This window comes from Xiphophorus hellerii, chromosome 6, assembly GCF_003331165.1.
Source record: "Xiphophorus hellerii strain 12219 chromosome 6, Xiphophorus_hellerii-4.1, whole genome shotgun sequence".
NCBI lineage: Eukaryota > Metazoa > Chordata > Actinopteri > Cyprinodontiformes > Poeciliidae > Xiphophorus > Xiphophorus hellerii.
Window position 1 is genome coordinate 9,385,286 of NC_045677.1, and position 123,147 is coordinate 9,508,432.

Here is a 123,147-nt window from a genome sequence, read left to right on the forward strand (position 1 = left end):
CTCTACCTGGAACAATGAATATGATATTTAGCTAGTGACAATAAAGGATTTATGAGAAACTCAGAATTGTTAAGCTTGTTTTTAGTGAGGCCAAGTAAGAAATCTTCCCATAACAGAATAAATTGTGCTTCTATGTTGTTGTGGATAAAGTCACACAGATTTTGCCAAAAAGCATCAACAAAGTTACAGCGCCAAAACAAGTGGACAACAGTTTAAGGATATGAATCACAAAACGTACAATTTACATCAAATTCTTTCTTGAATATAGAGTTCTCATAAAAGATTAGTGCAAACATCTGCGATAGCTTTTCATTTTAAACGGGTAGGATATTCTGATGAAGTGATATTTTTGTGGTTTTGTCCTGTAAATTGTTCCAATGCTATGCTAAGCATAACTTCTAAGCTTCCACTTCAGTCTCGTCACATAAAAAAGTGAGTGATAAGAAATGATAATATTTAACAATAACACAGCCTGCTATAGTTTTCGGGTTGTAAACATCACGGTAAAAGTTTTAGACACGTAGCACCGACAGATACCGACTTAGCTATTTATCCGCGCTACGGTAGGAAAATCTGACTTGGTAGCACAGATGGTCAGAACAACGGCTCGTGTTAGACTAACACTTTCCGTTAAAGAAGAATTAAATTTGTCATTGAAATTCACACGCTACAAAATGACAAAAGTGCCCACTGGGGGGCCGAAATTGAAGCATTATCGAACTGAATTTAGGGCCCCACATAAAACTGTTCCAAGGGCCACATTCCACAAAACGTGTTCCGGTTTAATGGCATACGTACGCATGCGCAGTGTAGGTCAGTTTTGGCACTCGATAGCAGCGACGCTCGATTGTTTTGGGCTGCTAAAAAAAATGGTTGCCAAGTGTCAACCTTAGCAATTCTCTGTCTTTTTTTTTTAAAATAACACTAATAAAAGTAATAATTCCTTTCTGCAATGGGATTATCGCAGAGCTCAGAGGCCCCCGAGGGAGGGACGTACGGATACCATGTCCACGGCGTAAGGCTGGCTGAGTCTCCCTGTTTGTAAAGCGCAGCAGCTTAGCTGGTGTATGCTAACAGTTAGCTAGCCGAGGAGCTGCGGCTCAAGAGCCTCTAAAACACGAACAATGATGTGGCATTGTTCGCCCGTGGTCCCGCGGGCAGAAAATGACAGGATAGAAACATTACTAAGAACAGTCATTTTGTGACGAAGAGGTTGCAATTACCGCGTTTGTGTCGTTTTGCAACCGGTGCGTCGAGCTAAATAACTAGCTGAACGACAAACCAAGAGGATAAATTGATTTAGTTCATTCAGCTGGCCATGAAGCAGCGACACAGAATAAATAGCGTTTAATTAATTGTGTTTCTGAAATTATTTAGCAGAAAATGAACGAATATAGCGAGGTGGGTCTTTTTAAACTGACATAAACAAACAAAAGCTTTAATACAGGTTATTCAATTAGCAAATTAATAACTATAAATATAACCTATTCTGCCAATATACATAAACAACTAAGTATAAGTCCATACAGTTGCTATTGCATAGATATTTTTGAATAGTTTCTGCTTGGCAACAGTTTTGTTCCTTACATTAAACAGACCCAATGCTACAAAAAACTAATGTAGTCGTAAAATTTGACATTATTTATCATCCATATGTAACTCTGGTGACTGTTTTGCAACAAATAAAAGTGGTTGTAATAAAAAGTGTTTTCCCAGAGCTCCACTCAGTAACTCAATCATAGTAACCCCAAAAGAGAGTTTTGATTTAGTAGATGCTAAGCTTTGGACAATCCTGAGGCCGTTTCTTTTCAATCTGTGCTGTAACACAGTCGCAGATTACATTGATTCACTTTACTGTTGGTTGCTTATGACATTTGAAATGCACAAACTTGCTCATGCTTTGCCCAGGAACACAGCAGCAGCATTAACGTGAGTTTCTGTTATCTTTGCTGTGACAGATTCAGCCTAATTCTCCTGCAGAAAGGGCCGGACTGCAGCCCTTCTTTGACTTCATTCTGTCTCTGGACAACAAAAGACTCGTAAGTTTTACGCAGTAATGTCAACTTTATATACTCTACAGCTGCATAATGCTTTCAATCACAGTCGCCATAGCATATCATATATGTGTGCAAAATCTCTAATTTAGTATTATTATTTAGTAGCTGTAGCCATAATTTTTATTTTTATAGAATAATAGGCTATTATCAATCAATCAAATTTTATTTGTATAGCACATTTCAGCAGCAAGACATTTCAAGGTGCTTTACATCATTACAAACACAGAAACACAATGCAACATAGAATCAATAATCAAAACAAAGCATTAAGTCAAGTTCCATCAATAAATTTGTAATATATTAGATCATGCTGTGTAGTGTTTTTTTTTTAAATCACTCACTGTGTAAATAACATGAAACCATGGTATTCTTTCTTAGGTTGATCACGCCATAAAAAATCTCATACCACCATTCGCTCAATACATAACAATAGAAGAACAGATAAAGTGAGAATGCTGTTTAAAAATCTCTGCTTTGATTCCTGTTCACTTGTCTGTGGGCCAGAGTGAGGAAAACGAGCAGCTGAAGGAGCTCCTGAAAGCCAACATGGAGAGAGCTGTGAGGATGGAGGTGTACAGCACCAAAACCGCCGGGGTGCGAGAGCTGGAGGTGGTGCCCAGTAACATGTGGGGGGGACAGGGCCTGCTGGGCGCCAGCGTTCGCTTCTGCAGCTACCAAGGAGCCAGTGAGAACGTCTGGCACGTACTGGTGAGCCACTTCCTCGCTCTGAAAACTCATTTCGCGACTGTTGTTTCAATCTTGATGGACTTAAAATAAATGTTTTTTATTTTTGAGTTCCGTTTTGTGCTTCAAGTCCAACCCCGTTTCTCCTAGGACGTAGAAGCCGGTTCACCAGCGGCACTGGCAGGTCTTCAGTCGTACAGTGACTACATTGTCGGGGCAGATCAGGTGTTGCAAGACGTAAGGCTCCTTTAATAGTCCCTCTTTATCGCCATGTGTCACTGTACCTTTTAATTTACATGTGGTGTGTTATTGGGCAAATTGGATAATAAAGCTAGGTCAATCTGATCTTATGATTATCAGTCGGAGGATTTCTTCTCGCTGATTGAAGCCCATGAAGGGAAACCCTTGAAGCTGCTGGTGTACAACACACGAACAGACAACTGCAGAGACGTGATGGTCACACCCAGTGGAGCGTGGGGAGGAGAGGGCAGGTAAGAGGCAGCAACATTTCTTGACTGTCACTGCTTTATTACACAAATAACAGGGTATCCGCGCATCCTTTAAAAGTCTTAAATTTATGTCTCTACAATTAAAGCCTTAAAATGTCTGAAATTCATCAAATCTAAGTTGGTCTCAAATATATTAATCGCATGTCTTAAATGTTGTGGCATATGTAGTTTTCTGTCAGACAAAAGTCTGAGTCACTCGCAGACATTTAAAATTCCTTCTGCGATTCGAGGCGGTTGAGGCTACCGCTAACTAGCTGCTAATATGCTCTTGATAGCTAGCTAGCTCTTTGGCGTCCATCATTCGTAAGTGCAAATTTCTTAACACTTGGCTGGACGACGTTAGTTTTTTTACCACTGGCTCACCTCTGTTACCAACCCATGCTGGCCCGTGCGTTCTGCACAAAACAAACTTTTAAGCTAGGCGTCACCGGGGCTAAAGCTGTAGAGAGCCATACGCAGTCACACAAAACCACTGCTAGGAGCCACAAACAAACCTCAGAAATGTCACAATTTATGCTGTCCTTCATTATAATACAACCATTCACTATGTTTAGATATTTTTTTGGTCTTATATTTAACTCAAGGAGGCATTATCGAGTTCTTAAAAAGTCTTTAATATCATTTGCTGAAACTTATAGATACACTGATTAATGCTTGTGTTTAAAGTGACAAAGGTTCATAATTACATGGATATACTTGTGTTTTTTTTTTCCTTTCTCCTGCCTTAGTGGTTGAGTTTTTTCTTCTTTTTTTCAAATAATTCAGTGACTTGTCCCCAAGATTACACTAAATAACTTATGAGATATGCATTCCTTCGCTGTTGATGAGGGCAGAAAATCAGGACACTCTTAAATATGTTTGTCTTTAGCTTGGGTTGTGGCATCGGTTATGGCTACCTGCACCGCATTCCTGCAACTCCAGGAATGTCGACAGAGAAGCCCCCCATCCCAGTTGCAGAAGAGAAATCCTCTCCACAGGAGCCAACACATGGGTACACAGAGGTAAATGTGAATATATACATATATGATAATAGTTATCACTTCTTCTTTTGTGTTTGGGGTAATATCTTACAATAGTTTTGTTCATGTAATGCAACCTGTAGTTAAGCCTGCTACAGTAAGCCGGCATTTTGAGAAACGCTGCCAACATTTGACACCCAGTACAAAGTAGTTAGTTTGCACTACCTTCCACTTTTACTTGTTTTCCATGTATAAGCTTATTATTATTATGTTTTGAAATGCAATTGTGGTTACAGAGACTTCATAGCCCATTTTAATTATTGTTGTTTCAGTTGTTTTGTTTGCTTATTTAGGATATTAAAAGTGTTAAATGTTCTTTAGAAATAAAAGGGTGTTTTATCTATTACTGGGTACACTTGCATAAATAATCCATTATTATTATTATTATTATTATTATTATTATTATGAGTTGGAAATGGTCTCAAAATGACAATATTATTGTTCATTACAACAATTTACACAAAGTACACTTAAAAAGTCAACCACAGTAAAACTGCAAGTTTTCTTGCCGGAGAAACTTTATGCTCACAAACAACACCCACCGTTGAGATAATATCAGCAAAGCAAAGCACAGCTGCATTATTTCCCTTCCACGTAATGAATTTTTTGTTTTCCAGGCGCCTCTTATGGCCCCTTCAGCCCCCAGTGAAGATTTGTTAGACGTGGAGCAGATCACCCTCCTAGACTCTGTCGTACCTCCACCAGATCAGACAGTGATGGACTCTGGTCGGTTCAGATTCCTGTTTTACTCATTTATGAACATAAAGAGGCTCCGTATGATCTCTGAAGATGGCTGAAAATCTTCACCCTGCATGATTGGCGATCTTTTTCTCCAGGTTTATCCGATTCCGATGTGGCAGTGATGAGCCCTGACCCTGCAGATCTTTTGGACAGGCTGGACGTGTCCACGTCTTCCATCGACATGACCAACACTGCCCTGGCGATGCACGAGGAAAAGGAGGGTGACATATCTGGTGTTGGTAAGTGAACAGATGAATCGAGTGTTTTCAGCGATGGAAATAAACTACAATTGATTTTTTTTTTGCCGTGCAGAGGAGCTGGAGGACAGTGCTCTGCCCTCATCATCTGCAGAGAACCAGAGTGAACTACAAGAGCATGTCTCCCATGCAGCTGTGGAGCTCACCGCTTCCCTCGCCGCTCCTGACACTTGGTCTGACTCCGGAGTAGCTCCAGCTGAAACTTCTCCTCCGCGCACCGAGTCTGCAGACCTTCAGAGCTTCGTCGTGGAATCCAGCGGCACCCCGAGTCCGCCTCTGGGCGTGCTGTCCCTTCCCGAGGAGACGTTTCAGCCTTTCACTGAAGAGCCTCCGTGCCCATCTCCAGTAGACCTGATCGCGACCGCGGCTGCTAATGAGGCGGACTTTCAAGTCTTAGGCGATGCGCAAGCGTCGGCGTGCGAGTCAGCAAAGCCTGTAGATTATCAGGACGGTGGGGAAGAACCAGAAAAAACACATTTTGATTAAGTTTTCCTTCGGTCATATAGAGGCAACGCTAATGCATTGTGGCGTAGACAATCAATATTTACCTTTCTTTTATCCATTTCTATAAAGGAAGCCCTACATTGCTGTGGAAAAGCATTTCAACTAGGGCTGGGCATTAAATCAGTTTTTTTGATTAATCTTTTTTTATTTATTTATTTTTTAGAAAATTTGGATTTTAAGTTGGGCCACAAGATGGTGGCCAAGTTAGCTCCTACTTATTTGGACTTTGATTTCAAGGCAACTCTTTGACGGAATATAAGCGCCAGGCTAAGATTTTTTTTTAAGCTACAAAAATATGGTCATAAAATTACAAGAATTTAGTCGTGCGATGATAAATTTTTAATAAACAAGTCATCGTTTTAATAGTTTTACAATGTTTTTTTTCTGGAAATATTATGACTATGATGCTGTAGCCTGGCCCTAATAAAAATCGTAGAAGCCCCTTTTTAAAGATGTTTTTTTTATCATTTGTAATTCCTTTTTTAGAAAAGAAAATGAGGAAAAAATAGATTAAAATCAGATTCCATATGAAAAACTGATTTTGTTATCAAGCTAAATTGCCCAGCCCTACTTTTTGTATTTCATCAGCTTATCTGGAAAACAGAAAAATACTTTTCCAACAATGCCTGTAGGAAGTAAGACTGACAAAGTTATTCCAAATTGTTGCACTACAGGAACAAGCTGAGACTTTAACATGAGAGAGGGGCGATATCTACAGCTACAAGTACAAAATGAAGTTACTGATTTTTTTTTTTAGCATAAAGTTTATTTACTTGTTTGGTGGAAAATTAGTGGACACGGGTTTTTGAAACGTTGCTTGCAGCGCACTAAAGAGGAGAGTACTTGAATAGTTCCAAAGACAAATGAATCGACTACTGCAAAGCACAGCTGCACCTTCACGTCTCCAACACTACGAACTTCTCTGACGCTACTAGACTGCTGGCTGGTAAAATAGGTCCTACTGGCCCACTGTTCCATCTCTGCTAATGTTTTTGAACTAGTGTCGTTTACAGAGTGATTACTCAGCTTTAAACATTGGACGTGGGACACTTTTAGTCGTGGTCGTTGATTGGAACTTAAAGGGCTTTTATTATAGCAATGTTTGAGATGTGATTTTTTTTTTTTTTTGTTGTAATATTTAGAAAATGTTTCACACCAGCTCTGATAAGGTTGGTGTGTTTTTAACAAAGTCTTTAATTTCAGTTATTGTAATTGCTGTTTTTCAGCTGCATAGCTTTTGCAGAGTTTCATTCATGTATAGCTAGCTGTCTGCCCATGTTTCTATTGAAAAGAGATGCACTGACAAATTAGTTGGTAACCTATTAACTCAAAAATTTGATATTTTTTGGATGAACACGCCATACTACATCACTTGCAGATTGCATAAACAACACTCTGAAGTGTGGATGTCGTTACAGAGCGAGGAAGACTTGAGATTTGGCCTTTTCAGGGTCAGTGGATTAAATCAATGATTTTGTCTTTATTTTAAATTTGAAGCATGTCATTTGACAGCATTGTGTGACTTCACCCTGCTACTCATACCATAATTGACCAATCAAAACAAGGATGTATTGAAGCCTGTTGATTATGCCTATTGAAGCCTGTTGAGTCTGTACTGTCAGGTCAACGCTTTACAAAACGATATGAAATCAGACCAAAAAAATATCTCTGATCTGTGCATCTCTAATACTGGGCATCATTGACACCTGTTACTTATGTAGTCTATGCAAAAAAATTCAATTTCTAATGTATTTTTGATGAGAAAAGCTTTTGTAAGTAGAAGTCTGAGATTATTGAAGTACTCTTCTATTTTTTCCTGTTCTCTTTATGGGGCTGAATATTTTTCGTTAAAGTAGGTGCCATCATGTAATGGTTGATGTTTTTAGGTACGTTAGTCAGGAATGAATGCATGATGAATGTGAAATGGGTGAGCTGATTGTTAAACAATCGATTTAAAAGAAAGTGTCCCTTGTTTTTATTCCACACTCATCAGCTGATCACATTACAGCCCAACAAACATCCACTTGTCATCCCTATAGATCTGTCATTCCAATTTATTTCTTCGAATGCCTAAAATATACATATTTCACAAATTACAAGGAATATTGCAGTAGTATGGCCTAATTGAGGTACATTTCCTATCTTTTTTTTTTCTCTCTCTCCAGGTTTTCTTGTTTTGGCCAATCAGAGCTTGCTCCATGTGTTTTTCCTTTATGGCGTTACAAACACACGCACGCACACACACACACACACACGTGTCATGGCAAAATTAACTCCAGAAGATTTACAGTGAAAAGATCTCTGCTCCGAGACCTCCAAGAGAGACGTAGCCGTTAGCGTTTATTTCACTTTGGTGAGTTTCCCACAGTGGTTGGATGCTCCTAATGCTCTTCTATTGAGATCCCCCTTCAAGTTATAGTTACTCTTAGTAAATCTAAATGACATGTACACAAAGAACAGTCCTCACTGCCATCAAAATCACTGCTCGAGTTATTAAGATATATACCTTATACTTGTTTCCAATTCCTAAAGTGACTTGGAAAACAAACTAACATTTGTCAGGGTAAACTGCGTTGCTGTGAATGCAACTCTTAAAAATCAAGTTAAGTTACTTTCATGATGACCAATCTGCTCTGGCAATTTGAGAAAAAAAAAAAAAGTAGTTTTTTTTTTTACAGAAACTGTACAAAAAAAAAAACAAACCTGTTGCTAAACCCAAAACCCATTTAACCCCCCCCCCCCCCAAGAAATTGCAAATATATTTACAGAAAAAAAAAGAACAAAACATTCATTCGTGGAGAACAGCACAGCTAAAAACAAAAGACGAAGACAAAGAGTGAGGTTCTGCAACGATTAGGCGTCTGAGTCGGTGGGTGAGTTCAAAGTGAAGGTAGCGGATGAGGATTTGTTTCGAGTCAGAAACCAAGCGTAGTCCTGACGGCGGAGGACAGGTGCAGAGTGTGTCAAACGGGGAAGAGTTTCTGGAATGTACTAGAGCCAACAGTCTACTACATCCATACACACTCAAACACGGACTAACGTCAGTCGCTTCAGGATGCCCGACAGGCAAAGATCCGAGGAACAGAAAAACAGGTAGCTGAAATTGAGGGGCGAAAAAACCCGGTCATTCCTTGAAGTGTGAAACAACCAGTACTGTTTCCTCAGGAGTGTGTTGGCTGTGGTGGAGTGTTCTGGTCACTTCCCCTATGATAGATACACCATGGATTATGTCCTCAGACGTTTACTGGTTTCTCACTGCCACGGCGACTCTGGAGCACGTGATGGGGTCGAGTGGGGACTACATGGTGGAGGTGGGTGGTGATTGGCAAATGACAAGTGTTTTGCTTGTAAAAATGACAAATTTCATGTCGACTTCTGCCTATAGTGAAGTGTCAAGTCCCCTCCACTCTTCCAGATAAAATGTTTAACTGTCCGCAGGTCCATGTTGGGGTCTAGAACCTATTTAAAGAAAAAAATATTACTGAGATGAAACATTTCTTTCGAAAGTGCATTTTAAGAAAAGAAGTTATTTTGAAGAGGAAACTTTTGCGTACCTGGTCTTGACACATAAGCTCAATCTTCTCCTCGGCGAGCATCGCCATGTCTTCTTCCTTCTCCTGCTCTCCGGGTTTATCGTTGGCCGAGGAGCTGGTGGTCTGCGACTCGTTGTCCAGGTTTATGATCTTCTCGTAAACGTGCTCCATCACCTTCCTCACCTGGAGCATATCGCTGGCCGAGAGACGATCCCTGCAACGCAAACGGCAGGTACGTAACGGAGCAAAGGCTTAAATGCTACTCAGACGGATAGAATCCACCGGAGGCTTACTTTTTTAGAGTTTTTGCACCAGAAGAAGAATGGGGCTGGAGGTAGAATGGGATTTTGTTGAATTTAGGCATATTTTTCTGAAACAGAACAGGAAGAACATGTTAGAGCACAACGTCCCTGCGGATAATTAGCATCAGCGAATGTGATAAGAACATCAAAATTCTGACGTTAAATGTGCAGCTGTTTCAAATCTTGTTTGTAGAATGCAGGGAATGTTTCCTCGGATATTATGATTATGTTTTTGGATTAACAGATTCATAATTGGACAGCAAAGGTAGGATTTGAACCAGATGAAGCTGCAGCTAGAACATTTGAGAAGTTCTGGGCAGAATATATTTACAAAATTATTATTATTATTATCTTGAATGCAATGTATTTTTTGTCCAGCTTTGGCTTAATTACTGCTCTGAATATAAAGTTTAAGTAACTTTACATTCTCTGTTTAATGACTGATTACTAAGTTAGTTGACGATTATTTCAATAATCGATTCATCGCGATTAATCTGATTAATCATTTCAACCCTAGAGTCTACTTGTATTTTAGTTCTTAAAGGGAAACGAGAAGTGGCCAAAGTTGAAAACAAAAGGAAAGTATCTACAATGTTCTGATTGGTGCATGTTAAAAAGGGGCTCCAATTAAAGTTATTGCACTATAAACTTAAGAAACTCCAGGTTTTCACGATAATACTCACATCTACTGTTATATCAATGACCCACTGTGGGACTGTCTCATTCAGCAGCATGGATTCAGTCTCGCCGCCTGAATCCCTACATAGCAGCCTGCAGCAGAAACACAGAGCAGTTAGAGAACCATCACTTCAACAACACAGAGGATTCTGAATGCAACGTTTACTCGCGCGTTGCTAAGTTTGTTCGAACCTAAATAGAGTTCTTCCTCCTGCTTCTCCGAAGATGACGGGCGTGTGAGGCGGGACCTGAAAATATCCGTTTCCTTTCTGCACCCTGTTCTCCTGCTCGCCGTTCACTGTGAACACGCACACACACACGCCAGCGATGAGACGGGCTGACCGCCGCAAACACACAGAGAGTCCTCAGACTGTTGGATATAACAGAAAACTATCCTCTCACCGTGGTTCACCTCGTTTTCTTCCTCGTCCATGGGGTTGATGCGCGTTCTGGGCCAGAACTCCAGCAGAGCTTGGAGCAACAAGCCGCCCAAGTTCACTGCAAACAAGGATTAACAGGATTAAGGTTCAGATCAGTCGTAAATGTTATGACCTCCGCTGAATAAAATGACAATCATTCATCTTCTTACAAATCGATGGTAGTTTATCACACTACGATACTTAACCCTTTAGATGGGGCACTAGAACCCCACAAGCTGTTACATTTTACAAGGCTACAGTTAAAACTACACATGTTGAGATGAATTAAACTGATGAAAAAAAAAACTATGAAAAGGAAACCAACAATCAATACATCAATAAAAGAAAAGACAGATTTTTTATTGTTTATAAAAACACCATGCTAGAATCTGAAGAAACAGGTCTAATCAGTTGTTCCCGTGGCAACAAGACTATTCATTCATGTGACATACTCATGAAGCAAACACTAAACATATTCTGTCTGAACAGATTCCAGCCAGCTACATAGCAATTATCCAGAGCTTCCTAACAAAATTAAAAAGATGCCGCAACTCCATTTATCCCGCCCACAACGGCAACAAATGCATAAACTTTAACGTTTTGTTGTTTTTTTCCCCTCCGGTTTCTTTTTCTGGACCACTGAACTTCTTTTGTCAGGTTTACTTTTCTCGCTAACAGGAATGATCGCTAGCTATCGATCATTCCTGTCATACCTGTTGATGGCCGCTACACCACTATGTATGATGGTTTGGTCCAATACATATGTCAATCCAATAATGAAAAAAAAAAACTGAGCTAAAGTTAATTATCACAAAGAGTCCTGCATTTCACTAATCATTCTGAAGCATGAAGGCAGAACCATACACACAGTAGTTGCAATTTTACGGCTGATTGGTGTATATTTTAATATAAAGAAAGATTTCTTACACTTCGGATCAGATCCATCAGAACTTGAAAACCCAGCGTCCTTTGCAGACACCCAAGCAGCAAAGCAATCGCTCTCATCCAGAGTAATTGTGAGCATCTAATGGAAATAAACAAAAAATAATAACAAAAAGAGTGACAAATCATATTGTTATTGTTATCAGAAGCATTAACGAGCTGTGTGAGTTGGGAAAGGGAATACAAGTCAAAGCTAATAAAAGAAAGAAAAAAAAAAACAACTCACTCCGGTTTTCAGATCGACAGAGAACCAGTTTGGCACGTACACCATCTTGAACCGCTTTTTAATCTCCTCATCAAATTCCACTTTGCCCAAGTCTTCTCCTTTGCAAGCCTTGGAAAAAAACAACAAACAAAAGGATAAACATGACAGTACATAGAAATCATGTTTTTGGTCTGTAGTTTGATTTTAAAGTCAGAGTTCATTATGTGTTTTTTTTTTTTGGTTCACTTTAAATCAAAAAATGAATAAAAAGTAGCCTCTATAGAAGTAGGTTTGGTTAGCTAGCTAACTTTTTAGCATCTATCACGGATATAATGACACACTTTTTGAATGTCAATTTTGCTTAGAAGCTAAATAACTTTACTTGTTTTTGAACGGGGAAACTTGCATTATTATGCCATTATCAACATATTACTTGAAAGTATTCTCAAAACAACGATATTATCGTTTATCATAATTTGTGCGACAATTTATCATCCAGCAAAACTTGTAATCGTGACAGGCCTATTCTCTATTCTCTTCTCTTTTTCAGGCAGCATGGAAACCCTGGAAGTTTTCCAGGAAAGCCAACAGATATCTGGGTGAACAACAGGAGTTGGTCGATTACCTTGAGCACATCCCAGTACGCCACATTGTTGTTGGTGTCTTTGGTGAGTATGTGTCTCTTGTCGTTCAAAATGTGGCACTGTATAATACTGGCACCTCCTGGAAAACAGGAGTTATTTACACTTTATGTAAATGTGTGAAAATGAGTTCTGGGGAGCTTTCCCTGATCCAATCAGTCATACTTTACCCTTAATAACTTGTTCTGGCTGAGTACACAGTGGAGTCAGAGGGGTGGTGCAGTCATTATCGTACTCCCCTGATGATCTGAAGTTGTGCATTCCCTTTAGAGACTGCACAAACAAATGCAAACAAAATAACTGCAAAGTCTCATAAAGGAAAAGAAAAAGCATTGAAATTCTTCCTGACTTCGTTGCAGCTCCAGCTCTGGTTAACATGTAGCCGGGCAGCCGGTTATCGTCACGCATGCTTACCCATTTATTCACAGATGACTTGGTGGTGGAAACCCAGATCGCTGGAGGTGGGTCAGCAGATCTGTCCAGCTCCATCTGAACAAAGGGGAAAAACATCAAGGTTGACTGGCTTAGATGTTGATTTAGGATCACGAAGGGGAGAAAATGTGGGAATAATTTCAAATGATGCAAACAGTGAGAAGAAAACAAAGCATTTATGAACACTAGGGCTGCACATTTTCGTAATTGATTATTCTATCGACAATTAATTAACAATATGCTAACGATTTTTCATTTAACCAGTGCAGCCTTTTTTTATATACATAAAATAGCACAATAAGATATGGAAATAAATAATTCAGTTATTGCCTAAAATCAAGCAAATATGCTGGAGGTTTTTCAGCAAAATTTGGGTTTTGAGTCTGTATACTCCCATTAAGATTAATAGATTAATAAATAAGTTGACGATTATTTCAATAGTCCATTAATAGGCCTGTCGCGATAAACGATAAATCAATTAATCGTACGATAAATTAAAACCATTTCAATTATCGGCATTATCGTCTCTTCCGGCCTTTTTCTCTTTCTGTTAATGACACTGAATGAAAAAAGGCTCAACTCCGGTGCTCTCCACTGACTCCTCCCTTCCTCATTTCCTTAGTGTAAAGCCCAGCGCACACTGCACGATCTTAGAGCTGTCAGCCGATTGTCGGTCCATTTTCAAAACCTGACAGACCCACACATTAGCCCACAGAAATCCTAGGTATAACGGTTCGATCGGGTTCGTTCCTGCCGTGTGGTGTCCAACAATGGGCACAAAATAATGGCTACAAGTCCAGTGAACTAATTTTAAAACCAGGCATTAATCCATGCTTTACTACAATCTACCTGCAATGCATGTGGCTAGTGTCAGCGTAAAGTCCTGACTGAATGAAAATCATTATAAACTATTTACGTCACGTTAACGAAGAACAGCTGAAAAGTTTCTGGGTTTATCAACTGCAGTAGCAATTTCGCTCCAACTCCTCCTCTTGTCATTTCTATATTCTTTGCATGTTGAATAAACATTAATGTTGTTTCCACATATCATCTCCAATGTCCGCTGGACTTCGGGTTGCACCGTGTCAGCTGTTTGGGATTCCCCGACGTAATTTCCCCTCAGAAAGCACGAGGAGAATCCGCGCTTTCTGATTGGCTGCCTGTCACATTCAACAGGCTGCGTTAAGCTCCCAGTCGGGAAAAAAAACCTGATTTAGATCGGAGCGGCAACGACGATCTACCGTAACACACCACACAATGTTAGAAAGACCAACGTTTTAAGATTGTTGTAAGGGGAAAAATAGAAGCAAAAAATCATGTAGTGTGAATTATTGCATCAGGTAGTCGATGTGCCCATCTTCTCTATTTAAATGTAATTATTACTGAAGGGCAACATAGTATACAGACTTCATAATCTGCACTCTTTTGGTTGAATGCAGTATTTATTTCCACTTTGGCTTTATGTTGTTTAGTTTTTTTTTCAAGTGCATTTTTTGTTAATGGAGACTGAGAATCCATTTTGTTTTTGGTTGTTTTGTTTATTTTGTTTATCAGCTCCAGTGTTAAATATTCTTTTGAAAATAAAGTGTATCTATCTTTGGCAGGAAATCACATGCATTATTACGTCATTTCCATTAAATCAGTGTAAAAAGGTCTTCAAACAATATTATCGTTTATCGCATTAATTTTTTGAGACAATTAATCGCTCAGCAAAATTTGCTATTGTGACAGGCCTATCCATTAATGGTTTCAGCCATGATAAATACATGAACATTAACACCTAAACTTAAAAAAAGACTACAAAATAAACATTTTTGTTTCACTTTTTCAGTGTACACCGTGTTCTACATTATTATGGAAGTGATATTTTCTCAGATTTTCTTAAATGGTCAATGCAAATGATGGTCAGTATGATTTTCAAGTCATGAACTATTACAGAATAAATCAAATTTTACTGAACAAAGCTCCCCATGAAAACAGTATTTTTTTCAAAAATAAAAAACTCAAAATGCACTGTTCCAAATTATTATGCACAGCAGATTTTCTAAACATTTTATGGATTATAAAGAACTGCAAATGGTCATTCTTTGAATGTGCAGCATTAAATGGTCACATGAAGTTATTATTTTTGGACGTAAAGAGGAACGATCTAGAGTCAATGCACAGCTTCAGTTATTACAACTGAAAACCAGCGATCAGCCCGAAACCTGGGAATAGTGATGGACTCTGACCTGAACCTCCAGAGCCACATAAAGACGGTTACAAAGTCGGCCTTCTATCACCTGAAGAACATTTCCAGGATTAAAGGACTAATGTCTCAGTCAGATCCAGAGAAACTCATCCATGCGTTCATCTTCAGTCGTATTGATTATTGCAACAGCGTCTTCACAGGTCTGTCCAACAAATCAATCAAACAGCTGCAGCTGATCCAGAACGCTGCTGCTCGCGTTCTCACTAAAACCAGGAAGATAGAGCACATAACACCAGTTTTAAAGTCCCTCCACTGGCTCCCTGTAGCTCAAAGAATAGACTTTAAAATACTGTTGTTAGTTTATAAATCACTGAACGGCTTAGCACCACAATACATTAAAGATCTGCTGTTGTTGTATCAACCTTCCAGACCTCTCAGGTCTTCCGGTTCTGGTTCTGCTCTGCATCCCCAGAACCAGAACCAAACGAGGAGAAGCAGCTTTCAGCTTCTATGCACCACAAATTTGGAACAAACTTCCAGAAAACTGTAAAACAGCTGAAACACTGACTTCTTTTAAATCTCAACTAAAAACCCACCTGTTTAGAATTGTATTTGAAATGTAATCAATTACAAATTTATTGATGTAACTTGACTTAATGATTGATTCTATGTTGCATTGTGTTTCTGTTTTTGTAATGATGTAAAGCACTTTGAAATGCCTTGCTGCTGAAATGTGCTATACAAATAAAATTTGATTGATTGATTGATGTACTAAAATCAAAAACTATTTCAATCAAAAACATCTTAACAGACCGAGTTACTGTACATGTTAACATAGGATCCCTTCTTTGATATCACCTGCACAATTCTTGCATCCACTGAACTTGTGAGTTTCTGGAAAGTTTCTGCTTGAATTTCTTAGCAGGATGTCAGAAAACCTTCCCAGAGCTGCTGTTTGGATATGAACAGCATTCAGATCTTCTGCTTGAGGAAACTCCAAAGGTTCTCAATAGGGTTGAGGTCAGAGGTCAGAGGAGGATGGTGACCACACCATTAGTTTCTCCCCTTTTATGCCCATAGCAGCCAATTACACAGTGGTATTCCTTGCAGCATTCATTGTCATGCATGAAGATGATTTTGCTACTGAAGGTACGGCTCTTCTTTTTGAACCATGAAAGAAAGTGATCAGTCAGAAAGTCCATCTACTTTGCTGAGGTCATTTTCACACCTTCAAGGACTCTGAGGGGTCGACCAATGATTCTCTCCCCATGATTTAGGCCCAAAGCATGACTCCACCACCTCCTTGCTGACGTCACAGCCGTGTTGGGACGTGGTGGCCATCCACCACCAATCCACTACTGCGTCCATCTGGACCATTCAGGGTTGCACAGCAGTCATCAGTGAACAAGTCTGTTTGAAAGTTAATCTTCATGTACGGCTGGGCCCACTGAGACCGTTTCTGCTTGTGAGCTCTGGTTAGGGGGCCCAATAGTAGGTTTTCATACCTTGTCATACGGCACTACACTATCTGATGATTTTCGTCAGCAGAGAGATCCTTTCTCTTTCCCATATTGCTTGAAACCTGCGGCCTGCTTAATAATGTGGAACATCCTTCTTAAGTAGATTTCCTTTAATTAAGCTCACCAGACAAACTAATCAACTCAGCTCTCTGAAATTAATTACAGTGATTCAAAGAGCCCTGACACACAATACCATCTATAAATTTAATAGCACAACAAAAAATGTAATCTTTATCACACTTTAATACAATTTGCATAATAATTTGGAACACGGTGTATTCTGTATGAGATGATCTGATGCATCAACTTTCCATCAGATCAAAATTCTGACTTCTTACTTTGAGCACCGGGGCCTTTTCCTCGCAGATGAGCACACGGATGTCCGGGTTTCTCAGGTCCGTGCAGTAAATCTTCTTGTCCCTGCCTCCAGAGTATACGTGTGTGAAGGCCTCGTTGACCTGCAGGGCCCAGACGCCTTCGTCGTGTACCCTGTACGTGGCGATGCACCTCTGCTGGCCGAGCGACCACAAGCGGATGGTCCCGTCCGAGCTCCCCGACAGGCACTGCGTCGATCCGAAAAACACAACCGGGGATTAGATATCGGCGTCTGCTAGCGACTGACATCTCGGTCGTTTTCAGGAGGTCACCTGAGTGCCATCGCGATTCAGGAGCAACGACTTGACGTTGTCTGTGTGACCTTTTAGCTTCATAAGCTTTGCACACGTTCGAGGGTCCCACACTCTCAAAACCTGAGGCAAAAAAATTAAACAAAAAATTTATTCTGACATTATTTTCAAAGGCATTCACTTTGGAGACATGAAAGATGGAATACAACAGGAAATGACAAACGCTTTATTTGATTCCTAAACTCTTATTTTTCAATTGAGTGCGCAGACCTTTTCAGTGGAGCCGGAGACTATAACTGTTCCCATCTGGTTCATAGCCAGACTATAGATGGAGTCCTTGTTCCCACTCAGCGACGAAGCTGTTGAGAGAGAAACTGCAGTGAGCCTCCGGGGGAATCTCAGCCAGAGTCGGTAGAAACGACACAACATCAGAAATGAACGAGGAAATCAACCGCTGACTGGCACCTTAAACCTATGGCATCTTTTTCCAGCTGGTGAGTGAATCACAGTAAAAACTGCCAGGTCACATAGACAACAATTCTCTTCAGAGTGGATGCTGTAACTGAGCGAACTAAACTCAAAGTTAGATATTTTTTGTATGTGATGTGTTTGGGGAAGCCAGATATGAAGGAGGACATGACATATTGTATGACACGTCGCGTCTGAAATCATTCAAACTGCAAGACAGCGAGAGAGAGCAAGGCTTTGAGAGGTAACAGGAAGGCTGAACCGAGTGCGGTCAGGTTGCCTTGCTTTGTTTTTAAATGTTTGTAGCCATTTGAAAATATTAAAGTTAACAAGAGGGTTTATATTTTCTATCTCAACTAAAAAAATATCTGAATATCAGTTCAGATATTGTATAGATTCATTTCGCATAAAGTGAAACATTTAAAGCTTTTTCTTCCGTAATGGTGATGATTATTTATTATAGTTCATGAAAACCCAAAATTACGTGTCTCGGAAAGTGAGAAAATTGCATAAGATCAATTTTAAAAAAAAAGAGAATATTTAAAAATTTTGAAAACTATGCACTTGGTCGGGGCTCCTTTTGCATGAATTTCTGAATACGGCGCGGCATGGAAGCGCTCAGTCAGTGGTTGTGCTGAGGTGTGACGGAAGAATGCTTTACTATCGGTCTTTAAGTCATCAGGAATTGTCTCATGTTCTTTTTGACTCCATCGATTCTCTGTGGGGTTCAGTCCAGGAGAGTTTGCTGGCTGACCCAGCCCAGGAACACCACGGTCCCTGAAGCAGCTTTTGCTTCCTTCGAAGTGTGGGCAGGTGCCAAGTCCTGCTGGAAAATAAAAATCAACATCTCTATATAGCTTGGCAGCAGAAGGAAGCATAAAGTGCTCTAATGTTTCCCAGTAGATGGCTGCATCCGCTGTAGACTTGACAGAACCCAGTGGACCAGAACCAGCAGATGATATGACAAACCACCAGACTGGAAACGTCACAATGGACTAAAGCAACATGGATTTTGTGTCTCTCCTCTCTTCCTCCAGACTTGTTGATGTGCAAATAAAGTGCTAGACTTTACTTTCATTTGAAAACAAGAGGACCTTGGATCATTTCACAACAGTCCAGTTCTTTTGCTCCCGAGCAAAGATGATTCTGGCGTCGTCTCTGCTTCAGGAGAGGCTTCCTAGGGGGAATGCAACATTTGTATCCCATGTGTGGGATTTGTCTATGCATAGTGGCTCTTGACGAGGTGACTCCTGAGAGACCCTTTAGAGACTCAGGAAACCTGTGCAGGTGTTTTGAGTTAATTAGCTGATGAAGGTGTGACACCACAAATTTCTAATATACAACTTTTCCACAATATTCAAGGACATTTGAGACACTGAAATTCTGGTTTTTGTTACCTGCAAGTCACCAGAATTAGAAGAAATGATTGACATATGTCACTGCGAAATAAATATATTTAATATTCAAGTTTCACCTTCAGTCATGACTGACAAATTTTTTTTTTACTTTTTCAAGATGTTCTAATCTTTGTCAAATCCAAACTTTTGTTTTATCTTTTCAAGGGCACATTTGCTAATCATTAATATAAAATATTGACGAGTTTATTTTTATGCTATAGTTCCTGAAGAGAAATCAATATTGGCAGGTCGACGTTGCGGAAAACACCGATGTTATTACACTACAAAGTTCCAATCGACATACTCGTGATTATTCACAGTCAAAACGACATCAGAACTCACTGGTGACCGTGTTGTTGGAGGCTGTGAGCGCCGTCAGTGTGTTCACATCCCACAGGAAGATCTGCCGGTCCAGACCGGCCGACGCCACAAGCTCCTTGTCCTTAGCGTACGCTAAAGCTTTTACGTAGTCCTTGTGCGTCCGTAACGTCGACATGCAAAATCCTTTATGAGCATTCCACACTTTCACCGTAGTATCTGATGAAGCTGATATCACTAAAAGGAGGAAAAAGTGCGTCAGAATGAAGAAATTAAGCACTGAAAGCTATAGACAGCACAGCTGGTTGGATACTGGGTGAAAACTCACATGTTTTTCCATTGCAGCAAAGAACTATATCATTAACCCAGTCAGTGTGGTGCTCCATAGATGCAATATATGGGTCCTGCTACAATGACAAAGAGCAGAAATTAGGACAGCTCCACGACTAACAACAAAACAGTGATTTTATGCTCCGACAGGACTCGTATGTGATCTGAAACTCTACTTTTTGTTGGTAGACGCTCCATATTCGGATGATCGAGTCTCTCCCCGCGGTGAAGAGCCGGTTCAGAGCAGGGTCTAACTGGAGTGCATTCACTCCATTGCGATTGTACTTCTCCACCTCGTCTCTAATCACATAGGAAACCTGTGACACAAACAAGACAGAGTGCTCTTTTCTCCTGCCCGGGAAACTTTCTGGTTCAGTCCACACACATCACACCCATTTCAAAGCTGCAGCTCAATGTGTGCGCTGATTTTGTTTTTCTTTGTAACATGGCAGGTTGGTTGAAGCAAGAGCTCAATATTTTGCACTTTGCAACACGCTGTCGTTGAAACCTAACATGCGTTCACGTTGTTGCACGCAAAGTACACAACATCACCACCGAGCTAAGTTCCAGCAATTAGACGGAGCCGGAGCACCTTAGCTACTGTCAGAAATAATGCAAGCATCAAAAATGGTGTTTAGACAATGCGTCCAGCGTTTGTGCTGGTTTGCAAATATTTATGTCGTGATTCGCACTTTTCCTCCTAAGCATATATTTGGTGAAGTCTTTCAGCAAAAAGAGCTAAGCTTTCAGACGTACTGGTTAGCAGCTGGCGCTAACCGCTCACGCAAGCTAAGCTAGCTCTGTTAGCCGGCTTGAGCCATGACTCACAGCCGCAGCGCTGTTCTTGGGAGTCGCTTTTTACCGACACTCGGACGTTTCTAAAACACCTCCTTAAGACAAGAACCCCAACGCTGTCACTGCCGCGCAATCTCCAGACATGCACTTCGCAAAACGTACCTGTACTTTCCTCCGCCCAGCAGCATTTTGCCTGTGATGCGTGGCCATCTTGCATGTTGACAGTCAGTTCATGTGATGCTACATCCGGGAAAAGAAAGAAAACACACACACACACACGCCTGAGCTTTCTGGGTAATGTGGTTTAACTTTTTATTTCTTATGAGTAGTTCACCTACCAATGTGTTCGGTAAGGAAGTGGAAACTAATTTAGAGCTTAAATAAAAAATAATTGACTCTGGAGTCACAACACGGATGCTGTTTATAGAAAGGGTCAGATTAGAGCAGGGGCGGATCTACAAGGGGGGCGAAGGAGGGAAGAGAAGAAGAAGAAGAAAAGTTTTTTGTTTTTTTTTTGTCCAGAAGCCTATTGTAGCCTTTAAATTAAATATTAATTCACAAAAAATGTAATTATAAGATTGATCTTATAGGTCCCTGAAAAACGTAGTTATGACGATGCATCAAATAATGTCCCACTGAAGAGATGTAAAATATATATATACCTTGACAGCATAAAGTGAGTGCAGAAATATGGCCATAAAATATTTTTTAAAGACAAATTCTTGAAAAGTAGAATGACATTAAATCTCTGGCTGAAGTTTTGCTTTTGACAGCCACTCAAAACATTTCTCAATTTTGGTGAATCAGAAACCTCACAAAATAAGTTACATTTCATAAAATGTTAGCTTTTATAAGCAAACCTGATTCTTGAAGTCCTGGGATTGCAAAATATACCAGCAAAAGCTCTCAGAATGAAGTTCTGGGATGCTTAAGTACAGAGGACATTTTAAAGAAGGTTAAATATCATTATTATTATTATTATTATTATTATTATTATTATTATTATTATTATTATTATTATTATTATTATTATTGGCAGATGAGACAAAAGACACGGTCAGTTTTAGTCCAGATTTGTGAATCCAGTGGATAAAAAACATTTAAAAATTGAAAACTTTTACAAATAGTGTTGTAGATGAGGGGGCTGAACAAAAATGCACACAGCAGTTTTCAGAATTATTTATTTAGACAATAAGAATCAAAATCCAAATAAAATTCAAGCTAAACAGCTTGAGGTTTGTGGTTGTATAATGTGTAAAAGCTCAATGGTGCTTTTACAACACTCAACATCTGCCAGATCTTATCCAGGAGTGCGCCATGTCTGTTATCGGCCACTAGGGGGAGTCCTACATCCTTACAGCTTCACATGGACCGAAGTGCGTAAAACAGGATAATCCAAAGCTTGAACACTTCCCATCCTTTGAAACACACACACACAACCCCCCCCCCCCCCCCCCCCCCCCACACACACACACACACGCCAACACACATCCACACACACACACACACACATACACCCCTGCTCTCCCCCAACGAAACTCAGTGTAAAATTCAGAGTGAGGGAATCTAACTCCCAATTAGGTTTTGAGAGGGCGGTCAAAATTATGTGTGCGCCCCAATATGTTGTTTCCATGTTAAATCAGAGCTTTATGGAGCATTAAGTAGGTCATAATAAACAGTTTCAATCAAAACACAAGTGTAATGCACAGGCTCGGGGAAAAAAAAACAAGAACATATTACGCATATTTTGTGAAATGAGCCCACTGGTTTATATGAAAAGCATCATACAATGATTGGATTGGATTAGATGAGATTACATGAAAGCGGCCTATTGTGGTTGTAGTAGGCTGATATGCAACAATAACACCAACTCTTCAGCTCTGCCTGGTAAACTTTTGAGCATCCCGGCGATTCAACTTTCCCCCCTCCCTAACTTGTTGATGGGCTAATAAATACTGCCGGCTCTCTTAGCCTACATCCCCGTTCCGTGTTTTAGTGCGGCATGATGCGCCCACAGGAGCAGTAATCCTCTTCTGTGCAGCTGCTTCCTCCCTCATGTTCTCTCTTCTGCTCAAGGGCAAATCGAGGTGCGCCTCTGGCTGCCGCCACCGCGCACTGCTGCCGAAGACAGCGCAGCGTCCCCTGCGCTCTCCGCGGGCTCCCGGGACCTTTTGTTGTTTGGGATGAACGCAGAAGACGCGCCGCGTGAAAGGGGCCAGAGCCGGCCCAGCTGTTTATCGCACCTCTGGCAGCAAAACGACATGTCGGCGTTTGCTTGGACAAGTGTCTTTTGAGCGCGAAACTTTTGGATTCTGGGGGTCAGCCGTCTCCGCTCGGGTGATTGGGAGTTTTGGGTTCGAGAGGAGATGCGAGCGTCGACGTGAAGACATGGATTTTACGCGGAGGGCTTGGTCCTTCTTCCTGCTGAAACCCGAAGAATTTCACTCTGAAAACGATGCTTTAAATCTTGGAGTTTCGTATGTAAGTATTAGTCCACGTCAAGATTAATGTTTGCCGTGTAGACCAGGGAAAACGTCCTCTTAATGCCTAACACCTTTTTTGTTGTTGTTGCTTTGCTTTATTCTTATTTACATTCATTTTCACATATATTGAATCAGAAAAACAGCAAGTTGAAGCTAAATGCACCAAGTCTGGTAATGCTCTAGGAATATTTAGTTAGTATTTTAAAGTTGCTCTATGATGAGTGACCCGGTAGTTTAGCCTGCATACCGTCTCAAACTAAAGCTCCTTGCATCCATCTTGTTTACTCTTTGAGTGTCAGGAAAAATGTTGGGGGGTTTTTCTTGACTAAAACAACTGCTTCTTTATTATTTTTTAAAATTTAACAAGCGTCTCGTTTCGTCAGCTCATTCCTTCTGAGACTTGTGTACTTAAGCTGTCTGCAATTACATTAAAAGGTTTCTGCCAGAGAAGTAGGTCATCAGTCCAGGGCAGCCCGGCTGAAAGTGTGAGGTCGAATCACTCCTAACATGCCCAAGTGAAAACTCTCTGTAGGCTTACTTTGACATTTTCTGAATTCACGAATGAGGCTTCTGGATCGAGGCTTCTGGATCAGCACGAAATGCCTCTGATCTTTGATATCAATAATGATAAACATTTACCAGACCTGAGACATGCTCCCAGAAGCAACTTTTATTGTCATTTTTTCAGTTGTGTCACTGCAGTCCTTTGCTAAAGAACATTTCATGTTTTGTCATTGTTCAACCATTGTCTCGTGATACCATCACAAAGCGTCGCGTAATTGGGAAGTAGACAGAATAATGACGCAGGGCTATCAAAGATTTTGTCATAAAAATCTGGAAAGTGCCACTAATTGAGACCCCTAAATGAAGTCTGGAGCAATTACAACCTTCTGAAGTTGAAAGAATCTGCATCAAAGAGATCAAGGAACACTGTAGAGAGGTCAAAGGTAAAGTTATGGAAAAGAATTTAAAGGGACAGTATTATGTTAAATCAACTTTATGAGCTTTACATCATGTTATAATGTTATTCCCTCATCAAAAACGTACCTGGAGTGTTACTTTAATTATTCCATGCCTGTTTGAGAACTCCTTTAATCTCCCCCCACCCCTGGCAAACATTCAGCTTTGCAGAACGCTTGGGTGGACTTAGCACCGCCTTCGAGGATGAAGCTCCTCCTCGGAGCCACAGTTTCCAAGCTTCCGCCTCACAGATGAGCCCTCGTCCACTCAGCTCCTTCAGACTAGCCAGCAGCAATTAGCAAACACATGGTGGAACTGTGCATCTGCTGAGCTCATTATATCAGCTACTTCTCAGTGCAACGCTGGTAAAAAAAAAAAAAGTTGTTAAAGTATTAAAAGAGGAATGATATTGTGATGACTTCCTGAAGGTGGAGTTTCAGCAGGAGTTTCTTAAGTTGACAGAGGCCCAATTGCAAGGCGTTAAATTACGAAGCCAAATGTCTTTTAAGTCATATTCAAGAGATTCAGCATTTTGTATAACAACTGAAAGTAACATAGTCACTACAAAATAGCACAATGTGGCTAGAAAACACACAATACAACTCCTTTAAAGCAGGGTTTTATTCTGAAACAGTACTTCAAAGTTTGAACAACTTACTGAGCACATAATAGCAGACCTAGAAAAAGCAGTAAAAGGCAGATGTGCAGACCTAATAAGACATGGCTGACACACTGGGCAAAGGAGCGCATTAATCAGAGAAGCAGGGGTAAATCTGCTGCAGAGATTTATCCATACCAGGGAGAAACTGTTGACATGACAACTAGGAGTCCTGGATTTACAAACTGAAAGAGCGACAAAAAGAAAGTCATTGTTGAAAGAGAGCTGCCAGATAAAGTTCAAACTGGAGGTCGTCAGTTACGTGGTACAAAGCAAAGACGAGATCAAAACTAAAATGTAAACTCATCAAATTTGACCAACCCTGCTCATCACCCTGAACAAACTATCCCTTCCTCAGTAGGGATAGAAACGCTTTTCAAAGGTAAAAACAGGAGAACCCTGGAAGAAAACATGTTACAGGTGACAGAAGTCTCCATACTGGAGCGAAACGCCACACTCAAGCACAACAACATCCAGCCAGAGCTACAACAGAGTGGTTTACATCAGTGCATATGCATATGTTGGAATGGCCCAGTCAAAGGCCAGACCTAAATGTGATAGAGAATCTGGGGTGAAACTTTAAAATTGATTGCTTACAGACAGGCTTCTGAAAATAGTGGTTTCAGTTTCAATGTGGTAAATTGAAAAAGTTCACAGGGTAAAAATCTCTTCCACTGCTAAAAATAATGATTTCTTATTGGTGATGAGTAATTGAAGCACTTTCATATGAAGTGTGTGCCAAGGACAAAACACCAGTTTTTCCGTATAAAACATATCAGAAGTTAGGATTTGTTTTTTTAAACAAACCTCCTGGTGCATTCCTTCACTCTGATCTAGCATCATTGTTGTCCTTTAATGCAAGCTCTTGTAGAGCAAGTTCAAATGTTTGTGTTGCACAGTAGATCATGGAGGGTTTTACTGATCTAGGTAAGCACGAGGTCCTGGAGGGTGCATGGGAGTTCGCCCAACCAGTCTACATGTGTTTTGTGGACCTGGAGAAGGCGTTCGACCGTGTCCCTCGGGGAGCCCTGTGGGGGGTTCTCCGGGAGTATGGGGTACCGGGCCCTTTGATACGGGCTGTCAGGTCCCTGTATGACCGGTGTCAGAGTCTGGTCCGCATTGCCGGCAGTAAGTCGGGCTCGTTTCCGGTGAGAGTTGGACTCCGCCAGGGCTGCCCTTTGTCACCGATTCTGTTCATCACTTTCATGGACAGAATTTCTAGGCGCAGCCAAGGTGTTGAGGGGATCCGATTTGGTGGCCTTAGGATCTCATCTCTGCTTTTTGCAGACGATGTGGTCCTTTTGGCTTCATCAGATCGTGATCTGCAGCTCTCGCTGGAGCGGTTCGCAGCCGAGTGTGACGCGGCCGGGATGAGGATCAGTGCCTCCAAATCCGAGGCCATGGTCTTGAGCCGGAAAAGGGTAGAGTGCCTTCTCCGGGTCAGGGGGGGTGTCCTGCCCCAAGTGGAGGAGTTTAAGTATCTCGGGATCTTGTTCACGAATGGGGGAAGAAGGGAGCGGGAGATCGACAGGCGGATTGGCGCAGCGTCTGCTGTCAAGCGGGCGCTGTACCGGTCCGTCGTGGTGAAGAGAGAGCTGAGCCAAAAAGCGAAGCTCTCGATTTACCGGTCGATCTACGTTCCCACCCTCATCTATGGTCATGAGCTTTGGGTCATGACCGAAAGAACGAGATCGCGGATACAAGCGGCCGAAATGGGTTTTCTCCGTAGGGTGGCTGGGCTCTCCCTTAGAGATAGGGTGAGAAGCTCAGTCATCCGGGAGGGACTCAGAGTAGAGCCGCTGCTCCTTCACATCGAGAGGAGCCAGTTGAGGTGGCTCGGGCATCTGGTCAGGATGCCTCCTAGACGCCTCCCTGGTGAGGTGTTCCGGGCACGTCCCACCGGGAGGAGGCCCCGGGGAAGACCCAGGACACGCTGGAGGGACTATTTCTCTCGGCTGGCCTGGGAACGCCTCGGGATTCCCCCGGAGGAGCTAGAAGAAGTGGCTGGGGAGAGGGAAGTCTGGGCCTCCCTTCTGAAGCTGCTACCCCCGCGACCCGACCTCGGATAAGCGGAAGAAGATGGATGGATGGATGGATGGATGGATGGTAAGCACGATTTTTCAAACTGTGGACCCGCAACCTGAAATAACCTGCAGGGAACCTGACGTGTTCCACGTTTTTAACCACTGGTGTTTGATCTGGCGAAGTCTCGTCAGCGCTGAAGGATTTCTTCAGGCGTTTTTCAGTCTTTGTGGCTCTAAAACAGATGTTTGGCGTCTGATTCTGCAAATGTCAAGTCACTTGATACATGAAGTGGCTAAACAAATCCATGACATGAAAAACCCGAGGTATGAAGGTCAAAGGAACTTTTTTTTTCAGGTGTCTGTGATCCGCTCATTCTCTCTGATGGCTATTTAGCTTTTCAAAATGGCGTTTATTCCCATCTGCCTTGAAAGTCTGAATTTTAAACTAAGTTGCCAAAGTTGACTTGAGACCAGTACAGAGTTTATATTTTTGCTTTTTTTTCCTGTCATGTTTAAATGTTTTAGATCAGATTATTATGTCTGAAAAAGAAAACCACGAGTAAAATACAATGAGCAGTTAAATATTGATGTTATTCAATTGAGGGAAATTTCTGCCACCAAGTGCGAGGGCATGATGTGTGTTTTTCTTCATTTATTTATTTTTTGAGATCTGGAGGCCTACTTCATTCTTGACTCTCCAGGCCAGGCAATAAATCAGGTTTGAGTTCGGTGAGCGAAACTGAAGGAAGAAGTTTGGTTAATTAAAATTATAGTACTGAAAAAATAGAACAGAGCGCCAACTTAACAAAAAAAAAAAAATTTGAGTTAATTTGCTCCATGTAATCAAATTAAGTTTGTCAAACATACTACATTTACGTTTGCTTAACATGATAAACTGAATATATTTACTTGGATAAACTTAGTTTGATTAAAAGTTGGATAACTTGGTTTATATTTTCAGTGTGCGTGATTTAAAAAGGAGGAGGATTATGTTTTCACATAAAGGCGAGGTTGGTTTTGATGGCTTTTCCCCCCTCATCCTTTGTATTTACTCGGGTCTTCTTTATCTTAAGATAAATCGGATCATCTCGAACATTTGTTAGTTTAATAATCCAAACCTATTTTTAGTCTCTCAATACTTAATAAATAATAATATTTCCCTTCGGTCCAAGTAGCATTATTACAGATGTAGCTACATAAATTGCACTTGTTTGTGCCATCCACAAACAAGTGTTTATTTTTATTAGGACAGACCAACACAAAGTTACACATTGTTGTGAAGTTAAATAAAAATAATAATTTTTGTTTGTACAGATTTAAACCAGATAAATTAGGTGTGTGTTTGTAGTCACACCCCATTTATTCTAACACCTGTAAATAAAAGACATTTCATTAGCATGAAGGGTGAGGGTACAAAGTGTTGTTTGAGCTTTGAACCTTTCACAGATTTCACTTTTATTTCAAAAAAGTAAAACAAGTCTAGCCTATACATGAAACCAGAGCCACAATGGAATAGTCAAAGTCTGCAACTGAATCCGTTTAGGAATCTTTCGCCTGTTTTGCCAAGATAAACAGGCTAACATTTTTGTCTCTATATGTACATGCAAAGCTATCAGACTTTTATCTTAAAAGATATGCAGCGGTTTCATATAAAATCTCCCCCAAAAAACACCTTGAAATGTGACTCTAAGATGCAAAAAAATCTAATTAAAATCCACATTTCTTCTCACAAATGCCGTTTGGATTTTGATAATTACACAGTGGTTACATAAGGAAATAGTAAGTTTTAGATTGTCCAGAAGGTCTTTGTTTCCATATTCAGAAAATATTTCTGAAAACTGAAACATACTTTTCTCAAAATACAAAAACAACAAAAATAAACGTGTGTCAGGACTCTGGCTCCACATATCCAAATACATTCTCTTTTATCTTGTGTATCTCTGAGAATCTCATACCTCAAATAGCCGTAATCGGATTGATAATGCAGTAAAATAAACATTTGCTACTTGACTGAATGAAGCCAAGAAAGAACAAACTAGATAAAAGTGAAAAGAGAAATGTTTATCTGAAGGAAGGACTGATGATGCAACATCAGGAATGTGGGTTTGGAAAAAGAGAAGCAGCGTTCTGGGTTTCTGAAAGTTAATTTTATTAAGACAAGGAATAGCAAATATGACTTTTTGAGTATTCTGACTAAGTACGTAATGATATATTAGCATGAACATTTTTCTGACTATCTAGTGCAAGCTAGTCAAATTTTACTATCTTGAAAAGGTTCAATATTTTATATAGATTAATCACACACAGAAATATTATAAGCCTGGTTTTTTTCTTCACATTTTGATGATTGTGGCTTACAAATAATAATAATCATAAAAAAAAAAATTCAGCATCTCAGAACATCAGGGTGTCAAAATAAGTTAAATATACAGAAAGCTGAGTGAAAGGAAAAAGTGGGGCATGAAAAGGTGCAACAGGGAGAGGAATTACAGCAGAAATTATTTATGAAAAAATGATCTGAGGGGGCCTTGGTTCCCCCTCAGCCTCCTTTGGGGACGCCACTGCACAACGATGCCCTGATATCAATTTAGAAATGTCGATTCTCAGCTTTAACAGTCAGATATTCGGCCCTGTTGTTAAATTCCCGCCAGCCAATGAAGAGAAAGTTATGGAGTTGGGAAAAAAGCAATCTGGTGTAGATGTAAACACCTCCAGACATTTACGAAGGTAACCGTTTACACTGGAGACTGGAGGAAAATAAAAATATCCAGTTCTTTATATAGCCACAAAATAATAATATTAATGTTAACAGCAGCAGCAGAGATCGTGTTTGTTTATGGAAGTACCTGAGCGGTGCTGCGCCGCACAGCTGCGCATCCGACCTGCCCCGCGTGAGGGCAGCTCTGCGATTGGCCCAGCCGGCTGGAGGCAGAGGAAGGGGGCAGATGTACTCTGCCAAAGACAGAAGACATCAACTCTCAGAGGGATTTCTAGCAGAAGAGTTCTTCTGCCTTTCAACAAAATGGCTCTCCTCTCATCTTTAGACTGCGCGAGGCACAGGACTGTGATTTTATCGGATGTAAGAAAAATAAATAAATCAAACAACAGCAACAAATAAAAAAAACCCCATTAGACATGCAAACAGGTCAAGTTAAGTCCAATATTACACAAGAAATGGGGTGAGATGAACTTGAAGCTGACAGATTCGTCTTCTACTTTTTGAGCTCACAGTTTTCATTTGTGGGAAAGAACTTTGGCTTTAAACACCAAAAATTAGCAGCTGATCTTACTAAGACCAATCAAACAGCCCTATAGTCTTTAAAGTTTAAAACTTTAAAATCTTTAAAACTGTTGGTAGTATGTTATATTTGAAACTTTTGCACAGATTAAGATAAAATGAAACTAGAAAATAAATACCACTGTAGCAGTAGTTTTTAAAACGACCTGTCATTTATTTTATTTTGCTGCCTCAGGTAAACTTGTTGCAGTAATGGAATTACATAAATAAATAAAAATGAGCTTGATAATTTATATTATTTTTTATTATTTTATATTTACTCATTTCCAAGTAAGTAAATTGTGCAAAAATTATAGTCGCGATATCATGATGTTAATTTCAATACTTGAGAAGAAAAGATAAGCAGACTTGTGCGTTATGATAAATGAAACAATCGTTACAACTCCTGATTTCCCAGAAAAAGATTTCAAAGATTGTAATGAAAAATAGAATAATGCAAAAGGTAAAAAAAAAAAATGAAATAATGATAAATTACAAACTTAAAGTTTATTTATCTTTGAGAGGGCAACTTTGCATTATTCCTATCCCATTATCAATATATTACTCGAAAGCGACGATATCATCGTTTGCAAGAATCGCTGGGACAATTTAAAATTTGTTGTCGTGGCCGGCCCAGCCTGAGTAAAATGAAACGATTAAGTTGCATTCACAACTTCCTCAAGCAGTTGCTCTTGTCGTGTGCTCTGCTCCAATTTGAAACTAATTCTATTAATTATTCGAAGCGATGATGACCATATCACATCTGGCTGTTACGGGAATTAAATTTCATTCAACTAAAACACTCTCCTCCTTCTCCTCCTCCCCACCCTGCTGAGTTTAATACTGTACACGTCCTCCTGCAAGTAAGCTGCGCACTCTGGCAGGCCTGCTCTCTGTGCATTTCAAAGTAGATTAATTATACACTTTAACTGTATGTTGCACAGATTGGATTATCATCACCGGTTGGTTGCTGCGTCGCTTTGCTTTTACGAAGCAAAAAAACAAAACACACAAAAAAGCCGCATATGTGTTTCTCTGAATCGGTTGTTACATGACGCCGTACCACCAGGACAGAGAAGACATTAGGTCGAGCGTGTTTTTTATCGACTTAGTGACATTGAGGATGCGCGTCGCGACGGCAAGCGAGACGACAATGTCACCGCATGAGATGAGACGATCTGGTGTCAACCTGGGCCAACTAAGCAGATCAGCAGGGAGCAGATAGCTGGCTTCTGGCTGAACGTGTGAAGGGATCCATGCATTTCAGGAGAGCAGGAGATGGAAGACCTGGAGCTTAGGCCACATGAAAAGGATACAATGGGTTTTTCTGTGCCAAACGGGGGAACGCGGAAATGTAATCCTCTCTTTGGAAAGCTTTCCCAGTTATTGAAATATCACACTGTCCGTGACTCAGATTCTGGAGCAAATTTGTAGTAGTGGAAAGCACTTTCATATTGTTTTTTTTTGTTGATTTTTTTTTTAGATTACATTGTGGCTTTTCCTCATAACCGTAAAACATCAAAGCTGTCTTAAAGCCAGAAACCTGGTTTCAACTAAACACATGTTCCGCTTTCAGGAACAAGACGTGTGGATTTTAAGCTGTTGGGGCTGCACCAGTACCATCTTTTCTGGACTATAAGTAGCTCCGTAGTATAAGTCGCATCACTCAAAAAATATGTCATTTATAAGTGGAAGTGGAGAATAAGTCACATTTATTTAGAAACTGTCAAACATGAGAGAGACTTTAGTCCGTGTTGGTGATATGTTCCGGTTGCAGGTTGACCTGCTCTTTCAACTTTCAAATTTTCCGCGGAGTATTTCGCCGGCAGAGAGAAGCGGAGACGCATGCGGTTTAAATCCCGGGTGATAGAGAGGCAGTTGTGTTGCATGAAGAGGTAACATGAAGACGGCAAACACATAAGGACATTTTTATTAATGTTTTTTTTTAGCAACTATAGCGTGGAGACGCAACTCCTGCCTCTCCCAGCAGCACGTCCTTTAAAGGGGTATTATGTGTTTCTCGGGTAGTTAATGCTACAATCAAATAATGTTAACTTCAGTTAGAAAAATACTGTGTTCCTCTATTAGCCCTCTAACAATGTTTGTACCAGCGTTGCACTGAGTAGTAGCTCATATAATGAGCTCAGCAGATGCGCAATTCCACCGGGTGTTTGCTAATTGCTGCTGGCTAGTCTGAAGGAGCAGAGTAGAGGAGGAAGGACTGTTCTGTGAGGCGGAAGCTTGGAAACTGCATCTCCTAGGACGAGCTGCACCTCGAAGGCGGCTCTCGGTCTACCCAGACGTTTTCCACAGCTGAATGGTTGCCATGGGAGATTCAAGGATGCATGAAAGAATCAAGGCAACACTCCAGGTATGTTTTTGATGAGGGAATAACATTTTGACATGATGTAAAGCTGAGAAACAGTTGATTTAGAACCCAACATTGGAGTCGTCTCTCCATGTCTGGTCATTACCATCTCCCTCATAGCGCACCATGAGGGAGATGGTAATGCTTAATCCTTGGTTCATATCTGTCAGTATGAGTTAATATTTAACACAACTGTCAAAAAATGTGTTATGAAGAGGAAAAACAAACATATGTAAGTTGCACCCGACTATAAGTGACAGGACCGGCAAAATTATAAAAACCTGTGTGACCTACAGCTGGGAAAATACAATACTCACCATGTCAGTTCTGTTGACCTGTAAGCCGTCTTACAGCTCTACCCTTAGTGTAGCAAAGGGAACAAAGCATGTTGACATCTTCTAATTTATCCATCTACTGAACCTTCCATTGTCTACAACCACTGATCTGTGCTAAGTTGCAGAGATCATTATGCGAGTGGTGGGGTACACCCTGGGCAGGTGTTACAACCATGCACACACACAATTCAGAGAGAAAATTTAACCTAGCAATCATGTTTTTGGACTGTGGGAGGAAACCAGAAAGAACCGATATATGGACTTGGAGAACAATGCGAAACCATGCAGAGAGACTCAAATGGGATTCAAACCCATGACCTTCTGCTGCAAATGGTGCTACCAACTGGGCCACCGCACAACCCACATCCTCTACCTGCAAAGCATATCTTGGAAAATCTCTCTTCGCTATTTCTGACCTTTGCTCTGTCTCCCTCAGAAGAAGTAAATTCTAGTACAGGACGATCAGGATGAAAAGATGGCAGCCACGCTGTTACCAACGGGTCCTGACGGCTTGCGGCGGTTCACTCGCGAATCCCTGGCTGCCCTGGAGCGGCGGGTGGCGGAGGAGCAGGCCAAGAGCTCCAAGGATTGCACCGAGGCTCAGAAGAACGCCGAGGCGGCCAAACCCCGCGCCGACCTGGAGGCGGGCAAGCAGCTGCCGCGCATCTTCGGCGACGTCCCTCCAGAGCTCGTCGGGGTTCCACTGGAGGACATCGATCCCTTCTACTACAAGAACCAGAAGGTGAAAACTTTTCGATTTTATTTTTCTCAAAGTGAAGGCGACAGCGCTTATCTTTCTTTCTGAGAACATTTTCCCTGTCAGCGAAACAACTTCTTCAGTTCTGATGATGGGCTGGAAGCATCGGGTTATAGTCGGATAGCAATTAAGTCAGTATATATTTATTTATTTGGCAATTTTTTATATTTCCATACACAAGTCGAAAAAGAAAAAAAACACAAAATGCTGAAAAAACCCCCAACACAACACCAAACTAGAACAAAAATAGATCAGCAATATTGAAATTCTTGTCAATGCCATGAACAAAAGGTGTAGACCAAAAAAAGTGAGTGTAAAAGCATAAGCTTATTATACTTTCACTTTCTAATAAATATAAAACTTAAATGACAAGTCAAAGCAGCAGAATCTTTACTGCATATTTTTCTAAAATCTCCAAGGAATTCCAGCTGCTTGTAGACAAACTCATAAAAGACAGCATTGTCAAACTTATTGTATTTGTTTAGCAAATTATTTTTATAATTCTTTTTTAAGATTGAAGAACAGTTTTCACTTCTCACAATTATTCCACTCTAACTGAAGGACAATTGTTTTAAAAGTTAGCCTTGACCTTTAGTAATTTTTTAAAAACAAATTCATAGTTCTTTAATTTCGAGCTACTTTTGTGTACACCTAGGAATTACACTAAACACATCACATGAATGAACGAATCACTTTCAGATTTTTTAGATGTTTTGCTTTTTAACTTCTTCCCAGAGCTAAATAGAAGAGTTTATTGGCTTAGCCCAGTGATGCTGTGCTGCCCATAGATATGCCTGTTTAAAAACTGTTGAACAGCGGTATATCAGCGCATATTGCTAATAATAACCAACCAACAATCAACATTTCCGGCAGGTTTATAAAGTCAGTTGACCTCCAGTGTTAAGCGCTAATTACTATCTTGGGATTCTAAAAAGATGGAAAAAGAAAATGGAGAAAGAAGCACTTCAGACGTCAGTCTCTGTTTCCCCAGGAAAATCACTGCTGCTTGAAATTTGTCATAGGCCATGTTTGGTCTGACGACCGTCACACTGACCAATCACAGGTCACCAAACAGAGATTTCTTTATTTTTTGTTGTTTTTATTTATTTACTTTACTTTTTTTCAAACAATGAAACTCTTTGGCTACAGCAGCATAAAAGAATTTAGGATTTTCTTATTTATTTTACCGTTTTGCTCTCAGTGCCTGATTTGTCGCAATTCCAGTCGTTTCAATGGTTTCAGAACTGCTTCAGATACGGTGAGGCACTTCTTTACGAGTGAAAACCCACACCCAAACGTGACTGTTCTTCCATCTTTCCGATCATGAGGACCGATTGGGAAAATGTGCCTCTGTGTCTCCTCAAATGTATTCTCTGAGTTAAACAGGGATATCTTTAGTTGTTTTTTAAAAAATATATATTTTATTGCATGTAGTTGTTTCTAAATTCAGAGCAAAATGCACATTTTGCTATAAAATATGAATTTATTGTATGATTTTTCACACATCTCAAACCAAGAGAAAACAAACAAAATAAAAATAGGAAATGATGCACATTAACAATCCAACAACACAAAAAAACAATATAATCAACATGAATTTGTTAATATAACCCAGACATAATTTCCCCCTTTTTGAATATTCCACATTAGTTGATAAATAATAATTCATTAAAGAAAGGGTTTCATTTTGAAACGCATTTGGAGTTACTGTCTTAGTGTCTAATGCATAATAAGTTTCCACTAATGGCAGAATCAATAGAAACCTCCCTTTTGGGAGGAAATGTTAGCGATCCTTCAAATAATTTCTTCGTTGCGGCTCGCCGTGACTAACACGGCCTGTCTGCGTCTCTTTAGATCTCTGGTGGATTCTGAAATAGGATTAGCAAGTTTTGATTTGCTGAGCTGGTGGATCAGGCTGCCGCCCATTAATGGAGAGATGAAAACAGGACATGGCAGCCATTCTCAGGGTCTCTTTGTTTTGGCATGTGATGCGCTGCTGGATGGGAGGATTATCCAAAGACCAGGAAATATTTAAATAAATGCCACATCTGTTGGGGAAACATGCCGTCCTGCATGCTTTGGAGTTGCCTCCATTATCTCAACTTGCCCCGATGACTGCCTGTGGTGGAAGTTAGCACAGATGGCAGACAGAGAGATTGAGTCAACACGGTGCTGCTGCTCCCTCTCGGTAAAAGGAAACAGCTGAACAGCTGCTGCCGGCTGATGCGTAGCCTCTCTCCACGACATAGCACGAGAGATTCACTATGTTACAATGTTTGAAAATGGGATTTTTCCCCCCCCCCTCGCCTTAACACTGGTGTTTGTCTTTTGCTTCTCTTTGCAGACTTTTATAGTACTTAACAAGGGGAAAGCCATCTTCAGATTCAGCGCCACGTCTGCACTTTACATATTAAGTCCATTTCACTTCATCAGATCGATTGCCATAAAAATCTTAGTCCATGCATATCCTTTTTGAATGACTTGTTGGTGTCTGTGTTTGTTAACTTTGCCATTTTAGGTTAGGTTTGGAAGATGTTAGGACATTATTGAATAAGGTGTCATCTTAAGATTGAGGGTGAAAATAGTGACAATCAAGGTAATAGTCACTGTAATTTGACGTCTCACCTTAGTTAAAGTTAATATGTCCCTTTATCTGCCAGATAAGCCAGTTTCTAATATTCAACAAATTCAAACTCACTGGTTTGTATTTCGGTACTAAGTGTGAAATGGACACGTTTCTGACAAGTATAAGACGAGAGGAATTGTCCAGCTGTGGAAGAAAAAAAGCTAAGAACTCATGGAAAACTAAAATAAGGAAGTATCAGACAGCATTTATGCTAATATAATGGAGTAATTATTGAATAGTGAGTAAAAGTAAGTAAAAAAATCTAAACGTTCATCTGTTTGATCATGTTTTGTAGCATTGTCTGTGGGTTTTTGCAAAGGGCGTCCTCGGCCAGATGGCTTAATGTTGTTTGGGAGGCCAAGCCACAGAAACGTTTGGGAGCCTCTGATCTATATAACAAATAGTTTCTTTCCCTTTAAAATGTATTGTAGACCACAGATATTCCTATGACTTCAGTCATAAGGACAGTGGTACAGTACCTCCGGGTATTTACATCTCTGGAAAACTTTCCTATGTTATGTTGTCAACCTCAAATTTCACCGGTTGAATTTTAATTGACTTCCATCTGAAAAACGAATGGGACAATCAGAAAACTGTTCAATGCATTTGTATTCAGAAACCTAAACCTTGGTCCCGTTTATCAAATTCAGTGCAACTATAGAACAAAACACTGTAAAAACACAGGAATCTTAACAAGTGGTGTATTACTGCTCTAGCTTATTGTGCAAGTACATTAATGCACTTTGAATAATACAAAACCAACTCACAGGTAGCTTTTCAGCAAGATATAGGAGAGCTTGTTTTAAGTCAATAAGTCATTGATGAAAAAGTACAAGTTCCGGTCAAAGCTGATGGGAAGATGGATGGAGATAAACACAGGTCAATCTCTGAATAAAAATAAACAGTTTGAGTTTGCAAAAGTCTGGTTGGAGGTTCACTTAAAGCCGATTGAGGATTTGTGGCGAGATTAGAAAGTGAGATTGTTCTACAAAAAATAAAAATAAAATACCGAAGGAAGTTGAATGCATATGCGTGCTCCACTTTCCACATTTTCATTTGTAGAAACAAGGATGTGTCTTTTTCCTTCTGCTGTGCAATTATGTGGTGTTTATTTATCAAATAACTATGCTAATGAGTTTAGCCTGTAAAGTGACAAAGTGGGAAAAAAAAGTCCCACAGGCATGAATACTTGTGCAAGACACGCTACAGTATATCTGGCAAAAAAACCCCCAAACAAACGAAAACGTTGCCTCATAGTTTCAATGTTAATTTATAACTCTACAGTGACTGTATTATTCTATGTTCTGGTTCACTACCAGCTTATTTTAGAAAAACAAATGCTTCGTTATGTATTTCTCTGCCACTCCACATTTTCCTGAACCATTCCCACGTTGTTTAGCTATTTCATAATGTTCACCATCCTGACCAACTGTTTCTTCATGGCCATGTCCGATCCGCCAACATGGACCAAATACCTGGAGTAAGTAAAGCTTTATCTCTCCCCGCTTAACGTGTTTTTGTTTCGTTTGTTCATCCCAAACGTTGCTAATGCAGAGTTGCCGGGGTCTGTTGCTTTGTCAGAGACTTCTGCAGAATTACTGGAAATGTGAGTATATGTAGATGTGGTGCATGTCGTGTTCCTTGTACTCTGAACACAACGTCGGCATGCCGTGGAATGAGAAGAGCCTTGAACGTGTTTCAAGGACGTTCTTGCTGTGCATGACGCGAAAGATTCAGTGGAAACGTTCATCGTCGGAGGATTTTTTACGTTTTTGTTGCAGCTTCAACAATTATACGAAACTTATTTTGAGAGAAAATGTTTGATTTCTTCCCAAGGAATTGGATAAAAATAGATCATTTGCAAATATTATAAAATGCATACAAAAAACAAGAGATGCTAGAAATGTCCTTATACCCACATCTTTGGCAAAACCTAAGGCTAAAGGTTTCAACGTCTTATTGATTCATCTTCTTTCAGCAACAATCCCAGTGTTTGGGAACAGAGAAAACTAGTGGATTTGAAAGTGAAACGTGCAAAGGGTTTTTTGTAACTGAATGATCATCTATCACTTCTTGAAAAAAGTGAACTTTGTACTTTTTGGTCATTGCCAATATTGAAAGTTTTTTTTTATCAAACTTCCCTGCCAGACCAGAGGATGATGGCAAAATCACAGGTAACAACTATTGGTGACCACAAAACCCTCATTAAAAACACGAAACTCTTGCATTTATTCATTTAAACTTTTTTTTTATTATTTTTTTTAAGTTGAACAAAGCTACTAAGAATTTTTATTGATTGATTTTCTGTTTTTCCCAGGGGTTAAACATTGTGTCTTAGCTAGGTCTTATTTTCCCATCACTCACAGGCACTTTGTTGAGATTAAACATTTTCAGATTGAGCTTTTTGGTTTGGTCTGGTGTAAAACAATAGCCTGAATATGTGTACATATGTCCGCTGTTGAAGGGGCAGAATCATGAGTTTTCTAGGTAACTTTGTGCCATTTTATTGCACAATCCAGTAGTTGACCCCCCATCTCTTTCACTGAAAGACGAATGCATCCTCCATCTTTACTGCTTGACGTCTCAGATTTGTAGATCCTTTTCCAGAAGGTTGTTGCTAATATCCTATCCGTATAAAAACAAATGCTGTGGATATCAGATGTAGAGTGAAAATTAAATCTTTAACAGGCAACACAAAAATGTATATCTTGTGCGGATTTAAATGAGCATTCTTTAAGTCATTAAACTTTACCTAGCTTAAAGTAAATTTACAACTAAATGCTCAGCTGCTGGAAGAGGCTTCATGCTTTCGCTGTATTAATACACTGCTGCTGCTCCTTGTTGCTGAATTCATATTTATGCCGATGACAATGTCCCATGCTGTCACTTTTTTTTGGTTTCAAATTCTTTCAGCATGTTATTCTTATCTTGCTCTCAGTTTGCCTGCTAAATCATTTCGTCATTGTTATATTTCCACAGAAAACGTGTCAGTCCGCACCGCAGCTATTGTACTTCATTTTAAAGCAGGGGTTAATGTGCGTCTAGTGCCCATAAATGTGTGTGTTCATCGTCCTGTTTCTAACGATTCCCAGGTACACCTTCACTGGCATCTACACTTTCGAGTCGGCAATAAAGATTTTCGCGAGAGGGTTCTGTTTAGTGCCGTTCACCTTCCTGAGAGACCCGTGGAACTGGCTCGACTTCATCGTCATCATCATGGCGTGAGTAGCCTGTTTCAAAGCAATCTATTTGATTTAGCTAAACTCCCTGAGACCAGTCAACTGTTTTGTCTGTTTTGTCTGAAAACAGCAACACAAAATCCCTCTTAATTCACTTAGCTGCATTTCCATTACTAATCTGATGATATTCCGCCAATATCGAAAAAGCACAATTTGCAATAGCGGTGTTTCAAACACGACACAAACATGACAAGTTTGTTCACGTGATAAATCTTTAAAACCATGTCGCACCATCATGCTCCAACTACTTCTTGTCCTATTCCTCGTCTTTTCTATTGTTTCCAAAAGTTTGAAAAGTTACCTTGAAGATGCTTGGAAAGTGCTTGAATTTTACTGTGGTAAAAGTGGACGAACCCTTACTTTACATCACGGCTGTCGTAACTGGTAACGATTCATTTTAATAATTTTGAGCCACACTTTGACAAACTGAGGCAACCAGAGAAATAATAAACTCTTAATGCGCTCCATCCTAAAGCTGTACCCGTCTGTTTGTGTTGTGATTATAAACTTTTATGATCTAAACTCTGCCTTCTCTCCTCTCTTTTTGCACCAAATTCCAGATACGTCACTGAATTTGTCGACCTCGGGAATGTCTCTGCGTTAAGAACCTTCAGAGTACTGAGAGCTCTGAAAACCATCTCGGTCATTCCAGGTGAGGCAGCCGTCACCGTCCGGCTTCTTCGTTTGTAAAGTTACACAGTAAAAAACGAGCAGCAAAATGTTGGTTTATTTAACAAATTATAGAGAAGTAAATGACAGTGTTCATTTAATAAAGTCATATTCTTATCATTTTAGTCATACATTCATTAACGTCAGAGTTCCAAACTAAATGTTTTATTTGAAAGCTAAGTGTTTAGATTTCAAACTAACATTTTAGTTTGAAAACTAAATATTTACCTCAGTCTTAAATGTTTAATACAGAGCTAAATATTTAGCTTGTGAATTATATATTTAGTTGGGAGCTAAATATTTAGTTTAAATTTAAGACTGCACTAAATATTTATTTCAAAAGTTAATATATCTAACAATATCTAGTATGAAAACTAAATATTTAGTTCCAAACTAAATATTTAATTTAAAATAACTAAACACTAAATATTTAGCTTTTAAATGAGTAGATGTCAAAGCTTAGTTTGGATCTCTGACATATACAAATGTATGAATAACATGAAAATATGACTGAACAAAGAACCCGTCTATTTCACTACGACAGGCTAAATAAACTATAAAAATTTTGCTGTTAATTTTTTAGCGTGTAAATTTACAAACGCCACCCCATCTCTTCTCAGCCCTACTTTTAAAACTTTCCACACTGCATAAAAATCAGCACCGGCCGTCTCTTTTTTTTCTGTGTTTCCGGCTCCATCCAGGTCTGAAGACCATTGTGGGCGCTCTGATCCAGTCTGTGAGGAAGCTGGCCGACGTGATGATCCTGACCGTCTTCTGCCTCAGCGTGTTCGCCCTCATCGGCCTGCAGCTCTTCATGGGTCTCCTGCGACAAAAGTGCGTCCGGAACCTCGATCACTGCATCAACTCCTCGTACACCCCCAACACCACCTTCATCTGCAACAACCGGACCTGGAGTTCGCCGGACGACTTTCTCACCAACGAGGGTCAGCCTTAAAGGACTGTAGCTGCGTTTCCATTACAAATGTGCGCAAATCTTGCTGATAATCTGCTAATGTCAAGAAGCACAATTTCACAAATGTTTTTATTAAATAAGAGCTGAGATTAAAATACAGGCGAATAAGCTTGTTCACGGGATAAGTTGTTAAAAATCATGGCAACGATGGATGTAAACAGTTACCAGAGATGTAGTCATACGGAACACCACTGAGGTCGTAAATGTATGAACATTTCGCTTTACTTTGACGCGTGTTCAACAGGCAAACAACGTGTAAAGCACGTGATGTTTACGCGTTAAAATGTCACGCGTAATTAGTGCATAAACAACGTTGACATCACATCAAAAACGTGTAAATTAAGCGTTGATTGCGCTTTTCATTAAGGTGCAAAAAGAGCCTGTTTATGTCTCTTCTGGACAACGTCGCATCCTGGCAGTCTGAGTCACGTCTCTTCTCATTGGCTGTTTCAGATCCTCGGCCAAACCACCAACATGCACTGTAGACATTGTCTACACGTTAACTATGTGTGACATGTTGACGTGTGTTCGACGCGTCAACATCATATACTGTAGACGGTATTTGCGCGTTGTGTATGTGTCAAAGTAACACAAAATGTACACACGTTTATGACCGCAGTGGCGTTCCATAGAAAACTATCGGACATCAGAGGGAGACATTGGCGTCTCCTTGGAAGCGGCCACGCATGCGGTGTTTTGGGGAAATGCAGTCTTTTTATGAACTGTGCGATGCTGTGTGAGTTCTGGTGGCTCAAGCAGCACATTGTCTGAAAAACAAAGCAAAAACAAACCATCATCTTCCAACTACTCCCTACTACTTCGTCTTCTTTGTGGTTTTTGCCAGTAGCAACAAAAGACTGTTGATAATCCAGCTATTTTCGCGTCACATTAGTGACACTAAAAAGTGTTTTCATTGCAGTTTTGTGAAATACACCTGTTTCGATATGGCCGAAAAACCACCTCATTCTAACGCAAGAAAACTTTTTGGCGAAACTTGACTTTTTTTCAAAATTGACATGTTTCCGCTAAACAAATACATTTTTTGTAATTTCAATTTGTGCAATTCTATGGTTAATGGAAATGCAGCTATTGCCTGCTGTCTACAAGCACATCACACATGTCCACTGCTCTGCTTTCCCTGAACTGTCACTCCTCCTCCCTTAGATAATTTCTACAAAGTTGAAGGGCAGAAGGATGCTTTAATATGTGGATATGGAAGCGATGCAGGGTAAGTGAATCTGCGCTTATTAATAATCTGCGGGCTGTTACGTAATGTTGAAATGTTGACCGCCGTAATGGCTTCTGATCCCCTACATGCTGCTCTGTACAATAGGACACGGAAGCTCGGAGGCACTTTTCACATTGGCAGGAAAACACAGCAGTGGTTGATTTTCTGTTGGCTTTAACATTGCAGTCACTGTGGGGCTTAATGCACAGGGCTGTGATCTCATCAGAGGGACTGGCGTACCATGAGAGAAGCTCCATGTGGTGCGGATAATCACGTCACGTCTGCCTTTACAAAGACACTCTGAGTTGGCAGCTGAAGAAGAGCTGTCATTACAGATTTTATCCCCCAGAAAGCCAAATACATATAATTAGGTTAACTGGAATTGATCAGAGCACTTTAAAATTATGTTTTCTTAATGTTTAGAGAAGCTCCTGTACTCAATACTGCTACTGATTAAAATCTAAAAGCAACATTTTACGTTACATATTGGATCTCAGTTATTTCTTACCCTGTAGTTCAAGTTAATTTAATTAATCTAAATCAAATGTAGAATTTAGTTTTCCTTTTGAACGGATGACTGTTCCCAATCGAAGGGCAAATTTCATTTCGGCTGAAGTGAACTCTGGCGCAGTTCGAATTCATATGTGAAGGCCAAGCGGACTGCTCCAAAAGCAGGAAGCGACTTATAATGCAGAGTATTCTGGGTAAATACAACCAAAACAAATCCGCCAGAGGAGAAATGGCTCATGCTCTTTTTCCAAAGACAAAAGAGAAATCCTGCAATCACTCAAATCTGACGTCACTCCATTTTGTTTACATTTCTTGAAGAAGGAAGTTGCGCTCATGTCTTCTTCTGAGGTTTTCACTTTGTCTCCTTTAGCAGTTCTTTGGTGCAGCGCCACCACAGGCGAACAGGTTTTTCAATAGTTTGGTTCGTTTGACACAATGCAGTGTCAATCGAACATTTGACGCCGCAAACGAACATTTGCTACATGTAACAAATGTTGTAAACTTTGGTCCTCAATCGTATTGAGTCCACCAGATTATCATGTGTGAAAACAGCCTAAATAATCTTGTAAATCCAAATGCTTTGAAACAAGAACAAGGCAGCAAATCTCCCCCCTGATCCCGGTTTGAAGCATTATTGAGCTAAACATTTGTTGGATTGTGGAAACCTCTGACCACAACAGTCGCCCTTCACTAGGTGTTCAGATGAAAACCAGGATGATAGTGCTTTGGAAAATTTAGTGAGGATGTTTCTTTCAGGCAGGTTGGTCTCTTTTGAACTTTTAGGATGGGTTTTGTTTGTGCAGAAAATGTACGCAGGCAGCTACTGTGTTTTTCTTGAAAGCAGTAAAAGTTGTTGAGTTTTTGTAGTGTCATGTTGTTGCAAAGATACATTTTAGTTTTTTTTAGTGAAAATTATTGAATGTCTCTGGATGTTTGGGGTTTGGGTCTCCTTCATGCCTGCCTCAAAAAGCACTATTGAACACATGCGGTGATATTTTTATATGTGGATAAGTTACATGTTATGTCTTTCTGTGAGTGTACACTGCAAAAACACAAAATTATACCAAGTATTTTTGTCTAGTTTCTACTGCAAATACGTTAGTAAACTTGAAATAAGACCAAATTTACTTACAAGATAGAGGAGTTGGTTTTAAATGAATGATAAAAAAAAAAAGATTTCCACTGGCAGATTATTTCACTTATGGGAAAAATGTTTTGTTATAAGTAAAATAATCTCCCAGTGGAACTAATCTGCTTTCAAATGTTATTGACTGAAAACATTCTCCTATATCTTGCTGAAAAGTTACTTCTAAGTTAGTTTTGTCTTATGTCAAGTGTGCAAATATGTTTGCACTAAAAACTGGTCAAAAAATTACTTGGTGAGGTTTGGTGTTTTTGCAGATTCCTAGATTTCTTTGTCTTTCTCTTCATCCATTTCCCTTTCTTCTATTCTTCTCCTTTCCTCCCTTTGTTTTTCGTCCCTCTGTCCGTTGTACACTAATAAAGCTAAATCTGATTTGAATAAAGTTTTATTAAAACAATGCGGTCAAGTTTAGCGTCACAGCGAGAGCTGTGTTGCCACGGACACGGTGGAGGTAGTTAGTCGCATAATTATCCTGCATCAGAGAGCAGCCACCCTGCCGTTTTTAATCCCACTTGGACGGCAGCCTTCCAAAAAACACAGGAACTTAATCTCCTCGAGGAGGAAAATCTGATCCTGTAATTTCTGTTGAAGTCAGAGTGAAAAGAGAGGAGGGAACTTTGGGTGGAAGTGATGTCATTAAGCCTTTTAAATAGTAGGCTAGTGAGCTCAAACTAGACATTAAAGCTAAATAGCTGAAGGTTTTTTTTTTTTTTTTACCAGTCATGGTGATTGTATATCTTCTTGTCAACTAGTCTTGTTATCTCACTTTGATTTTACTGTTGCCTTGTCATCAAACGTGATGTTGCATTTTTTTCTTGTATGCCCTTGCCATTACAAGGCTTCCAAATGAGATGACACAGAATCACAACATGGATGACAGATTATAGGTCAAAAGGGCTACAAGGTAGCTTATGTGTTTGTTTGCAAATTATGCGGCAGGCTTTTAACTTATGCGCCGTTTCTGCTGGAACGTTATGCGGCGGACTGTGGAGACAGGCAAGATACTAAGCAGGTCAGGACGGAGGACGTAAAACACAGAGGATGCTTAATCTTTTGAGTGTATTCCAACAAGTAATCCCTGAGTAGATTTCCAAATTAAAGCTCTGGATACGTTATGATGACACACACTGTCACACACATGCGCAGAAGCAGGCACCGCTGAGCGGTCAGACACACAGGACTTGTTAAAATTCAAATTCTACTTTCAGCCTGGTCACTAGGTTTGTTGTATATTGTTTGCCTTTAGAGTTGAGGACGTTTTTCATCAGTCCTGCTATTGTGGTTAGGCCTGTTCTTAACCTCTTGCATCTCAATGCCCACTGGGCAGTCAGGATTATTACTGATTGAACTCACATTTTGAACTTTTGCCCTTTTGCCTAGCGTAGAAACCCAGCACTTAAGCTGTCCTCAGGAGAAACAGCAATTTTTCTTCTGCTACTCCTTAAATTATATGAACTGTAAGATTCTGAGTTGATCTCCTGGAATAAAAAATGAAAAGCATGTATAGCAGCCACACCAAAGATTATCAGAGTTTATTTAGTTGTTTTGAAATGCAAACTGAAAAAAATATGACCCATCCATTCATGCACAAGTCATCTTCTTGGGCATGAGTGGACGTTTAACCTAACATGAGCATTACAAATGTGCGGACACAAAAACACAATTTCACAACTGCTGTGTTTCTATTAAAATCGCACGATCATGGGATACGTCATTAAAAAAACCACCGCCGCTCCATCATCCACCCACTTCTTCATGGCGTCTTTGTCATTTCCACCAGTAGTAATATCCGGTTGTTTATGACACGACTCGTGTGATTTGAAAAAAAGTGTTTCCATGGCGGTGTTGCGAAATTCACTCATTTGACACAGCCAAAATATATTCATCGAATATTGGAATATTGGAATAAACAGGAGACTCGGTTGAACAAGGCGTCTGGTACAGTAAGACGTTTCCAGCCTCACACAGACATCGCCGCCCTTGACGTTAGTCAGAATTCCCGCTTAGCAGCCTGGTGAGACCTGCAGCTGTTCTCACAGCCGTGCTGTGCCGCCCAGATGTTGGGCAGCCATTATGAAATTATTCCCCTCTCACATTGACATGGAAGTGCAGCTTGTTCTCTGCTGCAGGACTTAAATATCTGCTGTAACGCCACTGCGCTAACAATGAAGATCAGGGATGGAGGCACGGAGCCAAACATTTTTTGAGGCTGTTATTTGATATCCATCTGGCTGAGTGTAATCTCTTTAACTCGGGTTTATTTTAGAGCTTCTGTCTGAAACAGGTTTCAAGTGCCGTATTCAGTTGGGAGGGGGAAATGGTGCTAATGGAGCTGCATCCACTTACTGTACCAAAGATGAATAACAACATGTAGATATGGGAGGTGTTTTTAACCTGAGTGACAACAGAGCTGTATTTATCCTGCCTGCTTCTAATGTTTCAATCCTGTCATTTAATAATCTGTCTTCTTCTTCTTCTTGATTTTATGTCTGTCACAGGAAGTGCCCGGATGGATTTGATTGCCTCAAAGTGGGAAAAAATCCAAACTACGACTACACCAGTTTTGATACCTTCGGTTGGGCTTTTCTGGCACTTTTCCGACTCATGACCCAAGACTATTGGGAGGAGCTCTTTCACCAGGTACAGTGGGTTTTAATTCATACATAAATCATGTCGAAAGTTTCCTGGTCATTTTCGGGAATGGATTCGATCATAGGATATTGGTGCTTTAGAACAACAGGGGGTAAATCAAATTGAGAATCTGAAAGTACTCGACAATATGTTGTCCAGTTTCACTGAGCTTGAATGTATTGTCAAGAAGACCGAACAAAAACTATTCTTGCAAAACTGGTAGAGACATATCCTAAAAGATTTGCGATTATAATTGCGGCACAAGATGATTCCCCAACATATTGACTCGTAGGGTCCAAACGATACAATCTTTATTTGAAATAAATAAATAAATAAATAAAATTGGGCAGCATTTATTGTCGGTAAAAGTAGGGATTATCTCTTATCCTATGTGCATAACCATGTAACTTTACTGTGTGAATTTTCCTCAGACTCTGCGCTCAGCAGGAAAAACCTACATGGTTTTCTTTGTGCTGGTGATCTTCCTTGGCTCCTTCTATCTGGTGAACCTGATCCTGGCCGTGGTGGCCATGGCCTACGAGGAGCAGAACCAGGCGACCATTGCTGAGGCCTGGCAGAAAGAGAGGGAGTTCCAGCTGGCCATGGAGCATCTCAGACGAGAGCAAAGAGTAGGTGCAAGATTCTCCTTGTGTGTGTGTGTCCTTGTTTGTGATGTGATGTAAGGACCACTTTTCCAAGAAATACTGTACTGTGAGGACTGTCTGACCCATAAGAAGAGGTGCTGTACTTGGCTTAAGGGTAAAGTTTGGAAGGTGTGAGTAAGATTTGGTTAAGGTTAGGAATTAGGAATAGACTAGTAATGAGTAGGCATAAATGCAGCTACTGAAAGGAGTAGAAGTCAATACAAAGCCTTCAGTTTGCATAGAAGTACAAGGATGTAGGCTTGTGTTGGCGTGTTGGGGTGTGTGTGTGTGTGGGGGTGGGTGTGTGTGTGTGTGTGTGCTTTTCAGCTTTAGATTATAAATTACTCTGTCGCATAATTTCTGTCTGTTTGAAGTTGGCAGCCAAAAGACAAGCACAGGAGACCGACTCCGTTGTGTCGCCGGAGTTATCGCCATTCTGTCTGAAAGCAGGAAGTATACGCCGCAGCAGCAGTAGAAGAAGAAGATCTCACAGGACTCTTTCAGAGGAGACAGCAGCTGAAGCTGCTGAGGAGAGGCTGGAGCCAGTGGATGAAATTGTGGTACAACAAACAAGTTTCACCCAGTTGTTGAGGTTGTGCCCTACATTAGCCAATGACTTCCTCCTGTTTGTCTCTCTCTGCAGCCTCCTCTGTCCCCTCTGCCAGTCCACCCTCTGCTGGCCACGCTCTCCTCTCACCCCCTCAGCACCAGGAGAGCCAGCCAGAACAGCATCTTCAGCTCCTTCCGCCCTCGCAACAACTCGGAGGCTGACTTCGCAGACGACGAGTACAGCGTCCACGGGGACGTCTTCAGGAGTCGCGCCAGTTCGACCGCAACGCCCTGGAAGAAGAGGACAGGCAGCGTTAGAAGCCACTGCTCCCAGGTGTTGACCCCCAGCCTCAACATCAACGGACGACTCAACGTCTTGCTGGACAAGAACGGCATCGCCACCATGGGTCTGCTCACCCCGACGTGCATGCCGGCTCACAGCATGGAGAAGTTCAAGGAAGAAACAGTAAGTGTAGAACAGGCAAAATATCCAGGCGTTTCGCAATAAATGGGAGAAAATAAGGCTGAAACGATTAATTGTCTTAATCACGATGAATGAAGATCAATTGATTGTTGGAATAACCATCAACTTGACTGATTAGAAATTGATTAATTGCAAGGTTTCCCCCAGAAAACTTGCTAAGCCCGGTGGTTGGGTGCTATGGCAGTCATTCATTCAGCAGCCCGTCAAATTTTTGAGTTAAAAAATGTTTAAAGTTGACAAAAAATTTGAAAATATCACTTTATAGTTATGTATTATTGAAAGATTGGAAGATTAATACCTGAACACCAACTATAAAGTCTTTAAAAAATGCAAACAGACTTAAATAAATAAGCAATGTTTAGCCTGGTGGCCCGCCAGGCTTAAAATACACTGGGGAAAACCCTGAAGTGTTAACTGGAGTATTCACACGCCACAAAAGGTAATCTTCTGAATAAACAACATATTTGGAGGAGTAACTCTACAAAATAAATATACATTTTACAATTAAGATAAAAACACCTTAGTCTGTAAATGTATTTTACCCAAAACTCCTCAAGTGGCATAGTTTTATCTTCACCTGGTTCAAGTTCACCAAATGAATCCTATCATATTGCATTTTGAGCAAAAAAAAATATTTTCTTATTTAAAAAGAAATGTAATTATTTATTTGCATATTTTAATTTTAACATCACATAAAAAAGGACATAAGTGCTTAAATAACAAATCTGTAGAATGTGCCAGTTTTCTATCCGATTAATCAATTGAATAATTAGGAGAACAATCAATTACGAAATTGTCAGCTAGAGCCCCAAAAGAAAACAAGCTTAAGTATCGACCTAAACAATATATCAGACGACATTTATTTATTTCTTGTCTGCCAGAAGCCATGCAGTGGAGCGGACCCAGCTCCCAGACCTCTGCTGCAGCCTTCGCCCAGCGTCACGGAGCGGTGCTCTGTGCGCAGGAAACGAGCTCACAGCTCCTTCAGCTTCTTCAGCGACGCCATGGAGGGTGGGTCCATTTCATCCCTCGAATAATATCCAGGAAATTAGTGGAAAAAATTACTTCATTTTAAAAATTTTTTCACCTGATTCGGGTTTCTCCTTGCAGAGCTGGAGGAATCGAGGCAGAAGTGCCCCCCTTGCTGGTACGCCTTCGCCAAGAAGTATTTAATATGGGACTGCTGCCCCTGGTGGCTGAAGTTAAAGGAGTGTGTGAAGTTCATGGTGATGGATCCCTTCCTGGATCTGGGGATCACCATATGTATTGTGCTGAACACTCTGTTCATGGCTCTGGAGCATTACCCCATGACTGATGAGTTCAACACCATGCTGTCAGTGGGCAACCTGGTAAGAGACTCTTCAATGATAGGAACAGGAGCATTTAGCCCGCTTTCCCTCAAGTGCTGTCAGGTGGTACGTTAGCAGAGATGAGCTGGCTGAGGAGGAAAATGCCTTTTAAACTGTTATTGTATTTCAACAATCGACGAGAAGGACGGGTTTTTTTTTAGCTTCTAGACTGATGCTTTGTCAAAGGTTCTGTTGTTGAGACATTTGCCTGGTGAGAAGCAATGTTTTATCAGGAAATGGTGGGCAGATTTTGTGTATTTGTGTTCTGAGTTTGTATAGTAAAAGTTAATAATACTATTATTATCCACTCAAGTAGGGGTGGGTGATGTCCAGTGTAAAAAAAAAAAGACTCTACGGCAATATACAGGCAGCTGTGGTTGCCAGAATTTTACAGTTTGTTTTTTTTAACTGTAAAATTTGAGTTTTAACAAGATATTTTGTGGCAATATTGTGATAACGATAAAAGTGGCCTTGAGAACCAATTTATTACTTAAATGACACAACCCCACAAACACAAGCTAATGGATAATCAACGAGGGACTAAAAGCCATCATTTGTTAAAACGACTTAAGCATTGTAAACATCCCAGTTGGCTATTTGATGAACTTTAAAACGTCCTTATTTTTGAATGGAGCACACAGAAGCCAATGTTTATTTACACAGGAAATGGCGGTCTGGATTGTTGATCCTCATAACTTTAGAAATTTTGAATTGTTCCTTTTCTGTTTATTTTGTTCAGGGCAGTAACTTAATCCATTTTTATTCACTGTATGAAATTCTTGGGTCGCAACGTTTTAAAATTGCACAATTGATTGGGCCTTAAAACCTAAAAAGTAAATATTTTGTAGTAATTGATGAGGAAATAGTTGTATTTTTAGAGGTAGATGAGAATGAAAGGATTTCTAATCCAACATCACTCCTCTGTGTATTTTAAAGAACTATTATGCTGATATGATATAGAACAAATTCTTTCCAGGTTTTCACAGGGATCTTTACAGCTGAGATGGTGTTGAAGCTCGTTGCCCTGGACCCCTATTACTACTTCCAGCAGGGCTGGAACATCTTCGACGGCGTCATCGTCTGCCTCAGTCTGATGGAGCTGGGCCTTTCCACCGTAGAGGGACTGTCTGTCCTGCGCTCTTTCAGACTGGTACAGGAAACCTTCAGCTCTCAGATTGTGTTGCTTTGTTTCGCTTTGCATTGTTAGGATTGAAAACACAAGCATATATCTATTTGTTCTTTATTCATCAGCTAAGAGTGTTTAAGCTGGCAAAGTCCTGGCCTACTCTCAACACTCTCATCAAGATCATTGGGAACTCTGTGGGCGCCCTGGGGAACCTGACGCTGGTGCTGGCCATCATTGTTTTCATCTTCGCCGTGGTGGGCATGCAGTTGTTTGGCAAGAACTACCAAGACTGTGTGTGTAAGATCGCCTTTGACTGCCAGCTGCCCCGCTGGCACATGAAGGACTTCTTCCACTCCTTCCTGATCGTGTTCCGGGTGTTGTGCGGCGAGTGGATCGAGACCATGTGGGACTGCATGGAAGTGGCTGGGCAGCCTCTCTGCATCCTGGTGTTCATGTTGGTCATGGTCATAGGGAACCTGGTGGTAAGTCACGAACAATTACTTTGTTCACCCAGTCTCGCACCTATTGAGAATAAACAATTCTGTTTTTGCTAGTTGCAAAGCTAAAGGAAATGACATGTTAGGAAACGCCTAGTGTGTTAGCCTCTTAGATAGAGGCTAACAAAGAGAATGACAAACTTTTGCTTGATGCCATTTTATCCTGCTAGCTCCTAAAGGTAGCATGAGAAAGGGACCAACTGCAGGGGCGCTTCCAGGAATCTTGGGCCCCATGACAAAAAATTTAATTGGGCCCCCCACGCAGCTGCTGTTACAATTTTTTGAATCTATCTGACCCATCAAAAGCGTCACAATTTTAAAGGCTTGCAACTGCCTTGCTTCCTTTGGTCCAATACTGATAACTATCACAATATTTACTGCTCATGAATTTTACATGCAGCAGTAAATCCACATACAGTGTGCAAGTAGGTTGCTTAACAGTCAAAAGCAACGTGCAAAATATACATGAAGCAATCCAGACTTATCAAAAAATACTATGTAGTTGCATTTTATTCAAGATGCAGTATATATCTTTAATACAAAATATGTTTTCTCCATATTTGTTAAAGCTGTCACCATGTCAGATAATATGTGAAAACAATCAATCTTCTCCCTGAGCTACTATTACTGGCTAAAGTAATGCAACGTTCTGACCAAAACAACCAATCAGAACCAGTAGGAGGGTCTTAGCGCTGTCAATCAACCTCATTCACTCACTGCTAAATGTGCTAATGGTGGAAAAACAACTTATCATTACAGAAAATTTTTTTATCTGCCGTCACTGGTAGCTATGCTAACTAAACTAAGCATTTACAACAGGCTATGCTAGCTGCAGCATAGCACAGAGCGAGGGGGAGGAAGGATGAGCAGCCATATGAGATTGTGATTGACAGCACTAAAACTCTCCTGCTAAGAAAAACAACTAACTGTAAAAAATTGATCTTTATTTATTCTCAACACACCACTTCTTTGCTTCAATCCTGACGTCTCAGACATGTCAGTAATAATCCATGGGAGACGTTTTTAGAGTTTTGTTCTCAAGCGAAAGATGACTTTCATCCATAGGTTACGAATTTCAGGCCATACTTGAGCGCTTTGATGGAAGCATGGTACTTTCATGTACAGTGGACCTGGGCGGTTTAGGAGCCACAATTAGAAAAAAATTGTAAATACTTGAGATTACCTCTAGAAATGCTTATGGCTGACTATTTTAATTAGTCATCTAATTAAAATCAATATATCTTAAGTCTGCAGCGTGTAGTTTTATAAAAAATACAGATTTTTATATTTGTTTGATCTGTCACCATGTTGTGACAGTTTGGTATCAGACAGACAATATGAGAAAAATATCAATCTCTTCTGCCTTCTCCCAGTTCTAACTAGAAACTATATCCTGTAATTAGGCAAAAAAACCCCGTTTTTATTTACATTTTAATACCAATAACAAGTCTAATTTTTTTATACCCTGCAATAAGTGACCTTACAACTAAACCTGCCTTTTGAGAGTTGACTAAGTTTTAGATATTTCCATTTGCATTTTTATTATTTATCTTTGGTTATGAATTCCAAATCTTTGAGGTTGGAAAGCCTCCTTGTCATCACCCTAATCTTCAACTCCTCCCACTGATTCGCCATCAGATTCAAGTCAGGAGTCTTTCTGGGCCGCCACAAAACACTAATATTACTTCCAGTCAGACGAAATATGTTGGCAACATTAAAGGACTGCTTCAAATCTGCCACAGGTGTGAATAATTGTGGGATAAACTGTAAATATTTTGGGTAGGGAATGGAAAACTCTTGGATTATGCATATTTTTTTTCTTCTCTTATTAAAAATGGTCAGGGCTTTATCTTAGTCAGTCACATAAAAATCTTAATACCTCACAAGTGGCAGACTTGTATTTAAGACGCGTTACTGCTTCGTCTAGCTAAAGCTAAAGGAAAAACAAGAGAGCAGTCGGCTTGTCGCTGTTTCTATTGCATTGTTTTACATGCAGATCTCATTAGTGCCTGATGGCTGCCATGCCACGTCAAAAATCCACTCAAAACTGTTCTCTTATTGGATTTCACTGCATAGAAACCTTCTGTAGATAATAATCGTGAGGAAGCGGTCTATCTAAAGGATAATCCAGGATGCCTGGGGGAGGGGGGAGGGCGCGAAGAGGCCGTTTATCGCAAATCATCCCATAACTGCGTGGCTCAGCAGCTAAAGATGATCTTTACCGACTGTGTGTGTCACACACGCACACACACTTCCTGTTGGTGTGTGTGTATGTGTGTGTGCGCGCATACAGCCCACATACACCAAGCCAGCTGACAGATTACTTTTATGTCATGTGCTTTGAGCCTTGACTTCAAGGGGGATGCAACAGCTGATTCCATATGTGATCATATATTGTTGAATAACCTCCTGAACTACCAGGCAGGATTTAGCAATGTTGGCAAATACGTGAGACATGTCTGGTATTATTCTTACTCACTCCTTTGTGTACGCAGCCTGTTTCCTGTTGCGCATTTACAGCACAAATGCTCAGTGAAGATATGAATATGATTTAATCTCAATAACTCCATTCTTGCTCTACCTACCAGCTTCTGACAAGTTTTCATTCCCCGTGTTTAGCTCCATCCATCGTTCAATCAACTACAGACAGTTTCCCTGCTCAAGAAAAGCCTCCCCTCAGTATGACGCTGCCACTGCCATATGCTGCTGCCTGCCATGATCACAAATTTTGCTGGATGATAAATTCTCCCGGGAATTATTATGATAAACGTCAACATTTGTTGTTTTGAGAGAGCTTTTCACGCCATGTGTTGATAATGTAATAGTAAGTCTCCAAAGCCAATACACTTTGATTTTATAAAGAACATGTAACACTGGAACTGGAAGATATTTTAAACATCCAAAATAAAACCCAACACCCAACAACTGTAAATAAAAAAGAACATGCAGCCGTAAACAAAGTGGATTATAAACAAAACTGCCCTTCAAAAAATATTAAACAGAATGGAAATTATGGAGCTCATTTTAATTGATCAAGTTAAGTTCATTTCTGTAGTGCATTTCTGCAACAAGGCAGTTCAAAGTGCTTTACATCATAAAAACATCATACAGACATCACAAGGTTTCCCCCAGAAAAAGTCCGGTGGTTGGGCACTAATCCAGCAGTCCGTCGTGTTTTTGAGGTAAAAAATATTTAAAGTTGACAGGAAATTTGAAAATATCACTTGATTATTATGTGTTATTAAAATATTGGGAGATTAATACCTGAAAACCAACTATAAAGTCTTAAAAAAAACAGACATTTTAAAAATACTTTTAAAAAAAAGCAATGCTAAGCCTGGTGGGGGCACAAGTACAGCCTGCATAAAACAAGCAACAAACATTACATCTTGTCAGATATCCATCCATCCATCCATTTTCTGTTCACTCTTGTCCCTAATGGGGTCGGGAGGGTTGTTGGTGTCTATCTCCAGCTACGTTCCAGGCGAGAGGCGGGGTCACCCTGGACAGGTCGTCAGTCTGTCGCAGGGCAACACAGAGACATACAGGACAAACAACCATGCACACACACATTCACACCTAGAGAGAATTTAAAGACACCAATTAACCTGACAGTCATGTTTTTGGACTGTGGGAGGAAGCTGGAGTACCCGGAGAGAACCCACGCATGCACAGGGAGAACATGCAAACTCCATGCAGAAAGACCCCCGGCCGGGAATCGAACCCAGGACCTTCTTGCTGCAAGGCAACAGTGCTACCAACTGCGCCACTGTGCAGCCATAATTAAAATCAAACATGTTGACCAATATTCCAGTTTCTACTAATCAAAGGCAGTTCTAACAAGCTGCTTTTAGCCTTGATTTGAAGGAACTCTGTATTTCTGCTTGCCATGCGATTAATTGCTTAATTGTTTATTGCAACAGGCTTACACATGTCATCGTGTGGATGTTGTGTTCAGGGTGATGTTGGAAGTTAGTTTTCACCACACAAACCATTCAACATATAGATCAAAAGTTTGGTTTTCTGTTGCGTACCTTCGTCTTTGTGACTTTCTCTCTGGACTCTACGTGTTTTCTAAAGGGACTGAATTTGATTTAGGGCTGAATACAAATGCAAGTCACATATTTTGTATAATTTTTGTAATAATTTTCCTACAGTTAGCAGCTTCGTGTTTCACATGAGACCCCACAAGAGATCTTTAAGTTTGCGTATGTAAGGTGATCAAATTTGGAAAACTTCAGGATGCATGGATGCTTTTTGCACAAGGTTTTGATTGCAAATGTATATTTTTAAAAGAATTTGTCTTACCCTCGTGTAAAATAACACGTTTTTCCATCCCCAGGTGCTCAATCTGTTTCTTGCCCTGCTGCTCAGCTCCTTCAGCTCCGACAACCTCTCCGCTCCCGAAGAAGACGGCGACCTGAACAACATCCAGGTCGCCATCGGCCGCGTCCACACCGGCCTGTCGTGGCTCTGTGGGAGCATCGTTAACCTCTTCAGACACGGCTTCAGGAGTCAAAAGCAGAAGGCCAAAGAGGCCGTTCAGGCTGAGAAGATGGTCGGAAATCACATAGAAAGCAACGGGGGGATAATCGGAAGCTACGGAGAAAAGTACATCCTTCCTGAAGAGGATAGTTATATGACCAACCCCAACCTGACCGTCGTGGTTCCCATAGCTCCTGGAGAGTCCGATGTGGAGTTTCTGGAGGAGGAAAATTCAGAGTCATCAGAGGATGAGGACAACAAACCGGTAAACTCAGATTCTCTGGCATTTTATATTTTGTTCTAAAAATTATTTTTCAAGAAAGTAGGACTTAAAAAACTCTGATTCCCTTTGTTAATTGCCTTGAATTCTACGTAAACAGTATCTACGGTTTGTGTTTGGTGTGTTTTGCGTTGCGTTTTTCTGCACATCAATTCTGCTGCAATGTTGCTTCTGACTCGCGTACAAACTGATAAACAAGCTACAAAATAATCTGCAACCTGCTATGAATCCTCTCCGCTTTCATTTTAACGCTAAGCACCCGAAGAAAATTTCACTCAAGCATTTTATCACCTCACATAATTGTTAGTCTTCACGCTTTAAAGCTAAAACGTAGTTGAAGCATCTCCCAATTCATTTTCTTACATTTGCTTCTGCCAGAAATTATACTGAATGTAACTGAACTGAAATAAGTCCAGATATCCCTTGGTGGATTTTTCCCAATTTTCCCACATTTTGCTTCTTTTAGCTGAATCAATAGTTTGCTGAGAGGTTGCAAAGGATCAGAAGGGTCTCATTGTACAAACATGTTCTGGTGAGATCCTGGAAAGCTGCTTTAGCAAAGTCTTAGTTTAAGGATGGGCACGTTTAAGAATTGCTTGTTTTTAGCTCATTTTTTGTAAAGGTGTGGAACAATTTTTCTGGAATTTTAACAGTGCTGTGTACCACTCTCGGTGTAAAGCAAAGTTGGTGAACTCACATGTAAAGATTTGTACAATCATCCTCTTTTAGCTTTTTATTTTTTGTCAAAACTTTGTGTTTTATTACAATTTTATGCAATAAATAAATTCAAAGTAGAACCAATAGCCTTCAGATGTCACCCAATTAGCTCTTTGAAGATCTTTGAATTTTCTTAAAAACATAATTGAACAGAACCATGTAGATCAAGAAACACACCAGGGATAAAAAAAACAACCTTGGGGCTGAACACAAATGCATACCAAATTTAACCTTTTTTGTAAAACATTGTTTGCAAGGCACTGTAAATACTTTGAGTGCAACTATGACTATTGATCAATTAGTAGCGCAATTAACCTCATGTGTCTGAACAGATTTATTTGTTTTCCAGTTGAATTGAACAGGAGATAAATGACATTAAAGGGGAAATGTTTGGTTTTTTATGATTCACCATTAGCACATTTTTTTACACCACAAAAATCTAACATTGGAAGAGGAGTCCGTAGATTGTTTTATTGCTACATGGGCGATGTGTGGATATAGTTTTCTGCAGTGTGAGCCAGCTAGCTTTAGCGGTTAGCTTAGCTGCACAAATAAAAATTTTTAAAAAGCTGCATCTTTGTGGAATGGACTGGCAAGCCACAGTTTATTCATTAAGAAAACTGTCATTCCTAATTACCGTATATGTTTTTGTTTATTCCTTTAAAAAATCCAACTAGTTAAACCCTGCATCCCCGTGCTGCCATCGCTTTCCAGCTGGCTTAAAAGTGTGTTGGAAAGCGGTATCCGGAGCGCGAGGCGTGTGTTGAGGTGGAGGTTATATGTCTGCCCGTCTATCTGTCCGTCTGTCTGGCGGGCGGGCGGACAGGAATGGGCCAGATGTGAAGCCGAGCTTTGTAGAAAGATTAAGCTCCCACAGCTGAGGAGAGCCAGACGAGGCCAGGCTGAGCCGAACAGCCTGCTGTCTACGCTCCACATCACACCGCCCTCCTTCAAACCTCCATCAGCTTAGCAGAGCATCAGCAGCTGCTCACAGTTCAAAACAAGGAGGAGTTCTGCCTGAGTAGAGCGTCAAACGCACGCACTGTTGACAGGAGTACGGCTGGTAATTGGTTAGTTGTTAAAAAAAAACAACAAAAAAACATGCATTACACTCTAGTACAGGGGTGGGCAACTCCAGGCCTCGAGGGCCGGTCTCCTGCAACTTTTAGATGTATCTCTACTTCAACACACCTGAGTCAAATAATGAGCTCATTAGCAGGACTCTGGAGAACTTGACTGCACTTAGGAGGTGATTCAGCTGTTGGATTCAAGTGTGTTGGATCAGGGAGACATCTAAGAGTTGCAGGATGCTGACCCTCCAGGACCAGGATTGCCCACCTCTGCTCTAGTAATTCAGTTTTGGAGAGATTGTTGTTGCTTGTTTTGATGTTGTCACACAACTGTTGTTCATGTGCCGTTAGAAAACAAAAAAAAATTGTCATGCTGGTAATCTGGTCCCTTGGTCCTGTGATTATTCCTGGATTAAACTTCATACCCTTTTTATTGGATTGAGTCTGCACATCCTTCCTAAAAAAATCATTGGAAATATGTTGCCCTTACTAATCAAGAAAATCTCATCAAAATTGACTCTGAACAGCATGCCGGTGCTGCGGTTTCCGCACCGTTTTGTGTAGAACAGTGCGGAAACTTTGACTAACCTTCCTGTCCAGGAGAAGATCAGCCTTTCGGAGGGCAGCACCGTGGACATGAGGAAGCCTGGAGAGGAGGAAGACGACCTATCGGAGCTGGATGATGACAGTATGGAGCCGGAGGATTGCTTCCCATACTGTGAGTAAGCTTTGGACAACTTTCCAAAGAACTGTCATATTTAGAAATAACATTATGGTGTTCACCTGGAGAACAGCCTGTCCTGGAGATGCAACAGCAAAACAACAGTAAAGCTAAAATAAGGGACGGAGCAGACGGTACTCTTTAGGAAGCTTAGGTTCTCCATTGTTTGCAGCTAGCTGCTGTACATCTTCTGTACGTCCGTAGCGCAGAGTGCCATCTCTTCTGCCATTACCTGTTGGGGTTGCAGCATCAAAAACAGGGTCTTAAAAAAAAGCTAAACAACCTGATAAAGTTCTGGGGACAACTGTGGAATATATTTCATAGCTAAATGGTGGCGTGAGGAACTGTTTCTGTGATACAGGCAATGGAACAAGCCAGCATACACAATCTGCGTGGTGTCGGCCTTAGAAAGTCTTAAATTCATGCATCTAAATTTAAACCTTCAAGATGTCTTAAGTTCCTAAAAATGTAAGTTGGGCATAAATACGTGAATCACAGATCTTAAATTCTGTCTTGGCAGGACTATTTATTGTCGCATATGTAGATTTCTGTCAGATAAAAGTTTGAGTCGCGCACAGACATCTTCCCTTCGTTCTACCGCTAACTGACTGCTAATATACTCTTGCAAAGTAGCTAGCAACAAAACTAGATACCCTGCTTTTTTGCGACTATTATAGGTAAGTGCAAATTTATTGCCAGTTTGTTTTCGCCACTGGCTCACTTCCCTTACTTCTAGGCTGCATTCTGGTCCTAAAAATCTTTTAAGCTGGACCCCATGGCTGTAGAGAGCAACATGCACTATGAGAAGCAAAGAGCTACAAACAAACTTCAGAAATGTAAAAAATTATGCTATGCTGTAATACTGCAGGAGCCCCCAACCATACCTTATATTTCTATATTTTTTTGGTCTTAAAAATTAATTCAAGGTGGCATTTAAAAGGTCTTAAAAAGTCTTAAGCATGACATGAATAGATCAGATACCCTGATCTATTTAGACAGGCAGATATTATGTTTGACACTCTTGGCCTAAGCCGTGTTTGTGTAGATCAACCACAAGTTGGAACTGGAAACTATCAGTCTGAACAAACCTGAGGAGAAACTAAAAGATGATGGTAGCCTCTTGCTACATGAATGTTTGAATATGTTTGAAATCACTACATCAGTCAAATGAACATGTTGGTCCAAAGCCACTTTTGTCTAACATGCGTTTTTGATGTTGCGTTCAGTGTGTCTGAGGCACTGTCCGTGCTGCGACATCGACACCAGCCGCGGCCTGGGCCAAGCCTGGTGGAGGCTGAGGAAGACCTGCTACCAGATCGTAGAACACAGCTGGTTTGAGACCTTCATCATCTTCATGATCCTCCTCAGCAGCGGGGCTCTGGTAAAATCTTGTCCTGATCGGCGGTTAGCAGCAGCTGCAAATGTTTTCGTGCTCCACTGATCTGATTGGCTGGTTGTCCTCTTTTTTTCCGGCAGGCGTTTGAAGATATCTACATCGAGAGGAGAAAAGTCATTAAAGTGATGTTGGAGTACGCCGACAAAGTCTTCTCCTACATCTTTGTCCTGGAAATGTTCCTCAAGTGGATAGCATATGGCTTCAAGAAATATTTCACCAACTACTGGTGCTGGCTCGACTTCCTCATTGTGGATGTGAGTGAATGTTTAGCTATCATTAGTGTAATTATTTTATCTATTTATGAAAGATAAAATACTGTGGTATTTCAGGTTGAATTGTGGTTAATTTCTACATAGCTGCATTTTCTGTTGGGTTGGTGCTCCATTACAGTGCGTTGCATAAGTATTCATTACTCTTTTTGTCACATTACAATCACACATGAATTAATTTCTATGAGATTTCATGTGATGGTATAAAACAAGTCCATGATTTTTGACCTTTTTTTTTTTACATATAAAAATCAGAAAGTGTTGCAGGCACGTATATTTTCCCTACCTTATCATTATGCTCCTAAAAAATTCCAGTGCAGCCAAATGCTTTCAGTTTTCACATCCTGCATCAATACTTTGTAGAACAACCTTTCACTGCAGTTGCATCTAGAAACAGAGATTTTGGTTAACTTAAGGTTAACAAAGCATCTCCAGTTTAGTCACTCTGGAAGGACAGGCTGTGAGCTACAGTTTCCAAGTGTTGCTAAATATTCCCATGTGGATTCAGATCACATCGGCTTTTATTTTGCCACTTTTCCACAACAGTTACATTTTGTAGTTGTGTCTGAGTTATGTATCTCTGCAGCTCCTCCAGAGGTAAAATTGGCCTCTTGGCTGCTTCAAAACTTTAGATATTATTTTGTAACCAAACCTTTTCACAACTGAACAGTTTGCTGTGTTTCTTGGTCTAAATAATATTGTTTGTTCATCGATGCACTGGAGATCTTCACTGTACAGCTGGATGTTTAGATTAGATTTTATGCATGTGGAAATTTTCTTTGTGTAAATTAGTTTGCGTCTGACAGGCAGCTGGTTTACAGGGTGTCTGCAAATGCACTGCACACTTCTTTTTAATTTGAAAAATTTTCAATGACTTGCTTCCTTATTTGTGTCGATATATCATCCATCCATGCATTCATTAGCTTCCCCTTAACACACAGAGGCTTGTGATTGTAATGTGACATAATGTTAATAGGTTCATGGGTTAAGCATAATTTCGCAATGCACTGTATTATCAGAAAAGTCTGTTTATTTCTAACAAATCTAAGTCTATAAAATGCTCAACCCCCGTCTTTACCAACCCTTTAACTATTTTTCTGTTGCTGAAGAGCCTAACTAGAGCACAGCTTCCCAAACTTTTCTTTGCCACGGACCCACGAACGGCGTTAGCTTCTAGCTGGAGACGGCTTTTGCAAGTCCACAGACAGTTCTACAAAATATGTAAAGAAAAATCAACTTTCAGAATGTTTTTCTTGCTTTAATTCACTATATAATAGTCATTACCTTTTTTGTAAATGCTACCTCATATCTCCTGATATGAGGACTCTTGTGTCTGGTCAGGAGTTGTGGTGGAAAATTTTTCTGATAATAAAATTTCAGCAAATTATGTTGATTGTAAGAAAGATGTCATATTTTATATTTATTACAGCAAATTTGATGTAACTTCCACAGATGTTTTTGCAGCAGTGACCTGTACAGTTACGTGCGTCTTTTTCTTGACAGACATTTGACTGGCAGCTCGATACATTTGACTGGCAGCCAATCAGAAAGATTATCATTGCAAATAACATTTCAATAACTTATAATTTAGAATAATGATTGAAAAACATTACATTAAAAATTTTAAATCTAAAATAGTGATGATTTAAAGATTTTTTTTTTAGTTTTGCTTTTTTATTTTCTCAACTTCCCTCCAACTTTCTGAGGCACAACACTTTGAAAAGCACCGAAGTGAAGTTTCCAAAATCTCAAACTGAAGCAATTATTACATTAAACAGTTTGTTCTTAAAACGGGTTCTGCATTTCACTTACTGTAAATCAGTGTGGCTCTGTGGTGCGTGCACATCCAAAGTGGCCAAAGCATGACTTGACCTCTTCTGATTTCACCTGCTGTTACACAGATCGCCACAGACCGCACTATTGTTAGGGTAAGTTGTAGCTAGCGGGTCTCAGGTGAGTGTGGGACCGGGGATCACACTCGGCCTGTGTGTTTCTTCTTCACTTGTATCTGCTGCTTTGTTGTGATATTAAGGCCTCCGCCTCGTCTCCAAGCGAATCGATTGGGTACGAAATGTGCAGAAAACAAAACGTGCTTGGCTTTTATATTAAAAACAAATGCAGCACCATGCGCTCCGAGGATTATCTACAGAAGATCTTGTTTATGCCGGAAAGGACAATAAAGTTATTAAATGTGCCTGATTATAACAGGACCTTGCAACAATATTTTTACTCTTTCAACTTTGCCACATGCAACCTCATGTCTGAGGCTGTTTCACATGTAAGGTTTAAAACATGCAATCACTCTGTGATATAAAACTTAAAAAGGCCTAGTCAAAGTCTGAACCTAAATCCAATTTGCCATCTTTGCTGAGACCTGAAAATTGACGTTCACAAACATTTTACATCCAATCCGATTGAGTTTGAGCAAATCTGAAAAGAGGAGTGGGCAAATTCTTAATCGGAGAAGGTGCAAATCCCCCGAAACACCTTCAATGTGGCTGCAGCAAAAGGCGATTCAGTCTTTGTGACTGTAAGTATCTACTCAGATACAAATCAGAGAAACAAGCTCATGTGACACTTTATTTCAGATGTTTAATAGTACGAAACATGTCGGAATGAATCCATATGTAAATGTCACTTTCCTTCCGCCAGTTCGTTAGGTGTTGCATTGCGTTAGTCTGTTAAAGTGAAATACCTTGAAGTTCATGGTTGTAATTTAACAAAATGTGTAAAAGTGAAAAAGTTATGGATATTTTTGCAAGGCACTGTGCTTTTTTTTTTTACTGTAATGTTTATTTGTGTAAATTTATCGGTTGAATTAACACCTGCTCTGTTTTAACGACAGTGGAACAAAACATTTATTTATTTATTGGTCTGACTGTAATAATGCCACTTTATTATAATTTTATTATTCAGTGTTCTTTTTTTTTATTATTCTTTTTTTTTTTTAACTTTCACTCTTTTGGAGCCAAAGTTGTCCAGAAAATAACAATTGAGTATCTTCTTTAGATATATTGGCCCAACACATCTCTTAATAGACTTTTATAAAGAAATTCAGGACATTTGTGCCTCTAAGTCTTAAATTGGTATTGATTTCTGGATGTGATTAGCTTAATACAAATTCGGAAACAATTTGACAAAGATTTATAAGTTCTTTATAAAACTCCCTCTATTTGATATATATCCATATTTATATGCATATATAGCTGAGTATGCATGCATGGACCATATGTGCATACTTGTCTGTGTTTCGTCATGACATGAGCTTCCTCTGTCTGTCATTTTTGTCATGCCATTTTCATTTATAGCTGCCATCCATGGGCCATTCTTCAGAGGAATACCATTTTGTTTTGTCTGTTCTGGATGTAGAATAGAGTGGAAGTTTAAATTAGCTACAATTAAAAGACGAACCAAATCTAAACCAAATTTTAATAGGTGTTTTCCTGACTGTGGAATGTCCCAAAGCTACACACAAAAAAACCCCACCAAATATGGCTCCATAAACGTTTTAGCAAGTCTCCTTTGATTTATGTTATATATTCCTTCAGTCTTTATGATTTTTCAGCTTCTTTTCATTGGGTTTTACATAATACTGCATTTTTAAAAATGATTTTGTCAGTAAAATAGGTTTGTGGGTTTTGGTTTGTATTTAGGTGTCTCTGATAAGCTTGGTTGCAAATTCACTGGGATATTCGGACTTCTCCGCCATCAAGTCACTGCGAACCCTCCGGGCCTTGAGGCCTCTCAGAGCACTGTCCAGATTTGAGGGCATGAGGGTAAGAGACTAATGTGCATGTCTGCCACTGTGATGTCTTTGCAAAGAAAATGCCGTTCTGTTGAATGCTAATTGTACTGGCTTTTACCCTCAACTGTAGACCAAGTATGGAAATGTTTAGTTTAAACCATTTCCGCTTTCTAACCGCACAGTCAGCCAGTCAGAGGTTTACAGAGGAGTGCCGATAGAAATTAGGTGGATTAGCAGAGTTTGCCAAAATTGGTGATGTCAGGATATTCATGAGACTGTCATACAACAGGCTTCAGTCAGAGGCTTCTTCAAATGTGTTGCAACACTGACTGCTACCAGAGATCCTTACTGCCCTCAGCATTCATACTGATTCCTTGATGATGCTTGAATGATATAAGTCCACATTTAATTTCACCTTAGATTACATGAAATATACATATATATATATATACAAATGAGTTGTATTAAGTTGAGCTGGATCCAATTGAGTTGAGTTGAATTGAATTGACAACATACCTTCACATCCTGCATTTAAATAGTAACTCTGGGATGTAAGGTAACTTTATTTATATAGCACGTTTTCAGCAACAAGGCAATTCAAGGTGGTTTACGTGAATTAGAGGAAATACAAACAAGATAACAAAAGAAAGCAAAAGAAAAACAAAGTACTCCACAATTTATAAACTAGTAGGAGTTTCTCTGGATTCCTGTTCTGAAAAAACTACATGTTGGTTCCCCACATTTGATTCTAGACTTTCTGAAGTAGTAGCTCCAGTGTGGAGCTAGAGAGAAAATAGTTTGGATGAATATGTATTAGCTCTTCTTGTCTTTGACCCTGCAGGTGGTGGTGAATGCCCTCATAGGAGCCATCCCCTCCATTATGAACGTGCTTCTCGTGTGTCTTATCTTCTGGCTCATCTTCAGCATCATGGGAGTCAACCTGTTCGCTGGCAAGTTCGGGAAGTGCGTGAACAGAACGGGCTTTATCCACAGCGTCTCTGTGGTCAACAACAAGTCCGACTGTCTTGCAATGAATGACACGCAGTTCTACTGGACAAAGGTGAAGGTCAACTTTGACAATGTTGGACTCGGCTACCTTTCCCTTCTGCAAGTGGTGAGTTTCTCTCTGCTGTCAGAATGTAGGTTTTCTTTTTTTTTTCTTAATGTTAATATTAATTAGGTTCATTGCTGCCAGGAATTACACTTAACATAAAAACAATTTCTCACAAAGTAACACATCTTGATTTCTACTAATGTAGTTTTAGATCAACTCGTATGGATTTATTTATAGGTTTTAAATAGTCCTGTCAGAAATACAGCTCAGAAAAAACATTTCGATGATGAACAATTTAATGATTAAACAAATTGTTCTGTTTTTAGGCGACGTTTAAAGGATGGATGGAAATAATGAATGCCGCCGTTGATTCAAGAGGAGTAAGTGTTTGCATCTCTGTTCAGGGTCTGAATATTTGTTTTTTCCAGCAAACAGCTCACTGACGAAACCATTTGCAGGTGGAGGAGCAACCCATCAGAGAAATCAACCTCTACATGTACCTCTACTTTGTTGTCTTCATCATATTTGGCTCTTTTTTTACCCTCAACCTCTTCATCGGGGTCATCATTGACAATTTCAATCAGCAGAAGAGAAAGATAAGTATTTAAAGCACTGTTGTTGCCAAGTTTGGATGAGTTGGGGTTTTTTTTACCTATAAATGAAACATGCAAAGCTCAACGCATTTTAGCTGCTTCCTTTGGACAGTTGAAGAAAAGTAGCAACCAGTTGTGTATACTAGCACAATGCCAGGGTGGGAAGACATCAGCACCTGATTTAGTCGCTGATTACTTCTCCATTTTCAAACAAGTTCTTGCTCATTCATGAGTGAAAAACAAAAATGCAGAAGTAGAGCTGTATGACTTTAGGTAATAAGGTGATGGCGACACTATTGGTAAAAATAACATTCATTTTTTACTGTACTTTTAACACTCTTTGTAACGTTTAGACTCTTGGGCACTTTTATCTATTCTAGTGATGGTGAGTATCAGGTTGGCATGCAAAACAGTGAACTTATTGCACTTTAAAACAGATTTTAACAATGAAAACACTCGTACTGTGATTATTATTACCGAGATATTGTGCGGCCTTACTAAGGAGTCCATGCAGATTCATCCCAAGGTTGAACCGCACGATGATTTGAAATGGAAAACTGAAGAAAAAAAAAAAGTGAATGGAAAACGAGGTTCAAAGGAGAAATCTCTTCTGTATTCTCATTAAATGTGAGCCCTTCTGTTTAAAAGCTGGAGCTTGACCTCTACTGGATCAAGAAAAGAGCAATGATCAAAAGCATAGCAGCAACTCAACAACAGAATGACTTTGTTGTAATGTCTTAGTCAAACTGTGGTGCTACCTTAAGATAGCTGTGCATAAAGCCTAGAAACCTCCATGAACCGAGGCAACGTTGTGAAAAATATTAGATCAAGATTTCTCCACAGTTATGCCAGAGGCTGAAAAGACAGGAAACGGTTCCTTCACGTTACTTCTGCTAAAGTAGCAGCTACTTTCCCATGACTCTAAGCTGCCTCAACTCTGAAGAAGGTTCCCATATCTACTAAAAGACAATGAATAAATCAATTTTAAAAAAGGTTTTTTACTCTCCTTTTTATATTTAAAAATGAGGTGAATGTAATTGTAATGTGATGTTTTGGTTTTATACTTAGGTGGACAGGATATTTTCATGACCGAGGAACAAAAGAAATACTACAATGCAATGAAAAAGTTGGGATCGAAGAAGCCTCAAAAGCCAATACCGAGGCCTGCGGTAAAACAGAACCCGTCACAGTGTCAATCCCTCTACATTCATTTTTCCTTTGTACTTGTGAATTGCTCTTCTGATGTAAGATTATGGTTTTACAGACTGAGGGTTCGTGTTCTCCAATTTCAGAACATTCTCCAAGCCTTCTTCTTCGATCTGGTGTCCAAGCAAGCCTTCGACATCATGATCATGATGCTCATCATCGTCAACATGGTGACCATGATGGTGGAAACCGACGAGCAGTCGGAGCGAATGGAGTCTGTTCTCAACATCATCAACCTGGTCTTCATTGTTATCTTCACAACTGAATGCCTGATTAAGCTCTTTGCTCTCCGATGTTACTTCTTCACTGTTGCATGGAACATTTTTGACTTTGTGGTTATCATTCTTTCTATTATTGGTAAGGAACATCTTATTGCCTCCATCATATTGAAGGTAACTTCGACAGGGTGGAGGCTTTCAGTAGACAGACATTATTCAGTGTGTTGATACCTTTCCATAGCTAACTCTATAAAGCTCTGACCTACAGATAGCAACTTTCCTTTTGATGAACAGCAAATATTTTTTTCCAATTTTCTGCTATATTATATTCTTGTCTTAACAAGAATATTTTTGTAGATATTGAAATTGTAATTTTGTCCGAACTGTTCCAAAGTTGCAGAGCTGTCTCCCTCTGCATTACTGCAAATCAACAAATAGATGGAGCAGAGATGTCAGTGCTAATAATTTAAACCAAGAAAATTACATGAAGTCCTTTACTACACAGAATACAGCTCACCAACTTACTAATTTTATTGCACACCTCAAAATGTAGAAGCACGATATATCACAAAAATACATTAAATCTTTTCCCAAGGATTGACACTATATACAGTAGCTCAACAGTTTAGCAAGGTATTAATACAATGACAACATAATGAAAGAGTTGGCATTAGCATCTTTTTATTAGCACAAAGACTGATTAACTGTCAGTCTTTGTGTATATTCCTTGTGGAGTTAGTAGACCGTTATCTTAAATTTAAAATTCTCAAATATACTTTATAGTCCAGTCTGTTGTCTGGAAAATTAGGCTGAGCCTTTCAAAGTATAAAAAAGAGAAACTTTACTGTAATACATGTAGCTAGCTTTTTGTTATCAACAACTCCCACACCAAATAATGTTGGGTTGTGCTTCTCAATTCCAGTCCTCAGGCCCCCCTGCTCTGCATGTTTTAGATGTGCCTCTATACCAGAACAGCTGATTCAAATGATTGCATGACGTCTTCTGCAGCCGCCAAGTACTGCAGAAGCCTGTTAATCACCCAAAGATTCAATCCAGGTGTGTGGCAGAAGGGAAACACCTATAACATGCAGGGCAGGGGGGCCTGAGGACCGGAATTGAGAAACACTGGGACTCACCCGTTCGATCAGTAAACACGCAAGTGCTTAAAAAAGATCCGACTACTAGTTTCTGACTAGTTGATCACAGATCGACGGCGATCATAATTCTGGCCATTGCTGTTTGTATGTCTCTTATTAACTCATAGTTGGAAAAAAAATGATACAACTTATCTAATCTGTTCTCACTTGGTTTTCCTCTCAATTCAGGGATTGTCCTCGCTGATATCATTGAGAAGTACTTTGTATCTCCAACGCTGTTTCGAGTCATCAGACTGGCCAGGATAGGACGTGTACTTCGACTTATCCGTGCAGCCAAAGGAATAAGGACTTTACTGTTTGCCTTAATGATGTCCATGCCAGCACTGTTCAACATTGGCCTCCTGCTTTTTCTCGTAATGTTCATCTACGCCATCTTTGGCATGGCGAACTTTGCCTACGTGAAGAAGCAAGATGGGATCGATGACATGTTTAACTTTGAGACCTTTGGGAACAGTATCATCTGCCTTTTTCAGATCAGCACCTCAGCAGGCTGGGACAACCTCCTGAGCCCCATAATGTCAAGCCCCCCCGAGGAGTGTGACATCAACTTTATCAACACTGGCACCAACGCCCGCGGAAACTGCGGGAACCCGTCGGTGGGCATTGCTTTCTTTGTGAGCTACATCATCATTTCTTTTCTCATCGTGGTAAATATGTACATAGCCATCATCCTGGAGAACTTCAGCGTTGCCACCGAGGAGAGCACAGAACCTCTGAGCGAGGATGACTTCGAAATGTTCTATGAGGTCTGGGAGAAGTTCGACTCCGAGGCCACTCAGTTCATAGAGTTCTCGATGCTGGAGAGGTTTGCCGATGCGCTGTCGGAACCGCTGCGGATTGCGAAGCCCAACAAGATCCAGCTGATCTCCATGGACCTTCCTATGGTGAGCGGGGACAAGATCCACTGCCTGGACATCCTGTTTGCGTTCACAAAACGCGTACTGGGGGAGTCGGGTGACATGGACACCCTCAAGCAGCAGATGGAGGAGAAGTTCATGATGACCAACCCATCTAAGGTCTCCCACGAGCCCATCACTTCGACGTTGCGTCGTAAAATGGAGGAAGTGTCTGTGGTCATCATCCAGAGGTGCTACAGGAGGCATCTGGTGCGGCGGCAAATGAAGCAGGCGTCTTACCTCTACAGACAAATCAACTACGAGACGGTGGTGGATGTGGACAACGCTCCAGAGACAGAGGGGCTCATAGCTTCCATGATACAGCACTTCGCTCCTGTAGCGATACAAGTCAAACAGACAGTGGAGGACTCGCTGTTGTCCTCACCCCCATCTTACGATAGCGTGACTCGGGGGGCCGGCGTAAGCCCCTCTGCTACAGTCAGAACCGCATCTAGAGGCCCCGAAGCCCAGGACCCGACTGAAAACTACGAGGAAACATTTCTTTGAGACGGCATCGAGACGAATTGAATTGATTGAGCAATAATTCATGCTAAACTGATTTTTTTAATGGTTTTGTAAGACGCAGAGGATATATGCGATTTTTTTTTAAAGTACAGTAGCTCACAGCCTCTATTTTAGTAGAAAGACAATCCTGAATAAATGTAACCTTCACATTGACAATAGGTTCTATAGTTCATATTTTTCAAAACGCTTCTGGGAAAGTTGTAGGGATGTTTTTGGTTACTCTTACGGTGATGTGAGGGCCAGTATTTAAATTACAAACTTTATCAGAACAGTGAACCACTCCAGTTTTTACATGCAAGGGTGCTTATAGGTTACAGGCAGTCTCATTCTACTGTTTTATACCCTACAGAATAACTTATCTGCACTTTAATCAAAACACTGGATGGTCATTTTATTGATTGTATTAAAACGTAAGTTCTTTAATTAATAGCAGTCCTCTAAATTTTCCCATTCATTTAGCGCTCATAAATCTGAGGTATCAGAGCATTTTCAATGTAAAGCGATAATGCTGGATGCAAAGTGCTTTACGATGCATTCCTCCATTTTGTTCAGATCTCCGTTGTTAGGTTGCCTTCTCCTTGGTTGCTGTGACTTGTACGAAATCCAGAAATGCTGAACGTTCAAACTTTCAAGCACATCTGTATCAACTAAACGTAAATGCTTTGTCAAAAAAATATGCATGGTGATCAAGTTCTCATTTGCATTTTTTTTTTTTTCTCAGATTTCTCACATCTTTTTGCATCAGTAGAAAGTAGTTCCAACCTTTGAGCAGTAGATTTTACATAAGTCTAGACAAAAGCTGTATAAGTATCTAGGAGGCATCCGGTTCATGAAGCATGAATGCTTTTGAACGGCTCTGTAGATGATTGTTGTGTCGTCTGGGAAAATCTGACTGCAAGTTGAGGCTGCTGCCTGTACTTCATCTGAAAACCCAAATGTAAACTCTGGACATCAAAAGTCAAAACAGGTTTATAAGAGAAGCAGGAACAGAATGAAGTGGTGTAAGGAGTTTTTTTTTTTATTGTCATACCACCTTGCTTGTTTTGTTACGAAATTCGGACTCAGAAATTCGGATTAAGAAATTTACTATAAAACCCCAAACAGAGTAATTTCTGTTAAATGGAAAAGAAAGACCAGTATTTATTAATCTACACAACACCATCAATATCAAGCAACCTTAACGCACTTTGTTTCAATCCAAACAATAACGTGAAGATTGTTCAAATTGTTTCTGCCACTGTTTTTAATACAGGATACAAAGGCAAAAGCTTTTAAATATGATCTGATTCCAGACAATATTTAGAGTTGGCTAATGTTGACTTAATGGTGGAATTTCAGCCGAATCAAATATTTGTCCACGATAAAGTTTAATAATTTATGTTAAGGCTAAACAGATGGATATTTATCTATTAAAAAAATTCTTTTTTTAGAATTTCAGATTTGACATATCCAGTTGATATTTTGTTTTCAACTCTTAAGAAATAGGTTATATTGTTAACTTCAAAAATATACAAATAAATTATGTTGTTTTTTTTCTTCTTAGGACTGGAAAAAGAAGCACAATCCTTGCTGTGTAGTCATCATGCTTACTTCAGAGAACAGGGTGGATTTTGTGATATTTACCACATGGATAAACGAAGGAGTGTCTGTTGTTAGGCAGGGTCGCGTGTGCTGACAACCCCTAATTCATGTGCCTGATTTTGACCGTTGCCCGCACACTCCTCTGGATCTCTTTAGGCTGCTTAATTTGATCAGATGGGTGTGGATTTTTGGAGTGAAGTGAATGCACTGAAAGCAAACTTTTATAAGCTTGTGAAGAGGTTTAAGGCTAATTTCTAGCTTTTTGTTTTGTCTTTTTTGTAATCTGTTTCTAATAAAAAAACAACAAAAAACAGTGGTTCATTATGACCATAGCTAGGTACAATCAGAAGACGTAAATAAATAAAATCTAGGCAAATTTATTTTGTATGCAATATTTTATCCTTCAGAAGATGATTGTCTGTATCGCATTCATGAGAAGTTATTCATGGGTTGTTTTAATCGGTTGTAATAAAACTCTTTTCTCATATCTGCAGCCTGTGAGTAAATGTTGCGGGAGAAGCTGGTTAGAAGACCTCGTCGCATTTATTTCATTCTACTTTTTCCTCTCTTTAGGACTTCATCCGCCAATTAAAAATAAATAAATTAAAGTTTTTAGGGCTCTCAGGTTTTTAGTTTTAAAAAAAAAAAAGAAGGAAAATTTCAACAAGGTTGCCAATTTGGATTTAGCCCTGAAGAGATTTCCTCTCTCTGGTTGTCAGGGTGGTCAAATCCAACTCTGACCAGCTGGGAGGGATAGCAGGATAATCTGTATGTTAAAAAAAAAATCACTTGTTTTAATTACACACTCACATACACACAAACACAGAGTCTGCCTTTTTCTCCCATCCTCACTCTCACCCACAAACTTATACATACAGTCTCCGTCTGCAATCGTATGCATAAACAAATCTTTCACATGTGCTCTTTGCAAGCCGTCCTCATAATTACACGAAATTTAATTCGGATCCGTGCATAAACTGACCAAATGTGCCTCGGTAATTGATCAGATTTTTTTTTTTTTTTTTAAGCGTTTGTACATGTGGAGGAGATTAAAGCTTTGTCGGTATGGGAAATAATTTTTTTTAAAAGATTAGAAAGGCACTATGACTAATTACAAAATGTAACAGCATGCAGTGAAACACAGCAAAGTCACTGTGATGAGTTTGCAAATCAGCCGTGTACATGCTGAGCAGGCCAATATGAATGACTTTCAGCGAACTGCCAGTTATCCTGCTTGATTTGGAATGTCATGTGTAGGCCTGTCACGATAGCAAATTTTGCTGAACAATTAATTGTCTCAAAAATTATTGCGATAAACGATAATATTGTTTGAAGACCTTTTTACACTGAAAATGACGTAATAATGCATGTGATTTCCTGCCAAAGATAGATACACTTTATTTTCAAAAGAACACTTAACACTAGAACTGATAAACAAAATAAACAAAACAACCAAAAACAAAAATAAAATGGATTCTCAGTCTCCATTAACAAAAAATGTACTTGAAAAGAAACTAAACAACATAAAGCCAAAGTGGAAATAAATACTGCATTCAACCAAAAGAGTGCAGATTATGAAGTCTGTATATTATGTTGCCCTTCAGTAATAATTAGATTTAAATAGAGAAGATGGGCACATCGACTACCTGATGCAATAATTCACACTACAAGGTTTTTTGCTCCTATTTTTCCTCTTACAACAATCTTAGACCGTTGGTCTTTCTAACATTGTGTGGTGTGTTACGGTAGATAGTCGTTGCCGCTCCGATCTAAATCAGGGGTTTTTCCAGACTGGGAGCTTAAAGCAGCCTGTTGAATGTGACAGGCAGCCAATCAGAAAGCGCGGATTGCTTTCTTTTTTTCTTTTTTTTTCTCCGAAGAGTTTTTGCGGCGCTAGTGGCTCGTATTTTTTAGACAGTAGGCAGACAGGAAGGAGGGTGAGGAGAGGGGGAAGACATGCGGCAAAGGTCGAGGTCGTCGGGACCGGGAGTCCGCGTCGAGGACTAAGGCCTCCAAACGTGGGGCGTGCTAACCCCCTGCGCCACCACAGCACGCCCCGCACGGATTGCTTTCTGAGGGGAAATTACGGAGGGGACGCAACCCGAAGTCCAGCGGACATCGGAGATGATACGTGGAAACGACATTAATGTTTATTCAACATGCAAAGAATATAGAAATGACAAGAGGAGGAGTTGGAGCGAAATTGCTACCGCAGTTGATAAACCCGGTAACTTTTCAGCTGTTCTTCGTTAACGTGACATAAATAGGTTATAATGATTTTCATTCAGTCAGGACTTTATGCTGACACTAGCCACATGCATTGCAGGTAGATTGTAGTAAAGCATTGATTAATGCCTGGTTTTAAAATTAGTTCACTGGACTTGTAGCCGTTATTTTGTGCCCATTGTTGGACACCACACGGCAGGACCGAACCCGATCGAACCGTTATAGCTAGGATTTCTGTCGGCTAATGTGTGATCTGTCAGGTTTTGAAAATGGGCCGACAATCGGCCGACAGCTCTAAGATCGTGTAGTGTGCGCTGGGCTTTACACTAAGGAAATGAGGAAGGGAGGAGTCAGTGGAGAGAACCGGAGTTTAGCCCCTTTTCATTCAGTGTCATTAACAGAAAGAGAAAAAGGCCGGGAGAGACGATAATGCCGATAATTAAAATGACGTCGATAGTTTTAATTTATCTTATGATTAATTGATTTATCGTTTATCGCGACAGGCCTAGTCATGTGTGACACTGTTCAGTGGATAGTTTGGGAATATTTATTTTTTTGTTATTATTAGGAATTATTTGAGTGTGGACCTTAACAATAACGAGTCTTGGTTTATCTCTCATAAACTAAACAGTGAGGACATTAATTTGGTTCTTTATCTCTTTTGTTGTAACATTGTTTCCTGACAATATGAATGAAACCTCTGCATAGCCTGTTAAATCTTGTAAGAAAAATACATTTTTGGCTTGAGCAGCAGTGAGGAAGACACTAGCCCACAGCATCACACTGCCTCCACCAAAACAATTGCCGTTGACAGAGAGGATGACATTGATAGAGAAGATTGGACAGGTTTTATATGGGAGCAACTCACATTCAGGTGCACCTCTACTAACCAGATGCTATGTTTCCTTTTCTGGTAACCCTTCAAAACGGATCAGTCCTTTTGCAAAAGTATAGATGTGGGTAGAGTACCTAAAACTTGTACTCAAGTAAAAGTAGCATTACTTTAACATATTTTTACTCAAATAAAAATAAAAAGTAGCCATCCAAGAAATTACTTAAGAGTAAAAAAGTATTTGGTAAAAAGTCTACTGAAGTACTAAGCAACTGATCAAAACATCAATCATATAATATTTAACAATTACATCATCTGATGGACCAAAATATGGTTATTTGCACATTTTGGTATTTTAAAGGCCAAAATGAAGATAATTCATATAAATGACATAATTACAAAATAACAAAATCAGGGAAAAGATTTTATTATTATTTTTTTTTTACAAATCACTTTCTTTCAAAATAAAACTTATGAAACTTTAACAAAAGCTGCAGGTGTGTGTCTGTGTCTGGTGAATTTTTGGTTAAAACATGTTTGTTTTTTATTCAGTGAAGTTACTCACAGTGGATAGAGTATCTAGGAATTAATAAGAGTAGCAATACTTAAAAAATAATAGCACATAAGTAAATAAAAAAAATACTCCCCCAAAACATTACTCAAGTAAATGTAATGGAGTAAATGTCGCTCGCTATTACCTAATTGTGCAGTCAAATGTTTATCACACAAATCTTTATGTATAGTTTGTAGAGTCTGAGGTTTAGTTTTTGGTTATATGTTTGCAATATGTTCATAAAATATCATGAATATCACTTTCTTGTATATTTTTTCACCAGTAAATGACCTTCCTCAAAATAGTCTGGAATGGCCTTTCGGTCTTTTCCAGATTGAATTTTTTTTTTTTTTTTACTTGATTCAGGTAATTTACTCACAATTGCAGAACAAATTTCAATGTATAAAAAAAGGGTTGACATCAAATCATAAAACAGATAATAGATGAGGTTAGGAGGCCATAAAATCCTGAGAATTTAATGACGAAAAAAAACAATCTTTTAGGTACAGTCGTTCTCCTGTCTGTCAGCGTGCAGCACAGGGATTTACTTAGTCATGGTGGCTGACGGTGCCCAGATGGTCTGATGATGCACTATCTAATTACTTGTTCTATGAATCCACTGATAAGCGCTCTCTGAGCCATAGCTTTTTCAGTTCCTACGCTGCCACCACGTGGACACTCCACGGATTGCAGCTACCGATCAGTCTGGAAAAACAGGCATTTTTACGGGGTTCCTGCGCAAGCTGGAAACCACAGAAGGCAGAATTGAAGTGTGAACGAGAACAGATCTACATCTTTGTCTAAAAGTCTAATTTATCCGTCTGCCCGTTTCAGTAAATTACCTTAGTTTGTGACTCACAAGTTCAAAAGGTATAAATACAAGTCCCTGCAAATTGGAGCCAATAAAAGAGGACAGCAAAACTGTAAAATGCAGTTCTTTGTGGGGGGTTTTCTCCCCCCCCCCAACTCTTCTCTTCTAACATTAATCTCTCCATTGGAGCAGTGAGTGTTTTCATCATTTTCTTAAAACCTGTGCCATCCAGTTCTTGTTTACGCTCTTGGACGGTTGCACAGTGTGTGGAAAGTGGCAAACTCTTACGAATGTTTTCCTTGTGTTAAATCCTTCACGACAGAGTCCAATCTGTCCTGGTATGCAAGGATTACTGCACAAAAGCAAATCACTATTTCATCAAAAGTGGCCGCAGCTTATAGTAGTTTGCAAGGGAAAAGTTTCAATACCGGTGTGTTCACAAGGGTCAAAGGTTTCACTGTTTGTGTGGGGAAAAGCTTTAAAAAGATGCACAGACAGAGTTGCATCTTAGCATTCAGAGTGTACCTGACATCTCCTCAGAAGATTCATCCAGTGCAAGCAGTGTGGCAAATTATTCAGCTCAGGCTGCTGCTACAACTGAATGCTCCTGAGCTGGGTCAGAGGCAACAGAAAACACAGGTTGGTGCGTATTGCGGCAAAGAACAAAAGCAACAAACCTCCACAAGCGTAGTCACAAAGTCGAGAGAACGGTTTCAGTGTACTGTGGAAATGTTTGTGTCAGCCAATTTGAACGTATACATAAGAACCAAAAGTTGTAGTTCTGGCATTAGTCTTAGCCAGCTTTTATGGATTGCTCAGCCCAGAGAAAGGCCATGCAAGCTATTCACATTTTACAGTAGCCATAAAGTATAATACCAGTGAAGACCCTTTGAAGAAGGAATAAGAATTAAAACATGACAACAAGGATAAAAACAACAACAGAAAAAATACGAATCAAGTCCTCAAATGAACTCTGATGTCACCAAATTCATGTCTATGTACAGCTTGTTTTCTGCAGTGTACATTTTAGCTTTATTCAATAATATTTCAAGCAAAACAAATAGAAAAACTGATCACGACATGTTTTGTGGGTGAGAAACTATAGATAATGTGTGTTTTAAAATATCTGTTTGTTACAAATTGCTTGCTCACGCTACTGAAATTTGTGTTTAAAATTGAATTTTTAGCACTGAATAAATTAAAGCAAAACCCTTGGCAATATTTTCTGGATTCATTAACATGTAAATTATAAATAAAATATGCTACAGTCGTCCAACAAAACTAAATGTACCTTGAAATTATACAAATTTTATCTAGAAAATTGTACTCTGGTCATATTTTCTAAAGTGCCTGTACTATACTATTTAAATAATGGCAATTTTCATTTATATCAATTCCAAACCTTTAGCATACATGAATAAAACATTTCATCCTGTTTCGCTCGGTGTTCTCTTTAGGTTGTCCCGGAAAGCTGTGTTCGTCATTTTGACCGTGAAAGTGTTCTCCGCCGGACTGCCCTGTAGCGCAAAACAAGCGCCACCCCGCCAGCCAACGCTCTCTTTGATGAACTGCGCGTTTCAGGAAGAAGTTGGCGCCTGACGCTGCGTAATCGGGTAGCTAGCACGCTAACCGCAACTATGATAGATAATCGCTTGTGTTGATTTTTTCTCTTTGGCGTAACGAAATAAATACAAAATGAATGATATGGGTATGTATTACCTTTTGCAATTTAGCAATAGTAGCTGCTTTTGTCTCCGTTGTGTATAGCCCAGTTAGCTAAATCGCAGGATGAGGCGAGGTTTAGCAGGCCTCGACTAATCTCTGGAACAAAAATTGTTTTGCTCTGCAATGATCCGATTTGGCTAGAGCGCTCGTGGCCTTGAAGCTAGCATGTTAGCATTAGCTAATGCGTCATTCTGGGCACCAACCACCACTCTGCTTAACAGACTTAAATGTTTTTGTTTTTTTTGTCGCTTATGAAACTCTGCACAACTTTTAGTACTTCAACGACCCTTTGAAATTATTTGTTAATTTCAGTGGCGTTGACAAACATTTAATGAACCAGTTAGCGGTCTGCAAATCGCACTTGAAACAGCTGGTAAAGAGTTATGCAATTACAGAACCTACAAAGCCTGAGTTTAAACTGCGCAACGTTGTCTATGCAAAATCAGAGTGTTTGTTGCCTTTGAAAGTTTGCATTAAGTCAGATAGGAGGCTCGAAACTGCACGGAAACCTCAGAATAAAGTCACTATTTTAGAAAAGCTTAAATTTGGGTTGAGCGATAGTTTAAAAAAAAAAAAAAACAGTGTTGATTCACACTGTAACCTTCACTCAGCACATGTGACCATCCGACCTCCTCCAAAAACCCATCTTTTTAAAGCTGTAGCACAAGCTGCTGTCTCTGTTGAATTAAGTGAACGTTTCCAAGCAGACACCCTTTAAATCCTCCTCAGGATTTAAAGATGCAACTTGGTGATCTATACATCTTAGTTCTAATCCTGTTTCTAAGTTTGTTTATATGAATCTACTTTCCCCCTTGAAGAGTTTAGTGTCCCCCTGTCCTCGCTGGCGCTCCTAGTCCCACCGCTCCGTCTGATGTCAGCAGTGATGTGGGAAGTTGTCCGGCAGCGAAACATAAAACACTATGGCAAACTGGAGGAATTTGTTTCCATGGTTACGGATGCGGTCCCTGAACTCATGAGCAAACGAGAGGGGAGACTGTTGTCCTTGGGCCTCAGGGCAAGGGTAAGTGAAATGTTAGGCTGCACCTTACAATATATATCGAATAATACTCCCAACAGGCATCTCACAAACTGCATTGACTTTAGACAACTCTTGAGCTGTTGCGTTCTGAACACCCTGAAGATCTCAAGGCTGTAGAGACTCATCTTAACCGAATCCGATCCTCTTGCTTGGAAGAGGTAAGGGATGCCCATAAATTTCTTCTTATTAGTTGACTTGTCTATTAGTTTTACACAAAAAGTAACTTATGTTTAGCTTTAAGGTATATTGCTTTCCTCTTAGTATTTCAGTCCTGCAGATGTTGTCTTAATATACTTTTTATTATTATAATGAAGATTATTGACAATTTCCTTACAAAACAACCGTAGAATAATTTGGCAAGATGGAAAAATTGATTTTAGACGAAACACATACAGATATCGGTTGTTAAGTTTATGGATCGGACCAACACAGATATGTTAAACAATAACTACATTTCAACTGATACCGATGTTAATGCCAATATTTTGTGGATTACTAGTTTTTATAGCTGATCTGTGATCTGTTTTTTCCTCCAGACGAATGATCCTGTAATTGAAGCACCAGAAGCCAACTTCATGAAGCTTGTCCAAGGCCTTATTGAAGACACTGATGGCAGGGAACATTTTCTCAAGGTGATTTGTGTGTTGGAATAAAATTGTTACAAGATTTAAAACATTTGAAATGATTATAAGACTTATAAGACAATTTCCCCCCCTTTTTGTCATATTACAACCAGTATATTAGACCAAAATTTTTTGTACCCCTGGTAAATTTTGATTTAAATTTATTTTCATTCAGGGTGACAGCAAGGCCTCAGCAAAGCACTAAATTACAGGGATTTAATCCATACGCCTTACTTACTTTTCAGATTTATAAAAAAAAATTTCAACTACATATCCTTGTTTTCTTTGGCTGTACAATGATGAGCTACTTTGTGTTGGTCCATCATGTTATGTCCCTATGGCATGTGTTAAAGTTTGTGGCCATGTAACAAATGTGTAAAAGTTAAAGCAGTATTAGCGCTGTCAGTATTGTCCGTACATTAATATGGGAATGTCCTATATTTTCTTTGGAACAGAATGTGTTTCCTGTGGAATATGGCCCAGACTTTGACACAGCACTAGAGACTCTTGTTTGTGAGTTCTTCACAAGACTAGAGGAGCTTCTGCCAATACCAGATTTCAAACAGGTAAAAGATTGTCTTTAGAAGTTGATGGAGCAAATAAAAAATGCACCATAAACTTATCATTTCTATTTCTAGACTGCGACTTGGATCAGTGCCGCCCCTGCTGTCATAGAAGAATACATGCAGTGTGTTTCAAATGGAGATGACCTTAAATTTTTACTCCAGAGCAAACAGTGCCATGGAAAGTTGGCAAAGGCCACTGTTGGTGAGACTTCATGTTTTCTACATATAAGGTGTTATGTATGTCATCAGTACATAGTAAATTAAACGTTTTTATTCATTTTTCAGCTCCTTTTCAGTCAGAAGATCTCCTGATTCCGTCACTGTCTCTCCCTCCATCTCTGGAGGTGGCCATCGCTTCCCACCCAAGTGCTTGTGATGACGAAAACACAGACGTCCAACAGATCGTCATGTTCGACGAAGAACTTTCCACAAACCCTTCCACTTCCACAGACTTTTCTGAATCGCCTAAAAGGGCCGATGGCGCTTCATCTCCTCGCCGGAGGCATCAGTCAGGAGTCCACAAATGTCCTGAGTGTGACAAATGCTTTAAGCATCACTCTGTCCTCATCGAGCACCAGAGGCTCCACAGCGGCCTGCAGCCGTACAACTGCTCTGAGTGTGGGAGGGCGTTCCGAACAGCCACTCTGCTGGCTGGTCACCGGCTGCGGAAGTGTAAAAACGCGGCATACCTTTGCATTAAATGCGGCAACAGTTTTCCCACTTCCCTGGAAAAGTTCCGACACCGCTGCCCGAAACGAAGGCGCAACCACGACTGCGTGCAATGCGGAAAGAGCTTTCCAAAGTCCAGCGGCCTGAAAGAACACCTTCTAACTCACGCCCAAAACCGACTTTTTAAGTGCAGCCACTGCGGTGCCGGCTTCTCAGGAATCGGCGACCTGAAATATCACCAGCAGGTGGATCACGATAAACCTTATCACTGCAAACAGTGTGGAAAGAGCTTTATCTCGTCCAAGTCTTTAACCAAGCACCAGCAGCGGCATGAAGAAGGCGGTGATATGGAAACGGTGAAATTAATGGGTGGAGGTAAACATAGCAAAATTGTCCCTGGTCACCGGACTTCGTCAGTGTCTCTTTCCTACAGGAAGATGTCTGTTAAAGCCATCTACGGCGGGGGAAGGGTCACCCATAATTGCCCGCTGTGTGGGCGGAGCTTTAAGTACCGCTTCGAGTTTCTGGAACATCAGCGGTTTCACACGGCAGTGAAGCCTTACAAGTGCTCCCAGTGCGGGAAAGCCTTCCGGACTGAAGCGCATCTGTCTGGCCACCGGAAGAGGAAGTGTAAAAATGCTGCCCACATCTGCACCAAATGCGGCTGTCAATTCAGATCCTTGCACGAACGCGTTCGACACCAGTGCGTGCAGCTGTTGACCAAATACGAGTGCTCCCATTGCGGCAAGACCTTCAAGATGGCCCACCTTCTCAGGAACCATCAGATGAGCGAGCACCAGCTCCCCTACAGCCCCAACCACCGCTTCAGGTGCCGGTACTGTGACGAAACCTTTCCCGGCATCAGCGAGCTCAAGTACCACCAGAGGGTGGACCATGAGAAACCCTACCAGTGCCAGGAATGCGGCAAGTGCTTCCTGTCCGAGAAGTGCCTGGCCAATCACGAGCTGCGGCACAATGACGACAGGCCCGAAAGTTGCCTGGTGTGTGGCCGCGGCTTCAGGAACCGCTACGACCTGAAGCAGCACATGCGCACGCACACAGGAGAGCGACCCTACCAGTGCACCCACTGCTCCCAGTGCTTCTCCACGGCGGGAGGGCTGCGCAGTCACACCAGGGTCCACACAGGAGAGAAACCACATGTGTGCCCCGACTGCGGGAAGGCCTTCTCCCAGATGGGGGCGATGCGCACCCACAGACTCACTCATACCGGGGAGAGGCCTTTCAAATGCAGCATTTGTGGCAAGGGCTTCACAATGGCTCACAAGGTGACAGTCCACATGCGCGTGCACACAGGGGAGCGGCCGTACGTATGCTCGCAGTGCGGCAAAGCGTTTTCGGACGGCAGCGTATTGAAGCAGCACATGCTGAACCACTCGGGAGTCAGACCGTACCACTGCCAGATCTGTCCCAAGACCTACACATGTCTGAACCACCTGAGGAGGCACCTGAAGAGTCACTCAGGCATGAACTGAGGCCGGTGTGAAGGCCAACAATGCTGAATTTGACGTTACATTTCTGCACTTGTTCGGAAAAACGGTACACAAGTTTGTGACTAACTGAGCCAGCAATACATATTAAAGATTGAGACTTTATGGTTTTTGAGATTGAAGTGCAAATGTCATTTTTGTCTTTGTTGCCATGTAAATGTAAGCACAGACTATTACAACCAGCACAAACAAATGTTTTCACACCTTATAAGCTTTGTTTTTTTCTGTCTGTACATTTTCCTAAGCTCTTCCAGAACTAAGGAGGGGGGAGATACTTTTCTAAACTACTTCAGTGTCTGATTTGTAAAGAGAAACCTGATCTGTATTAACACAATTCTTATTTGTAACTATAGGAGTTCCAGTAACTCCAAATGTAGGTTTTCAGACGAGCATGAGGCTGTACGATAACCAGTGTAGGTAGGTAACCAGCCAGCAGAGTGATAGTTTTGCATGCATCCAATGAGTCGTCATCTGTCGTGATACTGCCAGATTATTTCATAGACATTGCAGTGCATTTTATTGTGGACCATCCAGCCACCATACTTTGGCTGATGTATATGTGCCGAAGTTGTAATATTGGCAGGAGTGTTTTGTTTTTTTTTCCTTTTGGGGAAAGGGCTTGTGAGACGGATGAAAGTTGTCCATTTTTAGTTATGTTAGATCATTAATACTGAAGGCATAATGTAAAAATGCTAGCTTTCTTTTGACAACTATGCTTTATCTGTTTGCTGTGGAGCTTTTTGTATTTGGTTGTTTTTGAGTTCCATATTAAATTAGTTTAATTGTTTTATGCTTGTTTTTTCTTTTTCTTTCTGATCTACTTTCGAGATAAGATAAAAGCTTGAGAATCACTGTATCCTGGTGCTATAGTAAACTGTTAGTCTGGTCGGCTATAACGCTACAAAGTTTGCACATTTGGAGATGCAAATTCTTTCGCAAAGTAGCTCAAAGTCAGTAAGATTGGAAAGTTTAGGTCTTTTCACAGCTTTTAAACTTTGACTAGGCCATTCTAACACATCAATATACTTTGGTCTAAGGCATTCCAGTTTAACCCCTGCTGTATGTTTAGGGTTGTATCTCATAAACTAACCAAATTGCCTCTGCTATGCAAGCACATTCCCACAGCATAATGCTGCCACCACCAGTGACATACGTTACTTTCCGTTACGTATTGTGCTTTTTATCTTGCAACTTTTTAAAACCAAACAGTTTTTTTTTGTTTTTTTTTTAGATCAGCTAAATAAAACTTGTTTGGAGCCACTAATGTTATGACTTTTTGACAAAGGAAAACTTATAATTTTTGATATCTTCTGATAAATGAGAAAAGAGTTCAGGGGTGTAAATACTTTTTCCAAGACTCTGCATGAGGTTTACTTACTGAATGCCATCAGTAGATGGCAGTATGTTGCCAAAAAGCATTTGGTTGACCTACAGTATGTTCTCTATGTTTATTTTCCTGCACAATAAAATAACTGTAACGAGTTTGTTTTGGTTTTTTTTGGAAATTATTCTGGACAATTTCCTGTGATTAACATCTTTGGGGGGGTTTTTTTTCTTACCTGCAGTTTCCAACTCTGTGCCAGTAAGACTAACCTTTCATGTTTTGCAGTTTAGTTTCTCTGTCCAAGCTTGTACTTAGTTTCATCTGTGATCACTTCTGGAGGGCAACCTTTTGAGTCACTTCCCTTTGGCAGTACCAATCAACACGGGATTCACAGGGAAGTTCATCTGCAGACGATGAATGTGGCGGTGAGCTAAGTACTGCAAGATGTTTATATCTGCAGACTGGAGAGACTGGCTGCCCCAAACTGCATGCCTTTTCCCTGACGTGGAAGCGTTGCAAATCTTGTCAGAAGATGAGGGCCCACCGAAAAGGTTAGGCACACTTTTACAAGATATTGGTTTCTTTTGCATTTATGGTATATCTTAATTCAGAGGTCATTTGTTGTGGATTAGTTTAAAGACAGGAAATGCAAAAATGGGGAGTATTCCTACAAGAAACTGCTGAAAACGGGGGTGAGGGGAACTGGCTCAGAGGTTTTGTGCATTCCTTTGGATTTTTATGGAATAACGGTCTCATGCGTTACGCGTTACTGCATATGAAGAGCCCCACAGCTGCTAGAAATCCTGCAGATTTACTACGAGAGCCTGCAAAGAGGGATGGATCATTACCAGATGTCCCCGTCTTCTCCCACCCCTCTTCCCTCTTTCCTTTCAGTGATCTCAGTGGAAAATCTGATTCCAAGCCAGACTTTTTCCTACAGTCCCACACTCGAGAGCACAAACATACGCACATATGGCAACAGCAATCATTCAGCATCCAAAGCCCTCCCCTCCACTTCAAACCTAACACGCCCACGCCTTTTTCTTTCCCCCTCCGCACATATATTCCAATTACTTTCCCCCCACCCCCCAAACTAATTTCCAACATCAACACTTACAGAGCACTAGATGGCGCTGTGTCTCTTTCTGGATAAACATAGTACGGATTCCACACCCCTGTTGCGCTTACTGTTATGTTCAGGTCAAGCCTAGACTCCAAAGTGGGGGGAAAAAGAAAGAAAAAAGTCTACACCCACTCCATCTTCCACAAGAAACCAGAGCGTTTCAGCAGAATGAGAAGACAAAATGACTCCTTAATGTTTTTCAGCTGTTTCTCGTTAAGCCTGATAGATCCTGTTCCAGTGAGCATCTCTCTTTTTCCACCAGCTTTGTAGCTGGTGTTCTGCATAAGCCATCCATGTAAAGACATAGCTGTCATGTAAAAGTGGAATTAAACCCAAATTTCAGACTGACAAATTAAATTTTCCAAGTACATTAAAGCTTTTAACACTTTTTATATATACTTAGCTTCTGTGTTGAAACAGCTCCCTGAAATCTCGCATCATAGTCGCTGTTTGGTTTATTTTATGGCCTGGCTACCAATCCCAGTGAACTCCCATGTAAAGATGCCACCCAGTGTCGTATTTTCTGTTCACTAATATTAAAAACTCTGCTGCTACAGGTTCCAGCTCAGTTTTTTCTGCAGTACATTTAGTTTTCTCACATATGTTTAGTTGCAGTATGTAGGTAAGCTCATTTTTGAAGGAATCTGATCAAAAACCTAAAACAAGAAAAAAAGGAATGTTCTCAGAACAACTCTTAGCAATTACTTCATGCCCTGTAATGTCGTCAGAGGTCACTGTGGAAACTTATTTGGAGGATTTATATTTATTAATAGCAACACATCAAATTGGATGATAAATTGTCCCACTAATTATTGCAATAAACGATAATATTATTTTGAAACCATTTTCAAATAATTTGTAAGACGTAAAGATAATGGCATAGTAATCCAAGTTCTCCCCCTTTAATTAAAGAACAATAGACTTTAATTTTGTAAAGGACTCTAGAAGATATTTTACATATCCAAAATAAAACACAGCAATCAAAAACAGTACATAAAACAAAAATAGAAACACACACACACAAATAAAACTATAAGTAAAATGATTTGTGAAGTGTCTGTAAACAAAATTGCCCTTCAAAAATTAATAATCAAAATGAAAATTGTCGAGCTAATTTGAATGGATCGTGCGGTTAATTGCTTAAAATCTCTGTTATGTCACTCTACAAGTGACAAACTGTGTTTAAAGGTCGATTTTACAGAAAAATCTGCCTGGCAGCTTCAAGGAGGTTTGCTCATTTCTGAGGAAAGTGTAGACTTTTTCTCCCCCTGCTCGCTCTGGCGCATCCACACCCAGCCATCCTCCTCGCGGAAAGCCTGGGAACTCCTCCTCCTTATCCTCCCTCACCCACACCGTGCGCTCCTCTGGTCCTCCTCTGCGCGCTCTGGCTCTTCGCCCCGGACAAACTGCGGCGGGGGGAGCGCTCGGTCTCCAAGAAAGTTGGCCTAATTCTGCGCTAAAGGAGTCCGAATCCCGGGTCGGGGAGGTTCGGTATTTGGTCGCTTTGTGGGGACTTACAAATATCCCCGAGGCGGAGCGTCGTATGATCGGGTTTTCGGGTTGATTTTGATTTCAGCTTAATCATGGAGACGCTCAGATGTCTCCTCGCGCTGCTGTGCGCTCTCCTGGCTGGAGCGCAAAATCAGATCCAAAGGTCCACCTTTGCGGGTAAGTCTGCTTGAAATCTGTTGCTCTGAACTCAAGATGTCCTGCTTGGTGTTTTAGACTGTCTGCTGCATGTGAAGTTTAGCTCACTATTGTCACGCTTGCTGCAAGGTTAGGTTTGCTAAAAGTAACGGATTTTTAAGATGCGACCTTTAAAATTAGCTGCAGAGTCGCAAAAGCATCCGAGTGACCTTTCTGAGTGGGTCCGTAGAGTTTAGATCACGTGTCAAACTGAAGGCCCGGGGGCCAAATCCAGTCCGCCATATGTTGTCAGTTGTGGACTTGTATATTATTTTACCAATACAATCAAAGCAGTTTTCATCTGTATGCTGCCACATTGCATAAATGTGAAAAGATGTTCAATATTATTTAATTTTACGATTAATTTTAATAACATTTTAACAGGGGCGGTTTTATCAACACATTTTGCCAAAACCGTCCCATTGAGGACATTTGTGGTCTTGATATGGCCAAAGTTGGAACTGCAGTTTTCAAGCCCTGCTCTAGATGTTTGATAGCAGAGTCACACCTGCTAAAAAAACAAACAATGCTGAAAATCTGCTACAGTTTCTAACGTGTGATGAAATCTTTCTAAATGTGACACAATAGCTCAATGAAACACAAAGGGATGCTACGCTATATAGGCTGTTGGCCTGCAGGCTTTCCGCGCTTCAGGTCATGTCTGGCCTCAATAAACAGCACAGAGAGAATTAATTACTGTTTTATTCCGTCTTCTAAACGTTCACATTTTTCTGCTTTTTAAAAAAATGTCTTCTTTTCATTGGGTGATATTTGTTTTGCCCTGTGAAACAGACTGTCCCGTTGATCTTTTCTTCGTGCTGGATACATCTGAGAGCGTCGCCCTCAGACAGAAGCCTCCCAACTTTTATATCGACCAGATCAAAGAATTCACCAAACGCTTCGTAGATGAGCTCAAGGAAATGTAAGACAAACACACACACACACACAATGGGAACACAAGCAACACAGAAAACCAAAATGTCACCATGGAAACGAGGTGAAAATATGGCGAAATCCTTTGATCTTTGTATTGGACCTGATTAAAGGCCAATATTTGGCCACGCCCACCACCAGGAACTCTGGGCTCTATATGGTTACAGTGTTTCTGCCCCTAAATTTTATAATAGCTTAGCAGCTTTATTCTAATTTATTTGGCTGTTTTAAGGCATCACATTATTTGTTATATGTTACATAGCAAGGTTAAATAAATTGTAAGCACCATGAAAGATGGATGGGGCAGCGGCTACCTCTAGCCCACTAGTCTGACACTCAAATGTTCTTAAGTTATAAATCTTGGTTTATTCGTCACTTTTTTTGTACACTCTTCAATGTTTTTGATGCCCTGCACACCACAGCCCCCTTCGTATATGATGACAGCATCTGTGTCATGCTCTTAGATTTATTTCTACATTAACTGCATGTTTTATCTGTAAATAGTTTATATTCAAACAGTCGACATAATCTCACCTGCTGTTGGTACTTGTTTGTTTTTTGGGTTATTGTATGTAGATTTCACATTTAATTATTCAAACTCATGTTTATTATTATTATATAAATTGTTTTTATACATTTTCTCTTTGTTCCAATGCAAATACAGTTTCAAACAGGGCTGGTCATGTTGTTTGCTCTGCTTGCATTTATTTCTATTATGCCCAGCTATAACAAAAAGCATTTTCCTTCTTAGACTAACACCCAAGCTAATCTAATCTGATCTAATATAATCTACAGTGATATTTAATGAATTAGAATAGAATAGAATAGAATTCAACTTTATTGTCATTGCACTGTCACAAGTACAAGCAACGAGATGTAGTAGAGAGTAGAATTAAAACATCATTCAGAAGTTTGCTTTTTGCAGTAACTTAAAAGATTATTTTAGTCTGACAAATAGGTCTCATTGGAGCAAATTCCAATTCATAGAAAATTACTGTAATCTAATCTAATTAGATACATTTAATCTGAAAAACAAGCCTCATTGGAACACATATTCTAATTTACAGGATTGCACTCTAATCTAACCCAGTGTAATCTAGTTTAATCGAATCTAATCTGATCTGATCTAATCTAATCTATAGTCGTATTCAAGAAATTACAACTTTATTGAATAGATCATTTATTTCAGTGACTTAAAAGATACATTTAATCTGAAAAACAAGCCTCATTGGAACACAAATTCTAATTTACAGAATAGCACTCTAATCTAATCTAATCTAATCTAATCTAACAAATGTATGTTCCCTCTCTGCACTCAGTCTCACCTCAGTCTCCCCCTCTGTCTTCCAGGCGTCACCAATGTGACCGCACCCTGATGTGGAACTCAGGAGCTCTGCACTACAGCGACGACGTCATCCTCGTGCGAGAGCTGAGCGACATGCGCACCGATCGCCAGGCCCTGAAGAACGACATAGACCGCATCACCTACATCGGCAAGGGCACCTTTACCGACTGCGCCATCAAGAGGGGCCTGGCGGAGCTGCTCGTCGGGTAGAGGAGACACGGCATGCACTACGCCTACGCTGGAGAAGATGACGCCTCTGGTCGTATCTGAGTGTGTGCTTGAACTGTTGCAGGGGCTCCCACTACCATGAGAACAAGTACATCGTGGTTGTGACGGACGGCCATCCCATCACCGGCTACAAAGAGCCATGCGGAGGTGTGCAGGAGGCCGCAAATGAAGCCCGGCAGCATGGAGTTAAAGTGTTCGCCGTGGCCATCTCACCTGACCAGGAGGTACGAAACACTCACACACAGCCAGAGTCAGTTCTACATGAAACACTCCTTAACCAACTGTACTTTATCTCAATATCTAATTGAAATACACACCTCAAGTCAGATATTTACTCACACTGTATAAAAATAGATTTTTCTCTCACTGGTTGTAAATCAGACTAAACATTTCCTGTTGTGACGTAGTTAGAATACTCAAAATTATTTCTGTTTCTGTCTACAGACGTTCAAATACACCAAGTTTCAGTTTCTTTGTATCCCAAAGAGAAATTAGTTTGCATCAAAATACAAAAAGCATAAAACATCTACAAAAGACATTGCTTTTATTCTGTTAAAACACTTAGAAGAAATAAATCATGCCGTAGTGCATTAATTGTGTGGCGCTCTCCAGATTCAGTTTAGCCTTAGCTCTCACACGCTTGGAGTGTATTTGTTGGAGCTGGTCTTGCTTCACTCCAATTATCTTTCTTGCCACATTAGTGAGCCTCATCAACCTGTTTTTACTACACAAGGTAACTAAACCAAGCCACACAGCAATAACGAAGAACAGATTCAATAAAATACAGTCAATAATAACTTTAAAAGAGTTCAGTTTAAAAAAGAAACAAAAGAGAAAATCTTTGCTCTGCTGAACCTTTTTACACACTGCATCCATGTGTGATTCAAAGTTCAGCTTACTATCAATAATGGTCCCCAAGTATTTGTACTCTGTTCAATTTCGACTTCCAAGTCGTGAATGACTGTTCAATTGGGATTTCCGAAAGCCGATGGACATATCTTTGGTTTTAGATGCATTAATTGACAAGAACATGGACTTGCACTAAGTTGTGAAGTCCTCTACTACAGCGCCATGCTCAGTTTCATCGTCATTTAAGAGACTCATTGTCACAGATTATTATGCCTTATATGGGTTAGGAAAGACCTGAGGATGATGGCATGCCTCTGATTCACATTCACAACATTTGAGTTAAATGAAGGGATTTCTTGGCAGGTATTTTAAGGCAACACCTCAAACCTGCGTGACATCATAGGGAAAAACAAATAGCCAAGATATCAGGAAGTGTATTGTGTGTCTCGTCAGGTCAGGTCTAATAGCATGGAAAAATTCAGCAATCAAAGTTCAGAAAGGAGGTGGATTTTGGATCCCAATGATGTAAATGTGTTTTTGTGTTCAATGTGTGCATCAGCGCCAGAACAAAAGCAAAAAAAAAAAAGTGTATCACTTAAATGCATCTGATTTATTTTGCCATAAGAGGAAGATTTTTAAGCTTATGTTGACATTTAAAACTATGCTTTGTGAACTTTCAGATGGTCTTATTTTATATTTATTAAGTTTATAATTTAAACTACATACAATTATGATTTATTTAGTTCAGGTTTATGCATTTTGGAGAGAGACACTCAGTTTGTGCAAATACTGTGGAAAAATAGCCTAAAACGTAAAGCAATATTAGACGTGGTAAGGCTGTTTCAAAGCAGTTTTCCTCACAACATTGCGGTTGATTTAGTGTTTTTCTGTGGCATGCATTCTGGATCAGTGTGGTGAAATCTTCATGATAACCTGTTACTAGCTGTGATCAGTATAGAGCGATTAATGAATTTTTTCTATTTTATTTTTTGTTTGTTTGTTTATAGTTAGTTAGCGAAAGGAGTCCCGGGTCGGGGAGGTTCGACCAGTGATAGCCAGTTAGCAATTTGCAAAGCATATTTAACAAAATGATTCAAATAATTACATAGATGAATAAAGAATTCACTCTTGATTAGTTTTTCTACAGATAGGATTTATATGTTTCTGGTACATTAAAGAACTAAAGTTCACACAATGTGGGAAACTTTTGCTTCTTGAGGCCATGTGAACTTTGTGAGGCCAGTATGCACATTAATGATAGGACCGTTTCACAAACTCATAAACATTTCCTCAATGAGGAGAACTGTGTTGTTTATCTGTCTGCAACTCTACTTACATTGTGAACTGAGCTATGTGGTGTACCAAAAACATTTTCCACTAAATCGTATTTGTTCATTACAAAGACAAAATGAAGATAAGAGTGAAGTAAAGATCTGAGAGGTCTGGAAGGCTGATAATACAGCAGAACTTTAATGTATTGTAGTGCTGAGCTGTTCAGTTACCTATAAATTAACAGAAGTCTGTTCTCTGAGCTACTGGGAGCCAGTTTAAGGACTTTAGAACTGGTGTGATGTGCTCTAACTTCCTGATTTTAGTGAGAATGCTTTCTGAATCAGTTACAGCTGTCTGCTTGTTGTTTTAGGCAGACCTGTGAGGACACTGTTGCAGTAATGAAGGCGACTAAATGTAAACGCATCAATTAGTTTCTCTAGGTCTTGCTGAGACATTAGTCCTTTAATCCTAGAGATATTGTTCAGGTGATAGAAGGCCGACTTTGTAACTGTCTTTATGTGGCTCTGAAGGTTCAGGTCTGAGTCCATCAACACACTCAGACTTCGGCTCTGATTGGTAGTTTCTAGTTGTAATGACTAAAGCTGTGTGCTGGCCCTAGATCGTTCCTCTTTAGGACCAAAATAATAACTTCAGTTCTGTTTCTGTTCAGCTGGAGAAAGTTGTTTCACATCCATACATTGATTTTTTTCTAAGCAACTGTTCAGTGCTTTAATGGGTTCATAAACCTGGGTGTTGTAATGTAGCTGTGCATTATCTGCATTACTATGCTAACTAATCTCATAATTTGAGCTAGCGGGAGCATGTAGATAGTAAATAAGAGGGGCCCCAGTGTTGAACCTTGGGGTACCCACGAATGTGAGTTCTGCCAGCTCTGATGAAAAGTTACATATTGACATGAAAAAAATTCTTGTAAGATTCAAACTAATTGAGTATTGGACCAGAGAGTCCTACCCGACTCTCCATTCGTTTCAGTAGTACGTCATGGTTAACAGTATCCTTTGGCGCACTGAGGTGCAACAGAACCAACACTGTGGTTCTTCCACAGTCTGCATTTATGTTGATGTCACTGAACGCTTTAACGAGGTCCGTCTCAGTACCGTGGTGAGCCCGGAAACCAGACTGGAAGACGTCAGAGCGGTTGGTCTTTGTTAGAAAGTTGTTTAATTGTTGAATGGAAGACTGAAGATTGGCCTGTAATTCTGCAGTAGTGATCAGTCCAGATTGTTCTCTTTTGTTATCAGTGGTTTGATAACTGCCGTTTTTAAAACCTGGGGAGAAATACCTCACAAGAGGGAAGAGTTTTCTGTCTGAATCAAATCTGGCGCAATGATAGGCAGAACTTTCTTAAGGGAAGCCGTAGGAATGATAGCAAGACAACAGGAGGAGCTGAATTGATTTATAATTTCTTTTAGTTGTTGTTTTGTTTGCTTGAGCCAGTAGAATTGTTTCATTTTTTCCAGATTGATCTGGAAAAAATCATGACATTGGTAATGGGGCTTGATATTGATGTACTGACAGATAGTATAATAAAAGTTAGCAAATTTATTCCAGGTCCTGGCAGAGTGGAGTTAAAGAGATATTGTTAAGTGGACGATTAACACACATTTTTCTAACCATTTATTTCTTTTCCTCATCACAATGTTCCCATGGTTTTTTGAGAGCTTTAGAAACTAACCCACTAAAAATATTCATCTATTATGGAGCTTGAAGGCAGAGAAATTGCATCCAACAGGCCCAATGTATTGTTAACATGTAGAATTTGCATGTATGGCACTTAAATTATAATATCCCACCAAAACTTTTATCCAGGCTGTCGATACACATGAAAGTGCATAGATTTGTTGATATGTTGGACAAATCTATATGCACTATATACTCCATTTCCCCTTACATATGCAATGATGTTTGATTTATTTGTATTGTATGCCATATTGATTCTTCTCTGAGGACTACTTCAAATGCAAATCTTACTGGTGCAAACAAAGTACATTAATGAAATTTTGATCTAGTTTGTACAAATTTGATCCAAACTTTCTTCCTGCTGTGTAAACTTTTCTACATAGAAGCTAACACCGGAAGAGTCTCCTTATAGTTGCTCTATAATCACAGGTACAGTTATAGCAACTCGTTTAGATGTAAAGGTAAATAAATGTCTCTGTCGTTTTGGTCTCACCAGGACACCAGACTGTCCCTCATCGCCACAGACCAGAACTACAGGCAGAACTTCACTGCTGCGGATGAAACCAGATCAACGAAGATGAAAACTATCCGAACCATCATCGACATGATTGTATGCTTTATTTTTCATTATTTCCTACCCTAATAAGCTGAATTTAAATCGAACTAATCAACTTCTATTTCTTTTTCTTCACAGACAAATGAGACAAAGGATGTGGTATGTTTTTCTGATAACATCTTGGTTTAGTATTTCTAAACATTAATGCTTTTCGTCTCTGTAGATTTAGATTGTAGTAGTCTAAAACCAGGCAGCCACTAAACACGACTAGCTCCTGAGGTTCATCCTTTAGCGTGCTAGCTTAAATCTGCCTGATACATTCTGTAGCCAGCGAGGTAAAGTAGTCCATTTAAGGATTGTGGTGATTCTTGTCAGTGCCTGGACCCAGTCAGGCCTGCCCAACTCTGACACTGGCAGGAAGCAGGGAATGGTTGCTAAGGAAGTGTGTATAAAGCTGAAATGACTTAGAAAGGCTAATTAAGATGGCTGCGATAGCGACTGTTTTGGCTTCTTCTCCCTTTCCCTTAAAGTGACGGTTACATTGTAGACATCCGATGTTGTTTACCAGCCTCTTCCTGTTTTCACATTTCTCTTCTCTTTTTGCAGTGCTGCTCCTTTGACTGCAATGTAAGTATCCGTGCTTTAGTCTCCCCCCAATGTGAACTCTTATCTTTGTCCTGTGTTGTATTCAGCGAGTATCTTTGTTGATAATTGCAGGCTCCTGGGGGGCCAAAAGGACCTGATGGGGACACTGGCGCCAAGGTGGGTCGTCTGTCATTAGAACAGAAACCAGTCGAAGGCATAAAACGTGAAAACTCACAATTTCTTTTTCTCCTTCTTCAGGGAGAGATGGGGCGACCAGGAATGCCAGGAGAGAAAGGAGATGTTGGCGCTGTGGTAAGTCCCTTCCACCTTCTTTCATGACCTGCCAACGTGCCTGCCAGATGAGGGAGATGTCAGCACATTTTCCTGAATCTGTTTGGCCCCTTCAGATGAGGTAATTTGTGTATCTCTTTGTCACAGGGAAACATTGGTGATTCTGGTCCAGTTGGTTACAGTGGGATGAAGGTAAAGTTCATGAAGGAGAGACTTCATGAAGACTGAAATAAACACTTTTAGCATTATGATATCAGCCTAAGAAACTCTTATTTTAACACCATTTCTTCTTCTTCTTTTTTTTTTTTTTTACATTTCATAGTTTCTGAATCTATATGAGTGACTTGTTGGTAGATTTGGCTAATTCTGTTGTCTGAAGCTGGATGAAAGTAAGAAGTCAATGTTTACCTTCAGATACTTGTAGACAGCTAAAGATTGATGTGTTTTCATGGAATTGTGCAAACAAGGAACAGCAATCAACATAAGCCATAAAAAAATCATTAAAACCATTGCAGACAGCATCAGACAGGCTAGCTAGGCTAACAGCTAGCATTAGCACTGAGTCATGTTACAGCTAAGTACAACTAACAGTTTGCATTAAAAGATTTGTTTGTTGACAGTTAATGTAATTATATTCAGTTTTTCCTCCATAGTGTAACTTCCTGTGACATCAGAATGTCAACAGTGATCATTTTATTTGGTTCAAATCAGTTTATGTATGAAGGTAACATCAGCTTGCTACATGGAAATTTAAGCAGGTCAACTTCATTTCAGTTCAATAACGTCCCATTATATTATAAATCAGTTCACAATAGTCAGATTCACTGTAATTACAAACATTTAACATTAGGGGTGTAAAAGTGCCTCCAGCTCTTTATACCTAGCATGGCATTGGGTCCAAAAGACAGAGACGAGACAAGGTTTTGGTAGAATATGTGGAAAAAAATAATTATCCAATTATTGGTTTTTAAAAAGAGACTTAAGGTTTTGCAAATGAAACTTTTGAGTTAAGTAATATGTAGAGTATTGCAGTCCAGGTTTGATATACAGTACTGCAGTTTTTATGACTGTCTAATTCAAAGGTGGCCGTGGTCCCAAAAGGAATTGAAAATGCTCCCGTCTGTGTTCGCCAATATTGGAAAGAAGAGTATAGAGACTCTGTCTTGACTACAGTTATCCACTTTAAGTTTGATCAGTGTGTTCCAAGTGTTTAAGATTTTGAACCAGATATGATCCAACACAGTCCAGACTCATTAAAAAAACAGTAAAATTTAACTTAACCAGTAGAAAGCCTTGGAACCAACTTTAATATTGTCAAGCTAAAAGCTGAAATTCTGGGATAATTTATGTCCCAGCAAGCGACTCAAAATCACACCGCGGTTTTTATGATTGTCTAATTTAATAATTTAAAGGTGGCCGTGCTCCCAAAAAGAATTGAAAATGCTCCCTTCTGTACTATAAAAGAAAATGTTTTGTTGTGGCTAAAGTAAAAGTCAGATAAGTCAATTATTCAGCCAAACAGTAATAATCCTTACTAGAATATGACCATTTCAACGCTTAGGAACTATTCTGCCTTGAAACAAAATGACATTTGGCCTCCATTCTTTCTTAAAGAAAACTTAGTAGTAAAATTTTGAAATTAATCTAAAACGGTTAAAAAGTTTGGTTGGTAAAAAAAAAAAAAAGAAGTTTACTCGAACCAAAATGCTGCAGCTAATGGAAAAATTGAGTTAATGACAGTAGCCTTAGAAATCTTTGATTCTGTCTCATAATATTTTTGCAGGAAAGATGCAGTTTGTATTGCAGCTCCTGCTCAGCAGGAGCCACATCCTTTCAAACTTAGATAAACTGTAAAACTTAACGCACCACGCAACCATACTCGTATCTGTAGCCCATAATAACAGATGATAACAGTAACTGGACAGCGCTTCATAAGAAAAGATTTGCTTTGATGTGGTGTTTTAATATGTAGAGCCGTAAACTATCCAAATCAAACACTTCATTTCTAGTGCAGGACAGTAACATCTGAATCCGGTTTCATTACGAAGAAATATGGTCCAGATCTGTTTTATTTAATGGCAAAACATTACTACATTTTGATTTAATTAGTTAGTTACAGGATGTTTATTCCTACACTTGAAGAAGACGGTATGATGGCAACACTGATGTGTGTTTCTGTGCTTGTAGGGAGACCGCGGCCCACGAGGAGACAAGGTACTGTCAGATATGATGACTCTCATCGTTTTACAACATCCTGAGCATGCTCAGTTCTGATTCATGGTGTTTTTCTGCAGGGCGAAAGGGGGCACAAAGGCTTCAAGGTAAGCTCATCCTGAGCGTCTTACCTTTGATCTGACTATGTTTTCTAGCTGTAAAACTCATTCTGATTTCCGTTTCTTTCGTCTGTTCTTCCTTTTCAGGGTGACAAAGGCCAAAGAGGCCTGGATGGAATTGATGGGCGTAAGGTAGGAGTGGGCACAAGCCGCCGCTCGTCCTTTTCCTGTCTCTTTGATGATTGCGTTCCAACACGTATTTCTGTTTTCATTGTTATCAGGGTGAAGCTGGTTTCCCCGGCCTCCCCGGCTGTAAAGGCGCTCCCGGATCAGATGTGAGTTTAACGACTTGACCCCAGAGTAATGGGTGTTGGCTAACAAAGGTTTTGAAATCTCTGAAATCAAGATAAGCTCAAAATAGTTGTGATTGTGATTAATAATTAGGAATTGGAGGATAAATGATACAGAGACTGAGGTATGAAAAGTATGGTGTGGGTTTGTATTCGGGTTATTTTACTCTAGTAGCCCAAAATATAATTCAGTGGAACCAAATACCTTCACAAGTGGCCTAATTATTAAGTGCACTCCACTAAAAGAGTAATATGATGTCAATATAAATCCAGCTGTTCCCCAAAGGACTCGGGGAACATCTGTGTTGTTTTAGGAACACAGCAGATAAACAGGACAGAAGTTTAACCTTTAACCTTACATGGTAAGGTTTTTGAGGTGACAATAAAGGGGTTAAAGCAGGGCTAGGTCATAAAACAACAACTAAGATTTGAGTCTCTCATAGATCTCTGTTTAATTTTTCATCTGAACATGGAGAGAATATAACATTGGCAGTTACTCTCCTAATTGCACTGACTGAACAAATTACTGTTTTTTGTTTTTTTTAGTTTTACATGTTTGACCAAGCTTGTGAAATTTAAGTTTGCTGTACTGGTGCAGAGTTATAAAATTAATTTATAATTCAGTACATTCATGTTTGTGTTTACAAAAAAAAAAAGAAATACAAGAAACATTTTAAGTCAATTAGGCTCCGTTTTTCTATATTGGATCAGTATGGGTCGATACTACACCTCCGATATCTCTATCGGAAGTGGAAACAGTGTTTCGGTGCGTCCCTAATATCAGTATTAAATTAAGCTGGAAAACTTCATTAGATCAGACCTCATTCTGAGAGATTTGAAGGTCTGCACGTGCAGTAGATGCCTGGGACACAAATACATAAACGCATGCAAGCAAACCGCTTCCGGATCCGCCCGAATCCCCTGCTGCTCCTTTGTCTACCGATTAGCTACTAGCCACAGTTTCATGTTCAGGAATGTCCCTTGCGTCTGTCTCCCATACGGTCGACACGCGCGGAGGCCCTCGTCTCTTTGATCACGCCTCTGTTTACATTTTCTGCTGTCAGACTGAGTAAATGAAGCCATACGGTCTCGCTGTAAACAAACTTGCACGTGAGCTTATGTGATCATCCAAGTGCAGCGGACCACGACCTCGTTTTGGCTCTGTCTGCCGTTCCCTGAAACCGTCTCTGTTTTTGCATCTCCAGGGCCAGCAGGGAGAAACTGGACCGAAGGGGGACCCTGGCTCTTATGGAAGAAAGGGGGGAAAAGTGAGAGCTGGTTATTTCCCAATGATAAATGTCTCAGATTTCCTTTACGTTGTCACTTTTAAGACTCTCGGGTTCCTCTTTTAGGGAGATCCAGGAAGAAACGGCGAACCGGGACGCCCCGGAAACTACGGATCTCAGGGACTTCCGGTGAGTCCAGAGAAACGCTGGAGCGTGACAAAACGCTGAGCTGCTGCTGTCACACTTATCCAAATGTATTCTCTGTGACAGGGCGAGCCGGGCGGCGCCGGACCTACAGGAGACAAAGGAGAGCGCGGTGACGACGTAGGTGACATCACTTCCTCCCAGGGCTACAATAGCTTTGGGTTTTAGTTTAGCAAAACTCGTTATAGTTTTGTTGTGACTTTTCGTTCAGTTGGCTTTTTTGAGTGTTTATTTCTTATTAGTTAAATAGCCTATTGTTTAGTTTTACTTTAGTGTTATTAGTTACAGTAGTCCTTTTAGTTTTTTCATAATTGGTTAATTTTTAGATGGAGTATTGTATTGTGATCATGTATACATCAATCAACAGAAGACACGATTTTCAAAAAATTTATTCAGTTGTTGAACAACCAACGGACTCTGGTGTTTTCTCCCAACTTTTGCCTTCGCCATTTTATGGACTAGCGTAGCGTAGCATAGTCCAAAAAATGGTGTGGCTATGCTACTAGTGTAGCATAGTCGTAATTTGTCGACAGCTGACGTAAACTGCTTGTGTGAGAGGGCAAGGGGAAGAATAGATTTATATCTATAATTTCAGTTTATTTTAGTTAGTTTTATAAACTCATGACGTAGTTCCAGTTAGTTATAATTTTCCTCCATTAACTGTCGTTTTTATTTATTTCAGTTAATGAAAAATGTTTTCTCAATTCCAGTTTTAGTTATTTCATTAGTTACCCACGACAGCCTTGCTTCTAACACAGCCTTCAAATTCAGTTAGTTTCCTGTATCTCTGTGTTTTTCAGGGACCACCCGGATCGGACGGCGCTGATGGAGAAGGCGTTAGTAGAATTAATATCGTCGTGAACTCGTGAGTTTTTGCGTTCCAGAGGACTCTGAAGTTTACCCGAACATTGTCTTTGAAATCCTCCACAGGGACAAATCGGAGAGAAGGGGGAGGAAGGTTCTCGAGGAAAACGAGGCCCGAGAGGAGAACCCGTAAGTTACTATGGCGACTGTAACGAGGCGGGTAAAGTAGCATCCTCGTTCCGGATCGATTTTTGTAATTTCTGAGAGATTCCTGCGAAACGCGGTTCGGCCACTGAGCCGAATCAACAGCGAGCGCGGCTGACCTCTACCGAACCGGTGTTTGTAGAGTTCCCTGCTGATGCATCTTGTGGAGATCGGATCTATGTGTTTTGTTTGCATTCAGGTCTTTTAAGGTTGTTCTCTTTCCTGCCAGGGGGAGCCGGGACCACGTGGAGAGCAGGGGAGAGAGGGCTCAACCGGTGCCAACGGAGAGCCTGTAAGACACAAAAATAAGCACAAACAGAAGTCACATGCATCCTAGATGGGCCACCCTCTATTTCTTTGTTTTGTTAGAATTTTTTGCTCACTTAATGGAGGTGGTTGCCTTCCTTACTTTGTAGAGCTGGAGCTCACGAGTTTTATGCCCATCCTCCCGTTTCCCGTCCTCAGCGTTCATCTCCTCGCTCACTCTTTCCCCTCTGACTCAGTTCTTCTCCACCTCCTGGAGCCAAACCCTCACTACGGTTTTCTTAATGAGGCACCAGGCAGAGCAATAATAATAAGACATTACCAGCATTAGCCGTGGTAACTACCGTGATGTAAGAAAGTCTTCAATGGCTCTTTTCACTGGGCCTCCTTTCCTCATTGGAGCTTAGTAACTACTTGGCACCTGAATGGTCTTAAAACATGGAACATCTGAGTAGCAGGGGCCGGCCGCCGCCTCCTCCTCCTCCGCTGTGAAAAAAAGGAAAGAAAAACTGAAACCGCATTTATGTTCACACCCAAATTGGTTTCTGCTCTGATTCAGGACATTCCTTGTGTTGAAGATACAAGGCGAGCGCTACTGAATGCTGACGCCTGTCGTAATAAATCAGTGAATCCCACGATAGATTAAAACGAGCTCAATAATTTCCATTTGCATGATTTAGTGTTTTTCTCTTTTCTCTCTCTTTCTACCAAAAACTGGATGACAGAAGTCTTCAGTCTGGTGCTTTGGTCTCAACTAGACCTTTTTTGAAGGGCAGTTAGTTTACATACACATTAGTGTCCATTTTATTTGTTGTTTTTATTTATTTATTTTGGATATTTAAAACGTCTTCCAGTTCCAGTGTTAAACACTTCTTAGAATTTAAAGTCAATTAATTTTTGAGAGTTATTTCATTGTTATATCATTATCATTATATTACTTGAAAATGGTCTCAAAACAACAACGTTGCTGTTTATCTCAGTAATGTCTGGGACAATCTGTCGTCCAGTAAAGTTTGTTACCGTGACAGCCAGATCATATGTGGAGTATATCCACATTAAAAACACAAGTCGGAAGAAACAACATAAACAAAACGGTTTATTCCTAAAGTCACCTCCTGGAGACTTTAGGAATCAAAAGAGAACATAAGTTGTATGATTATTCCAACGTCTCTCTGCCCGGATTTCTAACCAAACGGCCAGACAGATGTTTAAAGAGGAATGGCAAAAGCGATTGATTTTAATTGAATTGAGTTGAGTAAAGTATATTAGCAGTGGTTGCCAACAACTGCAGTCCATGCTACGGTGGAATATCAGCTCGGCTGCCAAGAGATTGAGCTGTTAGCATGCTATGAGTCATGGGGTTCTCATACAGCAAGCCAATGAGTCAGAGGCCTAAACAGATTTGTTGCAGGACTGGCTGCTTCTGGAGAGCCTCCATGAACCACAGCAGCACCATTCACGAGATACTTTGCATTATTTGAGCTACGTTTAATTTCCCCTTTGTGTCAAATAAAGTATTTTTTAATTGAGTTGAGTTGAATAAGGAGAGGAAAATGTACCAATGCTCCTAGTCATTACTGAGCACCGCAGGCCAACCCCAACTGATGGTGCTAGACTAATTTACAGCCTTGTGTTAATCCTGTATGTACTCTAACATTTTCAACAAAGATTCATTTGTTGTTGACGTCAAAAAGCTCAATCTTAGTCCTAACTAAGAAGTGTATGCTAGCAGGGCAGAAAATGCGTTATCCTGCCATCACTACACACCAGTTGGGATCAAATCGTTGCTATGGTGACCCCAAGATGCCACTCTCTGCTGCAGCTCTCTGGAGGTTTTTTTGTTTTACCTCCAGTTGTAAACACGACTTGTACTTAGAAGTTTTTCTATCTTGCTTAGAGTGCCAGATGAATATAGGTTAACTTCTCAGATCCGGTTGCCTCAAGACGTTTTCATTTCTCCCCCGGTTGCGCTGTAGTCGCGGGGAAGTTTAGATGAACAGCTAGTTTCTTGTAGCTATTTTTGGATTTATGAAAAGCACACATCTGCTCAGCATGAACAGGATGTTCTTCTGAGAAACGGGTCTGTGGGATCTTTATATTAGCTCTCCTCGTTGTTGTACACAATTAAGCTGTTTTTCATTTGCTAAGTGTTTTCACTGTGGTTTCCAGGGTGAACCAGGAAGAGGCGGCCCTCCTGGCTACAGGGGAGACGAAGGTCCACCAGGACCAGAGGTGGGTCTCGTTTACGGTCGAATTCTTAAAAGACGCATCTTCTTCTTTCTCATGGCTGAGCCTGCTTTAACCTATATTATTTTGTATATTATTTATTTTGAGTGTAGTTTTATAATCTGCAAATTTACTTCAGTAACTAAAAGAAAAGTTTAGATTTCAGAAGTGTCGTGTTGAAAGAAATTGATTTGGAAAAATGTTTCTTTTGCCTGATTTTACTTTGTAATTTATATGAATTATTTTCAGTTTGATCTTTAAAGTACCCAAATTTCTGTCAGATTACGTAATCTTTAAATATTAAACGATTGATGTTTTGGTTAGTTACGCCATACTTCAGTAGCCTTTTTACTGTTATAGCACTTTTTTACTCTTACTTGAGTAATTTCTTGTATATCTACTTTTACTTAAGTAAAAATATGTTTAAGTAGTTTTACTCTTACTTGACTCACCTCCCCACAATAACAAAATGAAATCTTGTTTTCCCAGGTTTTTGTTCATTTATTTTAAAAAAAATGTAAAGACTTCCAAATAATAGATATATAAATATTCACACTTTGAGCTCTACTCTACTGATCAGCACTGAAACGCTTCTGCAGCTCGTTCACTACGGCAAATCCAGCCACCTGAGGACGACTTGGAATTGAGCACTTTTGTCCATATAAGGTCTTGCAGCAGAGGGGGTGAAAGAGCGCAGAAATCAAGCAATATAGTCAAAGGAATTGTGTGCAGAGCCCCCAGATTGTTTCGAAGCTTAAATCTGTGGAAAAATACATAGAAAAATTGGCAGCATTGATTATCCCACAAAGCCATTTATTCCCCATTACTTGGAAATAAAGGTTTGGAACCACCAGGAACCTCGCAAGACCTGGCCGCCCAGACAAACTGAGTCATCGGGGAAGAAAGACCTTGATCAGAGAGATGACCAAGAATCCTCTGAAGCCTTAGGAAGGACTACAGTGGAGATAGGAAACCAATTAGAAGATCGATCATTACTAATGTCACTTCTTTATGGTTGCGTGGCCAGCTCTGAAGTAGCCAAGGGAGCATTCACACCAGCCCTGGTTAGTCCGCTTTAATAGAACTCTAGCTTTGTTAACGTCACAGTCTGGCATTAGCGGGAGAAATGGCTTGTGGTCTTTTTACGAAATCCTATAACTGCTTAAATCTGACACCCCTCCATTTGTGTTTACATTTTGTGAAGAAGGATGTTGCGTTCAGTGTCTTCTTCTGAGGTTTTTGTGTCATTTCCTTCAGTGGATCTTGGTGCAACGCCCCCACAGGTGAGGAGGTGAACATGTTTATCAAAGGGTTTGGTTCGTTTGGCTCAGTGCAGTGTGAAAGCGAACCGCACCAGCTGAAAATGTAACAAATGTTGCAATTTTGGTCCCCAACTGAACCGCGTCTACCGGACTATCCGGTGGGAAAACACCATAAGGACAAGGAGAAACAAATTTCTCTGCTCTGATGAGACTAAAATAACATTCTTTGTTCTGAGGTCCATTTCTTTAGAAAATGAGTTCTCCGTTCCAAGAACATCTAAGATCTCTACCTATCTACGCTACCCGTCCAACCTGATTGAGCTTAGGGTGAGCCACAGAGCAGAGTGGGAGAAAACGGTTTGCCAAGCTTGTAGACACAAACCCTAGAAAATTTGCAGCTATTATCTTTAAAGTGGCAGTGTTGAGCTTTACATCATGTTATAATGTTATTCCTTACACCTGGAGTGTTGCTTTGATTTGTTCAAATCCTTTAACTTCCCGTGGCAACCATTCAGGGGTGTCTAAATACTTACTGCCACAAAGCGCCACAAAGCTCCTCCTAGAGCAGTCTCCAGTGTAGCTTGCGCCTTATCTGTGCCTTCCCTACTGAGCTCCTCCAGACTAGCAGCAGCAGCAATTAGCAAACACCTGCGAGTGTGCTGAGCTCATTATACTAACTACATCTCGGTGAAATGCTCCCAAGAGCAATTTCAACGGCTTAATGGAGAACTGTTGTTGTGATGACGTTCTGAAGGCAGAGTGTCGGAAAGAGAAGAAGCTTCTTAAAGAAACAGAGAGCCAATTTCAGGGCTCAGATTAGAAAATGAAATTTCTTCATTTTCGCTATATAACAACCGAGGGTAACATAGTTACTGCTATAAAATGGCACCAAGTGCCTGGAAAATACATAATACCGCCCCTTTAAATGATATTAAAAGATGTTCTCTAAGTCAACACTCGTCTGAAAACAAGCTTTGACTTTCTCATTATGACCTAAACTAACTCATTTGTAAACTACTAAACAGCTTAATCATTTGCAATCTGACTCACTTTGACTGGAGTTTTAAAGAAAATTCCACTCAAACTGCTCTGAGGATCGGTCGGTCCGTAACGTCACAAAGTGTTGAAAAAGTGAAAGAGTGTGAATACCTTCTGAAGTGGCCAAAGCTCGGTTAATAAGGCTAACACATAAAAACTCCAATTAAGCTAAGTAACCTTGCTAATGTCGCTGCAAACTCTCAACACTCCTTATCCCACAGCCTTACATGCCAGGAAGTTTATCAGATTGCAGTTTTTGAATTTTGCAAAACGTTTCTCCACTTCAAAAACAGCATGCTAAAGATTAAAACAAGAAGAGCCCATCAGTGTTTGTGCTGCGCTATTTTAAAAAGGCGGCTACAGGGTTTCCTTGTGTCACTTATGTGATGATTGTTGAGAAGACATTTCAAGAACTACTCAAGATTTTTAACATCTAGATTTCACTCTACCTTTGCTTTTATCTCCCAGGGGCCCAAAGGACCGAGAGGAATCAAAGGTTCAGCAGGGGACAGAGGCCCAATAGGGGAGAGGGTGAGTCGGGGGAGATTGAGGCAGAGATTAAACGTCAGCCGTCCGTCGTGGATCTTGAAAGTTTTCTGTTTGCTTTATTTCAGGGAGTGCCAGGTGAACGAGGAAATGGCACTAAAGGCTGTCATGGCTTCCAAGTAAAACTTTGCTCATTGATTTTGTGCAGCGCTCATCTGGTGTGTGAATGAGAACGTTATAAACATTTCTGATTCTCTATATGTTTGCTGATAGGGCTACCCCGGGGCCCGTGGAGACGCTGGCGAGCCGGTGGGTCGACGTTTGCACTCGTGTTTTAGCTGAATATTTCAACAGTGTAATCCACACGGTGGTAGTTTGTGATTAAGTAAAGCATTTTAGCTGACCTCTGCAAAAATTCGCTTCAGGGTACCAAGGGAACTCCCGGACCCAAAGGGGATGATGGCGATCCTGGAGATTCAGGCCGAGATGTGAGTCAGCCTCATACTTTTTTCCCTTTGTGGACTTTTTTCTTCACTCTGGCTCTCGTTTTATCTCGTTGGCCGCCGTTGCTGACAGAATGTGAGTCATGTTACTTGATTTATTAAAATAAATAATCCTTGTTAGCCTCCTTTATCACATACAGTGAAAATAAATAAATACTGTTTTTCTTTGTATTTAACTTGCCATCTGGCTTTCAGCTTTTTACTCATACTTTGCATACTTCATAGTTATTGTTGTTTTCGGTGTCCATCCATCTTGTTTCCACACGGCCCTTCTGTTCTGCAGCTGGGAATCCTTTTTTAGGAACAACTGGACACTTTTTGTGTGAATCTGTGCGCCATTAGGGCCGACGGCTATGAGCTGGTGCAGCTGTGTATATGCCGTCGTCAAGGACACCAGGAAATGAGCGGCGGCGATGGAGCGTCTGCATTTCTTTCCGAGTGTGTGTGTGTGTGTGTGTGTGTGTGCGGATCACGCAGCTTACATGTTCCAACTCTTCAACCCCTCGTTCAACTCGAGTGGGTTTACAATAAAATTACTGCATATCCCGGGTTTCAATGTTGCGACATTTAAACACTTCCGCATGTCTGTGTTTTTCTGTCATCTGTACCTTAGTGCTCCGCCCTGTGATTTACAACAATCACACAAAGTCAGCTTTAGATTTACAGGACTTCATCAGTTTACATTTTTCCCGATTCGAGAGCTCTCCTTGTAAGTCACCTCTTCTTCCTTGTAAATACCAGTCCGCTGCTGATTTTTTTTTTTTTTTTTTCATTTTTTTGTTTGTGAGACGGGAAAGCGTCCTCAGAACTTATAAGGAAATCTGTAAAGCTGTGGTTATGATCGTTGGTCTTTTCACACAGTGGAAGAACAAACTGTGTTGGCTTTTACACTGACATTTTAGGCACCCTCTGCGGTCATTGCAGTTCACACTTTAAACAGTAGGTGTCACTGCGAAGAAAGCCGGCCTGTGTTACAACTGGCAGCAGAACAAGAATCCAGCAAAGCTCCTGCCTATCCTTAGTATTCGTACAAATACATGAAATTATGCATAAAATTAAATTTGCAAAAAAATCTAGATAAAAACATCTCAATTTTCAAATGGGGTATAATCGTTGTGGTTACTCTTTCATTAAAATAAGGGTCTTTGTTTACAAATACTAACATATTTAAAGATTTTGTCAGCTTTATTTCTATGGATGGAGAAACTGAGCAATCTTAAAAGTTATGGGGCGTATCAGTTCTTCCGATTTAATCAACTATTCATGAGACCGTCAATGACAAATATCATGACTAGCATGATGATTAGCATGATTAGGTTTGTCTTTTACAAATGAAAAAGACAAAAAATTATCAGGGGCTTACAAAAAAATTTTCACTTCTGAAATATTTTTTTAAAATGTTTTTCTTTTTTGCAGTGTTTCGTGTGGCCTGTAACAACTCTCAGATTTATCCTGCACAAAGTGTCCCTTTTTATACTTGAGCATCCAGCATCCAGCCTCTGAAATGTCTGCGCCCGCCCCTGCTACTCATACTGAAACTCCCTAATGTGCAGAAGCATGTTTCATGCACTTTCAGTCTCCAAGATTGTTTTTGTAATCTTTTTTGCAATCAAAAAAAAAATCACAAAAAATGTTGTGGTGCTTCTTTACAAATTATTTATTTATTCATATACTGTATGTTCCTTATTAAACCCCTTCCAGAATCTAAATACAGAAGAAAAATATGAAAATTAACATAACAAGCAGACAGATTGCACGCACAAATATTAAATCGCTCGATTGTTGTTACTCGCCATATCGCTCACGGTCTACGACTTAACATCAGGTAAGGCTGAGTCAGCAGTGTAGTAGAAGTAAGAAATACTGCCACCTGCAGGTGGGAGTTACCAGTCACTTGAAGCCAATGTGTTTGACTATTTTTGCAGAAAATTTGCAATAAACTCACAATTATGCATTGATGCAATGCGAGGATCTGTTGATTTTCCATGAATTTCCACGATTGCAGAATCACACAAAATGGAAAGGACTGTACGTATTTTAAACCAGTAACAAGCCGGAAAAAAAGAAAAAAAAACATGGCCTAAAGTTTAACCAATCTGTTTCCACATGTTGAGATATCTAGAAATGAAAAACAAAACAGGAAACTTGTAAAATGATATAAAGTGCATCATCTTAACAGAAGTTTAGCATTTTAACAGGTTGGTCTAAGAAAGTCAGGTGTTTCTGAAGTTGAGGTTTTGGTTTAATAGAAACAAAATGTACAGGACTCTCTAGTTAAAGTTAAATACAACCAATTTAAGGGAGGAGTCGACGTTTCCTGTCTTAACTCTTCGTCAGCTGTTTCATCTCTCTTGCCGGTTATCAACTTCCAAGCCGGTTCCTGACCGAGGGTGACCCAGTTTGTTGCTTCAGGTCATCCGAATGCTTTATGAGATCTTGTAACTTTGTTTTGATTTTCCAATCGCTGCGTAATCACTTTCTGCTTTCAGCTCTCCAAACATCGAGATGCTGAGTCTGGATTGTTGGGAGCAGATTTATTTTGAGGACATCTTGATCTTTATTCATGGCAAAGTTTACTTTGGGAATTCTAAGGAAACTCTTTGCTTTGCATCGGGAGCAACCTAACACATGGATCATATCAGGATTCACATTTACCATAGCGCGCAGGATCTCTTCTTCTATCAACAGATGGTTTCCCAGATGTCCCAAACAATCAGAAGATTTTCTCAGATAAGAAAAACCTTTTCGAGAGCAGAAAGGGATTCTTTCCAAGGCTGATGCTGAATGCCTCTCTTTGGAGTTAGCTACTGCTGAAACAAGAGGATGATGATTTCATCATATCTGTTCTTGTCTTATAGCAACCAGTCTACACCTGTTCTGATGATGTGCTGGAATGAGGTCGTCTCATTTTGTGCCTTAAAATATATATATATTAAAAAAAATACTTTTTGCTTTTACACACTGCAAAAAGAATAGAATATTAGAATATTTCACACTGCGAAATATTCTAAAAGCAATGCTAATTGAACCACAACAAAAATCAAAACCACGTATTCTTTGAAAACAATATTTGCCCCAATCAGCTGTGGTTTTTGCCCTCTTAGTTGGTTCTATTGAAGTAGCTCGTCTGTTTTAGCGCATCAAGGCTTAATTGCTGTATCTTTAATCCTCAAACACCAGAGCACTGACAGTTTTTCTCTTTCAACAAAGGAAAAATAAAGTATAATTGCGATGATGATGAATAGACCCCTTCAACTAGATACTTTGTTTCTTTGTCTGTTGCTGCAGATTTCCTAGTCGGCCTGCGAATGAGTTCTCAGTGGTGGCCATGTTTTCATCGTTTTCGAAGGAAAACTGTAACTGATTACATTCAGTCAATTGTTTTATTTTTCCAAAAGATATTCTACTATTCACAGCTGTGAACTCTACAATAAAGGGTCTCATGAAATAGTTTAAGATATGCTTCTGCTGCCACTTTGTACAATGCTTTACACAAGCAAACCTATTCTCTGAACTTTTCCACATTTCACCATGTTACCGCCACAAGCTTCCATGTTCCCACTGAAAAATATTCACTTGTTAAAATGGTCTAGTGAAAGTCCAGACATAAATCCAACTGAGAGTCAAAACTTAATGAATGAATGTTCTCCAGCCAGGCTTCCAGTGAAGCGTGGTTTTATAAAGTGTTGGCTCAGAAAGGCTGAATTTAAATGGGTTAATTTTAAAAACCACGCACAATTTTACTTCCACACGACAATTTTACACTCGTTTGCGTTGGTCGGTCACAAAAAATTCAAAACACAAAATAAAATCTGAGGTCATGTGACAAAACATTATAAAAAATTAAACACTTTTACAAATTATAGTGAATTGGAAGGGCAGTATTATGTAAAATCAACTTCTCTTGCTTTTTGCTTTACATCTTGTTACAATGTTTTTACCAAATCAAACACATCTGGAGTGTTGCTTTGATTCTTTCATGTAAGTTTGAGAAATTCTTTAATCTCCCATGGCAACCATTCTGGGGTGCCTAAACGCTTGCTCTCACAGAACACAGCCTATTTTCTGTGTACAAGCTTTCGCATTACAGAGTACCACTCAGCTCCTTCAGACTAGCCAGCAGCATTTAGCAATCATCTGGTGGGACTGCACATCTGCTGAGCTCATTATACGAACTACTTCTCTGTGAAACTGGTAAAAAAATATTGCAAAGGGTCAGTAGAGGAGCAATGTCGTGCTGAAGGCGCAGTTTCAGAAAGAGTATGAGCTTCTTAAAGAGACAGAGGTGTTAAAATTCGAAATCAAATGTCTTTTGTTATCTATTTATAACAACTGAAGGTAACATAGTTGTTTGGTTGTGCTCTAAAATGCCACTATGTGCCTGGAAAATACACAATGCTGTCCATCTAAAGTACATTTGTTCTGCAAGGGTAGATCGATGTTAGCTTTCCCGCCTGTCCAGTTCGGGTACTTCGCTGCGAATCCGACCGCAGACACTTAGAGATGAAGGTCTGCCGGGCAGCCAATCATCCGGCTGTGAGTCAGCGAGCGTGACGTCATGAAAATCGAGGTCAGGAAGTGTGTGTGTGTGTTTGTAGCTGTGGATGATGTAGCCCATGTTCTTCACATCGCCGCGTTTGAAGTTCACAATCTGCAGCGATTGAAACCACATGTGATGTGTGAAGACCTGCGTTTTACTGTTCAAAGCTCATGCGCATCACGGAGGGTGTGTGTGTGTGTGCGCGCGTGTGGGTGCGTGTGGGTGTGTGTGTGCGGTTTGGTCGCCAGGTGGTCGACATTACCTTCTCCGTCTCCTCTTTCTCGTATCTGTCTGTTGTAGTTGATGGTTGCAGTGTGGAGCAACAGATCTGCCCCCCTGTGGAGGGGGCGGTTGGAGGGGTTTAGCACAGATCAAAGAGCAGGAACGTCACATAAATATGTGACTTTGCAGAAATGGAACTGGGGGATTTGGTTAATTTGGTGGTCTTTAGTGCACAGACTCCCAGCCCTCATTTACCAAATCTCTAAATGAAAAGGCTGCATTCAACATCATGCGAAGTGAACCTTTCAAGCAGACTACATCACTTTAAAGACGGCAAGCTGCGTTAACTCTGCAGATGTTTGGAGTCTTGGAAGCCATTTGAAATTCAACAGGGCGATATGTTTTCGATTAGCACTTGTGCCTCGCTGCATAATTCCCAGCTTCTTTTGTAAAACCATAAACACCAACATTTCTTCTATAATGTTCGAATATGGGGGATAATGAAATTAAAGGATGATGTGTGTCTTCTTTCCGGAGCTTTTTGTTCTGGTTGCAGTTTAGCAAACAAAACAAAAAAAACAAAGAAAGATTAGCCGCTGCAGCAGCTGCAGATGATTTGACTAGTCCCTCCGCCTGCAGCTGTTCTATATGAAACGCTTTTGCAGTTTTCAGATTGGCAGAACAAACTAAAAATGTTATTATATTACTCTCTCCTCCAAGAATAAAGCATTTTTAACACATTTTCTGGAATGCCTGACCGGCTGCAGTGCGATTTGAATTTGTTCCACTGAATGCTAAAGCAGCCAAATTGATGCATTATCCTCTGTGAAACAAGCGGGTCTTTATGCTGTTTGACAACTTTTCTCATTGCAGCGCCTTGTAAAAGTTTTAACACAATGGGGAAATATTTTCCATATATTATCACGCTGCAGCCACATACTTTGTTGTATTTGGATGAGATTTTTTTTGTGCTGTATTTAGCACATAACTCTGAAGGGAAAGGAAATTGATCAGTTGATTTTCTTTTTCTGGTTAGTGAGCCTGAACACACAGCCAGAAGAATTAGAAATGTTCTACATCTGATCTGATGGAGATTGAAGCTGTTTTTTAAAAGAAGATGAGACACAATTCAGTTTTTTTATTATAGTTCTATGAATGCATTTGCAAGGCACTTCTTTATATTTGTGAAAAACATCATGTTTTATTGGATCGTCCTCTCTTATAGGAGGATCTTTCAGCCTCACAGTGGCACAAATACCCACAACTAATTCTTAGCCTGCATGATTCATTTCCTTTCAACAAATGTTCTTCAGAATCATATCCAGTGTTTTTTTTTTTGTTTTTTTTGTTAAACTCTTAGCAGGGTAGTCTTTAAATCCACTGGGTTTTATTCTGTGGCATTGACTATGTCAAAGTGAAACATGTTTTCATGCTGGCAGCAGAGGCCGAACTTTAAGACTGCAGTAAGTGGAACTTTGTATGATCCTGAAGATGATAAAATAATCCTGGTCAATCTTCTGCAAAAAGAAAAAAATCTACGGAACAAAACTGTCATCCTGCGATGAAAACTGTTTCACATTACTGCAGACCGCAACTGTTTTTTAGCAACAGTTCATAACAAGACTGCATTCACTGGAGAAAAAAAAAATCTGCTGCCAACTTTTGAATTGATGTCAAGTTTGTTTTTTTTTTCTTTTCTTTCTTTCGTTACAGAACAACGAGCTAGGGCCTCCTGGACCCAAAGGGGCCAAAGGTCACCGAGGGTCTGAGGGGAATCCGGTAAGATTACGCTGAACACTGTTCTGTGTGCGTGAGTGTTCAGGGACTTTTTTCTTGATTCATGCGTGGAAAAAATGGCAGTTTGTGTTTATCATTAATACACGATATTAAAATGTAAAACAATATTTTTGATTTATGTGATTGACTGGAAACAGTCTGTCATGTTTTGCCGAAGTCTAATGAAAAATATTGTAAAATACACTCTTAAAAAATTCAGTTTTTACATTCACAATACAAATACAAATTTTGATTCCTAACTTCAAAACTTTTGACTTTATGCACTTAATACTTAATAAAGTTGATGTTTCATCCCTCACAATAATAAGACCAAATAAATTCATCTTTTTCATCTGCCAGCTTAAAAATTCAGAGTCCAAACATGAATTAGTTCACTTCTTTATCTAAATAAAGGTCTTCTAAAAATGTTGACACTCATTAGAAAATATCACTATTCATCAGGGCCTGTTGAAAATTTGTAAATTTTGTGTACAAAATCACCAGAGATCCAAAACGATAACATGGTGATGGGGAAAAGTAACCAGCACCATCATATTATCTTCATTAACAACAAATCAAGTTTATTTATGTAGCTCATTTCAGCAACAAGGCAGATCATTATGAAAACATAAAATCATCATAAACACATCATACAGTCACCAATTGTCAAAACCAGGGACATTTTGCCGCATTTTGTTAATCGTCAAAATCATCAATATACCTCAAATAAGTCGGTCAATGTTCCAAAACCCAGTCCAAGCTGGTGAGTTTTTAGGTTTTGATTCATAGGCCCTCAGTGTTTCAGCTGTTTTCCAGTTTTCTGGAAGTTTGTTCCAGATTTGAGGTACATAATGGCTCCGTCCTGTTGACTGCACTTACATATACAAAATGTTTCATTTGGCTGAATTTTAAATAGCCTCTTCTGCCTTAAATGTTCTTGTTCTCAACAGTTACAAACTTTTGATCTGAACCACAACGTGAGCCGCCGTTTTTAACCGTAGTCTTTTTCAAGACAATACAAGCTGGGTGTTGTCCCTTAATAACATGGCTTCCTTTGAGCAAATTGTTACTTGGTAAAACCTCCTCTCGCAAAAATTAACAACACCATCTGTGTTATTTTTGACTGTTCTTACATGGATGATGGTCAGACATGAATGCCACAAAGTTTCTTTCCTCATTTGCACCACCTGCATGCCAAGATTGTGGCGCTCAGTCCTGCGGGGTACATATGTCTGCATCGCAGGTATCTTTAAGTTAAGAACAGAATTTTTTATTTCTTTTCCCCTGCTCTTTCACAAACCTCCATCATCAACCGTAAAGAAAATCCTGCTGACTTTAAACCAATTTGTGCCAAAATCAAAAAAAAAAAACTTCATCTTCCGACTGCTTCCTGTCGTCTTCTTCGTGGTTTCCGCCAGCAGTAACGCCCAGCTGTTGATTGCGTGACTCGTGTGACGCAAAAAAAGTGTTTCCATTGCAGTTCAGCAAAGTCCGTCTATTTAGTTACGGCTGAAAAACCTCCACATCTTAACACAAAACTTTTTACCAAAAAACAAGAGGGTTTTTTTTTTCCAAATTGTCGCTTCCATTGAGAGAATTTATTTTTATAATTTCAATTTTATAACTAATGGAAACGCAGCAAGTAAGGAGAGAATATTTATGCAAGAGGCATTCAGACTAACATCAAAAACATAGTTTTGAAGGAGAGCAGGGCATATTTTGAAAAAAACCCCAAGAAACTATGATGACGTAAATTTGAGAAAGGGCAAAACATTACATCTGAGTGAAATAAATGAATCCTCTTGAAGTGAAAATGTTTGCTCTCAAGTAAAGTCATAATTCATGTAGATAGGCAGTGTGCTGGATGTGGCTAGCATGACCAGCAAGGCCTGGAGTTTTAGCGGGGAAGGAATCTGCCTTAAAAATATGTACTTGGGTTTCAAAGTTTAGGCTTAAAGCCGAGCATGTATTGTGACAGAAACAGACGTACACAGAAGTAACAGTACCAACATGTGGCACACACACAGCAGACAACAAGATCCCATCCCAGAAGACAAATTAGGGACGGGATCCCAATTTTCTGCATGGCGTATATAAAGCTGTTCCCTTTCTGAGCAGAACCCTGCTTTATGTTGCCAAAATGTGCTAAACTCACTTTAAATTAGTCATAAATATAAAATATTCATGCATAAAACTGTTAGCAATAGTGTTAATGAACCAACAGTCAAACAATTAAACTCTAGTTTTGTGGATGTATTAAACAAAATCACAATTTATACTCTGCTTCTAGCTGAACAATGAATAATTGCATAGAAACGGCTCCTAGAGTGGATCCTTGAGGGTGACTTCAGAATACTGACTATTTCTGTGTTTAATTGGCCTGATCTACTAGCAGACATTTTCGTCAGAGACAGTTTTATGAACTGAAAATGACTTTCTCAATCACGATAGTAAACACAGTGAATTCCCGAGGAGCTGCTTGTCTTAAATCACACACAGGGTTAGAGTTGTGCAGCATTCAAGGCGTGTCCATGAGTTATGGCTCAGTGTAGCCCAATGAATTTGGCAATGTCCAAATATGAGGCTTGAAAATAGTACATTACAAACCAAAGGGGACGTCGGTGGATATAAACCCAAATTTAAGTGCCGTGGATTCCCGTGACCTCGATAAATGACCTGCGTTGTATTCCTGCCCGTAGCCATGAACTCGGCAGCAACTGAAACGATGAGCTAACGTTAGCTAAAATAAGAGTAATAACATCATATGGGAGAGTACTGAAGGTTTATAAAATAAAAAGCACTTTCCCTGCTAGAGTTTTACTTTTCAGTGTAGCCCGACTAATCGATTTTTCTTTTACAGAAGAGAGAAGTTAGTAGTAAGTGGCATTTTAAACCCAATGTTTAAACTTACTGAAACTTAATGAGTTGAGTACAATATTTGGAAATGTATGTATGTACAAAGCATATACATTTTTCTTTTTTTGTTCCAAACATTATGCAAAACAGATTTGTAAAGACAGAAATAAAATAGAACTTAAAAGCATTTCAATTAAAGGTGTCTTCACAGTTAGATAAAGCAATCTGAACATCTTTCTGCATTTAAAATACATTTTAAAATCCTTACGATGAAGCGGTCTGTCGTTGAATAAGCTGGTGTCTTTGAAAAAGCTCTTGAATTCAAGTTTTCTCAGTTGAATAGCTAATAGGTGGCAGACATTACAAGTTTATGCACCTTTCTGCTCCCTTGCATTTATGATTTCTTGTAGTTAAATGAAGTATTCATAAACTAATGAAATAAACTACAAAAAAAAATCTGTTAAGTAGGAGGAGGAAAGTTATCCAAACACCCTTGCTTGCAATAAATGCCATTACGTGTTTGCAATAATTCTCTGTAAATATTTAAAATTCCTCTGGAGGAATATTTGCCCAGTCTTCTTAGAAGAGGGTTGTCTTTTGTAATTTTGCCAAATTCAGATGTAGACCTGTTTCCTGCTGCACAAGCAAACGGTGACGTTTCCCTTCAGGATTTTCTGGTACAGAACTGATTTTATAAATCCGTCCATTACATCATGTCGTGATTTAGCGAACCAGAATGAATCTGTTAGAGGGAAAATAGTCATTCACACCGTTGCAGCGTAAAATGATGTAAAACGCCAAACAACCCATAAGTGAACTCTACCCTTTCGCAATCCTCTCCCTCATTTTCCTGCCTCCTTTTTTCCTTCCTCCTCTCCGTTTAGCATCTATTCTACATGCTGCATCGGGCAGAAGTCTGCATCATGTCCTCTACAAACAGCTCTTTCGCTCTCTCCCTCGTTCTCACCCTCTCACGCGTCGTGTGTTTGTTCCTGCGCGATGCGCTGGCGTCAGAAACGAATGCCCTCAAACTGAGTTTTAATAGCTGCTAAAGCAAAAACACATGGCTTTCCCCTGCAGCTGAGTGAAAAAGAAGAAACGCTGCCTGCCGTCGTAAACTTTTGGGAGATTCAAAGGTTGTTGCAGGACGACGGCAAATGCGTGGGCGTGGATGTGGCTTCGGAGATGGTGGGAATCTGGTTCGCAGTCACATGGTGCGGCGGTTTTCCGAAGAAACCCCGAAAATAAAAAAGATTTCTTGCAAAACTTGCTCCGTCATCCTAAGTCAATCCAGACACTTTTTTTTTTTATTTGTTAAATAAACCCAGACATCTGTCGGGGGGTGTCTCTATCATTTTTCATTGCTCTTATTTTCTGTCTGTTTTTTTTTTCCCAGGGTCCTCCTGGGCCGCCTGGACCACCAGGAACTGATGTGAGTATCAAAAAGAAAAAGCTCTGTTAACTTATTGTGAACTCTTGACCTCATTCTGGCCAGATGTGAGAGGACCTTTTGAGTTAATTCCTCCTCCAGCCGGTGCTACTTTCGAATCAGAAGCTGATACGATACGTTCAGTCCAAGCTCCACATTCAATTTCCTGAGCTCTAAAACCCGTCCAGGTCTCAGTCTTCCCAGCACAGCATCGTCATTGTCATGTCCTGTTTTTCTTTCGGAGGAGTTTGAAACTCTCTGGGATCTCTGCCTGTGTTTTGAATTTGAATGCAATGTGACGTGATACGGCCGTAGCGTAACCCGCTCTCCGTCTCTCCCCACAGGAATGTGAAATTCTGGATATCATCATGAAGCTTTGCTGTAAGTTAGAGGCTCGGCCTTCACGTTCGCTCGTCTCGGGTTGTTTCCTGCTTTCTTCTTCTACGGTGAATAACGTTGACCTTGTTTCTCCTTTCTTCCCGCTTCCAATCGCTTCCCAGCTTGTTGCGGTGAGTTTGGAAGTTGTACCTTACATCTTGTTCTCGGCGGGCACATCGCAGCTTATTCTTTATGATTTTATGTGTGTGTGTTTTTCAGAGTGCAAGTGTGCCTCTGTGGACCTGGTGTTTGTCGTGGACAGTTCGGAGAGTATCGGTTCAACGAACTTTGCTCTTGCCAAAGATTTCATCATCGCAGTTATTGGCAGACTGATTAAAGACCATCAAGTGAAGGTAACACCTTTGACCACGCATTTGCAAATCCTCCGACATAAAGAAAAACAGCTTCTAAACCCCCCAAAAAATCAACTAGGCAGTGAAGCGGTGGCAGGTGTTAAATACTTTCAAAATAAAAGAACTTCCCCTTTGATTCCATCCAAAAATTGTCCCATTTCTGTTGGCTTTGCTTTTCGCATTAAGTAATATTTATGTTTTTAATGGGGTAAATATCCTTTATTAATACTTTTCTAAATGATGTACAGAATTTAGTAAAGTCTGTTTACATGTGGAATTGGATGATTTGGACCAGGACCTCAGAGATATCAGAATTAACTTGGACTTGCACTTCAAATACTTGACTTGTACTTGTCCTGAAGAGATTCGAGACTTGCTGTATTTCCCCCTCAGAGACTTTAAGACTTTTAAAGACATTTAAAGACTTTAAACTTGCCTTGGATTTGGCACTTAAATACTTCAGATTTTACTTAGATTCACTCCTTGACATGAGACTTGACATGGACTTACCCCAAGAGACTTTGAACTTTATTTGGATTTCCTCGTAAAAGACTCAAACCTGCCTATTAAACACTTGCGAGTTGATTTTCACTTTGAGACGGATTTGCCTTTTGAAAGGGTTGAGATTTCACTTTTACTCTGCCCTGAAAGACTCGAGGCTCGACTCGGACTTGGTAAAAATGACACATTTGTGGATTTGACTCACATGACGGCATTGTTTTCATATTTTCCGTTTCATGCCAAGCCTCAGTGGGACACCCTGCATCTGACCTTGGTGGAATAAGTTGCTTACATAAGCCTTTTCAATGACTGTTTTTCTGGGGTTTTAAGAAAAAAACAAAACTCTGAGGTCAGATGCTGAAAATAGAAAGTAAGAATGAAACATTGTTCTGTTGTGTTTCTTTTCTTTTGAGAACACACTCTTATGTCTCTCCAGTGACTCTCCCATTCCACTTTGGATGCAATTAGTCAGGAAGGGTGTGACGCTGAAATGTTGACAGAGCAAAATGAATGCTTGCAGACACGGCACACACACACACACACACACACACACACAGAGTAGATCAAAACACTCATTCACACTTCAGTGTTTTCCTTTCCAGTTCGCGCTGAACGAGTCCACCGTCAGTGTTGTCCAGTACAGCGGGTCAGATTTCCAAGAGATCATAAAGCTAACGACCAGCCTCCACGAGTTCAAACAGTGAGTTCACAAACACACAACCAGATGCTTCCCGCCTTTTCTTATCACTCAATTTGTGGCTTTCTGTTTGACTCCGCGGTTTTTTGACTATTTTAATTTCCTGGCGTCTTTCCTAATGTGAAAATGAGCAATTTTAGCATGTCACACTATGTTTGTTTTCTTTCTGAGAACGGGATGAGTTAAGGTCTATCCTCAGTTAGCTATGTTCTGCCTTGCTAAACATGCCTAGAAATTTGTGAAACTGGTCCTAGAGTATGGCTAGCTGTGCTGTGTGCGAACCTACATTCAAATCTTAGCATGTATATAATATACATCTGCAATGATCGAGCTGCAATTTTTAACCTTCGAGGATTCACTGACATTTTTTCCGTAACTTTGGATGTATATATGTAACTAGAATAAAAGCATTTTTGCTTCATATTTTGCTTTGGAATTATATTTGACATAGTTTTGCATTCTGAAAGTTTTTGACAGGCAGTTTGAATGAAATGGAGCAAGTTGTGCCAGTCTGGTGTATTATTTTGTGCTACCAGCTGTGTTTCCATTGACCATAAAATTGCACAGATTGGAATTACGATCTGGATGAGGTTGTTTTTCAGCCGTATTGAAATTACAGGATTTTGCTAAACTGCAATGGAAACACGTTTTTCTCATCACACGAGTCACGTAATCTACAACGCCTTGTCTTATGAATCTTGTGTGCGGCTAAAATCAGGTCTCTTTCATTTCCTTGCTTATCATTGACACAGTATCAGCTTGTCGTAAGCAGAAACCTGTAAAAGAGCAGTTTGTGAGGACGGAACGTTACTTGAAACGGCTTCAAATAGCTTGACGTGTTTCGTCACGTCAAGCTGCCGTTGCTTTTGTGAAACGCCACTGATCGTGCTGATGAAGCTTCCTGGCGGAAATGCGTGCGTTTCTGATTTTCAGGGAGGTGAGAGACATGACCTGGAAGGCTGAGGCCACTTCCACAGGCAAGGCCCTGGAAGTTACTATGAACACCATGGTCAGAGAGATGAAGAAAGAGAACAAAGTGGTTCTCGTCCTCACTGACGGACGCTCTGATATCATCAGAGACACGACTCGCCTCGATGTGCTCTGCGGGCACGGTATCATGGTGAGTGAAGTTAGGTGACACCTGCAAGGTGAATTTTGTACTTTCCTATGTTCTTATGTGCTTAACCGTATGTTTTCTTGCCTCAATGCTAGGTGGGCAGTTTAGGAATTAAGGACTACTCAGGCCGCGAGCCCAACCAGGAACAGCTTCAGTCTGTGAAGTGTGCCAATGACCCCCAACCAGACTTTCCCACTGTCCTGGATAATTTTGGTGTTCTGCTGGAGGACAGCTTCCTGCAGAATATCACGGCCAATATCTGTCAAAGTACAACACGGCTAAACATTTGCAGCCATTTATTTCATACGCTATATATATTCCAAAATGAGTTTTATTAAACGACTGTTGCTTTTTTGTGTTTGGTTTTTGCAGCAAAGAAATGCCCGGACTACAAATGTCCGAGTAAGTTTTTCTCATTTTTGTTATTTCCTTTGCAATACTTCCACAGTAGGGTTCAAACGGAGAATTTATTTTTCTCCTCAAACTTAAAAGTATTAATTGAGATTTTATGATACAACACCACAAATTAATGTTTTATTGTGAAGTGGAAGGAAAGGGGGCCTTTTAAACGCTTTAACAAGTTTTGTTCTAATAAAGTGTGGTGCGCTTTTTGTGTTCTGTGCTCTTATGCAAGAAAATAAAACTCATTGAAATCTTGGTTCTACTTCTGCCCCAAGCAAACATGTGAATGAAATCAAAATTCAATTTTCTAGCATTCAAAATACTGTGTGGTGGAGAAATTACGCTTATAATTACCCTTAAGCCACTATACCTCTCATTCCGTAGCAGTTTCATGCTGTGGAAATACTTTTTCCTCAGCAGAGACAGGGATGCTGTCCGTTCAGTCAGTTATCTTTCTCTTCCGTCACGGCGCCACCGAAAACATCCATTATCAAATGTTTTCCTGATCATTTCCTCTCTTGTTTGTTCTGTTTTTCACTGCAGTCAACTTCTCTCAGAGCACCAACATTTTGATGTTGATGGACAGCTCAGCCAGTGTGGGCCAGAAGAACTTTGAGATAAGCAAGGCCTTCGTCAAGCGCCTGGCCGAACGTTTCCTCACCGCAGAGAGAGAGCGAGGCGTCGTGGTCAGAGTGGCCGTGGGCCAGTACAGCCAAAGGAGCCCCCGCTTGGAGCAGCCTCTGACCAACAACTACACCCTGCTGGCGACTAAAATCGAAGAAGCCCAGTTCCAAAACGAAGGCACCGACGTTCTGCAGGCCTTGCAGTTCGCCATTAGCTCTCTGCCTAGCCGCGGCGACGCGTCCGGATCCAGGAGGAAGCTGGTGCTGTTCTCTGACGGCCGGTCTCAAAGAGTCACCGGGGCCGTCCTGGAGAAGCGAGTCCGCGAGGTCGCGGACACCGGTATCGAGGTCTTCGTCATCTCGGTGGGAAGCCAGGTCAACGAGGCCAACCTCCTCACTCTGGTGAGCAGAGGGCAGCAGCAAGACATCAGCTACGGTCAGCGCCACCTGTTCCGCGTTACCGACTACCCGTCCCTCCTCCGCGGGGTCTTCCACCAAACCGTCAGCCGCAGGGTCTCTTTGCCCCAGAGGGTGAACTAAAAAGGACGTACACGCTTTAGATCTTTTAGACCAATTATGAATATTCAGTCTCACTCATTTACAGTACACTGTGTTCAAGTATGTTTGAAATCAAGAGAAGGTAGTGTCGGATAAATGTAAATATGTTTTGAGAATGACTCTTTTACTTTGAGTTGACCCTCCAAGGCAGACTGTCTTAGTCTCTATACACCACTATTCGATGAATCTGACAGTACACGGATGAAATCTTTCTGCCTCGAGTTAGAACTCAAAGTAGAACGGTCCAAATCCAAAGGAGTGTACTGTGATCCTGGAGAGTTGTCAATGATAGCCACATTTTTGCTTACTCTACTCTACGTCTGGACCGGTTTCTCCTCAGGTACTCTGTACTTCTCTAGCACTCTTAGCTTTGACTTGATTCAACCAATGAAACTTCAAACAGAGAGGCTTAATTGAACCCTCGCTTTGCTCTCCAGGACCGGAGCTACGGCTGGTTATGGTAAAATGTTGGAGCCTCGTTCAAATGTGTTCTGCCACCATAACGCAAATTTAAAGAGAGCAGCCCTGGTTAGGTCTGGTTCCTGGCTGACGTATCGCTTTGTTTTTTTGTTTTAATTACATCTATTGGAAAGGTTCATAGGGAAAAATGATGAAACAGCACTGTGTTGGAAATTCAATCACCTACAAAACAGCAGGATGTGGCAGTAGACGGGCCCCTTTTTTTAACTGGTACTAGCGAAGACAGCTAGACTCAACATGTGTGTGTGCAAATTCTTGACTGGTTGTTTCATCAACAGTTTTGCTTTAGTCGATGTGTTTTCTGGCCTTTTGGGACAAACAGCAGCATAAACACACACACACACACCAGTGAGATAGAAAACATCTGTCACACTTAAAAGTTGAGAAGAAACCTGAAGGGCCTCAAGAGGCCCCTGGAGGCCCGTCTCAGCCGGTCCTCATGCCTGCTGGTTTCATATGATTTACAGTGACCAGTGCTACTGAACTGTTGTTTTTATCCACGGTGCTATTACCCGCTGTGTATCAGCCTCTACACAAGCTGTTCAAAGAAGATATTTTTTAAACTGCAAACACAAAACCTCTGTGATGTTGCAAGATCTCTTCCAATAAAGGTTGTTTTACACCCAAGTCTTTCTGCTCGATTTGTTTCTGTGCCATTATCGAAGGAAAACGGTAATTTACGTAAAGCAGCTCTAGCATCAAATCAGAAAAGGCAAGTAAAAAGCAGACTTTTAGTGCAATGTAGCACATTAGGTTAGCTCTTTCACATGGCTGTGATTTCTGCAAAGATTAGAAAATGCTGAAAAAGCTATGATGGTGACTTTATGTGTGACCATTTTTACATAATCTAAATAAATGTCTGCATATGGAATATAAACATTAACCTGCCTGCATCGCGGAGAACAGGATGTCATCTTTAAAAAAACTTCTGTTTAAGTAATTTTGTTTATTTACAAAATAACTTATTTACACACAAATGATAACCTATGGGGTAAAAAGCACTGAAGTAAACTTAGAGATCATTAAAAAAAAAACCATCTGTCCATTTTCCATCAAGAAAAGGACATGTAATTCCCACGATGTGATCATGGATGGATGGATGGATGGATGGATGGAGTGTGGGGGGTTAACATTTCTTCCATCATCTGATCCCAGTGGAGTAGTAATTTTCTACTTCTACAGATGCAGGTTAGCCACTTTTATAAGTCCACTCATCTCACTTCTCATTGTTGACCACCACATTATGATGATTGGAGTTTAGATTTGGTCAAGTTGTCTGCAATCTTTTTTAAAATGATTTCCACATCTTTCTTTCTAGAAGAACACTTAGCATTTTGAGAGCTGAATCATGCAGTAAAAAATAGCTATGATGTGGTGGGTGATACCCCAGGGTTCTGTCTTTGGGCCTGTTCTGTTCCTTGTTGGGTGTATTTCCTTTGGGATGGATAATTATGCTTGTTAAAAAACATTTCCGACGTTGTTGTAGTGTGTGTGCTACCCACAGAATTTTATGAGTGTTTTTCCCCCTGATCAACTTCTTTACTAGCATAAAGCAGTGTGACAACCATCTACAACTCTAACAAGTAAAAGCCCCCAAATCTTTACCCTTCGTAGGAGCTTCCTCTCTGTCAAGCTCTATATTGAGTCTTCATATGGTGTTGAAAATGTTCAGAACCCTGCTTTAAGGTTTTTATCTCACCCTCATAAAACGCATTCAGTGAACCAATTTTGGCATAACTGTACTGGTTAGTTTATTTCAGTACAGGGAAGCTAATAAACTAACCATCATAAATCCTTCATGTTGCATATATGAAGCAACATATGATAACTTAGCCCTGCTATAGTTGATCTAGCTTTGATAATAAGCAGAGGCTAACTTTTTTTGTTTCACCTTCGACTTTCCCAGTCAGAATTCCAACTCCAGGGGGCGCTCTTGTTGTTTCTCCAACTTTAAACTCGGGAAATGTCACCTCCACAAAACAAAAGGAACGCGCTTCCGTTCTGACCTCCGTGGCGGCCATCTTGGATATTAAACTGAGCTCATCCTTATTGGGTTTCCGATATCAATGAATGTCTCCTTTAGGTAAAATGGAAGATCACGTCCACGTTTCACCTGCTGTCTTGGGCATTTTCAGCCTCGGACTCACAACAGCGGGTATCTGCCTGTTAATCTCCCGGCCTGCAGCCTCGTCTTAAAAGACCAATTTCAGGGTTTCTGCGTTGCATCACAGGTGACCTCTCTTAACTCTTGTACAAATGCCAAGAAGAAATTCCTCCCGCGGAGATAAAAGGTGTTTTACAACACAATTAGTACTCCTGCATCATTGTTTTTGCCATTCAGATTTATGTAACTGCAAATATAAATACAACATTTGATTCTCGGCAGGACACATGCTTTATATTACACATCAGACTGGAACAACAATTTTCAACTGCAGCTCTCGACTTTTCTCCCTTTGATCTCGACTTTTCACTCACTGCTTAATCTGGACGCCATGCAGATGGTACGTCTGCACTCTCTTGATTCATGTCTTCCTGCGTCCGTGTTGTCCTTAAAAGCAGCTGACGGGGCCCCCAAATCCACTTACCGCATCGGCCTCTGCGTTATGTGTTTGCGTGACTGTGCACATACTCGCGCACGGGTGTGTCCGCCTCGAGCGCCGCATGTTTTCTGTGCGTGATTTACGCGCGTATAAATATAAGGTCCGCGTGCATGCGGCTCGGTTTCTGAACCGTGTGAGTTTGTTCTTTTTCAAATTTGCTTTGGCTCCGCCGCGGCTTTTCCTCGTAATTTCTGTTGAACGAAGCGGTTGCGGCGAAACTAAAATCTCTGAAATCTTACTCGACGTCCCAAAGTGCAACCCTTTTCCTGCAAGATTCTCTGGAAATCACATAAGCTTGCCACATGGATTTGATTT

General features: G+C 40.2%; 5 protein-coding genes across 6 annotated transcripts; 4 read left to right on the top strand and 1 right to left on the bottom strand.

Annotated features, from left to right (window-relative positions):
• The first annotated feature begins 825 nt into the window (after positions 1-825).
• On the top strand, positions 826-7,506 carry LOC116721659 (Golgi reassembly-stacking protein 1-like). The gene is made up of 9 exons (XM_032565516.1): positions 826-1,015; positions 1,959-2,039; positions 2,562-2,765; positions 2,892-2,978; positions 3,102-3,232; positions 4,119-4,251; positions 4,887-4,995; positions 5,106-5,249; positions 5,323-7,506. The coding sequence occupies exons 1-9, from the start codon at positions 953-955 to the stop codon at positions 5,751-5,753; spliced, it is 1,383 nt and encodes a 460-aa protein (XP_032421407.1). The 5' UTR covers positions 826-952; the 3' UTR covers positions 5,754-7,506.
• Positions 7,507-7,807: 301 nt separating this feature from the next.
• On the bottom strand, positions 7,808-20,837 carry LOC116721658 (WD repeat-containing protein 48). 2 transcript variants are annotated; one of them, XM_032565515.1, is made up of 18 exons: positions 20,731-20,837; positions 19,950-20,090; positions 19,772-19,847; positions 19,468-19,680; positions 17,531-17,619; positions 17,282-17,383; positions 16,973-17,197; positions 12,906-12,980; positions 12,662-12,764; positions 12,476-12,573; positions 11,872-11,979; positions 11,631-11,727; positions 10,687-10,782; positions 10,477-10,582; positions 10,290-10,377; positions 9,598-9,674; positions 9,326-9,518; positions 7,808-9,230 (listed from the first exon to the last, which is right to left on the bottom strand). In XM_032565515.1, the coding sequence occupies exons 1-18, from the start codon at positions 20,776-20,778 to the stop codon at positions 9,135-9,137; spliced, it is 2,031 nt and encodes a 676-aa protein (XP_032421406.1). In that variant the 5' UTR covers positions 20,779-20,837; the 3' UTR covers positions 7,808-9,134. The 2 variants fall into 2 exon arrangements, with proteins under 2 accessions (XP_032421406.1, XP_032421405.1); XM_032565514.1 differs by having other exon boundaries at positions 19,772-19,850.
• Positions 20,838-22,564: 1,727 nt separating this feature from the next.
• On the top strand, positions 22,565-71,499 carry LOC116722263 (sodium channel protein type 4 subunit alpha B-like). Its single transcript, XM_032566471.1, has 27 exons — positions 22,565-23,049; positions 33,110-33,415; positions 35,775-35,893; positions 37,447-37,536; positions 39,149-39,277; positions 39,856-39,947; positions 40,666-40,908; positions 42,102-42,165; positions 46,318-46,459; positions 46,882-47,079; positions 47,469-47,654; positions 47,738-48,109; positions 49,009-49,138; positions 49,238-49,476; positions 50,453-50,626; positions 50,728-51,084; positions 55,442-55,849; positions 58,252-58,369; positions 59,599-59,753; positions 59,849-60,022; positions 63,691-63,813; positions 64,624-64,896; positions 65,163-65,216; positions 65,295-65,432; positions 66,494-66,598; positions 66,722-66,992; positions 68,179-71,499. The coding sequence occupies exons 2-27, from the start codon at positions 33,149-33,151 to the stop codon at positions 69,411-69,413; spliced, it is 5,856 nt and encodes a 1,951-aa protein (XP_032422362.1). The 5' UTR covers positions 22,565-23,049; positions 33,110-33,148; the 3' UTR covers positions 69,414-71,499.
• Positions 71,500-76,988: 5,489 nt separating this feature from the next.
• On the top strand, positions 76,989-83,048 carry LOC116722265 (zinc finger protein 11-like). The gene is made up of 7 exons (XM_032566473.1): positions 76,989-77,142; positions 77,978-78,180; positions 78,264-78,356; positions 78,735-78,830; positions 79,277-79,387; positions 79,460-79,589; positions 79,673-83,048. Exons 1-7 carry the CDS (start codon positions 77,130-77,132, stop codon positions 81,547-81,549), a joined length of 2,523 nt encoding a protein of 840 aa, XP_032422364.1. The 5' UTR covers positions 76,989-77,129; the 3' UTR covers positions 81,550-83,048.
• A 2,303-nt stretch (positions 83,049-85,351) lies between these two features.
• On the top strand, positions 85,352-120,856 carry col6a1 (collagen, type VI, alpha 1). The gene is made up of 35 exons (XM_032566472.1): positions 85,352-85,679; positions 86,490-86,619; positions 87,981-88,181; positions 88,268-88,427; positions 92,522-92,635; positions 92,720-92,740; positions 93,188-93,208; positions 93,299-93,343; positions 93,425-93,478; positions 93,605-93,649; positions 95,645-95,671; positions 95,752-95,778; positions 95,878-95,922; positions 96,012-96,065; positions 97,286-97,348; positions 97,433-97,495; positions 97,577-97,630; positions 98,311-98,346; positions 98,441-98,503; positions 98,748-98,810; positions 100,952-101,014; positions 103,777-103,839; positions 103,923-103,973; positions 104,068-104,103; positions 104,220-104,282; positions 110,773-110,838; positions 115,088-115,123; positions 115,465-115,501; positions 115,621-115,629; positions 115,718-115,851; positions 116,955-117,052; positions 117,983-118,169; positions 118,262-118,433; positions 118,539-118,568; positions 119,112-120,856. Exons 1-35 carry the CDS (start codon positions 85,595-85,597, stop codon positions 119,729-119,731), a joined length of 3,036 nt encoding a protein of 1,011 aa, XP_032422363.1. The 5' UTR covers positions 85,352-85,594; the 3' UTR covers positions 119,732-120,856.
• Positions 120,857-123,147: the final 2,291 nt, after the last annotated feature.

Bases quoted from the DNA above. Each gene is read 5' to 3' on its own strand.
- LOC116721659 (XM_032565516.1), top strand. From the start codon at position 953: ATGGGATTATCGCAGAGCTCAGAGGCCCCCGAGGGAGGGACGTACGGA. The intron at 2,040-2,561 runs GTAAGTTTTACG...TCTGTGGGCCAG, and splicing joins CTCTGGACAACAAAAGACTC to AGTGAGGAAAACGAGCAGCT. The intron at 3,233-4,118 runs GTAAGAGGCAGC...GTTTGTCTTTAG, and splicing joins GCGTGGGGAGGAGAGGGCAG to CTTGGGTTGTGGCATCGGTT.
- col6a1 (XM_032566472.1), top strand. From the start codon at position 85,595: ATGGAGACGCTCAGATGTCTCCTCGCGCTGCTGTGCGCTCTCCTGGCT. The intron at 92,741-93,187 runs GTATGTTTTTCT...CTCTTTTTGCAG, and splicing joins CAAATGAGACAAAGGATGTG to TGCTGCTCCTTTGACTGCAA. The intron at 115,852-116,954 runs GTAACACCTTTG...TTTCCTTTCCAG, and splicing joins TTAAAGACCATCAAGTGAAG to TTCGCGCTGAACGAGTCCAC.
- LOC116722263 (XM_032566471.1), top strand. From the start codon at position 33,149: ATGGCAGCCACGCTGTTACCAACGGGTCCTGACGGCTTGCGGCGGTTC. The intron at 39,278-39,855 runs GTGAGTAGCCTG...ACCAAATTCCAG, and splicing joins TTCATCGTCATCATCATGGC to ATACGTCACTGAATTTGTCG. The intron at 65,433-66,493 runs ATAAGTATTTAA...TTGGTTTTATAC, and splicing joins TCAATCAGCAGAAGAGAAAG to TTAGGTGGACAGGATATTTT.
- LOC116721658 (XM_032565514.1), bottom strand. From the start codon at position 20,778: ATGGCCACGCATCACAGGCAAAATGCTGCTGGGCGGAGGAAAGTACAG. The intron at 12,574-12,661 runs GTAAAGTATGAC...CCTGTTTTCCAG, and splicing joins GCCAGAACAAGTTATTAAGG to GAGGTGCCAGTATTATACAG. The intron at 11,728-11,871 runs GTGAGTTGTTTT...TATTTCCATTAG, and splicing joins CTGTCGATCTGAAAACCGGA to ATGCTCACAATTACTCTGGA.
- LOC116722265 (XM_032566473.1), top strand. The intron at 79,388-79,459 runs GTAAAAGATTGT...TTCTATTTCTAG, and splicing joins CAATACCAGATTTCAAACAG to ACTGCGACTTGGATCAGTGC. The intron at 79,590-79,672 runs GTGAGACTTCAT...TTCATTTTTCAG, and splicing joins GTTGGCAAAGGCCACTGTTG to CTCCTTTTCAGTCAGAAGAT.